At 38.9% G+C, this 116,397-nt stretch overlaps 5 protein-coding genes and 1 pseudogene across 15 annotated transcripts; 4 read left to right on the plus strand and 2 right to left on the minus strand.

Annotated features, from left to right (window-relative positions):
* Positions 1-2,800: 2,800 nt before the first annotated feature.
* LOC127628521 (draxin-like) lies at positions 2,801-6,975 on the plus strand. Its single transcript, XM_052105323.1, has 6 exons — positions 2,801-3,469; positions 3,557-3,702; positions 5,447-5,561; positions 6,223-6,330; positions 6,445-6,534; positions 6,634-6,975. Exons 1-6 carry the CDS (start codon positions 3,022-3,024, stop codon positions 6,744-6,746), a joined length of 1,020 nt encoding a protein of 339 aa, XP_051961283.1. The 5' UTR covers positions 2,801-3,021; the 3' UTR covers positions 6,747-6,975.
* A 4,078-nt stretch (positions 6,976-11,053) lies between these two features.
* On the plus strand, positions 11,054-17,844 carry LOC127628522 (protein-S-isoprenylcysteine O-methyltransferase-like). Its single transcript, XM_052105324.1, has 5 exons — positions 11,054-11,278; positions 11,604-11,692; positions 12,780-12,949; positions 13,078-13,295; positions 15,923-17,844. Exons 1-5 carry the CDS (start codon positions 11,060-11,062, stop codon positions 16,100-16,102), a joined length of 876 nt encoding a protein of 291 aa, XP_051961284.1. The 5' UTR covers positions 11,054-11,059; the 3' UTR covers positions 16,103-17,844.
* Positions 17,845-17,953: 109 nt separating this feature from the next.
* On the minus strand, positions 17,954-23,219 carry LOC127628560 (RING finger protein 207-like; annotated as a pseudogene).
* Positions 23,220-23,777: 558 nt separating this feature from the next.
* Positions 23,778-25,376, plus strand: LOC127628526 (60S ribosomal protein L22-like). Its single transcript, XM_052105326.1, has 4 exons — positions 23,778-23,833; positions 24,132-24,242; positions 24,588-24,712; positions 24,845-25,376. Exons 1-4 carry the CDS (start codon positions 23,822-23,824, stop codon positions 24,987-24,989), a joined length of 393 nt encoding a protein of 130 aa, XP_051961286.1. The 5' UTR covers positions 23,778-23,821; the 3' UTR covers positions 24,990-25,376.
* Positions 25,377-25,522: 146 nt separating this feature from the next.
* LOC127628519 (protein RCC2 homolog) lies at positions 25,523-40,080 on the minus strand. 6 transcript variants are annotated; one of them, XM_052105317.1, is made up of 13 exons: positions 39,923-40,080; positions 38,680-38,894; positions 38,484-38,577; positions 35,887-36,030; positions 33,532-33,663; positions 32,880-32,968; positions 32,643-32,757; positions 32,388-32,554; positions 31,872-32,052; positions 31,680-31,785; positions 28,954-29,026; positions 26,892-26,969; positions 25,523-26,801 (listed from the first exon to the last, which is right to left on the minus strand). In XM_052105317.1, the coding sequence occupies exons 2-13, from the start codon at positions 38,881-38,883 to the stop codon at positions 26,697-26,699; spliced, it is 1,488 nt and encodes a 495-aa protein (XP_051961277.1). In that variant the 5' UTR covers positions 38,884-38,894; positions 39,923-40,080; the 3' UTR covers positions 25,523-26,696. The 6 variants fall into 6 exon arrangements, with proteins under 6 accessions (XP_051961277.1, XP_051961281.1, XP_051961278.1 ...); XM_052105321.1 differs by having other exon boundaries at positions 38,680-38,897; XM_052105318.1 differs by lacking the exon at positions 39,923-40,080 and adding an exon at positions 39,546-39,694.
* A 10,553-nt stretch (positions 40,081-50,633) lies between these two features.
* Positions 50,634-110,656, plus strand: LOC127629086 (rho guanine nucleotide exchange factor 10-like protein). Of its 6 annotated transcripts, none has more exons than XM_052106128.1 (28): positions 50,634-50,955; positions 51,475-52,050; positions 53,517-53,582; positions 57,516-57,842; positions 58,203-58,230; positions 58,595-58,668; positions 63,677-63,793; positions 63,979-64,112; positions 71,046-71,154; positions 71,493-71,596; positions 71,776-71,853; positions 72,794-72,973; positions 74,367-74,483; positions 74,763-74,855; positions 77,211-77,381; positions 79,361-79,506; positions 85,032-85,204; positions 87,692-87,807; positions 92,061-92,188; positions 95,165-95,265; positions 95,396-95,517; positions 102,701-102,787; positions 104,478-104,692; positions 104,805-104,962; positions 106,083-106,231; positions 108,018-108,189; positions 108,412-108,534; positions 109,369-110,656. In XM_052106128.1, the coding sequence occupies exons 3-28, from the start codon at positions 53,546-53,548 to the stop codon at positions 109,905-109,907; spliced, it is 3,798 nt and encodes a 1,265-aa protein (XP_051962088.1). In that variant the 5' UTR covers positions 50,634-50,955; positions 51,475-52,050; positions 53,517-53,545; the 3' UTR covers positions 109,908-110,656. The 6 variants fall into 6 exon arrangements, with proteins under 6 accessions (XP_051962088.1, XP_051962089.1, XP_051962091.1 ...); XM_052106129.1 differs by having other exon boundaries at positions 51,475-51,583; XM_052106131.1 differs by having other exon boundaries at positions 50,634-50,931.
* Positions 110,657-116,397: the final 5,741 nt, after the last annotated feature.

Consider the following 116,397-nt stretch of genomic DNA (forward strand, 5'->3'; position numbering starts at 1 on the left):
TATTCTGTAATCTGTAGTGGAATACATTTCAAAAGTAACCCTCCCAACCCTGCATATAAATGCACTATAACATGAACACCAGCAGTGTTGGGTAAATTACTCTAAAAAGTTATTAATTACGAAATACTAATTACATCTTCTACAATGTAATTAGATTACTGTACTAATTACTCTGTCTGAAAAATAATTGCATTACTTATGACTAATTACTTTCTAAAACTCTTATCAACCTCGACCAGATTGAAAATACAAGGATAGACATGAAACTGTTCTTTAAATTCTTTCAAATAAATAATATAAAATCAAATACATTATTCATGAACTGGCCAAAGAATTTAAGACGCAGCATTAAATTAGAAAAAAAAAAATTAACATTAGATTTTAAAATCACTATCGTTTTATATAGAATTGTTCTATACAGTATGTAACGCAATTGCATCATGAAAAATAAGAGTAATCCCTTACTTTTGTCCGATAAAACAAATAATATAATTACCGTAATTAATTACTTAGTAATGCATTACACTCAACATTGAACGCGTGTGAATTTTATCTTTTTTCCACTGACAAAAAAATTGTAAACAGTAGCCAAACCTGTGGCATTGGTCCCTTGAAAAGTGTCACACCTATGCCGTTCGCTCTGTGGGTTTCCATTGTTCAGGTAAGGTGACGCCTGTGACTCGCAGACTCACAATCATTTCTGAGCGCTCGAGACAGGCGCTGCTGCACAGAAGCGCGTGCTCTCCTCTGCAACTCTCACGCGCTCATTGTGGACTGCGACCAGAAATAACGGATCACGCTGCGAAGAACAGGTGAACAATTTACTACCTTTTACTGCGTATGTCTTAAAGCGTTTGTGAAACATTGCTAGCCAATTTGTGTAAGAATTTCTGTGTTCAAATTATCAGAAGTGTTTGTGTTAATTCATTCTTGTTGTGTATGTGTCAAGAGTTAGCTAGGCTATAATTATTATGCTTAACCTAACGTCGCAGTATACTTAAACTAGTTCAACAATCGTTCACATGTTTATGCCAACAAATTATATGAAATTGTTTTCACGTTACAGCTATTAAAGTGAATAGTTTTTCTTTGTGATACATAAGTAGACTATGGTCTCCTATATATGGAAGGATATAAGACCAGCTCCTGTGTTGAATTAATTATGGCACTGTTTACACGGGATAATGAGAGAAATGGGTGAAGCTTTGATATTTTAGACCACAGAGTAGCAGCACTGGCATGCACAGCATGGGGTCGAGAAATTAAAGACGATAATACTAACACATGATCATTTGCATTTGCAGAATTTGAATAATCAAGTGTATAACAAACGAGGAAAAACGTTGGTGGATTCACTTTTGTCATAAATTAGTAGTGTGCTGTTAATGTGTTATTGCTTTTATTACTTTTAAAATAGAGCTTTTTCTTTGAAGCTATCAAATGTTCAGCTACTGATGACAAAATGCTCATTTTTATGGTATGTTGTTCCTTATGTAAACTAGTAGTCTCTTATTGTGTTATATCATGGATCCATTTAGGAGGGTTTTCTAACTGGGAACTTTAAATGTGTTTCAATGCCTCTACTTGTTTATAAAATTTACATTGAAATCCATCGATTTCAAAAACATAAATATAGGGAAAATCAATAAATTACAAAAGGCTTGCGTTCTTGTTGGTTGCAGAGGGATGGTTCACCCAAAAATGTAAATTCTTTCATCATTTACTCATACCATCCCAGATGTATATGACTTTCTTTCTTCAGCAGAACACAAATAAAGATTTTTAGAAGAATATCTCAGCTCTGTAGGTACATACAATGCAAGTGAATGGTGACCAAAACTTTGAAGGTTCAAAAAGCACATCAATGCAGCATAAAAGTAATCCTCAAGACTCCAGTGGATTAATCCATGCCTTCTGAAGCGAACCAATGGGATTTAGGTGAGAACAGACCAAAATGTAACTGCCTTATATTGTGAGGACATACAGAGCTGAAATATTCTTCTAAAAAATCTTTGTTTGTGTTTTGCAGAAGAGAGAAAGTAATTCACATCTGGGATGGCCTGAGGGTGAGTAAATGATGAGAGAATTTTCATGTTTGGGAGAACTATCCCTCTACAACCAACAAGAATGCAAGCCTTTTGTAAATTATTGCTTTTTCCTGTTTTTTTGGGGTGAACAATTCCTTTAAGCAAAACTGAAAAAGTGCAACTAATCTAAATTTCTGTCAAGACTCATGTGTCCCCTTTGCTTAGCATCCAAATCATAATCTTAAATCTATAAGTTTTGCCATTAATATACTGTAGTATGTTAATGAAGTAGAGATAAGGGAATGCTGGACTCATCACAACTTTAGTCTGTCAGTACATGACAGCCAAGTCCACTTGTTTAATTAGTCACAGTTGCATCTACTCAGTGTGTGTAATCCATTTTCATCCCTTGGCTTGGATCAGTTCGCTTCATCCTCATCTCTAAGATGCTTACAAAAATTACAGTTAGAGCAAATGTGCTTACATTTCTTTGTCTGAATATCATATTGTAATAAGTCTGATAGGGAATATAAAAATTCTAAATTCCCCCAGACACCATTACTCATGACAAAACATTGCCCCACATAGACAGACCAGCTTTATATTCCGTGCTGTCCAGTGGTGTCAACATCAAAGATCCACTGTAGTGCCTGGCACTACTCCCAAACAGCATTTTACAATGTTCACAAAAAGAAGAGAAACACAACTTCAAATGGTCTGTCAATATTCTTTGCCTTTTAATATCAAGATTTCTTTTTTTCATGTGTGTTATGCACTACAAATAGTGATGAGACCAAGTAGTGTCTTAAAAATAAAGAGTTTTTTTTCATCATTTGCTCACCCTCAAACTCATAAAGTCCTAAATATGAAATACTTAAAAATGTAATGTAATAATGAATTTTGGGATTTTTTTTTGACAGATTTTGATTTGTGGTGCTTTATTATGACCTAATGTCTTGTATTGTTTGTTTGTTGAATCGTTTCCACTCCCAGAATGACAGCTATATGTTGGTATTTTGGCCCATTTCTCCTCCTTATCTTGGTGACCATGATATTGAGCGCTGAGACAGGGCAAAATGCAGTCATAGAATTCATCAGTGACAATGCTGTTATCCCGCCCAGGCCAGAGGCATCCATACATCAACACAGTCATCACAGGAAGCACAGAGGTCACAAGGAGAGGATGGTAACAGGTCAGCTCAGAAAGAGGCCTCACATTACTGTGATCCACACCCAAAATGTAGGACCAGAGCTGAAGGGCCTTAGTCCCGTCCACTTAGAGATGAATCCAGGAGATAAAAGACAGGTTATGAGTCTGACAATGAGGATCTTCATGGGGTTTGATTCCTTAATTCCAGATCAAATGAATATCTCTCCCAGTAATGAGATTCCAGAGAAGGCAATGAGTCACCTTAATGGTCGCAAGGGTCTTCATAATAAAGGTAAAGTAAACTCGAAATTTTCATAAGTGGAACTCCCTTATAGCTGTCTGCTATTTCAATTATCTGCTTGGCATTCTCTTTGCATAGAGTCTGGGGCACCAGTGAAGAAACTGAGGGTTTCTTTTGATCAGAGGTTGAATAAAAACTCATTTGGGACTCCCACAGAGAATGTATTCTCTGTAGCAGTCAGTGGGGAACCCTCTACACACCCAACCCCCACCAGTAAACCACAGGTATACCAATCTTCTAGCTTCAGTCTTTCAATGGTGCTAGTTAAAAATATCTCAGCTTGTCATCTATCAGTATCTAGAATCAGGTTTTGTAAAATGCAATTTTGCATTTATGCCTGTCTTCTGAACCAATCTAATCAGTTTTGGGTGAGACATAAATATAACCAAACAAAATATAACTCCTTTTTAAATATGCATATGGTCATTTCAATCACTAGGTGCGATCATGATTTCTAGCTTGATTACACTTCCTAGTGCTTGAAGCATGGACAGAGTGCTAGATGGTGCTTGGAACTGTAATCAAGCTTGAAATCACGATCGCCAAGGAGATTGCTGATGTTGAGATTTACAGTGAAAAAGGAGTTATATTTTGGTCTGTTCTAATCCAAAACCATTTAGATCGCTTCCGAAGACATTGATTAAGCCACTGCATTTATGTCCTTTATGGAGCTTCTGTTCACCATTCACATTCACTACAGAGCCAAGATATTCTTCTAAAAATCTTCTTTTGTGTTCTGCAGAAGAAAATACACATCTGGAATGGCATGAGTAAATTATGAAACAATAAAAAAAATTGGTGAACTATTGCTTTAAATCACAACTGATTAACCTAACAGTTGGCAAAGGTGATTTAAAGGGTTAGTTCACCCTAAAAATGAAATTCGGTCAACATTTAATCACCCTAATGTCATTCCAAACCTGTATGACTTTCTTACGTGAAACACAAGAGGATACATTTGAAGAAGAGGCTTTCAGATCTCCTTTTGTGTCCCACAGAAGACATAAGTCATGGGTTTAGAACAACATTAGGGATGACAAAATTTTGCACTAATTTTCCCAGTTCACATGGGAAAAATGCATCATGCAAAAGCAACTTAAGCTGGCACCCCACTAGCAGACTCCAAACAACTCGATTTTGGCCAAGACTGTCACATGCAGACTGTTGTGCTGAAGTGTCACTCTATTTAGTCAGAGATATGACACACTTAGTGATTAAAAATGGTGGAGGAGTGACAGACATCAAATTCACCAGAACTCTCTCTCTCTCTCTTAGCCCTTGTTATATGAGCTCGCAAAAATAACAATGGTAGTACCTCGTGAGCATAAACAATTGTAAAAGAGTGACTTAGGAAATGATTCATTTAGTAACTTTACCTTGTGAAAGTGTGTGATTGTGTATTTTTCCCCTCGAGGCTTGCTGTTGAACGCGTATGTCCATCTGCCACTTTCAGTGAGTAAAGAAATTACATTCAATAAAAACAGATTGTGTCTCAACTTTATGATTTCATTAGTCATTTAGTATAGGACAAAAATGCTTGGTGACAGAATCCCTATGGATTACATTCAGTGTGATGATATGCAGCTAAGAGTGATCAAAGATGAAAACGTTCAGATCAGCTTAAACGTTTGTCAGTTCATCAGTAAAAGAAGAAGATCATTGGTCACTTCAAGTGAACAAAAGAGTCCACATTGGAGAAAGGACCATTTATTTCAAGCAAGCCTGTTTTGCTTTTTCTGTGTTTGAAGCCATTAACTCAGCAGGGAGTCCTAATGGTCAAGGGATGAATGACATCTCGCTGGCAGATGCTAATACACGCTCCACCTTTCATCTACTGATAAGCTCAGACTAATTAAGCTCAGACTTGAAAATAACTGGAAAAATCTGCAAGTGTGGCACTGGCTTTTAAGTGGACTTTCAATACCACACATAATGATGATTACTAAAATGCACTGTTTTTCATCCCAGTTCAAAAGTAACTCAGATGAGGATGCGATGCCCACTTTAAACATGGCAATCTTTGACTGGACTGATTATGAAGATATGAGGCCTATACACAAACAGCAATCTTCCAAGAAGAGAGGTAAATTAATATTTAATATATAAATGTGCTTTTTTTTAAAGTTTTTAATTTGCTTGATGTTTTGAAATGGTGACCTTGGATTTTTGTATCTTCTGCAGAATGTGCTACATTAGTTACCAGACTGATGTGTATTGCTTTACATTCAGGACCATAGACTCTTTTTTTTTGCTTCGACAGCAGGCAAATTCCCCCTGAGATTTCCCTTAACTCATTAGCCCTTTCATGGAAAATGTCAAATGTCTCTAAATGTGAAAATATATACATTGTATTATATTATATTATATTATATTATATTATATTATATGGTGGTTCGTGTGATATGAGCACGAAGCAATTGTCTGTGTTCTACAACTGCTTTCGGGTCCTTGAATGACGTATAACGTGCGGGTAAGATGGTGCCCTACGCAGACTGTGTAGTCTGCTTATAGGGAGCGGCTGTACTGTATGTATGTATATATACAAAATTGCCTTGGTGCAAGGAGCATCAGTGAAATATATAAGTTATTTGCACATTATGAGGTACTGGAGTGTGAAATCAGGCAAGAAACATTAATATACCAGTGCAACATCAGGCAAAAATACTTATCATAAACAGCTTTACTGTTAGTGAGTTACACTTGATTTATTATTAACCCTGAAGCACCACTCTGTGTCCATCCAGCTAAGTGGAATCCAGGCTCTGACATACAGCCCACAAAGAGCAACAGCAGTGGGAATGTGACACTTCTACCAGCTATAAACTGTAATCATCACCTGGATTGTCTGCCAGGTCACTCAATCTCTTTTAATACTATGAGCATTATATCCTGTATCAGTAATCTAGTTTGCACAGGAATAGTTGTCAAATAAATTATCACACCATTTCTTTCCTTAATTGTTTCAGGTTCCTGCTGCAATCTCAGAAATTACGTATGTGAACTTCACAACCGTGGCCTTAACAACAAGTGCTACGACAACTGCATGTGTGAGGAAGGTGAGTAAACGTTTCTCCCCTGGGGGTATTGAAGTCTAATCGTTACTCATGCTGACAAAGTGGAAACCATCTTTTAAACTGTACCTTACTCCTTCACAGGGCTCCAGTGTTATGCTAAATTACACAGGCATTACCGCATCACTCGCAAAAAGGGACGATGTGTTGATCCTGAAGGTGTAAACTTAAACCATGTCATGTTCAGTGTTGTATAATTAAGGCAGAACAATTTGTTATATTTTACTCTGACAAGGCTTTCCAAATGCATGTGATTGTATTTTCCACTATGTTGGAAATGTTTATATGTACATCCTAATCTGTGTTCATAATTATCTGTCGGTTGTCTCCTTGCATATAATTGTTTCCTAAATTTGTAAAACATCAACAATAATATTTGGGGAATAAATAAGACTGACTGTATTTTCAGATGTTTTATGTAAACTGATGATGTACACTTGCATGGCCAATGAATTCATATGAATGAAGATTGAGCTGCTGTGTTACTGTTGTATGTTTGTTATTTGAGCTGTGGTGATGTGTCATTGTGGTCTTTCAAAATATTTAACCAATGCATTGGAAAGGTATTGCATGCAGTACTGGTAATTGCATTTAGGTCTTCCACTTATGTCTCTTGTGTTCATCACTAATTTATTCATGAGTTTGAGTATTAAACGTGCTGCATTGATATATTGTTATTAACACAATGGAACATTAGCACTATGTAAATAAGGGGAGTTGAGCATGCAAAGACAGTCATTTACAGAGAATGTTTTGGCTTTAAGTATGTCCCCAGCCCAAGCAGACAAGCAGCATTGGAGCGAACACACAAAGAAGGGCTCATGGGGCATCTCCATCTCACAATTTTAAACCATTAAATCTTCCTTTTAGCTCAAATCAGAATGACTCTTCAAAGGGTTTTGTGCTAATCTAAAATAATGCTTTACATCATGCCCATTCAAAGCCATTGGTTTGTTATTGTAGGAGAAATAGTGTGCCTCTGCATCAGTTCTCTGCTCATCTGACACTGGTAGTGTGTTGTGTAGTGTTCTGCTTTGAGACTCACCAGTTAAAATCACACATAATCCAGCTGCAGATCTTATGTATGGTAGATCGTACATAAAATTTCAATGTATAACCCTTAAAAGGAATAGTTCAACCAAAAATGAAAATTCTCTCCTCATTTACTCACCCTCATGCCATCCCAGATGAGTGTGAATTTCTTTCTGCAGCAGAACACAAATGAAAATTTTTAGAAGAATATCTCAGCTATGTAGGTCCATACAATAGACGTTAATGTTGATCATACATTTGTATATCCAAAAATCACATAAAGGAAACATAAAAGTAATCCATAAGACTCCAGTGTTTAAATCCATTTCTTCATAAGCGTTATAATAAAAACAGATAAAAGTCATTTTTTAATCTAAAACTCCACTTTCATTTTCAGATGTGAAAGTAAACATCACAGGCACCATATGTGACTTTCAGATGTAAAAGTAAAAAGAGGAGATTTAAGAGTAAAAAAAGGACTTATATTTTGACCTGTTTCTCACACACCTATTATATCACTTCTGAATATATGGATTTAACCACTGGAGTCTATGTTTCTATGTTTCCTTTATGTATCCTTTGGAACTACAAAGGTCATGATCACCATTGTGAGGACATACAGAGCTGAAATATTTTTTTATTTGCAGAATTCTACATTTCATCAGTTTTCTGGTGAAATTAACACTACATCAACTCTTGCTGTTTTGTTTTTCACTTTCACAGATAAATCACAACTACAAAACCTGATTGTGACTTTATGAACACTTATTTTTCACACTACTTACATACTATGATACATCATTTGAAAAACGATACATTTTAACACTTGTATTGCAGACTTTCATACACTGGTGGCAAAAGTTTGGAATAATGTTCAAATTTTTCTGTTTTGGAAGGAAATTGGTACATTATAACACCAAAGTGGCATTCAGCTGATCACAGAGTATAGTCAGGACATTACTGATGTAAAAAAACAGCACCATCACTATTTGAAAAAAGTCATTTTTTATCAAATCTAGACAGGGCCCATTTCCAGCAGCCATCACTCCAACACTTTGTCCTTGAGTAATCATGACAAATTGCTAATTTGATAATAGCCATTATTCAAACACAGTTGAAAGCTATTTGGTTCATTATATGAAGCTTAACATTGTCTTTGTGTTTGTTTTTGAGTTGCCACATTATGCAATAGACTAGTGTCACTATTAGGTAAAAAAATGGCAAAAAGAAACAGCTTTCTCTTGAAATGCATCAGTCAATCATTGTTTTGAGGAATGAAGGCTATACAATGCTTGAAATTGCCAAAAAACTGAAGATTTCAAATGAAGGTTTTCACTACAATCTTCAAAATGACTACTGGCTCTAACAAGGACAGAAAGAGATGTGGAAGGCCAGATGTACAACTAAACAAGAGGATCATAGTCACTAGTTTGAGAAATAGATGACTCACATGTCCTCAGCTGACAGCTTCATTGAATTCTACCTGCTCAACACCAGTTTCATGTACAACAGTAAAGAGAAGACTCGGGGGTGCAGGCCTTATGGGAAGAATTGCAAAGAAAAAGCCACTTTAGAAACAGAAAAACAAAAAGGAAAGGTTAGAGTGGGCAAAGCACAGACATTGGACAACATGTAATTGGAAAAGAGTGTTTTGGATCTTAACCCCATTGAGCTTGTGGGTTCAGCTAGATTGTAAGATGAGTGAGAAATGCCCAACAAGACAGCCACATCTATGGCAAGTGCTACAGGAAGCGTGAGGTGAAACGTCACCTGAGTATCTAGACAAACTGACAGCTAGAATGTCAAGGCAAATCTGTCATTGCTGCACGTGGAGGATTTTCTGATGAGAACTCTTTGAAGTACCGGTAGTTTAAGAAGTTATGATTCTGAGTCTTCAAATTGTAATAGTAATTTTTCATGTTATTAATGTCCTGACTATACATTGTGATCAGTTGAATGCCGCTTTGGTGAATAAAAGTACAAATTTCTTTCCATAAGAACAAAATATGTAAATTATTTCAAAATTTTGGCCACCATTTACACACTAATTCCAATTGACTTGGAAGACCAGTCAAGCACCTCAAGACGAAAGAGTCAAAGATGTGGTTGCTTTAGAAAATCTGCTTTTCATTTCTCATTTTGCTATTGGTTAAGCGTAAGGATGTCTCTTTTGTTTGCCTCTCATTTGATTTTAGATTACTAATGGTTGGGTTTAGGTTAAAGTTTTAGGTTAGGAGGTATGTTTTACTCATTACAACCAACATCTAATATTCACCTTAAGAAAATGTGTCTGATTACAACACCGTTTCACTCACTTTTGGCACTCGCGTTGAACATATTAATGGGAAATGCAGCAAAACATGTAATAATGTACGTCATTTTGTTTGGCAAAAATGTTGCCAGTCACATAATGTTCATGAGACCAGGTTAAAATCTTGACAACAGCAGTCTCGTTGGCAATCATTATTTCAAGCTCGATTAAACTTCCTAATGTCATCGCGCCAGAACCCTTCTAATAGGGGCGCTGCCCTCTCAGACATTCTATGGTGGTACACTGGTGAGGAGACAAGAGGTCGTTCTTTTTTAATGGATGTCAAAGGAGGAGATGCCTTAGTGTCCTGAATAAACTGGTTTTATAAGGAAACAGCTCATCACTTATTGAACTGACTTTTTGCTAATCTTCAACATGTTTTATAATAAAAAAATCCTTTTGGAATTAACTATGTGTGGAGTTTACTACAATAAATTTATGTTTTATAAGAGAAGTCATGGATGAAACAGTGGTATAGCCATGGGTGGACCATCAGACCCAGGCCCACCCAGAATATTTTAGATTATTCTTTGACTTCAAATATATATTTATAAAATAGTTTTAAAAAATGCAAAAGTGTGAAAGCACTGTTTGAATGCGCTGATTATCTGTTGTTGAGTAAAATTTGGTATGCTAGCTTACCATTACAAGCCGTCATGCTCTCTCCTACGATGGAACCGCAGAGGTTGTTATCTTCCTATATATAAGAGTATCTCTGCTAGTGCCATGTGAATGCATCAAGCACTAAGAAGCATAGTCAAGCTAGAAATCATGATTGCCAAGGAGACTGCAATGGCAAGTTGTACAGTGAAAAAGTTTTTACATTTTGGTCTGTTCTCTGCCAAAAAACAATTCGATTTCTTCAGAAGACATGGATTAAACCACTGAATATCATGAATTTTATATGCTGCCTTTGTCTTTTTGGAGCTTGAAAATTTGCTCACCATTCACTTGCATTGCATGGACGAACAGACATCGTATCTCCGTTAAAATATTTCCATTTGTGTTCTGCGGAAGTAAGAAATCATACGAGTTTAAGACGAAATAACGCCATTTGGCACCCTAGACCAGACCCTCCAAGGTCATTTTTTTACCAAACTGTCATGCAAGTCGGCGCGATCTGTGAACCCACGCGAGATTTACATACGAGATTTTGCTGTTTTCAACATGGCAGGCAGCAAGTTGGTGCTAGAAGGGAGGATAAGTATTATAAGCTTTATATCGGGGCTGGGCGTCGTTATTATACCTTTAATTGTACAGTTTGGCTCTCACATTGACTGGATATTCGATTACCTCACAGATGTGAACGGGAAAATAGCCATTGCGGTGTATATCACAGTTATCAATGGCTTCCTGCTAATCATATACAAGGGACCTTTATACAAGGTAAGAGTCATAGATGCATGAAAGATGAGTGTTATACTGACAAAAAGAGCATATTTGCAAATGCCACTTCTCTGAACCATTTTCTATTTTAAAATGCATGTTTTCAATCATTTAAACGAGTAGATATATGGCTGCAAATGCAACAGATCTCTTTATCACAGGCAATGTCTTGTGTGCAAGTCTAATCCTATTACAATGCCACTATAATGGGATCTTGCAAGGGTTATTTTGTCGTTATAAATAGCTCTTCTAGAGGATAGGACTTACAATTCATCTGGCCTTGCATTATCAGGGATTGTATTTGTTTCCTCTTTTCCCTAATCAGGTGGCTGTTCGAGCCTGCTTTCTTGGATTTGCCTTTGGATGTGGCCTCATTTTAAGTGTGGCAGAAACGACATGGACACACTTTGGCTGGTAATTACCCTTAACGGGATAGTTCACCCAAAAATTACAATTCTCTCATTTATGCCATCCCAGATGGATGACTTACTTTCTTCTGCTGAACACAAATTAAGATTTTTAGAAGAATATTTCAGCTCTGTTGGTCTTCACAATTCAAGTGAATCGTGACCAGATCTTTGAAGCTCCAAAAGGCACATAACAACAGCATAAAAGTAATCCACACAGCTCTAGTGGTTAAATCAATGTCTTCAGAAGCAATATTAGAGTGTGGGTAAGAAACAGACAAATATTTAAGAAATTACTTTAAAAACAGCTTTCCTAAGCGATGTTCTATGTGTTCTTCTTTTGTTTTTGGCGATTCACATTCTTTAGACATATCGCCCCCAACTGGGAGGAGAATATATAGTTTAATAGGACTTAAATATTGATATGTATCACACCCACATCTATTGCTTCTGAAGACATGGATTTAACTGCTCAAGTTGTATGGATTACTTTTATGCTACCTTTATGTGCTTCTTGGAGCTTCAAAATTTTGGACCCTGTTGATTTGCATTGTATGCACCAACAAAGCTGAGATACTCTTCTAAAAATCTTTGTATGTGTTCTACACAAGAAATCCATCACATCTGGGATGGCATGAGGGTAAGAAAATTGTGAGATTTTTCATTTTTGGGTGAACTATTCCTTTAACAACATAACTGTTTTTTTAAATTGGCAATTTGATGTTCATTTGCACCCTTGAAATATAAAATAAGGCCTGAAAACAATTCTAGATGTCTTCTAAATTACAGAGATTGAGTTAAAGGGATAGTTCATGCAAAAAGGAAAGTTATGTCATCATTTTCTCACCCTCATGTTGTTCCAAACCCATATGACTTTCTTTATTACTTTGAAATTGAAAGGATACATTAGGCAGAACGTTAAGGTATATCAGCTTCAGTCACCATTCACTGTCATTACATCTTTTCCATACAATGAAAGTGATATGAGTTTGGAATGTCATTTTGGTGTGAAAATTGACAATGTTCATTTTCGGGGGAACTATCCCTTTAATATCGCAAATTATTTATTCATTCTAGTTTGTTTGCTTCACTAGGTATATGTGTTCACTGTCATTTTTTCACTACTCTGAGTACCTGGTTACTGCCATCATCAACCCACGCAGTCTGTCATTAGACTCCTTCCTGCTCAACCATAGTGTTGAGTACACTGTAGCAGCTGTTTCCTCCTGGGTGGAGTTCACTGTGGAAATACTCATTGTTCCAGGTTTGTTATGATCACCTGACAGCCCATTTTAACAAAACTGAAAAATGCAGTTCTTGGAGTCATTTTTGAATGATCCTTTGGAATGATTAATTCGTTTTCTGTATTCATTTAATTTTATATTATGACAGAGCTGAAGCAGATAAACTGGATCTGTGTCGTGGGACTGGTTATGGTGCTTTGTGGGGACAGCCTGCGCAAAGCTGCCATGTTGACAGCAGGGTCCAACTTTAACCACATAGTGCAGAATGAGAAGGCCCATAGCCATGTGCTGGTCACTACTGGAGTTTATGCTCTCTTCCGGCATCCTTCCTATGTGGGCTGGTTTTACTGGAGCACTGGCACCCAGGTACATTTTACCATTAGAAAAAGTTAGAAATTTACATTTAGTCATTTACCTGGTGCTTTTATTCAAAGTGATTTAGGAATGAGTAAAAACTAGGGATGCACTGATACTATATTTGTGTTTATACAATATCTGATTATTTAGAACAACATTTGCTGATACCGATAGTTTGCTGGTTCTGCTTTTCTAAGCTACCTAATTTCAAATCAGTGATAATTACACAACTTCAGAATAAATTTAAATAACTTTTCTCTCTGTCTCTACATGTCTTCAATGTTTCAGACTGACTTGTCTCAGTTATAAAAAAGCACATTCTTAACTTACATTAACTGAATTGTGAATAGCCCCGGTTAGGTTTACATTAAAGTGGTAAGATTTCCTAATTGTTTGAATATTCTCAACTCGCATTTAAGTCATAGTTCACCCAAAAATTTAAATTCGTATTATTTACTCACCCACATGCCATCCCAGATGTGTATGACTTTCTTCTTCTGCAGGACACAAATTAAGTTTTTTAGTAGAATATTTCAGCTCTGTTGGTCATCACAATGCAAGTGAATGGTGGCCAGACCTTTGAAGCTCCAAAAAGCACATCAATGCAGCATAAAAGGAATCCATATGACTCGCTCCATGTCTTCAGAGGTGATGATGAGAAACAGACCAATATTTAAGCCCTTTTTACTATAAATCTCCACCTTTGACCAGACCCAACAGTAGGTAGTAAAATGCACAAAGAATGCAAATTGGCGAAAACAAAAGAAGAAGAATGTGAAAGTAAAAAAGGACTTAATGATCTGTTTTTTTCCCAAACCTATAATTTCTGATGTGGATTTAACCACTGGAGTCTTATGGATACATTTTATACTGCCTTTACAGGGCTCCAGACTTAACTGAAACATTAAGGAGACAAATAGCTGTTTTTAGTCGCCAAATCATATAGTTGCTTGATTATGATAGTTGTTCAGAAACAAGATAGAAAGCAAAAGAAAAGAAAGTCAGCTGATAACCCATTAATCAGAGGTTTAATAAACAGTATATGTACTTGAGAAAATGCATGAGTTTGCATTCCCCATTTGTCTCATCAATGTTCACACCCCTTTCATAATTTTTTCAAATATAAGAGATAAAATAGTTTTTTATTTAGTACTGCTCATCTGAATCTACATAGGCAGATATTTACATAAAGTTAATATACATATAATGGTGTGTTGCGCTCTGGAGCATCAATGAATCTTTGCACCTTGTGTAATAGTTGTGTATGAGTCCCTCATTTGTCCTAAGTTTCAAAAGTTGAAACTTTTTTTTTATAAAGAAGGCCGAACTACTCATGGGACTTCTATTTTGAAATGTCTGCCCTCCCAGTTGTGAACACAATGACGAATGGTTCGCTGAGAAAGTAACTCTGATTCAAATTGCTAACCTGAGCTCCTGAGTTCACACCCTTGAAAAAGACCCTGTTCAAAAGAGTCATTTGTTGACGAATCTCATGCTGGATTTGTTGTTGCTTGCGGTGCAGCGAGCTCATCACAACAGAACAGGGGAAAAGAGGCTCAAGAAACACTAGTTTAAAAATATATTTAATAACTCACAAGATGATATCTGACGAAACCACATATAAACTCATGCATCTAGATTTTAAATTATTGTCGCAATCAATTATTTTTGTATTTTGTATTTCAATATATATTCGCATTTGCGACTATTTTAGTCACAGTGTGGAGCCCTGCTTTATGTCCCTTTTGGAGCTTTAAAGTTCTGGCCACCATTCATTTGCATTGTGAGGACCAACAGAGCTAAGATATTCTTCTAAAAATCTTAATTTGTGTCCTGCAGAAGAAAGAAAGTCATACACATCTGGGATGGCATGAGGGTGAGTAAATGATGATTATGTTCATTTTTGGGTGAACTAACCCTTTAATTGAATTACGAATGATTAAGCTTGTCCCTGCTGTCATTGTCACCCATTTCAGAGTAATTCCAACATAGCAAATTTTCTTTCATACAGCACAAGTTGCTTGTCCCCATTTTTTAACAGGAAACAGTCAGCCCTGATCATCAGCTGTTTTTAACAATTGGCCGATGTCATATAGTGCAGATAATAACGCTGGTACCGATGTTTGGCCAATACATCTGTAGGAAAAATTCTAACAATTCATCATACATGAGCCAGCAATATTAGCTGTATGGCTGTACAGAATTGCAAGTGGAAAGTAGATGCAGGGCTGCCACAGTCATGATAAACCTGGAAATATCAGGGAGTTTTTAAATTGTGATTTCCTTTTCTGGAAAAGTCATGGAAATGAATAACATCTTGGGTTTTTTTTTCTAATCATGTTCAGCTTTACATTTTATCTGCTTGAATGAAATATCCCTTTGTGAGTCTCTATAAAATCATTAAAAAGTCCTCATCACGATCACAAATTATAAATGATGAGATGGAAATTCATTAGTCAAAGGAGTGGGAACCATTTAGATGTCTTACCCTGTCATATCTTTAAAAATAAATCTTAATAATGGCCAAGAACTTGTGACATTATGTCTCTACATTTATCTTTTGATAAACACTTTGCCTTTTTGATTTTATTTCTTGTCTTGGTCTTAATCAGTACTATTGATTATGTGTTTCCCAGATAATGCTCTGCAACCCAATATGTATATTGGGATATACGGTCGCCAGCTGGCGGTTCTTTCGAGAGCGGATTGAGGAGGAGGAGATCTCGCTCATCCATTTCTTTGGAGAGGACTACGTTGAATACAAAAAGAAAGTCTTTACTGGTTTGCCATTTATCTCAGGGATCAGGGTTAACTAAGGCTGTACTGCGTTCAAAGGAGGAAATAACCTGAAAGTGCACACCTGGACACCTCTGACTGGCACTGTGAGTGAGCTAGTTGCCTGGTGGCATCATGGTGCGCCCCCTGGGGGCAGCACAGAGACATGAAGTGGCAGTAAAACTGTCCCTCTGTTCTGAGACGCATTGTCTGCTTCGAGCAGGGTGAAGCTTCTACCCTTAACACCGTGAGAGAAACACTCACACACAAACACCACATTTCTTAATTTCTGTCTTTTCACCTACATTCCATAATTCTGCTGTCTTCCTACTCCTATGCTTGTAATGTCTACATAAAAGTCATGTGTCATCATGTATCCTCATATTTACAATAATGCTGTTTTGGCATCAGTATCATGAAACCTTTGTCATGTACTCCTCGCATATTACACATGTATCATATGCTGGCCACCTGGTTTTATGGTTAGACACATTTGAGTTCCAGGATACCAGTTTGTTGCTTCTCATTTACATCCAGTTTTTCAAATTATTTTTAAATACTTTGTGGTAAAGAGTTTTAATTTAGATGAAAGGGATAATTTCCAGACAAATTAATATTCTATTCTTATGTACTAAATTTTGTGTAAATTTTTTGTTCCAAACCTGTATGACTGACTTTTTTACATGGAAAACAAAAGGAAATGTTAGGCAGAATGTTCGGGAATGACAGTCTCAGTCCCCATTCACTTACATTGTATGGAAAAAAAAATATGTAATAAAAGTGAATATCGACTGACGCTTTCATATCTCCTTTTATGTTCTACAGAAGAAAGTCATACAGGTTTGAAACAACATGAGACTTGAGTACATTTTGGGGTGAACGATCCCTTTCAAATGGACCTGATAGTTACTGAAATTACATTTAAGAGATTGTACTTTTGTGTAAAGATGAGGGATTTTTTACGATATTCAGGCGATATTTGCGATAACCCTAATGCTGCCAGTTACAATAGGCCTACAAAATGTAAATGCTGATTTATGACTGTCTATATATCTGTGATTTGTTAATGCTGTTGGACAATTTTAATATTATGATTAGAGAAATAAATATTTCTGATAAATTACAGGCTTAATTACTCTTTTTAAACTCCAACGTGTGTGGCAAGAATAGTTTTTTCCTCTTCTGGACTTTACATGGAACAAACAACATCAACACTTGTATTTCCTGGCCCTCACAATTCAAAAGGTCTGCCAGCATCCACTCATGTCCTCATCTAACTCCTGTCTTTGTCAGATGCATTTGTGTCTTTGTCTTCACTCCAACACTCACTTATTACCATATCCTTTTCACTTTCCTTCACACTTGCATGATAATTTAACACCAATCCATTTCTATGAAAGTGAGATTCAGAATGTCAGAGGGAGACTGGAGAGCATATGCTGTACCCAAAGTCTTAATCTTTCAGATTTTTCATTGCTGGGAGAAATGTAACTCCACTTTACTCCTGGCATGGTGTAGCTTATATAGACATTAGGCAAAGAATAGGAATTTCTTGCACACTTTCAACCAATGAAGAGCACTATAAATGCATACAGGTTATGGACATTTTGACACATGCAATATGTTTTTATAACACAAGTAGCACCATGCTTGTGCAATGCTATATGAGAAATTGGACAGGAGAGGGACACCCTACCTCTTGGATGATAACTGTACTGGCTTACATTATTGACATATTCAGCAAAATGTAACAGACATTTAAAATAAACTGAATTTAAAGAAAGCCCGTTTTAATTGCCATTGTCTGCAGGGAAGCAAGGGACTCTCTTATAACTTCTGTTTTCCAAGATATATTATATTTGAATAAGTGCATGCCTATTCTGTGTTTTAGCATTTGTAGGGTTACAGAAGTAAGATTAAATCAAAAGTGGTTCACACTGGCGTCTCTTTACGATTAGATGAATCACTGTCATTCTTCTGCTTGCTTGCTCTGTAGTAATCCTTGTTCTTGGGATTTGTCTCTTCTGAGAGGCTGCTGAGGGTCCAGTTGTCTTCAGTGTTACAGGACAGCTCATTACTGTTTAGATAAATCATGGAGGACTGTTTAAACTTAAAAGCACCAAATGATGTAGATTATGAATAGCATAGTTACTTATTTAAATTACTCACCTGGGCAGTGTGTGAGCAGTGGAGGTGCTGTCTTTATAGAGCTTCAGCATTATTTCTGTGCGATCATCTTTCGGCTCTTTCAGTCTGTTAAATATCAAATTAGACTTAAAAATTATGTATTTAATTTAAGATATACAGTGTGACAGAATAATATATGAGTCCCACTTTATATTAGGTGTCTTTAAATGGATAGTTCACCCAAAAATTAAAATTTTCTCATCATTTACTCACCCTCATGCCATCCCAGATGTGTATGACTGTGTGTATGAGCACAAAGATAATTCATGGCTGGAGAGTGACACTGCACAGAGAGAGATGACTGCATCCTGTATAGAAGAGTAAACAAATTATAAAATATATATATTTATATTATGATTTTCCATCATTTTTTGTGTGCCTAAATAAACAGTTTAATAATAACCACTAGACAGACTCACATTCCAGTGGCATTTCCTAGCCCTAATGAAACGCTCCCTGTAGTTGACAATGACCGCCGCTGGCCCAGCAGCAAGAGTGGTTCCAGACAGCGGGCGAACTCTGACCGAAACACTGTGTTTATCTGTATGAATGGATTAAATCCCATAACTGACATGAATCCCTGGGAACACACAAACTGATCGAATACACACCTTTAATGCACTGTGAGTTGCTTTGGTTAAAATAATTTGTATAATTTTATATATTTAATACATGTAAATGAGGTAAACTTAACTTACTGCTCTGTGCTGGTCTCAGTCTGTGTGGTAGTTTCACAATCTTCTTTAGTCTCTCCATTAATTGTTACATAAGGTAAATAAAAAATTAAATAAGAAGCGAGAGCAATGATTAAGAAGAAAGGGTCTGACAGCACTTATTGTGCTCTGAAATGATTTCATAAAAACGTTGTTTTTTTACTCACGTATCCCATGTCCAAGAACTCAAACTTGTTTGCTGAGCTCAGGAAGGCTGAACAGGTAACTAGATGAACCTGAAGGAGAGATTTAAAAATAAAACTATGATGCATGGAGACAGAAGAGGCTCTTACCTTAAGAGTTGGCAGTAGTGCTGCAAGATGAGATAACTGCTCTTTAAATGCTCTCTCCTTTTCTTCATGCTGTCTGGAAAATAAACACACATCAGGGATTTCTTTGACACAAAATTTAAATTAGATTATTATAGACACCTGGCCTCACTTCCTTATTAAATCTATAACTTATGTAAATGTGTTTTACATAAATATTTACACTCACATTACAACAAATTCATGTCCGTTCAATAGTAATATTTAAAGAATAATCAGAATTCATATCACTTTTTCAAATGCATTATTCAAAATCAAATATAACTAAAATTGACAGCATTGCAAGTATTATAAATCATTGTTACATTTAAACATAGTATTCATTCTTGAACACTACGTTTAAATATCCTAATGAAAAGTGGGGCAAAACATTATGATACCCTGCACTGTAATACATTTGTGATCATTATACTGTATTTCTGACAAATGCCATGACAAGTGCTTTCAAATATATTCTTAAGATATGTAGAAAATATTCAAAAGCATTTGTAATATCTATTTTAATTTACCTCTGTGCTGCCTTTAGCAGAACCTTTTTATCTCTCTGCCAGTTGTTCCTGAAGAAAAGACAATGCTTGAATTTCAGGTCCATTTTTATTCAAATTACCTCCTCTCAAATGATCTGATGGACCACTGACGTTTTAGAAATCAAAATGAAACCAAACAAGAGTTTCCAGAGTTCATGAGCAGTAAAAAGTAATTTAATTAAAATAATGAATTACTTGGTAATGCATTGCACCCAACACTGTTCATGAGTGTACGTAATTGGTACCTGCATGCATATTCGCCCCGCTCCGAACGGGACTCGCACCGGGGTCTCCAGCGTGGGAGGCGGGTGCTCTAACAAGGAGGCTAAAGGCTACAGCCTCTAACGTCAGTCGCTAGAGCACCTCTTGAGGGCAGGAGAGTGAGGTTTACATTATTGCACAGCTATCTACCAGCTGGTTCCCGTTACACATGTTATTCAACAGAGTGCAGATGGCGCTCTCCTCCTCATCCACGTTGGCCCTGACCTCTCCAATCATGGCTCTGAGCAGAACAATGGCCTCTCGTGCTGACATCTGAAGCTCCTTAACAGCCTGAGAAATGTAAAAATAGACTTCAGTAGGTAGAAATCCATCACATCACACTGAAAAGAGTACTCATTAATGCAGAAAAATTACTGAACTCACTAAGACAGCTTGGTCTAGTTTTTCACAGCCTTGTATATATGCTGTCTCAATATCAATGCAGTGTGCTCTGCTCTCCCTATTGAATAGGACAAATCCAAATGACTTGAAGTCAGTCTTTGAGGACAGTTATGTCATAACTGGATGCGCAATGACCGAAGTTTTAAACTCACACTTGCATGTCTCTGAAGCAGTTGATGCAGAGCATGGATTTTTTTCTCTGTAGAAAACATGATATATAGTTCCTCGTGGAGAGCTGCAATCAGACAGAAACAGCATTTGGGATAAACACCAAAACAGGACTAAATTTAACAGTGAAGACTTCCATTCATACTTTTCTGGCAGTATTTAACAAAAATACTTCTACAAAAGGGATAATATACTGTCATACTGTTGCAAAATAAATGACAAGGTGATCAGGACCCCACTGGTGTGTTATTATGGAGGCCCAAACCTGCATAAATAATAAATGAATAAATGTAATAATACAAAAATAAATAAAGGAATACATGTCTTGATAAAACAAATATAATTCGTTTTTAATTCAATTTATTCCTGAATTTATTATTGTATGACTTTATTCCTTTATTATTTTCTATATTTATTTTTAACTTTATTTTTATTCTTTGTAACTTTTAATTATTTATTCATTTATTTTGCATATTTTTTTATTTATGTGTTAATTAATTTTTTATATGTATTTATTCCCACATATATTTATTTCCATATTTATATATTACCATATATATTCATTTATTTATACTTTTCTGTGTGCAACATGGAAATGAGGGAGGCGGTCCTTGCGGAGCTCCAGTGCATCATTGGATGAGAGCTCAATAGTACTTATCGGGAGCAGATGGACGTTCCACACTTTAGCACCCGCTGACTCGAACAGATTTTGAATATGCAGGGAAACGTTTTGCAGAGAGTTAAACAATCCAGGATGTGCTACGACATTCATACCAGCATACAGCTCTCCTAAAACATCAATAAGCACCTCTACTCTAAATGAAACATAGTCATTTGATGCGCGGTTATCGACTTCAATCGCATGTAGCGCAAATCTCTAGATATATGTGAAGACTATAGATTTTTTTTAATTTTTGTATTGCAGATGTATATACATACATAAACGATCAGGGAAATTAAGCATGGTTGTGTCTTTTACAATGAACAATCATAACAACAGAAAACAATATTATGGATTTGCAGACATCAAAATATGAAGTTATATACGCAGAAAAAAAAAAAGAAAAGGACAAGTTTAAATCATATCATTTATGAAACTTGCTCATTTTGTGGTTTTGTTGAAGAAACAACTCCCCATTTATTTTGTGATTGTAGTATCACCAATACATCTTGGATTGACTTAGGCTCTTATGTTTTCAGCCCCACAAATAGCTATAGTTTACGTATGATATGGCTATGACCTAACGTCACATCAAAACAAGTCAAGAGTAATCGAGTACACGCTTCAATCTACTATAAATCATTGGTAAACAGGACCCGCCCACATCATTATCATACAAGAGACAGAAATGTAAGAATAAATACAAAAATAAATAAATGTGGGAATATTTAAATATAGAAATAAATACATGTGGGGATAAATAAATATAAAAATAAATGAATGCATAAATAAATAATAAAAAAATCAAAAACAAATGAAGGAATACATTTTTTAAAGAATAAAAATAAAAAGAGAAAATAATAAATAAAGGAAAATAAGTCACACAAAAATACATTCAGGAATAACTTTCATTAAAAACGAATTATTTTTTTTTATCAAGACATTCATTCCTTTATTTATTTTCTTATTATTACATTTATTTATTTATGTATTTATTTACTATTTTTGCATGTTTTGTCCTCCATATTTTATACTCAACATATAAATTAAAAGTAAAGGAATAGTTCACCCAAAAATGAAAACTCTCATAATTTACTCACCCTTATGCCATCCCAGATGTGTGACTTTCTTTATTCTGCACAACACAGATTAAGATTTTTTGAAAAATATCTCAGCTCTGTTGGTCTACATAATGCAAATGTATGGTATAAACGCGAGGAATAAAGGACATGCTCATTAATATTATGCCCTTTCCCTTATCTAAATCTAACTGATCAATAGTATGTAAACATGAAAGGAAGCTGTTGTCTGTGACAGAAGCAAGTAAATATCGTGTATTAAATTGTTGCGATTAAAGCGATGTCCGGCGATGTCATTGGCTGCAGTGAAGCTCGTACAAATTCATACAAGTGCAGTTGTACGATATCATATGAATTAGCCAAATTTAGAAAAGTCATACGCATCCTTACAATTTCACTGTGAGAGTGTGTTAAGCCACAGCACTACAGAAAATACACAACACAATGAAATTAAGCCAAAACACAACAGAAATAAACCACAGCCTAGTTAGGCAATAACACAATGGAAAAGCCACAACACAAAGAAAATAAGATTGAACAAAATCGTGATCTCGCCTGCATTGTCAGACCTGCCATACAAATTAAAAGTAGTGTTTAAAAATATGTATATATATATTTTTTTGGCTTAATGCTGTTGTTGTGCACCCCAGTACCAATGCATCATTTACTCAACCTTATGCCATCCTAGATGTGTGTGACTTTCTTTGGCAGAACACAAATTATTTTTTTTAGAAGAATTATTCATGCATATCACCCCCTATTGGGCAGGGAGAAAAATTTCAAGCAAAAATCTACTAAAATTTTGATACATTTCTCACCCACACCTATCATTTCAATTCTGAAGATACGGATTAACGCGGAGTCATATAGATTACCTTCATGTGATATTTTGAGAGTTTTTTGGAACCCTTTCACATATATTGTATGGACCTACAGAGCTGAAATATTCTTCTAAAAATCAAAATTTGTGTACAGCAGAAGAAAGTCATACATATCTGGGATGGCAAGAGGGTGTTTACAATTTTTGGGTAAACTATTCCTTTAAGAACTGAATACATAGAGAGGTTGCATGTAATTTTCTTTAAAAACAACAAAAGGAGCATTTTACAAATGAAAGTAAGAAAACTAGGTTTTTCGTGAAGAGCCCTATTCCAAGAATATGACCGAAGGGTAGGCTACATTCTTACAGTAATTTCATGGTCTTGTCAGAGTACCCACATCAAGAGATCTGTCCTTCGAAGTTTGAGTAGGGCATAGGGATGATCACGTTCAATTGGAATTTCACCCAGAACATCTATTTACAGTTGAGGCAAAGACTGACTAATCAACGACAGACAGTTCGAACACATCGACTACATCAGCACTTGTTTAACACGGTCTGTTACGTCACGCTTGCGCAGTCGTGATTCTTCCTCTCGTCCAAATTTCACACTATGGCGCCTGTCGTAAGTTTGATCATATGGAGTTACTGAATAAAATTATTAACGTTTCCTTTCAGTTTTATGTACACAAATGACCGGGGATTACACGAGAATCAATGGCGCTGTCGTTAAAACAACTGACGTACTAATCAATGGTGTTTAAATATTAAATATGCCCCGTTATACATTAACGTATGATAACAGCTAATTGAATTACATTTTCTTGTAGTTTATTCACTCTTTTGCTTATCGTTTCGGTGTTTAAATGAGAATGGCATGACTGGCTTAGCCTCAAGACTGAGTGCGCACATTTGAATTTCAGAGGAAGCAGCAGAGCTCTAAAGGTGGAAAGAAGAAGAAGAAGCTGGTTTTGAAGTTCACGCTGGACTGCACCCATCCTGTTGAAGATGGCATCATGGATGCTGCCAACTTTGTGAGTGGCTCAATTTTTTATGTCATTATTTTAATACTGCCAGCCAAACTGCTCATTAGAAACTAAGTTGGAGAAGTCAGTTACCTCATGCTAATGTATAAACAATACCTCTGTTAATTATAGAGCTAAGAGACAACTTAAAAACAGGATAATAGACCAGTAAATTAAGTGTCAAACATGTCATTGTAATGCTAGTGGATTAAAAACGTATCATGGAATATTGTTCTACATGTAGTAGAAAGACAATGCGTAGATGTATTATTTACATTGATTTACTTATAGTTGGTTCCTTCGTATAAGAATTAGCTCATGTATTTTACTTTGCATGTACATTTGTGTTCACAGGAGCAGTTCCTACAGGAGCGCATTAAAGTGAACGGTAAAGCAGGAAATCTGGGAGGTGGAGTCGTGGCCATTGAAAGGAGCAAAAGCAAAATCACTGTTTCCTCTGAGGTGCCCTTCTCCAAGAGGTATGTTTCTTTAGTAAACAATAGTATATTGTTCCGCCAATTAATATTGTTTTTAGCTGTAGCTTTGTTTCGTTCATGAAGTTGTAGTTTTTATTCAAATATTCCTCTGCATTGTCCTCATCTATTTCATAGATACCTGAAATATCTTACAAAGAAATACCTGAAGAAGAACAATCTCAGAGACTGGTTGCGTGTTGTGGCCAACACTAAAGAAAGCTATGAGCTTCGCTACTTCCAAATCAACCAGGATGAGGAAGAGGAGGAGGATGAAGATTAAACGTTAGCCTTTTTTGTACATTTGAATAAATTCACATACAACTAGTTTAAGCTGTCCAGATGCACTTCTTTACTCATGGTGCATGTTATACGTTTCAGGCAATGCATATGAATTTCAAAACAAATTGATGGTTGTGTCATTGTCAGAAAACATGTCCGATTTTGCCATCAAGGGATTAGATCTCTTACTCGCACTAGCCTTGTCCTTTAAATAGGAATGCCGATCCTCATTCTGTAATATCCCAGTAACAACATACGTGTAGTGTATGTAGATATGAATGTGTCAATCAACAACACTCATTTTTAAACAGCATGTTCTTTTCTGTAGTCCAATTAAGGAAATTCTGTGTAGACCCACAATTTTTGTATCCAGTATTATCTCATTTCTTTTGATATATTCAGTGCTAAATGGATCCACACCTACTAATCTACCACAAACCGGATTTATTTTATTATAAAACACTTGGCTGCAAAACCACTGGCAGCATATGTTTTACTTTATAAGTTAAAAAAAATACAGCGAGACAACAAATACCAACTTACATGAACCTTTATTTAATATTAAGGAAGAAAAACATTTAAGAAATCAAAATAATTGGAATTCCAGTTTGTGGACATTCACTGCATTAACAAATAAACTAATTTTAGTACACAAAATTTAAAACGGTCATAAAACATAACAAGCTTGTTGCTTGCCCACAAACTGTTGATGGACTTAAGTACTGTTCATTAAAGATAATGTAACAATATGATCACAGTTTAATCCCAGGTAAATGCAAAGAAATGGCATAGTCCTCAACATATTGCATGAAATGATGTAAAGAACATTGTGGTCCCAGTTGATGGGACAATCATACACTTCTCAACATCATGTCCATTATTTCCACATCATACTAACATCAATGCATGAGAACAGCATTTCTGTAGCTTACAATACTAGAAAAGGCAAGGGCATGAAGATATACATTTTCATTTCTAGACAAGGTAGCACTTCTTACGTTTAATACTTTTTAAAAAGATCTCACAGCTGATGTCTCATTTGCATTGCAGAATTTGAAAATGCTTCCCAGATTAGGTAAAAAAAGACCACAACAAAAATGACGTTCTTATGTATGATAATAGTGTGGAGCTGGAAGTAATGAAAGTGATGTATGAAATGAAAGGTGAAGTGCCCCATAAAACGTGAGGAGTTGTCAATCACCTCACTTAAAAAGGCACAAGATTGAAGTGAGTTTGTCCATTAGTGAACCATTAGCCCATTGATAGTCAGCATTAGAATGATTTAGCACCAGTTTTTTTGGAAGAGAGCAGAGAAGGATCTTATAGTCATTGTTATGGAAGAAAAAAAAAAAAGTGATAAACTCCCATTAGGAATGTAGATGTAAAAGAGATGGATCCACTGGAATCCGAGTGCTTAAGAGAAAGTAGTTGCTTCTCTCTCATTGCTGGGACAATTGTGAAATTGAAACAGATGTATGAAGCCACAATAACCATTCTGGAAAAGCCAGAGCCTACACAGATGAGTTAACGCAACTTCCTTGCTTCATGCTTCAGTTCGACATGTGGCTTGTCTTTCAAAATTAATTGGATGTCCTAAAAGCAAAATCCCATCCCAACCAAACAGTGACAACCAAGGTGACCTAGTGAGTAGAGGCATTCAATTTAAAATAAGCCCCTGGAGAAAATGTGAACACTTAACAGATTGTCTTCAGAGTGTGCGTGGGTTGTATTCAGGCAGCTTCTTGAGCTTTTCCTTCTCCTGCTCAGTGTCTTGGCGAGCAATAACCAGGGAATGAGAATAACCCATTGCGACCTGAAACAACACAGCTGTCAGTTACACAGCCATACCTATCAGCGAACAAAATTCTTTAATATGAGCCATGTTTTTAACTGCAAGATTCACCTGTTCAGAGTACACCCCATCTAGAGTTTTAACCTCCTGAGCAGTAGTGGATGATTTTGGTTTGTTGTCACCATAGCCCTTCAAAATATGCATTACTGGTTAGTCTTGACTTTGGTATATAAACACACAGTACATTCAGAGAGTATTCATCTTACTGACAATGTCGATAATGTTAACTAATCATTTCAGTACTAGTCTTAACACTTCTGTCAATGTGATATTTCAGCTTTTTTCATTTTAATACATTTGCAGCATTATGAGAAACGTGTTTTTTGCCTAGTCATTATGGGATATGGAGTGTAGATTAATGTGAATTTTTATTAAAAACATTTTAGCATAAGACAAACACAAAATGTGAAAAAAAAATGAAGGGATCTGAATGCACTGTGTATATGTATGCACGCTAATATACATACATACACACACACACACACACAGGTGGCCAAAATTTAGGAATAATGTACAGATTTGCTGTTTCTGAAGGAAATTGGTATTTAATTCACCAAAGTGTCATTCAACTGATCACAAAATATAGTCAGGACATTACTGATGATCACTATTTGAAGAGTCATTTTTAATCAAATCTAGACAGGCCCCATTTCCAGCAGCCATCACACTTAAACATCTTATCCTTGAGTAATCATGACAGATTGCTAATTTGGTACTAGAAAATAATTTACCATTATACCAAACACAGTTGAAAGCTATTTGGTTCATTTAATGAAGCTTAACATTGTCTTTGTGTTTGTTTTAGAGTTGCTACAGTATGCAAAAGACTGTCTTAAGGTCAATATTAGGTCAAAAATGGCAACAACAAAAAGAAGAAACTGCTTTCTATAGAAACTCAGTCAATCATTGTTTTGAGGAATGAAGGCTATACAATGCTTGAAACTGCCAAAAAACTGATGATTTCATACAAAAGGTGTACACTACAGTCTTCAAAGTCAAAGGACAACTGGCTCTAACAAGGACAGACAGAGATGTGGAAAGCCAAATGTACAACTAAACAAGAGGATAAGTACATCAGAGTCTCTAGTTTGAGAAATAGACACCTCACATGTTCTAAGCTGACAGCTTCATTGAATTCTACCTGCTCAACACCAGTTTCATGTACAACAGTAAAGAGAAGACTCGGGGGTGCAGGCCTTATGGGAAGAATTGCAAAAAAAAGCTACTTTTGAAACAGAAAAACAAAAAGAAATTGTTATTGTGGGCAAAGAAACAGACATCGGACAAAAGATAATTGGAAAAGAGTTATGATATTTTGAACCCCATTGAGGTTTTGTGGGGACAGTTAGACTGTAAGGTGAGTGATAAGTGCCCGACAAGACAGCCACATCTATGGCAAGTGCTACAGGACGTGTGGGGTAAAATGTCACCTGAGTATCTAGACAAACTGACAGCTAGAATGACACGGATCTGCAAAGCTGTCATTGCTGCTTGTGGAGGACTTTTTGATGAGAACTCTTTGAAGTAGTTTAAGGGGTCTTTGAAGACTGTAGTGTACACCTTTGTATAAAATGTTCTGTTTTTTGGCAATTTCAAACATTGTATAGCCTTCCATACTTGATTGACTGATGAGTTTCTAGAGAAAGCAGTTTCTTTTTTTTTTGTGTGTGCGTGCCACTTTTTACCTAATATTGACCTTAAGACATGCCAGTCAATTGCATCCTGTGGCAACTCAAAAACAAACACAATGTCAAGCTTCATTAAATAAACCAAATAGCTTTCACCTGTGTTTAATATAATGGCAAGTGATTTTCTAGTACCAAATTAGCAATTTAGCATGATTACTCAAGGATAAGGTGTTGGAGTGATTTCTGCTGGAAATGGGGTCTGTCTAGATTTGATCAAAAATTACTTTTTTAAAATAGTGATGGTGCTGTTTTTTAACATCAGTAATGTCCTGACTATACTCTGTGATCAGCTGAATGCCACTTTGGTGAATTTAAGTACCAATTTGCTTCTGAAACAACAAAATCTGTACATTAGTCCAAACTTTTGGCCACCAGTGCGTACACACATACAATTTCAAAGACTTAAAAAAGAAAACCGAACATACCAGCTCTCCAAATGTGGGAGATGGTCCCCAGCTAATGGTGCTAATATCAGCTGCTATGATAATACTGCTCTTCCTGTGAGGGTCAGAGTAAACAGTTAATGATCACATAAGATGACTTGTAGAACACTTGCAAACAAATTTTTATGGAACGACACATAGAAACAGAAAAGTCCTTATTAGCTGAAATCTCTGTGGAGGGCTCCACACTAGTTCATTTTTCCAATGATTTTCAGGTGCTAGCTTCATTAAATCACTAGCCAGGCAGAGGGAGACAGAGTATCCATTAGCACCTCTCAGCTGGAGGTGTTAATCACTTGACTGTCTGGACTCCCAGCTGAGTTAATGCCTTGAAACACTGAAAATACACATCAGGCTTGCTTGAAATTATCACTGGCTGTGGGTGGGGCGGGAACACACCACCAAGGCAGTGACCAATGAGTGCAGTCCATGTAGTGTTTTTTTTGCCAGAGGATCGAAGCAAATATTTTCTGCAGAAGGCAGATTTAATTATCTCAATCTGCTAAAGGCTTCTCATCTGCACTTTCACACGAGTGTAAAGGAACCAGCTTGCGATCGTGATCTGCTCTTCTCTCTAGCACGCACGTGCACCAACTGGGCTTCCCTTGATATTGCCGAGTGCAGACCTCAAAACTGACCAATTTCAATTCTAGTGAGACTTTTCTAGTTTAAAGCGCTATGGAGGAAGTCAAGTCGAACTTCTCAAACAGTAGGCAGTGCTGACATGCCAAACAGCAGGAAAAGAGCAACACTGTGTTAAGTGCCAAAAAATGTATTGTCATCACACATCACCTTTACAAAATTGTTTCATGATTTTACATGAGTAAAGGTAACTAATATTTTGGCAAAATGTTATAGTTTCATATTAAATAATCTAAAAAAGGTAGAATCTATTAGACCTCATTTTATATCAACAGTGGCATTATCAAGGTGTGTTTCAGCTAGTATTTATTTTTTCATAAATGAAAATAGTAATAATTTTTTATTATTACTATTATTTAAGACTAGCTACACTGACCTAACCTTGGTAATTAGGAGATTTTCCTCCTGTGTAATATGTTCTGTTTGAATTATGTTTGAAATTAGGAAACAAACAAGATAATAATAATAATAATGGGCTCATAGAAGTAACTTCTATGAGGGGGGAGAGAAAACTTCCTGTCAACAGCAAAAATAATGTTACTTAATGCATGTTCTTGTCCTTGAAAACCATGAACAAAAATATGCAAAAGGAAATGTGACCCAGGATACATTAAATACAGGTTATATTTGTACTATGGTGTGTCGCCACAGACAGGAGCAGTCTGGCTGTGCTGTCGAGCACCTACAGTAGATGTTAATTGTTAATAATCATAGGACATTACGTTAAAGCTCACACAGCTGATGTGAGTTTTCATTTAGTAGTTAATTTAACATGCTATGCCAACATGTAAACTAAAATGCTTATAGTTATATGTTAACATATGCTTTAACATGTTATAGTTGCATGCTATTTTATTTTTCCATGTTTATAATTCAGTTTATTATTATACTACTGTTAGCTTTCTTATTTATTCTATTTCCAAAAGGGAGACTTTACACATACTTACATTTAAAAAAAAATGGTTTCAAGTTTAAATTACTATAAAGCATTTGTTCAACCAAAAAAAAAATAATTCACTCCTTTAAGAGTCATTGTAACTGATAATAATAATTGTGTTATACCGTGAAACAGTGATATTTTCTGAGACTGTTATCGTACTGTGAAAATCTCATACCACTGCAACCCTAATCATAACTGACCTTTAAAAAAATAAATAAAAAAAAAAAAGTGGTCGGAGATCACTGCTGAACTTAATGTACATGGTGGAACACTTAAATATACAATAACGATTATGAGTAGCCAGGTTGTAATTCATATTTATACTACTGCTGCAGTGATAAGTGAGAATGCAAGTGTAGAGCTAGCTTAAAGCATGACTGAGTTGCAGTCAGATAATTTGTTTATTCAAGCCAAAGAAACTGAAGCTCTTTCTGCCTGTTAAACGTTTTGCTCATTCACAGAGCAGACCATATATGGCAAGCAGGAAGCTTAGTGTGTATTAGTTGTGGATCATTGAATTAAAATGCCATTTTCAGCTTCATATGCAGTTGGTCATGCGAGAACGCTATATTTAGAGATGTACCGATACAATTTTTTCCCCCTGAACTCCCAGTATCAGCTACCAGATACCAACCAGGTGTTTTTGCTGCTTGGTTTCAATAAATGCTTTTAAAGCATTGGAGATGAAGTTTGAATTCTGAAATGAACAGTATGTTTTTATAGTAGAATTACCTCTTATATGTCAAAAGATCAAAGATCTTTTGAAAATGGTATTCCTCATGACATGACCCCTTTAAACACAGCCTTTTCCAATTCACAATGCTATCTTATGGTTTCAAAAGTCTTTGAACAAAATTCAATTAAATGGACTACTTTAATAGTGCTACTTTTCATTCCTTGAGCTTGTCGGTAACGACCATTACTAACATGTGCTATTGGATTTGGATCGGGCTCGTCGAACCAATACCGATCCAGATAAAATGTTAGTATCGGAGCCGATATTGATCCAGGTAGAGTTTTAGAAAAGGGGGAGTGTCTAATTCAGACGTTGGTGGAAGTTAAGGACTGGCTTAGAACACATTTAAGGTATTATAAAATAAATTCTCAGTCCAGGGCCAGTACTTACCCACAGGCCAGACTGCGTACCTTCCATCCACACAAGTCCTGCACAGCCTTGGGGTACATGGTGGACTCACGAGAAGTATTTGTTACGCCCCAGAAAAACAAACCTCCTGTAAAAAATAGAAGCCGCATTGTAAACCACTGATTATGTGTATTAGGTTATGCACTTCTTTTCAGTGATTAAGCACATGCTTACCTGTTTCACTCACAGCAAAGGAACACTGGTAGCCACTGTATATTTGGGTTGCTCCACGGCCGGGGAAGTCAAACAGCTTGACTAACCGTGGAACCATTTCATCTTTCTGTTCTGTGTGGCCTAGTCGTCCATATCCCCCAAATCCCCAAGAAAATACACGCTTTTGGGAATCCAGCACCAGCTGCACAGAAATAAAAATTATAGACGATATATAAAACATCGATTTTTCAATTTGAATAAACATTAACTACTGATCTGTTGAGCATTACATGTCATTGTTAGCATTTTTTTAAATTATTATTATTATAGTGTGCGAGACGAGGAGGGCGTGGCCAGGCTGTGAGGAGGCACGCCTGGCACAGAACTGTCCAATAATAAGCCGGGAGGGGATAAAGACAAGTATTTGTATTGTAATCAATGTGAAAACTTCTTGATTTCATATGTGCAAAATGTATTTCGTTTTCACCTTCTGATGCATGGAGGACTTGCAATACCATCCACAGAATTTCTACTCACTGTATGATTGCCCCCACAAGCTACATCTCGAGCCACAACGTTTGGCACAGGAAGCACTTGGCCATCTTTAGTCTTCTCAATGAAAATGGCCACGCGTCTAGGGATCAGCTCACAGTCAAACTGAATGCGCTGGGCACGTGCAATGAACTTTCCATCTGAGTTATGCCCTTTTGGATACAAGGCAAAGAAAGTAGAATTGTCCAAACTGATAAACAGTATTTTTTAAATAGAACTAGTTTAATAGTTTTTGCATACCAAGCTGGCCATATTCCGGGCAACCGAAAGAGTAAATGTTCCCCTTGCAGTCCACTATCATGCTGAATTCTGCACCACATGCGACTTTGACTATTGGCTGCCCATTGTAAAGGATCTGTAGGGAAATCATTGAAGCAGTTTTGTGAAATCCTCAAAACACAATGCACATGTTCCAGTACAGACCCACCGAGTTGGTGAGTCAAACTAAATATTAACAGTATTTGGGCAGAGTCTTACTGTAGCTGGGCTGAGAACAGCATCTGTCTGATTGCCCTGACCAAGCTGCCCCAATTTATTTTCTCCAAATGAGTACACAGTACCATTTTCTGCAAGAAAGCATAATACAAATTTGTTTTTTGATTTTCTCCCCTTTTCTCCCCAATTTGGAATGCCCAATTCTCAATGTGCTCCAAGTCCTCGTGGTGGCATAGTGACTCTCCTCAATCCAGGTGGAGGAGGATGAATCTCAGTTACCTCCGTATCTGAGACCATCAATCCACACATCTTATCACATGGCTTGTTGAGCGCATTACCGTGTAGACATAGTGTGTGTGTGTGTGTGTGTGGAGGCCCACGCTATTCTCCACGCACAACTCACCCTACTGAGAGCGAGAACCACACATTATAGCGACCACGAAGAGGATACCCCATGTGGCTCTACCCTCCCTAGCAACCAGGCCAATTTGGTTGCTTAGGAGACCTGGCTGGAGTCACTCAGCACGCCCTGGACTCGAACTCACGACTCCAGGGGTGGTAGTCAGCATCAATACTCGCTGAGCTACCCAGGCCCTGCATAATACTATTTTAATATCATACATCCATTATAATTATGGCAAAAAATTATAGGACAGGCACTCTTCAATGCAAAATATTGCAAACAGCTGCATACCAGTTAAAGCCAAGGTGTGGTTCCGACCACAGGCAGCTGCTACAATCACTTCCTCCCCCAGTCCCTCCAATAATTTTGGCGCCTCCAATCGTTTAGTGTCTCCATGCCCCAACTGCCCCTTTTCATTGCGACCTGGAGTGCACAGAATAAAAAAACTATCAAGATTTATAGCTGGAGTGTGTCATTTCTGCGCCACTAGTGGCACCAAATGGAACTTTAAAAAATTATGACTGGTTTTTCAATCAGGTTTCCTGAACACTTCCCTGTCAGCCATTGGTCCCATCCCAAACTCACGCCATTGGTTGATCCAATGTTGCCATGTCTAAATGGTAGGGATTCTCAAAGAGAGCAATGTTGTGATAGTACCATAACGTTTATACTTTCTTGGGAATCTACTTACCAATAGCTGGGTTTACATTCACATATTTTGATGCACCTTCTGGGGTATAGCATAAAAACTTCTGGATGGAAACACCAAGATACTAATAAAATCTCTATAATGTGCATAAAAAAAAAAAAAAATATATATATATATATATATATATACACACACACAAACACACACACGCGCTCACTTGAGGTAAGAAGAAATGCGCATAAACTATGATGGAAATAAATGTACCGAATAAACTATTCAACTTATTAGGAATACATGATGCAAAAATGTAATTCACAACTTAGATGGAAACATAGCTAATGGCTTACTTACAGCTGTCTCAGCATATTATATGGAATCTGAAAAAGTATTTCAGCTTCATAAAATTAAAGTTATTTGCCCAGATAAAAGCACTATTCTAGAGCCAATTCCTATTGGCTCATCTCTTCAAAACCTTGCTTCATCAGTAAAGGACAGCCTGCTGACTGGGTAAAATTATACAGAGTTCACCCACTCTTTTCAAGGAACAATTTTCCAGGACATTTTGTGCCACATGGTTGTAATATTTAAGCTAAAACACACAAAAGGTCATTAAAATTGTAATTATTAGAGGGTTAATTTTTTTCTAATTAATTTGAATGTTTTTCATGGTAGATTCTCACCTCTGGATAAGCAGTTTGTACAAGTCCCTGTGTGACAAACCACAAACAGCTATAATTTCATTAAAATACAAATATATCTGTATGTGCTGCACGCTTCAGACTGTCATCTTCTACACACCCAGAGTGCATGTGATGCTTATGAGGTGTTTTCAGCATACGAGCGGCCAGCTTCACACATTCATTTTGAAGCATGCAACACATGCAGATTCCATCCATCCATCCATCTTCAACCGCCTATCCCGAGCCAAATTAACCAACTCTGACTGGGGGACCCCGAGGCGTTCCCAGGCCAGTGTGGAGATGTAATCTCTCCACCTAGTCCTGGGTCTTCCCCGAGGCCTCCTCCCAGCTGGACGTGCCTGAAACACCTCCCTAGGGAGGCGGCCAGGGGGCATCCTTACCAGATGCCCAAACCACCTCAACTGACTCCTTTCAACGCAAAGGAGCAGCGGCTCTACTCCGAGATCCTCACGGATGACTGAGCTCCTCACCCTATCTCTAAGGGAGAAGCCCGCCACCCTTCTGAGGAAGCCCATTTCGGCCACTTGTACTCGCGACCTAGTTCTTTCGGTCATGACCCAACCTTCATGACCATAGGTGAGGGTAGGAACCAGTCCAGATTTGGAGGGGAGTATCAGATTTCATCACTCTCAGTGTGTCGCTGCATAAATTATAAAATGCTAAAATATCATAAGAAACAGTCACACTGATATTAGACTCAGTGAAGAGAATCCTTCACTGATTTTCAGTGAAAATTTTGCTGAAATTTTGCTTTCTCAAATTTTCAGATCGGGCGTTTCTTTCCTTTTAAATCCGTATGTAAGAGTCATGAACGGTTTTAACTCTTGATTGACAGGTGAGGGGTGGCGCGTCACTGATTCCTGGGATGCATCAGGATGGCAATTACACCTCAAATGCGATGTGGTCACTGGCTGCATGCATTTTTAACCACATCCGTACGCGCTTTTGTTATCCAATCACAAATGGTTTTGCAGCTCATTTACACCTGTATTTAGCACTGACCACTTGTCATCAGATCATCCAAATCACAACTTAATACCAGCTGTAAATTGGGTCTAAAATGACTACAGCCGGAGCTAGCGAATGCTATAGAAGGACTTCCAGCTGAAGTCGCACCTGCATCCCCTTTACAACCCCCAGGAAAAAGGTGGACATGCTCAAAAGAATCCTGTCAGGTGCATCAAAAAGTGTATGCAAATGATGATGACTCATGAAAGATTTGCAATGTTACAAGTTTATGGGGGCTTAAGAATCTTGTTAAAATATAGGAGAGACTGCTTATGTGTGGCCACTTACCCCAGCTCCAGAGTTTGCCCTCTGTAGTGATGATGAGACTGTGGGCAGCACAGGGTCCAGACACCACACAGCTAACCTGGACATCACTGAGACAACCATAGCGGTGAGGCCCCCACAGATTCTGCCCAAGGTTCCGATAAGCAGCTGCAACAATACACACACAACGCACAACTTTAATATGGATTACTGTGAGTTTACTTAAGCCTACACATAATATGATCTTTATTCTGCTCAATAAAGTGCTTCAATTTACTGCAGTAAAGTCACTATGCATGTACTAGTTAAGGTGAACTACATTTTTACATTTTGTAGTTTTTGCCCAAGTCGACACCATGATGCAGAGTGGTTATCAGGATGTTACTTTGTGATAGCTAAGGTGCTTGGAGTGGCTGCTATACCATTGCTAGGGTGTTCTGAGAGGTTGTTTACAGACTCATTTTGACAGAGTCCACCCCCAAGTCTCTAATATTCTAGTCCCTATATATGAATCATAGAAACACAAAACTGATTGCTTGATTTCAAGGACCATTCACATTCCTAGCACAAATGGAGTTTGTGCTTTCAAAAATAGCTACACAATCAATAGAAAAATAATCGAGATTACGACTAGAGCTGTTGAAATTATGTAATCGTGATTAATCGTGTTAATTACAGCATTCCATTTAGGTGTTTTTCCATTTAAAAATGTTTTGGGCCGTTCTGTGCATGAATGCAAAAACACATTTGTCTAAAAGGCATATCAGTATTGCTCACTATGAAAATTAATCTGTGTATATTTTTTTTCAAAATGTGAACAATGCTTTGTTTTCCATGCAATTATATTAAAAAAATAAAAAAATAAATCCACTTCAGGAACACAATTATCAGCTTGTTTTAATGCATAGCCCACATAAAAATATGGCAAGCAGCTGCACCAAACAAAATAAGTAATTTAATGCAAGTTATATTCATTGAAATTAATAAATCACAATGACAAAGGAAATAACCTGCAAATATTTTCTAGTTTAAAATAACCCAAAGTTTAATATGCAAGGTTAAGAGTTTGCTCAATAATAGTTTGAGCACCAGCAATTCTTAATATCAATATATATTGTTTTGAGAGAAAAGTTGACTTGTTAGACATCTATGGTATGCCCAAATACAAGGGTTTGGTTTAATATCCAGTAAAAATCTCTGTGCTTACAGTCAAAGACTCTGTTTTCAGCCGTTACTGAAATACCTTTCAGGTGATTGGATCAAAATTGGTCAGGCGAAACATCTGCATTTGCACTGTATTTAGGGCTGTCCACTTGTGATCGGATTAACTGAAACAGCTCAATGGACACATTTCACTCTTCCAGCAGAGCCCCTCTAAGGGAAGCCTACAAGCCATCCGTCTGTTCACTAAACTTCAAGTCATACACAAAGCAAACTTTTAGGAATGAACTATGTGTGGAGTTTACTATGATAAAATTGCCATTATATAAGAGAAGACAGAAAATGTTTCTACAGGTAAGTGTTACCTTATGGCTCTCCCCATTCATTTGTATGGTGTCCGCAACAGTGGCATGCCGTCGTAACATGCTAGTTGACTGTTACGTCATTATAAGAATCTGTTTCCAGGATTTGTGACATGGATGCAAACAATTGCAGGGTAACCCTTGATAACGGTGAATGGGAGACAACAAATATATTTTTGCTTACCCGTTTCTTTCGAATAAAAAAACGGCACTATTATGTTTCCACAACTTTCCAAATGAAGCGGTTGATTAAAAAAAAAAAAAAAAAAAAATTTTGGAATGCCCAATTCCCACAACTCACTAGGTCCTCATGGTGGCGCGGTTACTCACCTCAATCTGGGTGACAAGTCTCAGTCGCCTCCGAGAAAGTAAATCCGTTAATCTTATCACGTGGCTCACTGTGCATGACACTGCAGAGACTCACAGCATGTGGAGGCTCATGATACTCTCACCGATCCACGCATAACTTACCACGTGCCCCATTGAGAGCGAGAACCACTTAATCGGGACCACAAGGAGGTAACCCCATGTGACTCTACCCTCCCTAGCAACCGGGCCAATTTGGTTGCTTGGAAGACCTGGAGACAATCAGCACACCCTGGATTCGAACTTGCGACTCCAGGGGCAGTAGTCAGCGTCAATACTTGTTGAGGCCCCCCAAGTAAGTGGTTGATTAAGAGAGAAGGCAGCAAATTTTCTGTCACTATCTCAGCAGCTGTTTAAGAAACCTAATCATATCTGTGGTCAATTTTGTTTAACTAAAATTCTAGGGTAATATAATACAAAGTATAATGTAATAACTTTACACTAAAGAATTACAAAATTGCAAATATAAAGTTTGCTATATTTACTCTGTTAAATAAGGTGGCAACGCATAATCACAGTCTGTGAAAAGGGTCCATATCATGTGAAAGCAGGGTCAAAGAGTTAGTGTGTTCATGTGCATACCAGTCAAGGGAGGTCATTATATCTGCATATTAAAGTTAAGACTTAAGGTGTGTCGTGTCCCATTAACAGATTAAAATGGCTAACTCAGGTGAAACTAGTTTCCTAAAACTGTATTGCAACCCTAATATTTCTTGTCGAGCATGGTCATACCTTGCTGTTTTGGCACTTCTTTTCTGCCAATCAAATCCCAGTTGGTGGCTCCAAAAACGAGCAGTTGACCTTTGACTTTGGGAACCTCAAGTTTCTGCACACCAAAAAGCAAGAATTCCATCAACAATCCATTAATTCAATACTGTATGAAATGCTGACATTTAAAGGGAGCAATGAGAGCCATGCATGTCCTTACAATCTTCTCCTTCACATCATCATCCACAGTAACCGGCTGCAGACCTGCTTTAGCTGTTGGCTTCCCGGGTTTCTTGGTGTTTTCCTGTTCAAAGTCATCAAAGTCATCGTCACTGCTAAACTCGCTGTCCTTCTTCTTGCCACCACCTCTTTTCCTCTTCACACCACCGTTGCCAGACACACCTGTCACCTTCTTGCGAGGCATGGTAAAAAATCCTACTTCAACAAAAAACAAAAAGTAATAAGCAAGCAGCTTACAGTTCTGGCTGTAATTATACTGAAACGAAGCGAAAAGATCATAGAAACGAAGACGCCATAACAAACTAAATAAAATGATATACAAATCCCTTGCTTTCACCACCACGAATATTCCCAAATAACTCGCAGCCAAAATAATCCATAAGAAAACACAAGCACGCGCTACGCACGAGTTATACAAATACCTTAAAATGTTATATGTAAATATAGAAATGTAAGACGTTATAAAAGCAGGTTTCTTGGCAGATGTCCAGTGCTATGCTACCACACTAGCAGTGCTGTAACAAAAGAAGCAGCAGCGCGTCTGTCTCACTCAGTCTCCGTTTGTTTCTTTGTTATGTTTAATAAAGCAGCCGCCGGTTAGCCAAATAGCACCGCTTTCCTATAACCATACTACTAAACCATTCCGTAACCCACGTGTTATACCTGTCCTGTCCCACCAAAGAAAGCAAATAATAAAGCCCCGCTGCTCCAAAAGTAAATTTGAAAGCCGTTATGTTTCGACACGTATATGATGCACGCGCAGCTGCGTTAGCATGCTGCACTGCATTTGCATCCGCAATCATAAACATAAAATATATCATACCTCGCAAGAGAAAAACTTTTTACCTCTTCTTAAATACGGATATCAAAGTTAACGGAATATAAACGCACTGAGTCGCTACGACTTCGCCTGTTGTGTTGGAAGATGCGATTATTATACAAGAGCCTATAGATTTCCTGATTCAGATGCTCTACTTCTGTCCGTCTTCCTCGTTTTTTCTTTTATAATTGATTCGAAACAAAAGACTCGCAGAGCTCACGATCACACCACGTGGGCGCAACACACACTCAGGCAATGCATTTCACACATTTCTAAGCGCCAGTCGCAGAGTTTACAGTATAAAATAGCAAATAATCGCATAGTTGACGTGATTGTCAAGTTATTCATGGAAGAAGTGTACGGGAAAAGGTTTATCGCTTTGATGACAAAAAATTAAATTTACCTGTCTTTCTTGGAATGCAAGTGCTAAATGTTGAACCCGAAAGGACCTTTTATCTGTTTGTTTTTACAATGTTAAATTAGGTTAAGATGTACCATTAAAACACTCGTGTAACTTTCCTAGCAAGGGGCATGTATTCCGCAAACACAAAACACGAGGATGTTGACCGAACTACAAATTTTGAGTCTTGATAAGTAAGCTATATAGCGCCCTCTACTGAGTTGGAAGATGCATTTCTCGTTATTGTTGGACATCCGGTATTGTGGATAATCCATTGCTTGTTTACATCCCCTTCATTATAGTTGCAAGGCCAGATAAAAGTTGCTATCCTAATTTAATGGTGGCCGAGGCTTTGGCTCTCAGGTTTTTTATGGACTCCAACTCTCCGCCGATTTTAGGCAGGTCAAGAATTTCTTTGTCAGCAAAGAGATGTTTCAATAAATCTGTTTTTATTGTATTTTTTGTATAAATGACCAGAAAGAAAATTATTGTCATTGTCTACGAAGATAACATTCAAGTGGATTCTAAGATTTATGCTGGTTCTTCTAACTAATGTATATTTCAGCAGAAATTGCTTTGTGAACTTACCTGTGTTCCAGGCTTTGCAAGAGACTGTTTTGTATCCGACAGCATTATATATTTTACGTGCAAAGAGGTTAGCTGAATACAACAGAGTTAATTTACAGTACAGATGTGTATGACTTCTTTTGCAGATCACAATACAATGCAAGTGAATGGTCTTTTTGCAGATATTATGTTTCTCTTGCTAATAATCAAATTGTTTCTTCAATGTGAGTCTTGACTTCAATTTAGTAAGATTTCAGAAATATACATTAATTTTAACCCTTTCAAAGCACAACTTTTATTCAATGTCCTTTGTAGTGGACACCAGGACTAACTCCTGTTTTTCATTCTTGAGGAAGCAGAGGGCTGAGTGAGGCAGAAAGGATTTTACTCAGAATTGTGGAAGGGGATTCAGATTTAGATCTGTCAGGACAGGAGATGAGGTATAGGAGGGCCAGACATTACACCAGGAAGGTGAAAACTCAGAGGAGGACATATCATCTTTTGAGGAGCCTAAGCAGGGACAAAGTGACAACACTCACCATCCATTGTGGATAAGAAGCCATGTGTAAGCTAGGGCTCTGAAGTTAATTGGTATTACAGTGTCTAGAAAGGGAAATGAGAGCCTTTTTAGTTGAATTTACACTTACACAAACACACACACACACAAACGTACAGTACAGTACAGTACACAATCAGTTAAAAGTTTGATTTGGCAAACTATTGACCTTGTTGATTTATTTAATTAATAATACACTTGCTAAAAGTGCTTTAAACTATACCTCTCCTTTCTTTATCAATTAAGTTGTGTGTTGAGCCCCTTACTTTACATTTTATACACTCATGACTGTAACCCAGTTCATGAAAGTAATACTATTATCAAATTTGCAGATGACACCACTGTAGTTGGACTTATTCACAACAATGAGTCTGCCTACAGGGATGAAATCCAAAAACTCTCCGCCTGGTGCTCCACTAACAACCTGTCTGTGGCAGCGGGGGCGTGGTCAAGTGCCCGTCCGGGAGAGAGAAGCGGTAAGGGCGCTCACACCTGGGCCAAATTATGACTAACACCTGTCTCTAATTGCAGTAGAGCGAGGAGAGCGGTTAAAAAGCCAGCAGCCTCAGAGCAGAGGGAAGACGACCGTGCAAGCCAACCCAGTGCGCTTGTGTCTTTGTGTGAACTACTGTGTAAATTATTGTGAGACATACGGCAATTAAAGCCTTACCTTTTTTGTTGAAACCTTCGTTTCCTGTCCTGCTTCCCGTGAGAGTTCCACACTGGTGCTGAAACCCGGGAGAATTAATAATGGAACAGAGTCGCCCCATAGAGTCCTCCCAGCTGGCTGAAGTCCTCCAGTCCCTCGCGACACTCCACCAGAGCCACCAACAATCCCTGCTTGAGCTCCGGCAAGACCAGGATCGCCGTTTTTTTTGAAATCATGCGGGCTCAAGCAGAGGACCGGCACGCCATCCGGAGCCTCCTCAGCCAGGAGGCCGCTCCAGCCGCAGCCGCGACCCCGGACACCCGCGCCACATTGCCCCCACCCGCGTTACAGAAGATGGGGCCGGCGGACGACCCAGAGGCCTTCATCGACCTCTTCGAGAGGACGGCGGAGATTTGGGGGTGGCCCCAAGACCAGTGGGCAGCCCGGTTAGTCCCTCTCCTGTCCGGGGAAGCACAACTCGCGGCCCAACAACTGCCGGCAACCAGCCTCCTGGCTTACGACGACCTGCGAAAAGCCATCCTGCAACGGGTTGGTCGGTCCCCAGAAGAAAGTCGCCAACTCTTCCGGGCCTTAAAACTTGAGGAATCCGACCGCCCGTTTGCGTTCGCCCAACGGCTCCGTGATGCGTGTCGGAGGTGGCTGCTTGCGCGGGACCGCGGCGTCGAGGAGCTCGTCGACCAGGTGGTACTGGAGCAGTTTGTCCAGCGTTTGCCCCGGAAGACGGCCGAGTGGGTCCAGTGCCACCGCCCGGCGTCGCTGGAGGAAGCCGTCCGGCTCGCGGAGGACCACATGGCGGCGATTCCTAGGGCGGATGCGCCCTCTCTGTCTGTCTCCCCTTCCCCTGTGTCTTCCCCTGTTTTTTTCCCTCCCCTCTTCCCTCTCGCTCTGCTCTCTCCCCAGGGTCCGTTCCTGCCCCCGCAGGCGTGGAGCGTTCGCGCGCCCAGCTCCCCGGTCTTGGGAACACCCACCAAGCCCTTCTCCATCCTTCAGCCGCTCTCCTCCTCAGGTGGGGCGCCCGCCAGCACGGGTGCGGCCGCAGCGTCTGGGCCGGTCTGCTGGAGGTGCGGGGACCCGGACCACTTCCGGGATCAGTGTCCGCTGATGGAAATAGGGGCGGTGGTACGGGTCTCCGATGTTCCACAGACTGCCCCGATCGAGCTGGAGCGTATCGGATTCCGGTAAGAATCCAGGGGTACATACCAAGCTTTGTTGGATACCGGCTGTAACCAGACCACCATCCACCAACGCTTGGTTCAACCCGAGGCTTTGGGCTCAGCTAAACTGGTGAGGGTAAGGTGTGTACACGGGGATATTCACAAATATCCCGTGGTGACTCTGGCGATCAAATTCAGGGGAGAAAAACATAGTGTAGAGGCAGCGGTTAGTCCCCGCCTCACCCATCCGCTAATTTTGGGTACGGATTGGCCGAATTTTAGAAAGTTATTGGAGGGAGTTTGTGCGGATGGGTCCTGCGCGAAAGTGAAGGGGTGTGTGATGTGCGATGCTTTGGCGGGGAGGCGGAGCCAGGGCCGTCCTCGACTGCTCCGAGTGACGTGGGAAGGGGCGAGGTGGACGCCCCTCCTCTCCGGGAAGTCCCGGAGGGGACTTCCCCTTGGAGCAGTCGCGGGATGATACCCTTAAGCACGCCTTTGACCAAGTGAGAGTAATCGATGGTCAACAACTCCGGCCGGGTGTCGCCGTCTCATATCCGTATTTTTCGCTGATCAAGGATCGCTTATACAGGGTGACGCAGGACGCCCAAACAAAAGAGGAAGTAACACAATTATTGATTCCACGGAGCCGTCGGGAAATGGTTTTCCAGGCGGCTCACTATAATCCTATGGCCGGTCACCTAGGGGAACGAAAAACACTTCTCCGTCTAATAGCCCGTTTCTATTGGCCGGGCATTGGCGGTGACGTCCGCAGGTGGTGTGCGGCGTGCCGCGAATGTCAGCTGGTAAACCCACCGGCCACCCCAAAAGCGCCTTTGCGCCCTCTACCATTAATCGAGGTCCCCTTCGAAAGAATTGGGATGGACCTCGTCGGGCCATTAGAACGGTCAGCACGCGGACATCGCTTCGTGTTAGTCCTAGTGGATTACGCGACGCGATATCCGGAAGCAGTGCCTCTGAGCAACATCTCCGCACGTAGTGTTGCAGGGGCACTCTTCAAGATAATCTCCCGGGTGGGGATTCCGAAAGAAATCCTCACCGATCAAGGCACAACTTTTATGTCACGGACACTTCGCGAACTTTACGAGCTCTTGGGCATTAAATCGATTCGCACTAGCGTTTACCATCCTCAGACAGATGGCCTAGTGGAACGGTTTAATAAAACGCTCAAGAACATGATTCAGTAAATTCGTGCACGATGACGCTAGAAATTGGGATAAGTGGCTAGACCCCCTGTTGTTTGCGGTACGAGAGGTCCCGCAAGCCTCCACCGGGTTCTCCCCGTTTGAGCTGCTGTACGGGCGACGCCCCCGCGGTGTCCTCGATGTCATCCGCGAAGCATGGGAGGAGGGACCTTCTGACAGTAAAAATGAAATTCAATTCGTTCTTGATCTTAGAGCAAAACTCCACACACTGGGGCGACTAACACAGGAGAATTTGCTCCAAGCTCAAGAACGCCAACGCCGGCTGTATGACAGGGGTGCTCGGCTACGGGAATTTGCACCGGGAGACCCCTTTGAGGTCACACGACGAGTGGGGGATCTCGATTATGAGGTTATACGTACCGATAGAGGGGGCGCGCGTCAAATTTATCACCTCAACCTCCTGAAATTATGGAGGGAGGAGGCGGCCTCTGTGACGTTGGCCACGGTAGTTCCGGACAGGGCGGAGCTCGGACCGGAGATAAACAAAGACTACAATCTCAACACTCCGGTCACTTGTGGAGACCAACTCTCACCGCGGCAGCTCGCAGAGGTTTCTGAGTTACAAAAAGAGTTTGCGGACGTGTTTTCCCCTCTCCGGGCCGTACAAACCTCATACAGCACCACATCGAGACCGAGCCGGGCGCGGTGGTGCGTTGCCGCCTCTATCGCTTACCCGAACATAGAAAGAAAATCGTTCGGGAAGAATTAGATGCAATGCTTGATATGGGCGTAATAGAGGAATCCCACAGTGATTGGTCCAGCCCGGTTGTTCTTGTTCCCAAGAGTGATGGGTCGGTTCGGTTCTGTGTGGATTACAGAAAAGTCAACGCGGTGTCTAAATTTGACGCGTACCCAATGCCCCGTGTTGATGAACTGCTCGATCGGTTAGGTACTGCTCGATTTTACTCGACCCTGGATTTAACAAAGGGTTATTGGCAGATCCCCTTGACACCAATGTCCCGCGAGAAAACAGCCTTCACCACGCCGTTTGGATTACACCAATTTGTGACGCTTCCTTTCGGTTTGTTTGGGGCACCAGCCACGTTCCAGCGACTCATGGATCGGATCCTCAGACCGCATACCGCGTACGCCGCTGCCTATTTAGATGACATTATCATCTATAGCAATGATTGGCAGCGGCACATGCAACATCTGAGGGCCGTCCTGAGATCGCTGCGGCTGGCGGGGCTCACAGCAAACCCTAAGAAGTGCGCGGTTGGGCGTGTGGAGGTACGGTATCTGGGGTTCCACTTGGGTCATGGCCAGGTGCGTCCCCAAATTGAAAAGACTGCGGCGATTGCGACTTGCCCTAGACCTAAGACCAAAAAGGGGGTGAGGCAGTTCCTGGGGCTGGCTGGCTATTACAGAAGATTTGTGCCTAATTATTCGGACGTCACCAGCCCGCTGACTGACCTCACTAAAAAGGGGGCTCCAGATCCGGTCCAATGGTCGGAGCAGTGCCAACAGGCGTTTACGCAGATTAAAGCTGCACTTTGTGGGGGGCCGCTTTTGCATGCACCTGACTTTTCTCTCCCTTTTCTATTGCAGACGGACGCTTCAGACAGAGGGCTGGGGGCCGTACTCTCGCAGGTGGTGGAGGGGAGGAGCGCCCGGTGCTGTACATTAGCCGGAAGCTCTCCTTAAGGGAGACTAAGTACAGCACCGTGGAAAAGGAGTGTCTGGCCATCAAGTGGGCGGTCCTCACCCTCCGATACTACCTGCTGGGGCGGGCCTTCACCCTCTGTTCGGATCATGCCCCACTCCAGTGGCTCCACCGCATGAAGGATACTAACGCCCGGATCACCCGTTGGTATCTGGCTCTCCAGCCTTTTAAGTTCAAGGTGGTCCACAGACCGGGGGTGCAGATGGCTGCCGCCGACTTCCTCTCCAGAAATGGGGGAGTGGTAGGCAGGCCGGATGACGCCCGGCCTGAGTCGGGCGGTGGGGGTATGTGGCAGCGGGGCGTGGTCAAGCGCCCGTCCGGGAGAGAGAAGCGGTAAGGGCGCTCACACCTGGGCCAAATTATGACTAACACCTGTCTCTAATTGCAGTAGAGCGAGGAGAGCGGTTAAAAAGCCAGCAGCCTCAGAGCAGAGGGAAGACGACCGTGCAAGCCAACCCAGTGCGCTTGTGTCTTTGTGTGAACTACTGTGTAAATTATTGTGAGACATACGGCAATTAAAGCCTTACCTTTTTTGTTGAAACCTTCGTTTCCTGTCCTGCTTCCCGTGAGAGTTCCACACTGTCTCTCAACGCCTCTAAGACCAAAGAAGTGGTGGTAGATTTCCGCAGGAAGAAAATTGACCTTGCCCCCGTCTACATTAATGGAGAAATTGTGGAGAGGGTTGAGGACTTCAAATTCCTTGGGACATACATTTCACAGGACATCACTTGGGCAACCAAAACTACAGCCCTTGTGAAGAAAACTCAGCAGCGACTGTACTTTCTCAGGTCACTCAATAAAATTAACCTCTCCCAGAAATTGCTTTTATCCTTTTACAACTGTTCTGTCCAAAGTATTATCTCACACGATATTCTGGTGTGGTTTAGTAGCTGCACCGCTGCTGATAAAAAAGCGCTGGACAGAGTTAGGAAATCAGCACAAAATATTATTCACACACAGCTCCCCTCACTCGTGGACATATATCACACCAGATGCATGCAACGGGCAAAAAATATAATTCAGGACTGTTCCCATCCAGGTCACGGCCTCTTTATTTTGCTGCCATCTGGAAGGCGCTACAGATCCTTCCGGGGGTCGCACCTCTAGACTTTTGAACAGTTTTTATCCAAATGCTATAAAATACCTGAACTCATGAGCATTTAGACTGCTCTGCATTTTTAATGACTATATTTTAGCTATTTTTATCATTTTATCTGTTCTTTCTTATAATGTATTTATGTATTGATGTCGATTTGTCATATTATGTGTTACCACCATGGGAAGGGCAATTTAAATTTCGTTGTTATAGGCAATGACAATAAAGGCAATAATAATAATAAGTTTCACCCTGCTGTGGAGGAGAATAACTTGCAAGTCAATGCTGGCCACAACCACCAAGACTGGAGGCCATCTGATTACTTCAACAGTACATAGACAGCCAGGTTTTTAAAAAAATGTCAGAGCACACAAACTAACGGGAGGTGCTCATCTCTTTAGGCAGCCTTAAAACCACTCCAGAGGAGCTGAAAAACTTATTTGGCATATCTATGTACATGTCTCGGATACCCTAGGAACCGGATGTACTGGGCGGCAAAGACAAGGGTCCCAGTTATGGCCAATTCAATCGAATCGAGATAGATTCTTCAAGATTAGGCAGTCCATCAAAGACACAAACAATCTTTATGTCTCTGATGAGGAGAAAAAAAAGATCCCCTCTGGAAGGTGAGAACTCTCTTAAACTGAGTGTAGCATGGCTGCCTCAGTCTGCCAAGACCGGGGAAGGCCTGCGTTGATGAACAGATGATTCCCTTCACAGGTCGGTGTCCTGTATGGCAGTTTGTGCCAGGGAAACCAAATCCCGCAGGACAGAAAGTATTTGTGCTTGCCAGTCCCAATGGTTTGGTGCTGGATTTTGAAGTTTACAAGGGCCGGAATACATTCACTGACCAGCAGCTGGGAATTGGATGGAATGTAGTCACTCGGATGGCACAGTTTCTACCAAGAGGAACACACCTGTACTTTGACAGGTATTTCACCTCTGTCAAAGTATTGGATGTGTTGAAAGCAAATGGATTCCTGGGAAAAGGGACCATTATGAAAATAGAATCCCTGCACTGTGCAAGTCAAAGATGTCAGATGACACCAAACTACAAAAACAAGCAAGAAGTGCATCCGAAGTGGTTGTCAGAAAACCATCAGAGGTTGAATTGACGAAGTGGTAGGACAATAAGGCAGTTCTGATGGCCTCCAGTGTCCATGGAATAGAGCCCCAGGACTGCTGCCTGAGATTTTCAGCGAAAGAGAAGCGCCATGTTACTGTGCCTAGACCTGCTGTTGTGGCTGAATACGTCAAAAAACATGGGTGGAGTTGATTTGTGCGACTGCATGATCAGATAGTATCCGACGTCAAGCCGCACAAAAAAAATAGACCATCTGTACGGTCCTGTATTTCTTTGACCTGGCTGCCACAAACATCTGGATTGAGTACAGGTCAGACCACCAGGTCTCTGGGAGACCAGAGAAGGAGAGACTGCAGTATTTTTAATTCAAGCTGCTGCTGGCTGAAGAAATGATTGCTCAAGCACAGGGTGGTCGAGGTCAACAGGTTGACAAGGTGGCCGGTGATGATGATGAGATGTGCACTGATGATGAAGAATACATTCCAACAAAGAAGAGGAGGTCTGTTGAACCACAGCCCAATTACAATGTCAAAAAATACAGGCCGCTCCATTTGCCAAAGATGATGGAGGCAGTACAAGCATCACGGTGCAGGAGAGAAGGATGCAAAGGGAAAACATACCTCAAGTGTATTAAATGTAACATGTTTTGTGTGTATCAAAGACAAAAAACTGCTTCCTGTTGTACCGTGCATGATCTGTTGTTAGTGCCATGTGTGACGTGACCTAATAACCCAGCTTTAGGTGACTATCAAATGTGCAGAATGCAATTTAATCAAAAAGCTCCACTATGAGATGTTATTTCTTAAAATTATGTTTTAGTGATCAGATGTGTTTCCTTCATCTAACAGTTTTTATGTTCATGAAAATAAAATACTTTTCAACAGAAATCCACATGAAAATGAATAAAATAGCATTACATTCTGTCGTGAAACAAGACCTGATGTCCACTACAAGGGACAGATGATAAAAATGAATAAATAAAATTTTTGAAATGTTGTTTTGCTGTAAAAGGTTTCGTTCAACCACAATACTTATATTATCTAAAAAAAATAAATCTAAATATCAAAAGCTTTTTTTTCTGGGTCTCGGGAAGGTATCTGGGATGCCATGAGGGTGAGTAAATGAAGAGAACATTTTTCTGAAGGAGGGTGAAAATGGTCACATAAATCTAATAGACTCCAAGTTCTATGCATGTTCTAAGTTACACATTCCTAGTAGGGTGTATAAAAGTTTAATGTAGGTTCTATGATCCCAGTGAGTTTCTTATGTGATTCCAAGTTCTATGCATGTAGATTCTGAATAGCCAACATGTAGTAGTTTCTAAAGCCACTGTTCCAGCATTCGGCTAAACGGTTCTCGTTGCGTAATCGTGCCGCTCCATACTGATGCGGGCTCGTTGACACTATTGCAGTTTCTTTTTTCCTCTGAGAGTCCTGTGGGCTGCTTAGGCTTTAATATGCAATTGTATTCAAAGTATGTTCCAATTTCTAAAAAACTTTCATAGACTGTAGGTTTTTTGAGTAGGTTTCAAGTGGATTCTAAGATCCAAGTTCTAAGGTGGTTCTAAGATCAAAGTAGATTTGCATTTGACTATAAGTAATAAGTAGGTCCTAAATTTCTTCTACAGTTGGGAGATTTTATATGGGGTTCAAGGTATATGCACAGTAGTTTCTAAGATCAAAATAGGTTCAAAGTTGGCAGCACTGTTTCTCATTTCTCATCCAAACAGGTTAGCCAGTCATATTGAATGTTACATTTACTACACTCAAAGCATTTCACACAGCGAACAGGGGACTCTCCTCAACCACCACCGTGCAGCATCCACTTGGACAGTGGGCCAGTACACCCACCACACACCAGCTGTTGGTGGAGAGGAGAGAGTAGATTGATAGAGCCAATTCATGGATTGGGATTATTAGGAGGCCATGATTGATAAGGGCCAATGGGGGAATTTGGCCAGGACACCGGGTTAAACCCCTACTCTTTACAAGAAGTGCCCTGGTATTTTTAATGACCCCAGAGAGCCAGGACCTCGGTTTAACGTATCATCCGAAAGATAAAAGTTGCAAAAAAGTTAATTTAATGGGTCAGGGTGAATGAGGGAAAGGAAAATGCTCATGTAATTGGTGCAAGAAGCCTTGACTAACATATTAAATCACTTAAGGAAAAAAAAATAAAATGATTAAACAACATTACATTGAATAACTTCTACAGTAAAGGAAAAATCCCTTTAAAATAAAAAAATAAGACAAATTTTTAAAAACAAGAGGGTTGTCTCTTCAGCCATTTGAGAAACAGATATACACTTTATTCTCAACAACTATACCAAAAATACATCAGGGAGAGATCTGCACAAGCATCAGTGCGGCTAAGTTTTAAGTACTACTTGTACATTCGTAGGGACATCATTGCAATACAGCATAGAAAAAGTATGGTTTGGGAAATTTCTTAGTGCTGGCAGCATGATAAGCATATTAATGTCATTGTCCCCCATATCTTATTTTCCTGGAAAGCTGTCTACCTACCCCCAACAGCATGGGAACTATTGAAAAATTTGCTGTTTTGTGATTGGTGCTGTTGCTGGCCTAAACATCTGCTATTGGCTGGTTGGCTCTGTGAGCTTTTGCATACTGCAGGGAGGCTGTCTCCTGATGTACAGCAGGGGGAACAAGGGAGTGCAAAGAAAGGAAAAAGGGAGGGACTGAGGAAAAGAATAGAGGGAGAAGAGTTTGATAATCGTTGGAGAAGCAGTGTCAGTTCATGCATTGGGAGACTCAGAAGTTGTTCCTCCATTAATAGAAACAATTGCAATGGGCTCTTTACAATTGCTGTGCTTTCCGAAGAAGAAACAGTGGTGTCATCATTTGTCGATTCACTGATGGCTGCACTGCGCAAAGATTGGAGCACACATGATGACAATGGACTTATATTGATAGCCTGTGATCAATAAGGACAATATCAGAGGGTGACATTTAAGGGACGTATAGCCAGACTTGCGAGTATGTCTATCTTTCGAAAAAGAGGTAAAGATGTGGTACAGCTTAAGTTGTTTTACATAAAAATATGACAATGCGATATAAGCTCACTGAGGGGCAAGTGAGGGTGATGAAACTACAAATGTTAATTTCATAATAATGTCATAATTAGCCAGACACTTAGATGGGAAACAATTTAGTATACATAGTCAGTCTGGTAATAACAATCTGTATGATGAATGTATTGGCCTCATAAAAGAAACATTTCTACATTTAGTTAAGGAGAAAGTGTATGCAGATTCTGATATAGTGCTGTTCTTATATCAATAATAGTCTGGTGAATGATGAGACAATAATAGTGCAGTGTTAATAGTGTAAATCCTAATCGACTACCTTGCACATTAAATAAAAAAATATATAGGGATAGATAAATAAAATTTCATAAATAGGTTTTATTTAACCTAGAGGGAAACTTAAAGGGATAGTTCACCCAAAAATGAAAATTCTTTCATCAATTAGTCACCTTCATGTCACTACAAACCTGTATGACTGTATGTTGTTTTTTAGGACCCCGTTGACTTTCATTGAATGGACAAAAACAGTTGAAACAATCTTCAAAATATCTTCTTTTGTGTTCAACAAAGATAGAAAGACATAGGTTTTGAGCAACATATGGGTGAGTAAAATGTGAGAAGTTTTAATTTTGGGGTAACAGGTTGCTGTACAAGGTTATCTGACATGTGTCAGGCCAAATTGGTCTGTCCATGATATTTCAGACTGGATCAGAAGTACACAGTGATCTGATATCAGCTGACTTACATGAGATGACCAGTTTGAATCAAATCGCTCCAATCTGTTACTTTTCAAACAGGATGATGTGGTAGCCGCTATGGCCAATGCTTTATCAAGGGGGCTGGTCTTCCTTCATGTAATCTGGGGTTTAGGGTTATGAATAGGTTTAAATAGTGACTCAAACAGCTATTGCATGGAGATAGCATTGTAAATATTAATTGCTGGCTTAAGCTTTAAGGTTATCTAACAGACACGATGAAAAGGAACTCCACACAAGTACTTTATCAACATCTCATTGGATTTCTCATTGGACATCTTGCTTGGAATTCCGTGATGGGTATTTCATGTTTGGTGAGTCTGGTCAATATGAATTGTCTTTCAGGTGAAGCATGCTGGTTAACTAATTAAGTTGATTATAAAGATAGTTAAGAAGTCCGGTGGGGACACAAGCATGCCGGTATTCCATAGTGAAAATCAGCTATCCAAAAACATTTAAAAGTTTTAAACCTGTATGATTTTCTATCTTCTGTAAAACACAGAAGATGTTTGGCTTTGGCATTATATTCGTCTCAATCACAACTCACTTTAAGTGCATCTTTTTCCATACAGTACAAAGAAAGTGAATGGTGACTGAGGATAACATTCTGCTTTACTTCTCCTTTTGTGTTTCTCAGAAGAAAGTCATAAAGGTTTGGAACGACATAAGGATGAGTAAATGGTGACTTATGATTTTTATTTTTGAATGAACAATCACTTTAAATGAACTGGTTCTAAAATTTCCTCATAACATTTCTTAGTATCACCATCCAGTCATTCCTCGTAGTTGAGTTGTGTTGTTCCAAGTCGTGCCGGTAGCCTTTCCCTGTAAATGTGGGAGGAATGGTTGTGGGAAGATTCAGCTGGTAAGGCAAGCCTGGATCTGTCACACATTGTGGAGGAATGTAACATATTCAGTCTGCTTTTGTAATCTAAAATTTCCCTGGACAGTTTAAAGTAAATATGAAATAAAAACTGAGCCTATTTATAGTACCTTCTTAATACATGTTCCTGGTCTTATTGTGAGTGATTTGTTGGTGAACAATATTCCAAATAAAAATGTTTGTCTTCATAATCTTTCATTAAAATGTAAAACTTAGTCCACCTTTGAAACCACTTTTTGCGTGATATCACCAAGCCCTCTTAGTTTTCAACCTCCAACCACCCATCAAATAGACAACACTTTTCTTAATCAAGTCCCAGCCTACATTTTTATGGAGTTTTTCTGGAAAGCTTAAAACAAAAGTGAGTGATATCTGCGGCACCAAACGGAATTGCTGAAATAAACATGGTTTTCAAACAGCTTTGAGTCGTTAATCGAACAAACAGATAATCTCACCCACAATCCATGCCATTGGTTGAACCAGTATTATTGTGTCTGGCTGGACAGATCACGCAATTGTTATAACGCAACAGCGACACATTATTTACAGTTTTCGAGAAAATTAACCTGCTAATGCACAAAAAAAAATATTTTAGCCTATTTTTAAGATGTATCCATTTCAATTGAATAACAAATTTCCATCTAATTGAATTGAATAGTCTTGAAGAAAATTTTATTAATAAAACTTTAGGAAATTAAGGAAAACTTTGATTACGGAAGTAGTCATAATTCTTTGATATCCAGAGGTGAGGTGTTAAATATGTTAATTTTGTGAATAGTGCACACAATGGACTGCCCATTCATACAAAATATGTTTAAGGACATTGTAATAATACTTTTTAAAATAATATTGCCTGTGGTAAAAAATTTGGTAACACTAGGCTTTTCTCTTTTGCAGGAGTGCAGACATGACTACAGACTGACTTCATGGCATCTTCACAGTCTCTGAACCCCCCTCAACAAGGTTAGTACATATTATGAAGCTACATATTATTACCTTTTTTTTCCTACTGAGGCCATTGGTGCTTAGTCATGCCATGAATTGTCAATGTTGCCAAGTTGTTTAAGGAGGTACATGTGACATCATGTTGTCCACAGTACTTTGGTATAAACAAGGCCCAAAACAAAGGGTGTCAGTGCATGACACTTTAGGGCATCTCCATTGTCAAAGAAAGCAAAACCACTATGACAAGAGCTGATAATGTCCCCATACCACCTGTTCTGCTATACTGCAGAACACAATGTGTAAACTGTAAATCACAGCTTTGTACTGTATGAGACTATTGTGTACCTGATTGAGGGAATATGGCATTACCCTCTTAATCTCTAAAGAGCTTGGGGAACTGCTTGTGGGCTAGGCAGAGCTCAAGGAAACAGACCATATGCTGTGTCAGAGCAACTCTTCCACAGCACCATATGCCACCTGCACTCGACACACATCCACCCTGCAGCCATGGAGACTGCCTCCATGAGACAGTCCCTCAAATTTCTAATGTCACCTAAAATCCACCTGGCAGGGTCTAAGAGGTTTTCATACTTTTGGTGGAGAGAGGGGGATAAGGACAATGAGCATGGTAAATAATGTTTTTCACTCTCTAACCGATTGTTGTTTTACTGTGGAAAAATAATTGGATTATAGCAGTTGAGTACTGTGTGATTACTGACCTTTAGAGTCGTTTGTCATGTGAGGTTATATGGACTTGAGTAAATCACTGATGTCATTTTATAAGTTAAATATGCAAATAGTATAGGAACAATTTGAAAAGAGCACTGTAAGAAATTTCAGCCCGCTAAAACTGAAAACGTACATTTTATTATCGCTTAAATCTTGCTGTAAAATCAATGTATTGCCAAAGTTGTAATCTGATAAATTAATTTCAACTATATGAAACATATTTGCACTTAGTTGAAACTCAAAATGCATTAAATAAAGAAGAATTGACAGAAAGTAGAAATAAGAAGTTCAAAGATGTTATAACAACGATGACATTTGTTTTACAGTGTTGTGCACATTAAGTACATGTATTTGATTATCTCAAATATTGAGCTACACACCTGATGTGTGCAACTCAATTTCATAGTTAAAAAAGTGCAAATATTTTCTAGAGCAAAGTACTTTCGGTTGAGTATTCTGTCTTGAGTCCATATGGTCACATGTGCAATCCTGCTCATTACATGGTCTGTTTTCTGTCCAGTGCAGAGGAGTCAGTAATCCGTATCCCTGTGCTATTGGTTTCGTAGTGTTCCAACAACAGCATATAAATTGCCGAAAATCCTTAAAAGTAATGTGATGTTTTATTTGACTGTAGTTAATAACGAATGGCAAATATATGCTGTTATTACACAATTACAGTGGAGTCAGCTCACAACACACTGTGGAATTTTTGGTTGAAACTGTGGATTTATACCTTTGAGGAATACAACAGATTGTTTCCATTATTATGACAAATAATGTTGTCCATGTGTTCAGTGTTTGTGGTATGTTGTGCTATCAGAGTGAGGGAGTCATGGTGTTTAGCTGTATAGATTGTAAGAGTATTCTGATGAAAGGTGCAGATGGCCACATCTGCCCATTCTACTGAGTTTTGGGTTGTTTTTCTGAACAAATCTGATGACTCATTGGGGAGTGAGTTTAGTCTCCAGTGTTATATTTAAAACATATTTGAGCCTCTCTGAATTACAATATGGCTTCATAATGGAACACAAAATGTAGCTGATTAGATAAAGAGTGTGCAGTGAATACTAATCACTTTTACTATTGCTCATGCTTATATTTTGAACAAACCCCTAATCCTACATTTTAGACTTAAGTTAACTTGATTTTGGCATGGCGGATAAATAAATAAAATGTGTGAAAAAACTGCCTTAGAATTACATTGAATGAGGGACACAAGCCATGTCTATTTTACTTTTTTAATTTTCCTTGGAGACAGAAGCTTCCAGTGCACAAACAATACAACAACAAGACAGTGATAATACAAAAAATCTAAATAAAAGCAATTAGAAATATAAGTATATATGGAAATACACAATTAGACAAATATATATATATATATATATATATATATATATATATATATATATATATATATATATATATACGTATATATATATATATATATATATATATATATATATATATATATATATATATATATATATATATATATATATATATAGGACATCTATAAAAACTGTTCCTGTGCCTGATGGTGCTGGTGCTCAGTGCTCTGTTGCACCGGCCAGAAGGCAACAGTTCAAAAAGGTAAAGGGCTGGGTGAAGAGTGTAGCTCTTGATGGGAGGGCAAGGGGCAACCAATAATCCACTCAGCAGTCCGAACTATCCTTTGTAGTCTTCTGATATTTGATTTCGTAGCTGATCCAAACCAGACAGTTACTGAAGTGCAGAGGACAGACTCCGTGACAGCTGAGTAGGACTGTATCAGCAGCGCCTGTGGCAGGTTGAACTTCCTCAGCTGGCAATGGAAGTACAACCTCTGCTGGGCCTTTTTCACAATGTGTAACATCTAGATCTAGGCCACGTTGCAGCCAAGCCAGAGTCAGCTCCAGGTCACGTCGCAGCCAAGCCAGAGTCAGCTCCAGGCCACGTCGCAGCCAAGGCAGAGTCAGCTCCAGGCCACGTCGCAGCCAAGGCAGAGTCATCTCCAGGCCACGTCGCAGCCAAGCCAGAGTCAGCTCCAGACCACGTCGCAGCCAAGCCTCAGCCTGCTCCATGCCACGCCATGTCTTAGCCGAACCCCGGACTGCTCCACGCCATTTTTCAGCCGAACCCCGGACGGCTCCATATAATGTCACAAACAAGCCTCTACTCCATTGTCCAGGCCCGCCTCTGCTCCCCGAGTAGACCAGAGTCAGACTCACGACCCCCGGCGGAAAGAACGCCCCTCCGCGTTCTCGGCGACTTGTGGAGACACTCCTCCGCCCCTGGCAGCAGCCCTACCGCTCCAGGCGGTCGGAGAGACACTTCCCTCCTCCCCTCGCGGACGGCGGTCTTCCATTGACCCCTCTGCGTTTCTGGGGGATGGCAGGGCTCTCCTCCGCCCCTGACAGCGGCTCCATCGTTCCAGGCGATTGGGGAGTCCAGTCCCCACTCGCCTCGCGGACGGAGGCCATTCACCGCGTCCGGGCGGTCGGTCTACTCCCTCCTGTTCACACAACAATCAAATATCTCACATTATTTATTTACCCTGATGCCATCCTAGATTTGTTTCTTTCTTTTGCAGATCACTAATTACATTTTTTTGAATATATCAGTTCTGTTGGTCCATTCAATACAAGTGAGTGGTGACTAGAACTTTGAAGCTGAAAAAGCACATAAAGACAGCATAAAAGTAATATTTAAGTCATTTTAAAAATAAATCTCCACATTTCCCTCCATGTTCATGTGTCTTGTTTTCATTGGTTCATTGTTTGATTACTTTGTTATCGGTTCTAGTTTGTAATTGTTTTTTGTTTATTGTCTTGTTATCTTGTTTAGAGTTTGTTCATTGGCATATGTTTTCCCATGTCCATGTATTTAAGCCCTCATGTTTGCCATTGTCTCTTGTCTAGTATTGATGTTAGTTTGTGTAGCACTGTTCAAGTTCATGTCAAGTTTAAGCCTTGCCTACCATGTTCATGTTTAAGTTTCAAGTTTATGTTATGTTTTATTGATGTTTATAGTTAGTGTTTTTGGTTTTCACTTTGATTATTAAACTGCACTTGGGTTCTTCATTTCATCGTCATCGTCTTTGTCATTGCCATTGGCAGCTACAAGCATTACACAATGGAGTCAATGTGGCCGAACTATTCCTTTAACGGTCAAGCACCACTTTTTCTAAAAGTTAGCTTTTATTATTATTGATGCCTGGAAAGTGACCTTTAATTGTTATTTCAGAGTCAATGGTCACTGGTGTGACTCAGATTCACCAGCTGGAGGAAGAGGAGGGAGATGAAGATGAAGAAACTGGTGAGAAGTTCGAGTTCGATGACAGTGAAGATCAGCATAACACAGAGGAGAACTTTGTACATGAGAAAGAGTCGGGATCTTCACATGTGGAAGCTGAGCATTCAGAGAGTACAAAAGGAAGCATGGTTTCAAATGCACTTTATTGCCAAGCTATGAAAAGTGTCACACACAGTTACCAGCAGGCAGTAAACGGAGAGGCCCCTGCTGGTCTAGAGGACCAAGACGTCACCACAAATTCACACACAACATACCCAGGTTAGCCTGAAGCATGTGTTAGTCTGTAATATTTATGTACAACTTTTCCCCAAGTGGAGGATTTACTGCCATAAGTTTATAGTAAGTAATCTTTTCACACATGTGGAATATTCCCTGCATCAAGACACCAAAGTGAAAATATGATCATCATGTATTTGTAAGAAATGCAATCTGGCTCATATATGATTCTATGACTCAATGACCTGCAATGTTTGTCACTAATATTCAAGAATAAACTAAATGTAATCCAATTGTCAAACAAACATATTTTAACAGAGGTGAAGTTCACTTTCAAAAACTTTTAAACCCCCTATAGTTTATTGTTAATAAACCATTTCACCTCTTTTCTTTTTTCTGCAGACATGGTGGTCAGACAATCTCCTGATGGGTAAGAAGGATTGTTTTTGTTAATAGACACATTGATATTATTACAGATTTTATGTGTTCAGTTTTTATGAAATTATTGATTGGAATTTCACAGAGATTTAGATACTATAAATCTTCATATGCAAATTGTTTAAAGTGTTTTTTTTTTCTTGTGTGAAACCTTCTGTCTTAGTTCTGTAAGCTCTCTAGTCTCAGCCAAGGGTTGATTATTGACCTGTTTTGTGAAGAGAAGTTATTCAACAACTTGCTCTGGCACTAGTGACATCTAGTGGTCTTGTGATGTGCCCAAAAGAAAAACAGTGTCTTATAAGAGCAAACATGGAGGGACAGTATTCAAACAATTGGACATTCTTGTGATGTTTCAGGAGTTCTGTCTCTGCTGAGCCTCAAATGACTGATGAACCTGCAAGCACTTGGAAAAAAATTAACATTTATGAAGGTACTGCACTGTAGGATTCTGTCTCATTCATGGAATTTACACTAGACAATTTTGTGTTGTGTTCACTGGACATTAGGGTACCAGTTCTTGCGGTTATGAATGTCAAAAGTTTTTTAATTAATTTACACTACCAGTCAAAGGTTTGGACACACCTATTAATTTCTGAATATTTTAAAAGAATACACAAATGGAGATATGAGAATTATGTAGTGAAAAAAAAAAAAGAACTCTATATATAAATATATAGTGTGTGTGTGTGTGTGTGTATATATATATATATATATATATATATATATATATATATACAGGTCCTTCTCAAATAATTAGCATATTGTGATAAAGTTCATTATTTTCCATAATGTAATGATAAAAATTAAACTTTCATATATTTTAGATTCATTGCACACCAACTGAAATATTTCAGGTCTTTTATTGTTTTAATACTGATGATTTTGGCATACAGCTCATGAAAACCCAAAATTCCTATCTCAAAAAATTAGCATATTTCATCCGACCAATAAAAGAAGTGTTTTTAATACAAAAAAAGTTAACCTTCAAATAATTATGTTCAGTTATGCACTCAATACTTGGTCGGAAATCCTTTTGCAGAAATGACTGCTTCAATGCGGCGTGGCATGGAGGCAATCAGCCTGTGGCACTGCTGAGGTGTTATGGAGGCCCAGGATGCTTCGATAGCGGCCTTAAGCTCATCCAGAGTGTTGGGTCTTGCGTCTCAACTTTCTCTTCACAATATCCCACAGATTCTCTATGGGGTTCAGGTCAGGAGAGTTGGCAGGCCAATTGAGCACAGTAATACCATGGTCAGTAAACCATTTACCAGTGGTTTTGGCACTGTGAGCAGGTGCCAGGTCGTGCTGAAAAATGAAATCTTCATCTCCATAAAGCTTTTCAGCAGATGGAAGCATGAAGTGCTCCAAAATCTCCTGATAGCTAGCTGCATTGACCCTGCCCTTGATAAAACACAGTGGACCAACACCAGCAGCTGACATGGCACCCCAGACCATCATTCCTTCTCCCCAGTCTTCCTCCAGACTCTGGCACCTTGATTTCCGAATGACATGCAAAATTTGCTTTCATCCGAAAAAAGTACTTTGGACCACTGAGCAACAGTCCAGTGCTGCTTCTCTGTAGCCCAGGTCAGGCGCTTCTGCCGCTGTTTCTGGTGCCTGTGCACAGTGGCTCTGGATGTTTCTACTCCAGACTCAGTCCACTGCTTCCATGAGGTCCCCCAAGGTCTGGAATCGGTCCTTCTCCACAATCTTCCTCAGGGTCCGGTCACCTCTTCTCGTTGTGCAGCGTTTTTGCCACACTTTTTCCTTCCCACAGACTTCCCACTGAGGTGCCTTGATACAGCACTCTGGGAACAGCCTATTTGTTCAGAAATTTCTTTCTGTGTCTTACCCTCTTGCTTGAGGGTGTCAATGATGGCCTTCTGGACAGCAGTCAGGTCGGCAGTCTTACCCATGATTGCGGTTTTGAGTAATGAAACAGGCTGGGAGTTTTTAAAAGCCTCAGGAATCTTTTGCAGGTGTTTAGAGTTAATTAGTTGATTCAGATGATTAGGTTAATAGCTCGTTTAGAGACCCTTTTCATGATATGCTAATTTTTTGAGATAGGAATTTTGGGTTTTCATGAGCTGTATGCCAAAATCATCAGTATTAAAACATTAAAAGACCTGAAATATTTCAGTTGGTGTGCAATGAATCTAAAATATATGAAAGTTTAATTTTTATCATTACATTATGGAAAATAATGACCTTTATCACAATATGCTAATTTTTTGAGAAGGACCTGTATATAATGTTTGTGTGTATATGTATGTGTGTATATATATATTATTATTATTTAAAAAATATATTTTTTAAGTAGCCAGACTTTGCCTAGATAATGGGCCATATTTTAAGATTTAAGAGTGCTAGCGTTAAGTGCAGTGCTGTGCCATAAGCACAAAGTCAGTGGGCATGGCCATGAATTTTTGTTATTTCTTGCAAGCATGCGTGAAGTCTAGGCGCAAGTAGGATTGGCGAAATCGCCTGTACAACATGCAAATGGTCCGGATTAAGTGTAATTGAATTCTTGAGTTACTTTTCAGAATCAGAATCAGCTTTATTGCTATGTATGCTTACACATACAAGGAATTTGTCATGGTGACAGGAGCTTCCAGTGTACAACAATACAAAAACAGCAGCAAGACATAGATAATAAAAAAAAATTATAATAATAATAAAATTATAATAATAATTATACATATACGTACATACACTCACGTACATACACTCACCTTCATACATACCCACATATACACGTTGTGCAAATCTATTAAATATTTTCAGTGATTTCCACCATTTGAGTACTGTTATAGTCTCTATTATAGCCCTGTCAAGCTCCAGCTATATAAACAATGAGAGCACATTCATAAGAAGTTTGTAGTGTAAATGGACTGTATGCACTAAATTGGAAGAATAGAAAATGAGTAATGACATGCTCCTTTAAAACGCTTAGAAAATGTGATTCTCTTCTGAATTTGGATGTACGCGCAGTTAAATTATAGTGAATACAATTATTATTAATCTTTTTCATCTACTGACACACAAATCATGGCTAGTATTAACAGTGGTTGGATCAGCACACACTTCACTTCTACCAGTCGATTTTGATTAGAAAAAAATACAATTAACGTATTCAAACACATTAAACCAAAAATATTTCTAAATTTAAATTATGCCTTAAACACTTCCATACAATGAAAGTGAAAGGTGACAGAGGCTAACATTATGCTTACCTACTCTTTTTGTGTTCCACAGAAGAAACAAAAGTCATACAGGTTTCATATTTGGGTGACCTATCCCTTTAAATTGTGCAATCTGCAAAGGAAAAAATAATGGTATGCTCTAAATACATTATATAACAATCACTTGGCATAATTTGGAGAAGTCTTAATAACTGAAGCCAAGAAATGATGAGCAATTCAGTATCAGTCTTAACGGAAGTGACTTCAAGATGTGTCCCTTGGCTGTTAAGAAGCAGATGTCTCTGCTATGTGTGTGCAGCACCGGTTCAATCTCGGGAATGGTTCAGTGTGGTTTCAGAGCTCACTCTGCGACTGCATAAAGGTACACTTCCCCAGGACAGTAGGAATAGCTGTGCAACCCTGTGCTGTATTTGTATTTGGCTTTGAGCATACCTGGATTTTCATGGTATAGAACATAGTTAGAGCTGGCAATCCTAATCTACTTTTCCTGTAAGAACAATTGACAACCCTATCAGTTTTTTTTTCAGACTGTTGGAATCATTTGACATCCAGGGCCTAGTGCCTTAGGCGATAGATAGCCTTATTGTGGTGCAGTGTATTGATGCTGTAAATACAGTCTCTTATGTCATACAGTGACTGGTAATGAGGATTCTACCTGGCATCCATTTCCCTTTCTTCTCTCCCTGTCAGTGATGCACCATTTTAGATCTTTGTGTCTTTTCTTCAGGGTAACAAAACATGCATATAAACATTTACATATGTGTAAAATCACACTGCCTAACAATCACTGTTATCTATAAAGCAGCATTAAAGAAGTATTCTAAAAAGTTTAGTTGAACCCATTTAACCTGAAATATTATTTAAAGTCACAGGAATGATATTATGCTGTCACATCTAATTAATGTGTTCTCCAAATTTAAATGATCTCCCTCTGACGTCTCAGACAGCAATGAAGGAATAACTTTCAAATTTGCAGGCCAAGGGCCTGAACAGTTTAGAAAACATTTCACTTTGAGGTATTTTAAGTTCCTATGAGGAAGACTCAGCAGGCAGCATCATTAGGTAAAAAGATCCTGTCAACAAATCTGTACACACTGTCACAACAGAGAAAAGTGTATGTACTGTCAATCCACCTTTCCTGTGTAGGAGTGAACTATTTTGTGTTTCTGTTGTCAGAATCGGCATGTTCAAATCTGTTTCAAATGGATTATTAGGATGCTTTTCTGTGCTGATCAGTAATAATTCAATTACATTTTATGCTTTTGGCAGACACTTTTATCTAAAGCAACTTGAGGTATACATTTTGTTAGTTTGTGTGTTCCCTGCCCTGGGAATCGATCCCACAATGATGTTGGCATTGCTAGTGCCATGCTCCACGGTTTGAGCAAGGTAGATGAAGTTGTAGTGGTTAACAAATTGCTTTTGCCATTATTAAAAATAATATTTTTAATATTAAAAATATTAAAATCCAATGTCCTGCCTAATGTCTAGTATCCCACCCCTTTTTTGTTGTTTGTGCTTTGAAAATGCTTAAAGGATAAGTTTACACAACAATCAAATATCTCTCATTATTTATTCACCCTGATGCCATCCTAGATTTGTTTCTTTCTTCTGCAGATCACTAATTACATTTGTTTTTATATATCAGTTCTGTTGGTCCATTCAATACAAGTGAGTGGTGACTAGAACTTTGAAGCTGAAAAAGCACATAAAGACAGCATAAAAGTAATATTTAAGTCATTTTAAAAATAAATCTCCACATTTTATCAGCCCCGAACAGTAGGTGATGATATGCATGAAGAATACAAATTTAGAATACACATAGGATTTATTTTAAAAAAGAAATTAAATATTGTTTCTCACCCACATCTATTGCTTCTGAAGATATGGTGTTAACCAATGGAGTCTTATTTTAAGCTGCCTTTATTTGCTTTTTGGAGCTTAAAAATTCTGGCCACCATTCACTTGCATTGTATGGACCAACAGAGTTGAGATATTCTTATAAAAGCTTAATTTCTTTTCCGTGGAAGATAGAAAGTCATACACATCTGGAATGGCATGAGGGTGAGTAAATGATGAGAGAATTTTCACTTTTGGGTGAACTATTCCTTTAATATATCTTCTGAACAGTTCCATTAAGCCTCTCTAATAATCACATTATAATTTATGTGATAGAGCTTTTTTGTAGATGAACACATAACATATGAATAACCCTTTATGTCTCTTTTCTCTTAGGGAAAGCTGTTTCTGAGACCGAAGGAGAACAACCTAGGGTGAACCCAGCTCATCCTGCTCGCTCGGAGGTCATTTATGATGATGTGCCCAGTGAGAATGTCACTCCTCAAGATGTTGGTCAGTGTCTGAACTTGGGTGTCATGTTCAAGCAATCATTTGTAATCCATGTCAATAATGTCACCAGTTTATCTAGAATCTGTCACTGAATGCATATAGCAGGTAATGATTTGTTATGACCCTTAAACTAGAGTTGCTCCTCTTTTCACCTGGTACCTCACATACTACTTTGTATTATTGTTCAGAGGATGATGTGATCTATGAAGAGGTGCAGAGATCTGGCAAATCTGCACTGATAGACAATGGCTGGAGCTCCAGTGAGTTTGAGAGTTATGACGAGCAGTCAGACAGCGAGACTCAGCAGCCCACCCGTAATAAGGTATACATTCTTAAGCAATTTCATGCGACCAAGCAAGCTTGCGGTTGTACTGAATCTCAGCACAACAATGATTCAGCTGTAAGACAAGACTGATATTCAGTCACGGGCGTAATTTCCTATGGGGACAGGGGGGACATGTCCCCCCCACTTTTCAAAATCCCGTTCGTGTCCCCCCCACTTTCAAATTCGTTTGTTATTATTTTTTTTAACCGCGCGCCGTCATCGCCACGGAGGAGCAGGACCGAGCAGAATACAGACATCCTGCCTGTCTCTGTCAATGCGCGCGTCTGCGTGCCTGTACGCGGACGCCGCGCATTGACAGAGACAGGCAGGAACGCCTCGTGCACACTCTTAATAGTGTAACTGTAAGCGCACTGAAAGTTCTACTGAGCAGCCGGTATCGCAGTAGTCAGTCATGAAACGCCAGCAACAGGTTTTAATATCTTCATGGATGAAAAAAAGAAAGGAGATGTGAGTTGGTTGATTCAGTAAATTAGATCAGGTCAGGGTAATTTTTATTTTGTCTACACCTGTTGATACTAACATTGACTGAGCTAACGTTAACATACATTGTTGCTAGGTAACTTCAAACTGTTAGCTAAACATTTAATGTTGCCTAGCCCTAGAACATTCTGTGTACCATGAAAACGAGTCCACTTTAAACCGCAGCGTTTTCTGTCAGCAATGTATGACAAGCGGACTCTGGCTGCTAGTTTATTGTTATTCTCAACTCAACTCATTATACTCAGATGCAGAAATATTTTTTAAAGTCTTAATAATAAATGTTTTTCTAAACTTGAGCTATTGTTGTTCACTTACAATATTTGTTCATTTAAAATGTAAGTTAATTTTAAAAAAATATCTGCCGACATTCGCAATCCACAAACTACGGAAGCGTATTGCATTCACTTGAGAAAAAAAATGTACTCTGTTTTTCTGAATTAATCGACTTAATTATCTCAGAATTTCGAGATAATTTTTCATTAAAAAATATTTTGTTCTGTTTTTCTGAATTAATGAGATCCCTCAAAATCCTGCCAGGAGCTCTATTTTAGCTGGATTGCATGGAAGTAAACATGTCCCGCCTTTCAAGTTTAATCCGGTTTTATTTTACTTTGTATAGTCGTCTGAGACTTGGATGCGCATGAATTTATAGAGATATATTTTAAACTTGGCCTTCAATACAAAGACATTACTGTCTATGACATTTGTAATACTGTCATGGCTGAGACACGCTTTGATCTTCCAAAGGACACTAATTACACGAGAACTACCGGAATTCTGTAACTACTAGAATGGCCATAGCGGTCATTCTGACCGTTCATACTAGATTGTACCAAATGTCATGTCATATTTACATTCGAAACTTCTATTGAGGTTTTAGAATGAAGCTTCTAATGTCTGTCGTCATATTTTATGGCGTCATCACCCTAAAAATGTATTGAATAAAATAGAATGGATTAAATGGAGCGCCAAGCGAACGCAGATAGTCCTACATAATACTGATCTTTTTTGTAATATATAATAGTGCTAGACTATACACATACATAGGCCTATATATATTATATATTAGCTAGACTGCCCCGGAAGGTGCGCCTACGCTTTGTGTACAGCAAGTTTTTTCCACCACAGTGAAAAGGGTTTTGAAAGTCTAAACGCCAACAAACATGGATTGAGGCGAATATTTCGTTAGATAAAAACATGTTGTGAATTTTGGAAATTATTACATCTATCCTTTTTCAAAACATGTTGACTTTTGGACTTTACAACGCTCTGGATTTATTGGAAATTGGAAACAATCCATATGTAGCCGCCACTGGAATCAAAATCCATGAATAAATGAATCTGTTATATTAATAATAAACACCAGGACACCGAAATTTTAATTCTAATGAATGTGAAAATGTAATAGTTCATCGACAACCACAGAACTTGCTATTGTAGCTAATTACAGATACAAATTTGATTATTTATATTAAATTATTCTCCTAAAAGGGGCCCTTTTTTGTTCAAGTGAGCCCACTTTTAGGAGAATTCGCTCATAATGATTTTATAGCATATTATTTTCATTATAGTTTTACAGCATGATATTTTTGCTCACAGTAAAACAAATATTGCTTTCTAAATCAGTTCGTCTTCCCACAGTTTAGCGAATGTTCATATTCTTTATTAACTGTTTTGGCCATTTTGGGTTTGGCCTATATGTGTTTCATACATGTCTAATGTTTTTACTATGCATTGAAATACACATTGGTGATGTTTTATAAGCTATTGTATTGATTTGTTTTTATTTTACAAAGAGAATAATTTAATATAAATAATCAAATTTGTATCTGTAATTAATATAATAGCAAGTTCTGTGGTTGTCGATGAACTAATACATTTTCACATTAGCTCCCATAGAGCTCCTGGCAGGATTTTGAGGGATCTCATTAATTCAGAAAAACAGAACAAAATATTTTTTTAATGAAAAATGATCTCATAATTCTGAGATAATTAAGTCGTTAATTCAGAAAAACAGAGCAAAAACATTTTTTTCCATGAAAAATTATCTCGTAATTCTGAGATAATTAAGTCGTTAATTCAGAAAAACAGAGCAAAAACTTTTTTTTCCATGAAAAATTATCTCGTAATTCTGAGATAATTAAGTCGTTCATTCAGAAAAACAGAGTAGATTTTTTTTTTCTCAAGTGAATGCAATACGCTTCAGTAGCAAACAGCCGCTGACTGTCCGACGGTAACAAGGTTGTGCTGTTTAGGATCCCGCCTCATGAGGAGAAATGAAAACAAATGAGCGCAGCACACAGAAATTCAGTGAACAGCAGTAAAAATTCATGTAGAGTTTTTATATTTATACAGTTAAGCAACATCACACGACCAAGAGTGTGGAATACCACCATGTGACACCAATTTCATATGACAGTTAAATAAACAAGGAAATAATATTAAGTCACTTACATTTTATACGCTATATTGACTCTCACAGGAACACGTAAAGTGTTTTCATTACTGAATGATTCAGCGTTTTGAACGAATCGGTTGAGTCAAAGATTCAATGACCCATATAAATGCCTAATTCCTGAACAAATCAGCAGTTTGAATGAATCGTTTGAATAAATGACTCACTCATTAAGACGCTCGCCTCGTCGCCTCCTACTGATGATTTAGTTTCTTGTTTAAAAGTATTTTTGACTTTATAAAATGATTCTCTCAAGTCTTGGCTATTAAACAATAAATAAGGTAAGACATATTTTTCTTATATATAGTTTAGTATCCTATTATTCTTTTTGGCAAAATGTATCATTATAAACAACTTTATATCCATTTCCTGGATTTTGTATCGCCATAGTCCCTAAATGTAGCCTATATGTAAATGGAGGAAATGGGATTCAAATAGAAAACATTTTTCGATCGAGAACATCATTGTGTCCCCCCCACTTCTCAAACCAAAATTACACCCTTGTATTCAGTACAACAGCATGGTTGTTTTCTTGTTATTTCTTTAACACAACAAGAAGTTAATATCCAGTTACTTCAATTTTAGACATAACATGGCCAGCTTTTTTGTCTGTTGTTGCTCCGCAAATGATGGCTCAAATTTGGCATGTTGCTGTGCAACACAGTCTGACAGAGTGTCTGGAATGCTGCAAACAAAAACAAGCAGACAGATACAAACAGTGATATCTAAATATCAGAACTCTTGGAACGCAACTTGTCCATTCCGATTTGGGGTTTAGAACTATTGTATATTGCATAAAACGATTTATTGTTAAGCTCATTAATGGAATGTTCCATGTTCAATAGAAGTACTCAATTGAAAAATATTTGTGGCATAATGTTTATTACCCCCAAAAATATTTTGATTCAACCCTTGTTGATTTAAAAAAAAAAAAAGCAAACATTTAGGTTACAGTGTAGCAATTACAATGGAAATTAATGGGGCTAGTCTATAAACATTACAATAAACACTGTTTCAAAAGCATAGTTAATGTCATAAAATCGCACACTAATCATATTTGTGTAAAGTTTTATCCAATATTACAACTTTGTTGTCATGATAATGTATTACCGGTAAACCCTGTTATCTGGTAAATGCTGTAACGCCGTTAAATGCCTGATTTAATCCAACTAAAAATATGTTAATATGTATAATGTTTATTTATTGTGGATTTTCTTTTGAAACAATGTGTATTTTAGCATTTATGCATATTCCATTGTAAATGCCTTACTGTAAATGTGATTTTTGACTTTTTTTTAAATAAACGATGACCAAATCAAAATTATTTTTAGTGGTAATCAACGAAATGCCACAAATGCCGTCAACGGACCTTAACTTGAATCGAACCTGGACATTCCTTTAATTGGAACATCTAAAATGAATAGCTATTTCCTTTGTCAAAAGGAGCGAATGGATGCCCATTGGTAAACCCTCATGTTTTCTGTAATAGTAAAAGCCCCTACAATATTTCTGAATCATTACATATGACACGTCACTGTCAAACAATCAAGAAAAGGATCTGTAAAAGACAGCTTTTTATAAAGCTGAGTTTAAATAAGGAAAGATTTTTTTGCCACTCAGTCTCTTTCAGTTCTCTTTTTTTTTGCCGGGTTTACCCTGTTCCTTTTATAGTTTATGTTTATTGATGCATGCAGAGGATCAGGTCTTAATCCACAGATGTGTCACATCATGCATGAAAACAGGTACAGAAAGCCTTCACTAGACTTACTAGAGCGTACAGACTGGGCCTTTTACAATCAGAACATGTGTACATTTGTTTAAGGGCTAATGTGTCAGTAGAATGGCTGTTAAAGTATAATGTTGGTGTAACGTAAAAACAGACGGACACTATCTGAGGCTAAATCTCTCGTCTTGCTGTCTTGTTCTCTCTTATGTATGTCTCAGTTCTCTCTCTTGTTGGCCTTGATGTCATCACTGTCTGCTTGTGTTTTTCACACCCCTCAATCATTCTCTCTGTCTTGACTCATTGATTTCCTACTTCTTGTACATTTTCCCATCTTTTTTTATGCACTGTTTTAAAACAAACTCCAACACTGTCTGTGGCCATGGCTTTGCGGTAATGGATAGATTTCTCCAGATGTGCGCCGTCTGAAGCAACATTGTTTCCAGACCAGGCGTAAGCTAGCCATGCGATTAGGGGTGCAAGATGTCGGCCAACTCAAACAAAGCTATGATAGTAAGGTACATTTTTATAGTGGTAGATGTGTAGTCTTCACTGATTCTGGAGACATGCGATAAAACCACAACTTAGAAGTGATTGTGCTTATATTTTCAGTGTCACAACCATGAAATGTCCACTCCATCACACAAACTGTAAAGAAATTGTTTGGTATTTTTTGATCATTTAATTACTTTTTAAGAAGGTTCGTTTAGCAGCTAGTAACAAAATTGCTACTGCATTTAATATAATAATGTAATGCGAAATATGGTTATTCGGTCAACACCATAAACTCTTTACTCTGTCAGATATGTGGTCATAACTCAATAGATGGAGCTGAAAATCAGTTTTAAACTATTTTTTCACTATTATTTAATTTAGTTTCTGATGGTGTTGACCCATACTGAGTGAAAAACACACATTTTGTTAAAGAAAAAAAGAAACAGGAGGTTGCACCCAAATGCAGGTGACTACATTTGAATGTGTTGAATATATGGATCCAAAATAATTCCATGATACCTAAACCTTTTTTTTCAGTTCTGTAGCTTGTTTTGTCCTGGTATTTATAGGGATAGTTTACCCCAAATTTGACATTCTCTCATCATTTACTCACTGTAAAGGGGTTAAGATGGGCAAGGAGGAGGTGAGAACTGGCTTGACAATATAAATAAAGTTTAAAGATGAACTTAAACAAACACACACAAACATAAACACATACAGAGCAGCTGCCTGTAATTCTCTCTCTCTCTAACTGTCGTCACCGGCCACCTTTATCCCTCGCGCGCTCCATCAGGCTGATTGGGGACCGACCGTGCGTAGTTCCAGCCCGGCCCAGCCCTCCTCCGCTCTACACTCACCCCCATACACTCAGATGTGTATGACTTACTTTCTTCTGCCGAACACAAATTATGATTTTTAGAAGAATATTTCAGCTCTGTAGGTCCATTCAATGCAAGTGATGGATGGTACAATTTTGACACTGCAAAAAGCACGTAAAGACATCATGAAAGTAATCAATACGACTCCAGTGTTTTAATCCATATCTTCAGAAGTGATATGATAGGTGTGGGTGAGAAACAGTCTTTTTTTGGTAATTATTAGAAATAATTTTTCTTAACCAGTAGGGGGCAGAATTCATGAAGAATGTGAATAACAAAAAACACACAAAGAAAATTTACAGTGAAGAGTGACTGAAGATTGCTTCTGAATATATTGATTTAACCACTGGAGTCTTATGGATAACTTTTATGCTGCCTTCATGCCCTTTTTAGGAGCTTCGATATTTTGACACCCAATCACTTGCTTTGAATAGACCAAAAAAGATGAGATATTCTTCTAAATATTTTCATTTGTGTTCTGCAGAAGAAAGAAAGTCATACACATCTGGGATGACATGAGGGTGAGTAAATGATGATACATTTTTCATTTTTGGGTGAACTATCCCTTTAAGAATCAGTGTTATTCTGCACATTAGACTAAATCTAAGTTATGTATATTTAGAAGCATCCATAATACAAGCTTCAAATCATGTTGGTATGTAACCCCTCATGTTCATGTGTTTTTTTGTACAAAGAAAATTAAACTGTGAAATCCTGCAAGTGTGTTGCAATTGAGCAGATAGGGACCTTGAGGATTTGCACTGACCCAAAAACAGGATTTTATTTGTTATTGTTGCCCTATCACATCTCTTTTAGTTCTGCTGATTAATTTTCTTCCATACTGTCCTCTTTTTAACATTTTTGTTCTCTTTTCCTAGGTTCAACAGCTCATGAAGGCTGCTAGGAGTGGCGCAAAGGATGGACTGGAAAAGACGAAAATAGCCATGATGCGCAAAGTGTCCTTCCTGAGTAAAAAAGACTGTGCAGGTTTCACTTTTGACTCTCATTTCCTCTTGTTCATGTCTGGTGTTTTCTATCACCTGGTAGGGAACAGTACAGAAACAAATACTAGAAACTTAAAGTCTCTCTAAGTGTCCTGAATTTTGAATCATTCTGAGCCAAGATATGTTAAATAGCAACTGGACTGTGTAGGTCTCGGCAGGCACTGGATGCCCTATGTGAGGACCACCAGATATTTCATTTCAGAGCTGCAGGATTGAGCTGACCTACAGGGAGGAGCTAAGCCAAGATGGAAGATGCTGGAATGGTCTGTGAAGCCGGTGGGGATGAGGAGTTTAACTGTGCTTTTTGCTGTCAATATACAGATGACACAGAGGACAATTCTGGATATCTGGATGTGACTGTATCTGAACTGAAGCATCCACCACCTCAACTTACTCCCATGCCAGAGGGGCTCAGTAACCAACAGGTGCATGTGTGTATGTGTGTTTATGTGTGTACATGTGTGAGAATCTCACCTTCTGTTAAAATCAGACCAATGATGTGTGCTAGTTTTGTATATTTTAATTATAAATATAAGGTTTGGATAAAGTTAGCATATTTTAATTCAGATTCCTTATTCGTTATTGATGTTATTCAATGTCACAGATTGTCAGGCGTCATATTCTTGGCTCTATCATCCAGAGTGAAAGAAGCTACTTAGACTCACTCAAGAGGATCCTGCTGGTGAGTGACACAGTAATTACATAACAGCTGACAGGTAATGACTAGACATAGCAATCACAAATGTTGTATGATTACACTACTCTCTGAAATGATTGAATCTGATTGGCCAAATGTGGTGTTTTGCATTCAAAAGTTTGATCAAATATTTAATAGAATATTAAATGAGTAGCTCAGCTAGTATTGACACTGACTACCACCCTTGGAGTCAGGAGTTCGAGTCCAGGGCGTGCTGAGTGACTCCAGCCAGGTCTCCTAAGCAACAAATTGGCCTGGTTGCTAGGGAGGGTAGAGTCACATGGGGTAACCTCCTCGTGGTTGCTATAATGTGGTTCTCGCTCTCGGTGGGGCGTGTGGTGTGTTATGCGTGGATGCCGCAGAATAAAGTGAAGCCTCCACACGCGCTTTGTCTCCGTGGTAACGCGCTCAACAAACCATGTGATAAAATGCATGGATTGATGTCTCAGATGTGTAGGCACTGAGATTCGTCCTCTGCCACCCAGATTGAGGTGAGTCACAATGCCACCACGAGGACCTAGAGCGCATTGGGAATTGGGATGAAAATAAAAAAATTATACAAAATATATTTATCATAAAATCTTTATGTCGATAGACCCTAGCTGGGTTTATTTTGCAATAATGACTGGCTGAATATACAGTACATTGTTCCTTATGTAATGTAAATAGCTTTTCTCTAACTGAAAATGTTGAAAAGCAAAAACAAAATTGAGGAATGTTGCAAGTGGGCAAAAATAGCAATATTTCACAAAAGAGAAAGACAAATAAAAAATAAATTCTTATACCCCCTTGAATATTATGAATGAATATTCTGTTAACAACAGGAATAGATAAATAAAATGTCAAATAGTAATTAGTTATTTGTCACCACTACAAAATCTGAACATAAAAGTGATTCATACTGACTACCTCAATTGTATTTCAGGAGTATAAGAAGCCTTTAATGGAGGCGGAGCCACGGTTATTAAGTGTAAAGAAGATCCAGCCTATTTTCTACAGGCTGAAGGAGATCCTGCAGTGTCACTCCATGTTTCAGATTGCACTGGCATCTCGTGTAGCAGAATGGGACAATATTGAGAAAATCGGAGACCTCTTTGTAGCTTCTGTACGTCTCCTGTTGTTCTACAGAAACATTCCATTTCTGATGTGTTGTAAAGCTTTAGGCCCTTGTCACTTTGGACATGTGTTTATAGCTATTTTCACCTAAAAATTTAAATTATCTCATGATTTACTCAGATAATATACCAAGATGTGTATGACTTTTTTCTTTTGCAGAACACAAATGATGATTTTTAGGAGAATATTTCAGCTCTGTAGGTCAATATAATGCAAGTGAATGGGTGCCAAAATTTTGAAGCTCCAAAAATCACATAAAGGGAGCATAAAAGTACTCCATACGACTCCAGTGGTCAAATCTATATCTTCAGAAGTGGTATGATAGGTGTGAAACAGATCAAAATGTAAGTATTTTTTTTTGTCATAAATTCTTCTCCCTGCCCAGTATGGGGCGATATGCATGAAGAATGTGAATCACCAAAAACAGAATAAGGAGAAAGTGAAAGACTTAAATATTGATATGTTTCTCACTCACACATATCATATAACTTCAGAAGATATGGATTTAACCACCAGAGTCATCTGGAGTACCTTTATGTTGCCCTTATGTGAATTTTGGAGCTTCAAAATTTTGTCACCATTCACTTTCATTGTATGGACCTTCAGAGCTCAAATATTCTTCTAAAAATCTTTGATTGTGTTCAGCAGAAAGTTATACACATCTCGGATGGCATGAGGGTGAGTAAATGAGCAAATCATTTTAATTTTTAGGTGAACTATCACTTTAACAAACAGCCAATTTGATCACATTTAAATTTTTAAAGAAGCAGGTTGTTTGCATTTATTGTACAGATTAGGCCTTGACTATCATTTGTTTTTGTTTTTTATTACTATTATTTAAAATAATACATTGCTTAATTGTATGGCATTGATCCAGTTGATTTGTTAGACTACAAATCCTACAAATGTTCATGTTCCAACACGTGATAAAGTGTACTGTAGATTTTGCACGAGGAGTAAGTCATCCCTTGTAATTTTGGCTCAGAAATTACACTTCAGCTCAAAGTTAATGTAAGTTACAGGTCAGTTGAGCTGTGTAATGGTCTAAATTTAGCCCAGCATGACTTGATTTCTTTTACGTTTGTGCTGAAGGATCATCCTTTGCAGATGGAAAAACAGGAGATTGTATAGTCAGCAGTTCTATTTAAACTTCACTTATTTCCTCTGCATCTCCCAGGCTGTGGCCAGAAGCTAAGCACATTCTGTTTGAGATAGTTTTATATGTAAAATCCAGAGCAATAGTGTCAGTAGACCTTCCATAACTATTGAAGGTAGGAATGAAAGCATAAGAAAAGATTGTACCATAACAGGGATTTAGGGACTTGGATCTTATAATTTGTCGCTGTATGCCACTGAATGGAGCCTTATTTCATCTCTTCCAGTTTTCCAAGTCAATGGTGCTTGATGTGTACAGTGACTATGTCAACAACTTCACCAATGCTATGGCTCTTATCAAGAAAGCTTGTATGTCCAAGCCAGCATTCCTGGAGTTTCTCAAGGTGAATTCATAATTCTGCTACTAACTGTTCATTGTCCCTCCTCAATATAAAGCTTCATTTGTTGTTGTGCTCTTACACGTACTTTGAGTTTGGGGTTTGGAAAAACACTTAACCCTTATTATCTCAAATTCTTTGACTTGTTGAGGACTGGCATGTTATTCCTTTTTTAAGTCGTTGGACTTATGATTTTCCTCTACAGATGATAAAGCTGGTGAAAACACATAAGGAGACTGGCGTCTTGTTAGTACTGACATGTTCTTGTGTTGTACTGTATTGTAGAAGATGCAGGCTTCCAGTGCAGACAGAATCACTCTTTATGGGCTGATGGTCAAACCAATCCAGCGCTTTCCTCAGTTCATTCTCCTGCTTCAGGTTAGTACTATGAAAGCTTTAAAGGAATATTCCGAGCTCAATATAAGTTAAGCTCAATCGACAGCATTTGTGGCATAATGTTGATTAACACAAAATTTAATTTGGACTTCCGCCTCCTTTTGTTTTTGTTTTTCTCCCCAATTTGGAATGCCCAGTTCCAAATGTGCTTTAAGTCCTCGTGGTGGCGTAGTGACTCGCCTCAATCCGGTTGGTGGAGGACGAATCTCAGTTAACCCAGTCTTATCACTTGGCTTGTTGAGTGCGTTACCGCGGAAACATAGGGCGTGTGGAGGTTTCATGCCATCCACTGCGGCATCCACGCACAACTCACCACGCGCCCCACTGAGAGTGAACCACATTATAGCGACCACGAGGAGGTTACCCAATGTGACTGTACCCTCCCTAGAAACCGGGCCAATTTTGTTGCTTAGGAGACCTGGCCAGAGTCACTCTATCAGCCTGGATTCGAACTTGCGAACTGCAGGGGTGGTAGTCAGCGTCTTTAGTCGCTGAGCTCCCCAGGCTTCCTTGCCCCTCCTTTTCTTTAAAAAAGCAAAAAGCTAGGTTACAGTGAGGCACTCACAATGGAAGTGAATAGGGGCCAATTTTTTAACATTAAAATACTAGTTTCAAAAATATAGCCACAAGACATACAACCTTGATGCTATGATGTCAACAAACCCTATAACCCTAAAATGACTATAAAAATGACAATTTAAATAACTTTACAGCTCAAAAAATACATGAGTTTTAACAGAAGAATTAATGTATGCGCTTTTATAAAATTATACACTTCAAATTTCTGCCTTTTTAAGCCCTCCAAAAATTGGCCCCCATTCACTTCCATTGTAAATGCTTCACTGTAACTCAGATTGTTATTTATTTTTTATTTTTTTAAAGAAAAGTTATTTTTATAGTAATCAACATTATGCCACATATGCTGTCAACTGATCTTAACTTGTAAAGGAATATTCCTTTAAAGGTTCACCCAAAAATGAAAATTATGCCATAATTTAGTCACCTGATTTCACTCCAAAATAGTATGACTTACTTCCATTGAACACAAAGTAGAAAATGTGAAGAATATTGCTTTTTCCATGCAACTACAAAGGGGGGGCTGGAGCTTCCAATCTTCAAAAAGGCCAAAAAGTACCATAAAAATATTGTAAAAGTAGTCTATACAACTCATGTGTTATACTGTAAAGTCTCCTGACACTAGTGAGTTCTGTTCCTTACACAAAAGCTATTGTATGGCTTTAGAATATTTATTACACCTAAGTCATATGGACTACTTCAATGATACTTTTATGGTGCGTTTGCATCCTTTTTAAGAACTGCATGAAAACAACAACAACCTGTCCATTCTTCCAAATTTCTGGAACAGGAATACTTGAGGGTGCGTAAATGGTGACAGAATTGTCATTTTTGGATTTTCACTACTCCTTTAAATACACACACATGCACACAAACACATGACCCAAAGAAATTTATATTTGAGGGGAACTCATTTTATTTTATTTCTGTGTGGAGAAGTGAAAGTAAAGTATTTCTAGTAAAGAGTGCTAGTAAAGAATATCAAACCCACACATAACATGCTTACAATCAAAACCATGACATGATATGACATGACTGCATGTGTACATACATGTTTAAATGTGTAAACCTGAGCACTGGTGATAGCCCTCTCCCTCAATGCCTCTGACTTGGATGCTGATTACTTATATAAAACAGCTATTTTCCCACAGCAGCAGAAGCCCAGTTCTGTCAAGATTGTTTTTCATTAGATCATTCTTACATTCAGTTACTTCATTTGCATAATGTCTCTTGAGTGCTGTCACTACAGGCTGTTTATCAGGGACATATGAGTCTTATATGGTTGTAAATTGCCCTAATTGTTTAAGATTTGCTTAAACTACTGTTGAAAATTAGCTGAAATGGCTAAACTAGCACATTTACAGAAATGTTTAATCCATTCAAAATTAAATGACGTTCTCAGATATTTTACTTCTGGAGCCAGGTGGTTGGAGGGGAGGGGTTGAAATATAATCTGCTGTGTACTGTTTTATATTGCTCACTGTTTTGAATATTGCACATTGTATGGTAATGTACAGCATTGTTTGTATAGTACATGCTGTAATTTGTATTGTTTTGTTTAAATTGTATTGTGCATTGCACACATTATGCAGACTTGCACATTCACACACTGTCCTATGTATGTCTTAAAACTGTACCTGTAACAAGTTTCACTGGCCTAGTCATGGACCATTCTGTTTTATTCTATTCTATTCTAAGTGACTAAATTAAATAGTAATTGGTAAATAAGCGCAGATATGTGTGTGTGTGTGTATTCCTTAGGACATGCTGAAGAATACTCCTGTTGGGCATCTGGACAGACTGCCACTGCAGCTGGCCCTCACTGAACTGGAGACTCTCGCCGAGAAGCTGAACGAGCAGAAGCGGCTGGCAGAGCAGCTCGCTGAGATCCAACAGCTCGCTCGCAGCATCGGTGACCGAAACCTCAGCAAGGTCAGAGTCCACCACACCACAAGCACACACCAGAGCACTTCAAAGCAAGCCAATAACATAATACTTTGGCTTACAAACTAATTTGGCAGGATATGATGAGCTGTCAGAATGATTACTGCGATTTCCACATTTTCTCTTTTAGGAAAATAGCTTTTTTCTTGCCAGGATGGTCAGGTTGTTACTTGAATGTAATTTAAGTGGCACCTATTAAATCAAAATGGGAGTTTAGTGACTTTAAGAAAACTAGCTAAAAATGTAAGGTGTAAATATAAATTATAAATGTATGAAGATGTACTGGGGATAGCATTTATATATAGATGTAGAGAGCAGATGAATGCTTTTAAAATCTCTCTCTACCAGGAAAACAGACCAAAAATATAGATGACTTATCCTACACTCATGGGCGTGTACATTTCTTTTTTTTTATCCTATAAAATGCTCTCTAGAATGAGAATGTCCCCTCCTCATCGTACCACCTGCCTCTGACTAGCAAGTAGCAAATCATGATTCATGACACAAATGTAAACTAAAGCCATTTGGCTGTTAAAAATCTTTTGAAATGTCCTGCGCAAATTTCTTGTTTCAATTAGAAATACGTCAACAAAGGACAGAGAACTGCACCCGTCAAGTGATTTCATTGGGTTTTTACCTTTCATGAGGAAAATGCATACACTAAGAAATGTTAATCGTAGAATTTGAATGATTTCCTGTCATTGTGGTGATGTAAAACCTTTGAAGTTTTCACCTACATTGTATTACTGTTTTCACCTATAGTATATATTACTGTTTTCACCTATATTACTGTTGCTCCATTAATTCCTGTTGAAATAGCGACAGCAGTAGTGTCTTCCCTTAAATTGCTCTACCAATATTTGTACCGCTAAAGTTCTACTGGCAGTCAGGCTCTTTGTCTGAACTCTTGAACATGGTAAACTTTTATAGACCATTTCAAGGATGTAAACAATAGCAAAGGAATTAAAACTTCCAGTATCATTATTCTTTAAATCAGGCTTTCTGTTTACATAATTTCTCAATGAACATCAAATATTTACCTGAAGTCACTTATCCTGACATGTTAATGATACTGCACGTCTACACGACAGAGGTGATGAAATTGTATCATAGTTTAGATGCTCACAATTATTTCCTTAGCAGAGAGATCGGGAGTATTGCATCGCTCCTATTATAATCAGTGAAGGCAAGGACAAGGTAAGGATTTCTTTTTTTGTGCTCAAGTCATTTATGTAATGGTAAATTACTTGTGCAGCTTCATCCATTATAATGGGAGCGATCTATAGTCACTTTTATAGCTCTACTTATCCAACTTGGAATTAGTTGGCATAAATTTCGTTCACCTACTAGAGATAAGAGGTGTGCTCCAAATGTTAGTATTGCACTTATTCAGCTGCAGCAGTTCATGCATCCATTTCTGGTTGCTTTTTCGAAGATCTTAACACTTAAATTTCTTTAAGTGCCAGGCATCCAGGGAGCATCCGGCCACCAAACAACATGGTCCACATTTTAATAATGATAATTTATATCAATCGTGTTAACGTTAGTAACATTAATCACATTAGTCACTAAAACTAAACTTATTAATTTTGAATGAGTACGTTAACTAGAAGTAAATGTTCAAGGGACAAAGACATCACTTTCTTAAACTGACAAATAGTCCTTGATATGGTCTATACCTTCTATTCTCACTAGAATGCCCCCACCTCCCACAACATTCAAATTCAAATAAGCTACTGCTAACCAGTTTTTGAAATTCCCAAAGTTAAATCACTCAAACCTCTGTAGATTTGTTCAGATATGCAGGGTATACTTTAAAGGATGTTAGAGCTGGAATGATTTAAAGGAAGATGATGAAACATTCTCAAGTCTCCTAAGCTCAAGAGTAGATACAGACAGGTGATGCAAATGTTGAGTCATGATGTAGTTATATTCATTTTCTTTTTATTTATGTATTTTTTTAACAGCAGCTGAACTCAGATCAGAAGCAGTTGATTCTGTGTGAGACGTTGATTGAGACTGTGTATGGTGAGAAGGGTCAAGTCCTCAAGTCTAAAGAGCGCAAAGTCTTTCTCCTGAATGACATGCTTTTCTGTGCAAACATCAATTTAAAGTAAGTCCTCTGCATACGCCTATGAATGTGGACATTGCAATACAGCACAACATTCTTGTTCCGGAAGTAAAAATAGCATTCATTATTTTCATAGGGCAATTGATTATTAATGATAACTTATAAACCTTTAAAGACAAACCTACTCTGAGCTCTGATGTTGTTAATCAATGGTATATGCATCTGCTGAAGCCATCAGTCTGCATTAAATCAACTTTTTTAACTTAAACTTAAAAATCATGTTTAATAGCAGAATTCCTTTAAAAAATATTGGACTTTAAATGAATAGTTTTATATATTTTTTCTTTGTTTTTATTTCACTTAAGGCATTTACAATGCTTCATGGGATTGTAGTTAATTCCCTAATGAAGATTGTTAAGGACACTGTATTGTACCTTTTGTCTGTTTGGCTGAAATTTTTGGCCTCAAATCAAAGTTTGTGTGATTCACCGTGGAGCCGGTTGATTTGGTTCATGACTTAGAACTCCTATATGTAGTACTTTATGAAATCACAATCTAAAAAATTAATGGGAAAAACACTTCTGGAACCAAAATGGCTTAAAAAGTGGGCAGGCACTGTTGCATAGCATTCTGTTTAGTTTTTTATGAAAGAGAATGGGTACTTTCTTAGTTTACTGTTACTTTTAATTGATTTTATACAATTACCTTTTGTACTATATACATTTTAATTCATTTTTCCTTTATTTTAACTTGCACTACTCAAAAAAGTCATTATCCTTACTTAATTGAATTTAAGAAAGTTTTTACAAGCAGTTTAATGTCTTTCTTTCATAATAAGTTGTTTTGTTGAGCAAAAATAATATAGTTGGATTAGGTCAAATCAAGGCACTATAGTAGTTTTAACTTAACTTCATTAGGTTCTTTAAACTCAATTTACTAAGGTTTTAATTAATTTTGTTATATTGGTCCAACTTAATTTATTTTAATAAACATTAGTATATGCCAGGTGTGCAAGTGTAAGGGCAGTTAAAATGTTTATAGAGCTAAGCAGCAATCAAATTGAGTATCCCATTGAAAGTGGAAGTCCATCCTCAATCTAAGCACAAGCGCCATTCTTTGCCACAACGGTAACCCCTTAAACTCCATCAGAACAGACCCGCTTTATAAATACCATTATAAAAGAACATTAAACATTAAGAAATCTCCTCATATTCTCATTTTGCTAAAATGCATAAAATAACAATTAATTTCAGCACTTGTTCACAATATTCAGTCCCATGCCCAGTCCCATGCCCTGCCCAGTTTTATCAGTGCTACTTTAACACCAAAAGTATTAATGTAGTCCCAACTCAAACACTTCAATTTTACATATATAACTGGATAGAACTCAATAAAAATCAAGTTGTGAAAATCTTTTCTACATTTTGTTGCTTTCATTTATTTTAATTAAGTAAACTGAGCAAGATCTTTTATTTTATTTGTTAAAGGTGGTGTTCATGGTTAATGTGTCAATAGAAATGAACAAATGCCAAATGCGAACAAATACATAAATAAACAGTGTTCGAAAAAACATGGTATCACCCTCAAATTAGTGGGCACCTATCAGGAAATTTGAGGCCAATATCATTCTCTGATTTTTTTAACACTAAGATCATCCGATACTGATTTTTTCTTAAAGTGTCCTTTGGCGCACTTTTGCAAGTTATATGCTGCAGTTATATTTTTTTGTCCCATACAGTAAAATTACAGTAACACTACAAAAAGTTCAATTTGTTAACATTATTTAACAACATTTACTGTAGTTAATATGAACTAATGAACGTAATGTTAGTTACAACATATACTAACACATTTTTAAAATAAAAATTTGTATTCATGAATGCACATTAATGCACTATGAAATAACATGAACATGAAATACAATGAACAATTGTATTTTTATTTACTAACATTTATGATTAATAAATGCTGTAAAACTATATTGTTCATTGTTTGTTCATGATACCTAATGCATTAACTAATGTTAACGAATGGAACCTTTTTATTAAGTGTTACCAAAATTACATGAATTGTGCATTGCTAACATTTATTTGTTTTGAAAACAGTTATTGATAGTTCTGTTGTCAATAGCAAAAGGTCATTGTGACATACTGCCAACCACACATCAGAGATACGTTCAAAAATAAGAAAAAATATATCCATTACAAGCTCTAAAACTGTTCCAGTGAGAAATCAATAATATCTATGATTTGTTTACTGTCTTTGGCGTTTTGCTGTAACACAAATCACTAAATATTAAGCTATTAAGTTATTGAAGTGTAGGGTTTCTTGGTTCAGGTTTGGGGAATGTACAATTAATATTAATGATTGTAATCAATGATTAATCATACGGTTTGAACTAGATAACAATACATTCTAAATTGCCCCAAAAAGGGGTTATATAGCCCAAAAGTCTGCTTCAGATATATATAGATAATTAAACACAACAAATTATAATTAATTAGGAATATACATCATATACAGACAGGCTGTAGTAATTTTCAGAACACCTTAATGGAATTAACCCGTACCGCAACCAATCAGTTCGTCCACCGAACCACTTTGCTCGATACTCTTGATCAATTCTCCAGAAGGTTTATTCTTAGTATAAGCTTATTAATCAAAAGCACGTTAACTTACTTTGATAATATCAGCTCGTAGCTTAAAATCGCACATTAAAGAGGCTTTGTTTTATGACCAACAAACACAGACAATCAAGCGTATAATTGGGTTTAATACAAGGAACTAGGATACTGTATATCACTACACTTAACAAACATAGAACACATTTAACAACAAACATTTAACATAGAACAAACAAAGTAAAACAGGAAGGAAAATAAAGAGATTACAGGGATAGCAAACTTGTTACAACAGTTAAACCTTAAGAGCCAGCAAGGGAATTACACACTCTAACGCATTTGAATTTAGATGGAATAACACTTGCAAAATGGACCTTTGTGTCGCTGAACAAGACTGCGTGTGTGCGTGAATGTCCTGGTTGCGTCCGTGAGATGGAGGATGTCTCTTGGTGCTTCTCGAGCGGGGATCGCTCGCGGGAAGTTCAAAGCATCTTAGGAGTAATGGTTGAAACTGAGAGAGAGTCCTTTCACCCGGAGGATATTGGACTGCTCCAAAAACGTAGAGTGTTGAGCTTTGTCCGAAGACAAGAAAAAGACTGAGATAAACGCCAAATAAAACAAAAGACATGTCTGACGAGAGTTTGAAGAGAAGTTGAAGAAAACTTGAAGAGGTTCAGAAGAGAAAGCAAGAGAGAGATGTAAGGACAAAGGACAAGAGAAAGAGAACAAGAGAGCGATTCCACACCATATCCTGACTTTTATGGTAGGGAGGTCACGCCTCCTTTGGGAGGAATGACCCAATGAGGCTCCTCAGTTTTGGCACGAGATGGTTCCCTTTGTCTTGTCAAGGCTCGACATTTGCCTAATTTACAACAGGGTCCGGATGTGGTTTGAATCACTCAAAAGATGGTAAAACATAGCAGAATACATTTTAATGTAACCTTATATATATATATTCAGCTAGGGCGAGTCGTAAGGTTTAATTTGATACCAAGAAACTTGTATTTGGTACACTTAAAAGTGAATATATACTCTTTATATAAGCCCTCAGAGTTTAACTACACAACTAAACAATCTTAACTAGTTTGATATAACAGCAGAATTACCCAAGCATACGGGAATAAAACATATTTCCTTAAAAATAAGCCATTTCTGGGTTTTAAATGGTAGGAACGTGTGTGTCTAAGATTTTCAGTGTGTAGATGGCGATATCACGAGTGTCTCTGGAGAGGCTCTTTGGGTTGTAAAAACGTCAAGAAAGCATTCTAACTCCCAGACTCGCTGGCGCTACCCGGTGATTTAGATGGGGAGGATCAGAGTGTGGGTTTAGTAAAAATGTGTGCATTGCATTCAGAATTAATGAGTTCATGATTTTCCGTTCATACTCTACAAAGGTTAAACAGTTCTGTTCAGTATCTGTTAATAGCGGTAATGTGACCAACATTAATCTAATTTAAATTGGGATCCTCACAGAATAGCACTGAAATGAGTGACTGATGAGATCTTGAGAGCAGCTGGACAGCGTGTATGTTTGATTGACATGGCGAGTGAGCATATTGAAGGGAGTGAAGCTGAAATTGCTCATGATAACTTATACAGTCTCCATCGTTCAACACATAAGCTTTACATAATGTATACTCAGATTTGTATTTGCATGTTTATTTGTTATTTAATGAATTTTTATACCCGTTCACAGCCTCTTTATCCTCTTCTTGTTCACTGTGCAACGAGTCAGAATAACTACCGTAATGACTCTAGAAAATGGGCAACTTAATATTCATACACGTGTAATTCTTACTCATTTTTAAAAACCAAAATGCATAGTCATGTGAATTACATCATGTCTGAAAGTTTAAATTTGTGAAAGCTTAGAATTATCAACAACAAGTCACCCTCCAAAGGCCACTCCGTCATGTTTCAAGGGCTGAGCAAGCGCTCATTTATTAGAGTAGCAGTGTATGCGTGATTCCCTGCGTGCTGCAAATCTAGGCTCGATCACCAATCACGGATTTAAGACGAATATCGGCCGATTTCGATCGGTGGCCAATCGATCAGTGCACACCTACCTACAATAATGATTTTACATTTAAGACATTTTGGGATATATTTTTATATGGTAATCACAGGCAAGCATGGGTATTATTCAAACCTTCAGATTAATCCACGCAGAAGAGCAGTGCCGAAGCACAACTGACATAAAACAAAACAATGTTCCTCTGTGAATAATTAGCAATTTTATGTTTCAATCACATAACGAGCCCAAAATTATGTTGTGCATTCCTTTATCTTATTAGTTTATTTGCACTATTGTTTATTAGTTTATTTTGCATTGCACAACATTTCGTTTTAAATGCAGCTGTGCTACAAACACACTGAAAATGTAATGTACAATATAGTCATGCCAGTAAAGGACACTAAAACTGAAATAGGAAATTATATGGGGCTTATGCAATTACATTGTAAGTTAATTGCTCCAGAAAACTCAAATTCAATTACATGTACATGTTTTATGGATTAAGTCTATCATTTCCTTTTTATCTCCCTCTCAATGGTTGATATGTAGATACATTGAAACATCTATGAGGAGCTAAGGTAACATTCTTCTAAAGACAACTTTTTTGTTTTCATTAATGACCACTGGGTCTTGCACTTTTCAAAGACACTGGATCAATATGTTTTCATATTGGCTTCAAAGTTCTCCTGCACCCCTCAAATCTCATCGAAGCGTTCTCAGTGCAGATCACGCATAACTAAGGAATGTATGAATAATAATTTCCAAAAATCACAGTGGGTGGTGTTAGGCTTCTGATCACAAAGTCTCTAATTGGCTGTTTGATTCCTCGATCTCTGTCAATATCATTCAGAGGTCCTCTGATCACATATCATTTCTAATTGCAAGTTGGATTTTTTATGTGATCTTGAAGTAATTATTTCATGTTGAATCAGGGGCCCTCCAGATATCAGCAGTCTGGTCCCTGTGGGGCCTAAATACACAGTTAAGTGGAGCGCACCCCTGCTGCAGGTTCAAGTTGTGGAGGTGGGACAGGAGACCCCCCAACGTAAAGACAGCGTCTTCCAGCAGAGTGGCAGCAGACGCCTGAGCTCCACCAACTCACAGGGTAGGTATTTGTAATGTCAACATGAATTAGAAATGTACCCTATTCACTTTCTTGCAGGCTGCTGGTCTTATTGTGAATTATTTCATTAGCTGTGTCCCAAACGATACACTGTACACTGTGATAATGTTAACCAATAGCCAAAAAGTTTTATTCAGGCATTGTTGTAGCAAACTCATTTAGGCCTGGCCCGATGGTATGGAATGCCCACATATATTCTGATATATAAAGTCTCGCCCTACATTAAATTATATCTAATTATAAAATAATATTTAAATAAACAACTTTTTTGATGTCTGGAAAGCTGGTTCATGTAGTATTACTATTCAATCTCCTTATAATTAATTTGAATATATTTGCGACCGATCTGTGACATTGGTTAACAAAATTCCAGTTTCCCCCCGTTATGCCAGCTTTACCTTAACAAATCACTGGTCCCAGAAGAAATATTTTTGCACAGTCCTCCTGCTACATTCATCTTGTTTATAAGACCTCTGGCTTCTATGGGGCTCAATGCAAATACCACCTCATGCTCTCCAACAGGGGAAATATACTCTCACTGTTAGAGGGTACAACAGATGGTCTAATACCAGGATAATATGCACCAAATGCCCTTGGATGACTTTTTCTCTTTTCGTGTTTGCCTCTTCGTGTTTGTAACTTCAACGCTCATCTTTTCTTATTTTTTCCTGCTGTGGTTGAGCTTTCAGTGTGAGGCGAATACTGCACAGAAATGTCAGTTTAACATTCTCACTGCTAGAGTTTGCTCAGGTTACAGGGTTCAAGTCAAGTCATTTTTATTTGAATAGAGCTTTCCCCAACACACATCGTTTCAAAGCTGCTTTACAGCAATTATGCTGTAACAGAAAATTATGCTGTACTGTCTATAATTTCTTAAAGTCTTCATTGTGCGGTTTAAATTAATAAAGTGATTATAGATGTCTTAAAAAGATGATTTGTCTTTAGACAAATAATGTCTAAGAGGTGATTCTTCGACGTTGTGTCAAAGAAGCGACACTAGGCTCTCAAGAGAGACCGGTAGTTTCGAAGATGCGACTCTAGGGTTCTCTCTTGAGAGCCTCACGCATCTCTGAACTTGAGAAATGGCCAATGAGAAATTGGCAGACCGAATTTGCATGTCCCTTCCCCGGACATATTGGCCTTTTCTCAAGTTCAGAGATGCGCAAAGCTCTCAAGAGAGATCCCTAGTGTCGCTTCTTCGACACAACGTCTCGTTCCCTCCATCAGGGAATGGAGGTTACAATAGTAACCTAGACGATTTGAGTCTTACTACTTGTTTTTAAGTGAGAGAGGTTGTAAAGTTGAATCTTAATCTTTTTTTTTTTTTTATGAAGTAAAATAAATGCACAAACATTTTTGCTTTTCTATTAAATTACCCAATATTTAGAACAGGCAGGTAGTCAACGGGGCTTTAGAAGAATGGCAGAACAAAGCGCACACTGTGTCATTAATGGATGTGAAACTCTGACAAAAAAATTGTCAATTTAGTGTTAAGAAACCAACTTCAGGAAAGTCAAATTGCCGTCATTTGCACACACCACATCTGATAATATCAATAACAAAAAATGAAAAAAGTTATTTGTGTACACTTGTTGAATATTTGTATGGCTTTTATTCAATTTCAAAGACAAATGCGGGGTTATGGGAACAGGAATGGTCAAGAAGAAAATCACTGTGGTCAGAGTGTGTGAACATGGAGTAAAATTCAGCGGGAGCGTTTTGGTGCAGGATAGAAACTTGTGGGAGCGGGATGGAAAAACATTTCCCTTGCAGACATTTACTGTGCAATTATTGGTAGCTGATGTGAAAATCTGATCAGATCAAATATTTAATAAATAAACTCAGCAATGGAAGAGGGATGTGTAGAAATTTAGGAATGAAGGGCATTCCAATTTTGCAGTAATCTGCAGAACTTTCTGTGGCTGCAGATTCGGTGTGGGCCTGCCTTTTGAACTCTGTCCTTCCTTTGACTAGAAGGAAGGATGAAATTAATTGTACTGAACTCAGAGTGGGAATATATAATAGTGATACAACGAAGACACATTGAGGAAGGTCTGTGCGCCAAAACGTCTGTGTCCATTTCCCCTTTTAAGTCATATAATAAAAAAATTACCAGTTTACTATCAGAGAGCGGATCATCTCTTCATTGTATTACGTTACCTAAAGGGATCGACGCACCCCAAAAAATACAAAGACAATATAAAACGACAGAGCGTGGTGTAAAAATAAGTTTGTTGGACTAATATATATAGTAGAAATAATCTGACTGCAGCCGCTGTTGTCAGCAAATGTGAAGAGTGAAGAGATCATATAATCTCAGATTTGTAAATTGGGAGACAGTCAAGTTAATCGCATATTTTAGGGGGGCTGAAGCTAATATGATTTAGCAACGCCTATGTATAGATGCATTATTTAAATCTTTTACAGTGAATGTAATTACTGCTTATGATGAAAATGCTGTTTGTTCAGGAAAGCTGTTTCTGGGACCACCCAGACTGTTTCAGGAACTGCAGGAGCTACAGCATGATCTGACAGTGGTGGAGGAAGTCACGTTGTTGGTGGGCACCCTGCAGGGGTCTTATCAGGTAAAATCTAATAATCCAAAGCACTATTGAAAACAAAAAATTCTCTCATGATTTACTCGTTTTATGATTGTCTTCTATAGAACACAACACAGGGTGAATTTTGTAGTATTCTTGTCAACATATAATGAAATAAAATGAGGGACACAACAAGAGGGACACAACTTCTCCTTCCCTCCATCAGGGAACAGAGGTTACGACAGTAACCATGACTATCCGCTTGAGTCACTCACTCGACATCGTGTCGATGTAGTGACACTAGGGGTCCCTATAGAAAAAGGCCACAACAGTTGAACCATGTTACATGTACTGCTGATGCAAGTGCAAGCAGGCTGCTGCGTGCGTAATAGCAGGTGCATCAGACTGCATGTAACCTCCCCCAATGCCCCAAATGACGTCATGTAGTTCCCCACATCCCTGAGGGGGGGAAGCAACGTGACTAGCATGGGAGCAGGCCATGCCAGCAGCGGCCTTTTCTCTCTATGTTTTCTCTCCACAGAGTATTAGATTTGGCTGGGGCCATCTAACACTATCATACGCATCGGGGAAGGTGTTCTTTTCCTTTCCTAATCTTTCAGGGGGAAAAGACACCATGGAGACCACATCCTGCCCAAAAGGGGAGGTCAACATCCGCTCAGCAGCCGCACATGGAAGAGGTGCGGTGGTAGGTCCTGCCATGAAAGGGGGGGACTCTACAAACACAGCAACCAGGGGTAGAGAGAGCTCTGCCCAAGGGAGACGTGGGTCCACCGACAGGGAGACCGTACCGCAAAATATAAATCACAGGGGTTACCGGAGTAATCGCCACCTGTGGAGCATGTATACCAGTACAGGGCATATTAGACCCTTAGTGGGGCTGGCTGAGAACTTTGCGAACCATAGGGCTAGGGAGAAAGGACATCCAGGGTCCACGACTTCGTGAACTCGACTGGGGGTAAAAGCTACCTTTTCGTTTTCGAAGGGGAAAGGCGCTATACGCAAGTGATACACCTGGCTCGCTGTTCCGTATTACCGGACTCTACCTGTTCATACCTGAAAGAACACGGGACGAAACCGGCTCAACCCGGAGATTGTAAAATCTCATGAAAGTATTGGGTGTTGCCCAGCCCGCTGATCTACAGATGTCTGCTAGAGAGGTGCCATTGGCCAGTGCCCACAAGGACGCCACACTCCTTGTGGAGGGGTCTGGCATGGCCTGGGTCTGGTAGGCCAATACAATGTCATCCACGATCAAGTGGGCAAGCCTCTGTTTAGAGACAGCGTTCCCTTTCCGCTGTCCACCAAATCAGACAAAGAGCTGCCCAGAGCATCTAAAGCTCTGCGTGTGATCCAAGTAGATGCGCATAGCACGTTCCGGACACAGCAACGACAGGGCTGGGTCTGCCTCCTCCCCGGGGCAGTGTCTTGCACATTGGGCAAATAGCCTGGTCGGGGTCTCAGGATCATGTCTCTAGACCGAACTCCAGGCAAGAGTCAATGACAGAGAACGCTTGCAGCTCCCCACCCTCTTGATGGAGGTGAGCACAATCAGGAGGGCCGTCTTTAAGGAAAGGACTTTCAGCTTGACTGACTTAAGAAGCTCAAATGGGGCTCTCCGAAGGCCGAAGAAGACCACAGAGAGATTCCATGAGGGGAAGAGGCATGGCCTGGGAGGATTCAGCCTCCGGCGCCTCTGAGGAACCTGATGATCAGTTTGTGTTTCATGCATAGCAGATTGATAGCTGCGCGATGTGTGCTGTGGCACCATGCCCATCTCGGGACTCTAGTCTGAAGCCAGCGCTGAAGTGGTATCATGTGCATCAACCCCAGCGTCGTGACTGCTGCTGAGGAAGCCATATGCCCCAGGAGCCTCTGAAAGTGTTTCAGTGGAACCACTGTCCTCCGACTGAATGACTTCAGGCAGTTCAGCACTGACTGTGTGTGCTCGCTTGTGAGGCACGCTATCATTGAGACAGAGTCTAACTCCATGCCGAGAAAAGAGATGCTCTGAACCTGGGAGAGCTTGCTCTTTTCCCAGTTGACCTGAAGCTCTATACGGCTGAGGTGCCTTTTCACCAAATCCCTGTGCGTGCACAGCAACTCTCGAGAGTGTGCTAGAATCAGTCAGTCATCGAGGTAGGTGAGTATTTCGTAGCCAACTTCCCTTAACAGGCAAGAGCTGCCTCTGTGACTTTCGTGAAGACGTGAGGGGACAGTATGTGTCCTTGAGGTCTAACGCCATGAACCAATCTTGATGGCGGATGCACATCAAAATGTGTTTCTGCTTCAGCATCTTGAATGGGAGTCTGTTCAAGGCCCGGTTCAGAACTCGCAGGTGCAAGATTTGCCGCAACCCACCGGTTTACTTTGGCACGATGCAGTAAGGGCTGTAGAACCCTTTCCCTATCTCGGCTGGAGGGACAGGCTCTATCGCACGAAGAAGGGTCGCGATCTCTGCACGCAGGGTAGCAGCGTTCTCGCCCTTCACCAAAATGAAGCGGACGGTGCGAGCGCCTGGTGAACTGAATCACGTAGCCGAGACGGATGGTCCTGGCCAGCCACCGCGACAGGTTGGAAAGCGTTAGCCACCGGTCCAAGCTCCGGGCACTAAGGGGACGATCGCGTCTGACATACCTGGGTGTGGGGCTTCGCGGCAGGGGGGAGCAGGCGAGCGTTGCTTCAACCCGAGGCGGCTGTGCTGAGGGGGAGCTCAAAGCACTTACCTTGCTCTGCGAAACTGGCATAGGGCAGGTTAGCGACTGAGGAGGAGGGCCTCTTGGGCTGTCCTCGAGACTCGTCACAACTGGCAGGCCATAGGTGTGGCGCGAAGGCAGGGAGGCCATGTTTGTGGGGCCCTGGCTGTGGGTGCTCGGTGTCTGGCGGTTGTGACAGTGGCGACTGTGGACACCGATTGCGTGACCCAAGGGGTGAGGAAACCGCTCTCTTTTTGACAATGTGTGTACTGCAGCCCATTCAGGGTACGGCGAACAAAAGAGAAAAGGAAACAAAGGATTTACCTCCTGGCCCCCCAGCAGGGTATGGACTTGTCTAGATACCAGCTCCGTAGCGGACGTCTCGCTCCATGGGTCATCCATCTCAGGGGCTCTTAGGAGCCTTCCGGTGCCCTCCACAACCTCATCAGCTCGTCGTGCACCTCCAACTTGATGCTCGTGGCGGCCTGGGCAAGCATGGTGGTTAGCTCTGCGTCACCCTCAAATTGGGCGGGCATACCTGAAGGTGGCAGCCGAGATGAGTCATCAGCATCCGACATGGCCACTGCACTCTCCGATGCAGCGATCTAAGACTCATCCTGCTCGCAGGCCCCGAAAGAGACATCAGGCCCCTGAAAGAGCCCCTGAAAGAGGCGGGCTGGTCTCATTTCGGACCAGACAGGAGCAAACGAGCGTGCTCGGGAACAGGAGGTCTGCGGGGAATTACCCAGTGTTTTTTTTTTTACTTTTCCCTACACTGTTGGTAGGTCCGGTGGTAGCCGTGTGCGGTCAACAGCTGAGACACTTCCTGAGAGACTTTATCATTTTGCTCATCGCTAACGAGTGGACCGTCTGCACCTAATTTATTGACCATGGTGTGGTTTTGCGCACATCCATTTTTTTTTCACAATTCGAAAGTCATGTGAACAAATGATACTGCTATCACTGTTACTAACTTTAAAACTAGCGGGTTGATGTCACGTGTCAGAAATCCAGTGACACTGGTCACGATTCTACCTGACCAATCAGTGATCTGCAGGATTTTGACGTCACATTTAGTATCGGCTCGGCTCGCTTGGAACCTAGACCAAGGTGGTACTAAAAAAGTATCAGGTACCAGGTACTAACCACAGTAGAAAACCCAAAAAAAGCGAGCAGAGTCGAGTTGTACCGTGCAGTGGAAAAGCCCCATTAATTTCAAACTAACTAGTAGTTACTAAGCCCTACCCTGGAAAATAGCACACCAGTTGTTTGCACTACTTTTAATATGCTTTTATGGTGGGGTTTTTCATTTGTTCTTTGGAGCTCTTCCAGTTCACTGTAATTATATGAAAAAGAGTGTCCGGGATATTCTCCAAAATAGAAAGAAATCAAACTTGTTGGGAACTACATGGGGGTGAGTTTTTTGATGAACTGTCCTTTTAAAGCAGCTCATCTGTTACTTGTCAGCAAATAATTCTCTATTGTGTAACTCTCTAACCTCTTTCTGCATTAATTTTGTGCTGAATGCCCATCTTAGTCAATTTGACAGCTGTCTCCCTTGAATGTGCCTCTGTGTGTGTGCAGAATCTTAACACTACGTTGGGGCAGGACTGGTGCATGGCTCTTCAGAGGCTCATCCGCATCAAAGAAGACGAGATACAGTGTGCCAACAAGTGCCGTCTACGACTAATGGTTCCTGGCAAGCCTGACAAGTGAGTGCCAACTACCCACTGATGCCAGTGGGCACCGACTTGACAAAACATAGCAGTGCACTAAATACCCCTCAGATGTGGGCAGATATGACAGTTATACTGACTGAAACATATTCATCCATTTCATGAGACTTGTAACAGAAGGGTTTACATTTCTGGATTTGTCTTGACCTGGATCTTTGCAACTGTTCTATCATCCCCACACAGCCAAATGACTTCAGACGAAGCTTTTATGCAGCTTTTATGGTAGCCTGTTTTATGCTCTTATGTGTCATTACACATAATTATGCTTTTAGCTGAATTTCCACATACTTTTCCACATACTAGCTCTTTAATGGAAAAGTTCACCCAGAAATGACTTATAGGGTTCTCACAGTTATAAAAAAACCTGGGAATATCTGGACATTTTGTTTTCTAGGCCTTAAAAGTCTCGGAAGAAATGGAAATATTGAAATATATAGTGAATACTATTCTCTAAAATGTTTCACTTCGGGTATTCTTGATTAGAGCTTGTGTAGAGCAGAACTTGCTCGCAGGCCATAGTGATGTCTGATTTGTGATTTACGAATCCTTCTTTTGAGTAGTATTTTTTTTTTATTTAATCAAAATGGCTCATAAATCAGTCTGAATGATACATAATACATAAAAACAGTTCCCAGAAATTACAAACAACTTGAAAAGTCTTTGAAATTCATTGGTCAAAAAAGGTGGGAACCCTGTACTTCGTAATCTTTACGCTGTTTTTCCCACCCCCCCTTGGAGTACAAAAGTAGGATTCTTTTAAGAATAAGAATGCTGCTCTTGCCAGAAAACAATAGTCCATTATCCTCCCAAGACCCAGCAAAGTGTTTTGACAATGTTGTTTTGTTTAATGCCAATGTATTGTTTGATGCATAAGAAACATTTGACAATAATTGTTTATTACTGTTAAAATGAAAGAATGTTTTTTCATTCAAAAACCATGTTTTAAATTTTGAGAAGTTTCTTCTTTAACACAGACTCTGCAACACTGCTTTTATAAAAATGCAAAAAATATGTTTGTAAAAAAACTTTTGTAGCTTGTATTATTTGAATGCACTCTATTACACATGAATTAGCAGTACTTGCATTTAAATCGTGTTCAGTTAAAACGAGCACTCAAACAGAAATCTAATTTCATAGTAATATCTCATATTTCATAGAAATGTGTTTATATTTTATTTTATTTTGTACCCTATATGCAAAAACACATTTACTGAGTCCCTACAGAGGACACTGAAGAAATCAATGTTTTTCTTGTCAAATAAAATTTATATCCTGCTTTGAAAATTCACAATATTTTAATTGAAATTTTTATATACAAAAATTTATTGAAAATTATATATTAATAATAGGAACAAAATAATATGCCTAATGTTCATCTTTCCATAAAATGTGCTGAACTGTGATATCAGAACCAAATTTAAGACCAATGACAGGACATTGTCATACCCAAACCCCTAAACATTTAATATTTCTGAAAAGCCCAGGGTGTCTACTTCAAAATATACCAAGATTTACAACTGTGGCATGTATAGTCTCAGAGAAATATAAAAACCAACAATTAATTGCAGGGTCTCAGGAGGATATGACTAGCAGCTTTTAAGCACCAAACAAGACAAAAAACACCATCAAATTAGTCCATACGACTCTATTTCAAGTCTTCTGAAGCCATATGAAAGGGTTGTGTGAAGAACAAACAAAGTCATTTTTCACTGATAACCTACCTTTCACTTGTGTCTGTGTCACGTTGACGTGATTGATGTCAAAACGGCATTGTTCCTTCATGGCTACGTTCAAACCACAGCTGAATGTGGCCCAGATTTTTAGCACAAATAGGACACATGCCTATCTAATAATATGTCCGCAAGTGATGGAGAAAGACCGTTGATGGATAAAGTATTTTTATGCAGTCATTTGCCTTTGTATGGTGAAATTTATATAACCATCGAAGTTCAAGTGTAATATTATCTACGAGCAAAACCATAAAATCGAAAGACAGTTAAGTTACCTTAATTTATTTCATATTTACATTGACTGGCTTGCATTTGTATTTTGAGACAGTTTGAGAAATATAGAAACTGTGTTTTCTGAGTGAGTGACACAAGCAAAGAGCGCTGTTATATAAATTTACATCTGTATTTTTTCATATGCATATTTAAAGTGCAATCCAAACGAATCACTGAACCTAATTGTTGAAGCCTATACTTTTATTTTCTTTCCTTAAAAAGAAACTGAATGCATTAACTAGATAGATATGACTTGCACTTAAAAGTTTGAAAATAAAACAGGCGTATATACGCTGGAAATCAACCGTGCAAATGACGAATGTTGAGGTAAAAGTCACGTTAAACCTGACCTGGCTGTTCGCACCAAAGACACATTGGAAAAAATCTGATACATGGGCCACATTCAGCTGCCGCTGTTTGGCTTTTGGCTTTTTGCTGTTCACACTATCATCCCGCTTACAGATCCGTGTCACATTTTAGTGAAAAAAATCAGATTTGGGCCACATTAGCTGCTGTGTGAACGTAGACTATGTGTACTAAACAAACATTTTTATGTTATTTATTGTTTTACTTATGAATGCAGACTACATGCAATATTGTCAGTAAATTATGACTTTTGTGTTTATATCTATTGTGGAGATTGACAGTTTTGGTCTCATTTTATGGTAAAGATGCTTAAAGATTCTTAAAGAAAATTCTCCTTTGTGTTCCATGATTTTTTTTTTTACTGCATATGGGTTTGGAGTGATTGAAATCCATTTTTGAGTGAACTGCTACACACACACACACACACAAACACACTCTTTCAACTCTTGGCACACAGTGAGCTATACATGCTAATTTTAGTCATGTGTGGTACTGAAAGGAGTTGTTTCACTTGGATTTCAATTGTGTTAAATCCCTCTCAGATTGTTGCTGTTTGTGTAAGTATGTGCATATTCCTTGACAGGTCTGGACATCCAGTTAGCTTCACAGTGGTCTTTAGCACACCCAGCCCTATAAGCAAAATCTCCTGGGTCAATCGCCTGCATCTGGCCAAAATTGCCCTCAGTAAGTTCAGCCTGTTGGAAATGAGTTGTCGACATGAATCTTCATTCTCAAGTGTATAAATGTGCTAGTTTTGCTTTGAGTTACAGTGACAGCACTGTGCCTCTGGCTAAGCTTATTACTGCTCATGTAGGAGAGGAGAACTTGCCTGGCTGGGTGTGTGTAGGGGATGATGAAAAGACTAAGCCTCCATTCTGGTGCCCATTACTGGCTTGCCGTGTGCCTGTATTTACCCCAAAAGCGCATGATCTGAAGGTAAGCAAGAGCATGGAGTGCTTTGTTTTTTTATTATTATTGACTGAATTTGCATTTGTATACACTTAAGAGAAGACTGCATTAGAACATAATATTCAGCTAATCACAGAAGTCATTTTATGTATTTTGTTTTATACTCCCACCCGATTACATTGATATGCATGGAGGCCTTGTCCATATGGTAGTGCTTTAGTGATTCAGTGCTTCTTCCTTGGTCTACTTTTAACCTGTCATCTCCTTACTGCACAACACGGTGTCGTCTCTAATATTTTATTTGCAATAAGATGGATGTCTGAAATAAATCAAACACACATGGCTGGTCAACCTCCACTCATGTAAATACAGTATCTTCTCTTTTATAATGCATTGCAATCACACACCTCCTGGTTTGTGTGACTCAACATCAGGCACTTTGTCTCTTATCTTTCGTTGATGCACAGTTCCGCCATGATGCAGTTATTTCTAGCTTGCATTTTCAGTCCAAGCTTTTTGCCAGTACAATCTTGATTCTCGATGAGTTCTGATGTTTTCTTTTTCTTCAAAGTCCAATGCAATCACAGTATTTTCTGATCTATTCCGATTCAAACTATATGCTGAATATCAATTGTAGACTATATACGATCTTGTCCACCACTTGAGGTTGGAATGTGATATTCATACTCATCGAGGTCACTGATATCTTATTCATAATTAGACTATAAATACAAGACAAAATACAACTATACAACATTATAAATGCACAATGAAACAAATTGGATCTTATACTCATTATTTATGGAAATAATGAATTTTTATCAACGTCAAGCTTTAATGTTAAAATTGCTGTAAAGTTTGTCTCAACTTTTAATCAGCTTTTTGATTTCACTAGTTCATTTCAAAAGTTATTCAGTATGACAAATACAATTTAAAAAGTACAAATATTTAGAGCAGTCTGTTCAAATTATTTTAGCATGTCATACCCCAAAACATCATGTCTCACAGCAGGACAGTTTAAACGGGGATCAAGTTAAGACTGAGATTTTTTTAATAGTTTGAAAGGCAAAAAACATAGCCTTTAACAGACAGATATTCTTAAGGTTGTCCTTGACATCTTAGCTTAAGACCTAAAGTCAAATTCAGCAATTGCCTATCTAAAGAAAATCAGGCTTTGTTGACATTTTTGTCTTGGAAATTTTGGAAACAATTTGATAAAAACCTTTTATTTTATTTTCTATAAATCATAATTAGAACAGTGGCATTTTAGAAGACAATATACTCCCATGATATTGTATTATGCCAGATGCATTTTAATTAGATTTTAAGAAAATTAATTCATTTAATGAGATTATTATCTGCTATTCAACACCAGGGACATACCAGGTAAGGCTATATTTCCATATTCCACTCAAAATTGCATGATGAAATTGAGACATAAAATGAAAGTTAAAAATGTATATATATATATATATATATAAATATATTATTCTTGATGAAATTCCAGATTTAATTATATTTCTACATTATTTAATATCTTTTTAAATGAAGGGATGGTGAAAGCATTATGACACGTCAACTGTACATAAAGTATAATCAACAACATGTGTTTTCAAATAGGAATTAAAAAAGGAAAAGTAAATAACAAATACTTGACAGCTTGTTTGCTTTTGATGCATAGGCTTTACAGTTCCAAAAATGCCCTTTTAATGATTGAATTCCATAACTCTATCGACTGTGGATCTGTAGTTGAGGCGTCTTCTTCCTTTCTGGTAGTTATTGCTTTTTGTGTCGCACTTAAAGCTACAAATCGCACATTCTCATCTGATCCTGATGTCAGTGTCTCATGTGTTTTGATGTCTCTCCTATCAGCGTTGATGGTCTGTGTTCTGTTTGCTTGGATGTGTAGTACTTTAAGGCATACACCTGCAGCCCTAGCACCCCTTGTTCTATGCAAGAGTAAGAACTTTATATAGTCTCTAGAATTGTTTTGCTCTGTGATCACTTCAGACATTTGCCACATGCTAAGGCATACACTGAATACATACATTTGCATTCAGTCAGGTTCCAATTCACATAGTATGTATGCATCTTCCCTCTTTGGTCTTCAACGAACATTTCTCTAAACCTACAGAACATGTGTGTTTTTTCATGTTTCATGTTTTTTCATATTCGTTCTGTCATAGTCCTTTTTGAAGTAGAGTACAGCGCCAGCCTTGCCTAAAATGTTTAGAAGTGTTGCTGTAGCGCACAGTTCCCAAGAGGAAGTCACCTCACAGCTCACATGCTCTCAGAAGTTGGTTCGAATTCTTCCTGTGATAACAGAATTCTCATGAGGATCTGCATACTTCAGGGTTTCTCAACATTTTTGTTCAGGGACCCATTTTCTAGGTTCCAAAATTCAACCCAATATTTTAGGATATCACATGTGTAATTGCAATTTTCCTATTTTGTCAATTTTATTGTCATTTACTTCGTAAGAAGAAATAAGAAATTATTTCGGGCACCTATTCATTGGCACTCACCCTAATGAGAGGGCTGGGTTTGTGTGTCATTCTGCAGCTTGTCAAAGTCTAACATTAAAGCTGAAAGCGTGCATATCGCTGAATCCTGATGTGCACAAATAAGTGCTTGCAAATGGTAGCAGCCGTTATAGGGTGCTTGGTTACACTTCTGAATATTTACCTTTTGCTGGAAACTAAAATTCCACCTTTGTGTCTGGTTCACGTTGTAGCCTACATTTCAGATGATTTTTATCCAGGTGCATATTTCATATGTAGGTGTAGCTTCTGGCTATGATCAAATATGATAAAAAAAATACTATAATATACTGAAATATTATTATATTGTTTTGCTTGCAAAAAACCCCCCAAAAAAAAAACAATTCAGAATACACAGGTAATTTTGATAGCCATAAATTGAAAAAGTATCCTTTTGCCAGCATAATAGTGTAATGGCAGCATATACCAACTGGGACTAACTCGGGAAACTTATCGGCCAAAACCTGACCCTTTGCCCTGCACAATATTTCTCCAAATGCATGGCAGGCAAAGCAATTAAATATGTCTTAAATAATTTAGTACACCCCTGTTTGCCAATGAAAGACCAAGCGGAACAAAGTGAATGGCACACTTCATAAGGGAGGCTTTTAGATGCAGTATGCATATGAACACTGTGTATATACAGTCCAAAAATATGTTTTTGACAAGCGTATATTAGAGAAAATGTTTTAAATATTCAATTTTTTAAACTTGATCAATCCCTTAGTGGAAAAACCTCGCCTTTTGTTGGGAATGTTGATGGTATGCCTTCGTTACTGCATATTAAAGGAGTGCAGAATAGGTGCCTGGTAGAGAAGATGCAAGAACAGACAAGCGGGTGCTTATCTGATATGAAGTGTAGTCTTTGTTCAGGAGGAACACCCATGAGACAAATGTGTCTGCATCTTAACTCTGTCTTTTCATGTAACCCCTTTCCACCCCCATATTTTAGAGAGCAGAAAAAGTAATGATGAGCTGAGAGGTAGAAAGCTGGAATGAGTAATATAAAAATCCACATATCTTTTGTCAGGTCATTAAGAAACCTCTGTTTTATGAGATGTCATTAAAGTTATAGTTCACCCCAAAAATGAAAATTCTGTCATCATTTACTCACCCTTATGTGATTCCAAACCAGTATGATTTTCTTTCTTTAGAACACAAAAAACATTTTCAAGATTTTCAGTATCTAATTACTTTAATTTCAGTCTGTTGTTCACACAAAGCTATCGTATGACTTCAGAAGTTTTGGAACATAGCACAGAAATCATATGGCCCACTTTTGTGATACTTTTATGATGCTTTTGTGACATTTTGCAAGCTTGAAAGCTCCTCTTGTGACCGACAAGTACATTCTTCAAAATATCTCCTTTCTGATTTTCTAATTTCTCTATGTCCATGAAAGAAGAAAGTAATGTGGGTTCGGAACATGAGGGTGACAGAATTTTCATTTTTGGATGAACTATTCCTTTATTTCAGTTTCATGGATTCAGTCTTTCAAGCTGCTGCAGCAACATACAGCAGCACAACATTATAGCACATTTGGATGGAATGCAGTGACAAGCTTGACACAGAACCTTGTATAAGTGGGCTAATTCATTCAGTGGGCTAATTCATGTACATATTAAATATTCTGCCTATTTTCTGTATTTTTTTTTCATTGAGAGGAAAGTTAAAAAAGCCCTGGCACCAGTAGATTGCTTAAAATGAAAAGAGAATCCATTCCCACTGTGCATATCCAGGAAGAGAGAGTTTGCAGCAAGTTTTGCACATCAGAGTGCTGAGCATCATGCGCACAGCAGGAGAGGGACAGCAGCAGCCTGCTATTCCCACGCAACAGCCTCCTCAAACAATGTGGACTGTTTCATCTAAACAGGTCATTCTCTAACCATGAAACTGTGATAAAGGCTAATCTGTCGTGTATAAGTAATGGATTCTCATTACATTAGAGATAAAAGCTGCCCATTCACCCCTTTTGTATGTGTTCTTAGCCTTGTAGTAAAGCTATATTTCATTTCCCTGTACACTTATATACATTCTAAATGGCAACAATGGTCAGAATGCAGCGGTTTAGAGACTAGATTTGAGCTACATTTAACTTAAGACTACATCTTAAAACATGTTGCTTATGGTGAAGATGAAAAACAGCAAGACACGCACAACCAAAAAAAGATGTCTGACGCATGTGTACATATTAGATCAAACATTAAAGAGTTGCATTATAACAATGCAAGGTAAGCTTTTTGTGTGATTGGCCCCTAGTCTAGATAAATAACAGACTTATGTTCAATGATATAAAAATAATTCACAATATATAATATATTGTAAATGTATAGTTGTAAAGGGATCAATGGAAAGGAGGAGGCGAGAACCGGCTTTCAGCATAAATAATGGTTTAATAATAAACAAAAACAGAAGACAAACACACACACACACACACACACACACACACACACACACACACACACACACACACACACGACGGACATGTCCGTAAACGATCTCTCTCTCCCGCACGATCCTCTGCAGTCGACCTTTATCCCTCTCGGAGGCTTGATTAGCCTAATACGGGACCGGGTGTGTAGGATCACGACCCAGCCCCACCCTCCGCCCTGCCACAACAGTATTTTGACTTCTGAAACCACTTTTTTAATGCCAATTCAATGCATTACTGGTCTACCACAATAATGTCTTCACATTTTCTCAGTAGATATTATATAATGTGATTATTTGCAATTAATTCAGTTACACTTTCGAAACGATTAAAAGCCCTAGTTTAGAAATATACGTAATAAAAAGGGACACATTTTTAAAGCTTATTTGAGCTAAATCTGGAAACTTTGGCCAGTCATTTGTAACTGTGTTTTAATGCCATCGTTGAGGATAAATCTCTGTTCAACATTTAGCCTGTCATCTACTGGAAAGTTATAGATGCAAATGAAAAGATGGTGTCCAAAAGGCTGGTCTATTTAGGCTGCTTAAAAGGAAAACACTGTCAATAATAAACTCACACAGGTGCTCATTAGGACTACTTCCTTAAAAGAAATGAGCTAGGATAGCAACCCAGAACACATTTCAGTTGCCATCTCACATCTATACGGCTTCAGAATCTACCATTAAGAAAATAACTAGTTTATTGAATGTTTTCATTATGGAATTGATTCAACTCGAAATCCTTACACAAAGATATATCATGATACGCCATTAGGTTGGAGAGAACCCCTTCAAATCACTACTTTGTGTTGGATGAAACCCTTAAACCCTTATGAGCTGTAATTATAAGAAGCTGTTATAATCAGACATAATACAAATTACCACAATATGTTTTGATTTGTGTGTTTTCTTTTTGTGGCAAACAGTGTACCCTTAATTAAAATTTCAGTTTTGTTGCCAGACACATGGGCGGCTGATGATTAAACCTAGAATAATAGCTTGGCTGGTGTGTGCATAAATTATATGTGGTTGGCAATGGGTGTTTAATAACCTTATGTTTGTCTGATTTGAGCCAAAGCACCCTGCAGTCAATTAACTTTCTTTACTTATCTTTCCAAGCCAGCTGCTTACTGTGGTCACCAGCCCTTTTAGATAAGCAGCAACTCAGCATGTATCAAAGACCCCACATTTGCCAGAACACAGAAAACAAAGTTGAAAACACTCGCAATACTGAGGGGAGAATTCACTAACAGTTGCACCACTTTTGTGTGTGGTATCTCAGCATAACACCCTGCGTCTTATTTACTAACCACCCATAATCTACTTTAATCAGGTGCTAAATGTGCAAAAATTTTGCTGCACCATAAGTAATTGTCATACATTTTAAGGCAAACATGCCTCCTTTTTGTGTAAATTGGGCTTAATTGCCTGGATCACAGTGGTGGAGATGTGTTGTACAGTCCCTATAAAGTGTGCCAGACTGCACAAGTCTGCGGAATCTTCCACAACCTAGCACTCAGAACCAACCCACTAGATTCAAAATTGTGCTGTGCTAATTGTTTAGCACTAATTTTGTTGCTGCATTTGCACTGTTACCTGAATTGCATAATTCCTTTTCTGAATCAGGTTCTATAAACAATGCAGACAGCACATGCAAATAAATGTCACTTTTACCGGGCACATTTCATTCTTGGTGAATTCCCCATCAAGATAATTGATGTCACATTCTTTATACTCTCCATTAAATAAAATGAAATGCAGGAATCTGTAATGCAATCCTTTTTGGATTGCTCGTATTTATGATGCCCCATATAAAGCATATAAACAAATAAAAGTGTTATTCTGGCATTTAGTTGAAATAATCATTTGGCGCTCAGTTACCTTTTTTCGAATGACTGAGTACTTTGTTTTGTTTTTTCTTAAACAGTCTTTCTTTTTTGATCCCACTGTTTCAGTAGTTTCATGATAATGTTTTAGAGCAAAATAACGTTTACTGTGCATTCAACACAGTAAACATGCTATACAATTGTCTTAACATGTTGAACTCCCAACCTTCTAGTCAGTAACCCAGAGCCTTAACTGCTGAGCCACCACTGCCCTGGCAGCAGAGACATGAAAGGTTTACTTGTTATTGAAATGTTCTATTCAATATGGAATTTGCATAATACCACTAAGAGACACGTCTTGTAAAATAATTGATAGGTAAGAGCTCACAACGGATCTCCATCTTGTTTTTGCAGTTGCAAGCTGCTCTGTATAACCCCGTCCAGTGTGCTCTTCTTGGTTTCTCTGCTGCCAGCACATCCTTGCCTCAGGGATACCTCTGGGTAGGTACATTTCCACACAATGAGAACATATATTCTTCAATCTTCCCTCAGGAAAGGAACATAAAAATATCTCTGATGCTACAGTTGTGGGTAACTGCCTTCACCTAACCTCTGATATGCCTGAGGGGAAAATCAAGAAACTGTTGAATTTACCTTGAAACATTTAAACAGTCTGCTCAATACTAATATTTATTGACAATATGCAAACTTCATAGGCCTCTGTAAAGGGATTAATGGAAATGAGGAGGCAAGAACTGTCATGACAATATAAATAATATTTTATTTATAAACTTAACCAAAAAGACAAACACACACAGGTGTCGGATAGCTGTCCTTAAATCTCTCTCTCTACAGAGTGTATCGAATCTCACCAGTTTATGTCATAAAAAGCATTAAAACTAGCAAAGTGTGCAGAGCTCACATTTCACACGTCCAATCATCCCATGGTGTTCCGTGACTCTTCCAGATGCGTTGTTGACCACATTTGAATGTGGATTTTGTGACCCGATCACAAAACGTCTCTTTCATCTGCTGAAGACAAACAAAGATTTTTAGAAGAATTTCTCAGCTCTGTAGGTTCATAAGGGCAACATAAAAGTACTCCAGACAACTCTGGTGGTTAAATCCATATCTTATGAAGTGATATGATACTGTATGTGTGGGTGAGAAAAAGATAAATATTGACGTCCTTTTGCTACTATAAATTCTCATCCCTGTCAGTCAATCTCCACTTAACTTTCACATTCAAATTCTCCTTCTGTTTTTGGTGATTCTCTTTCTTTTTGCATATCACCCCTTACTGGCCAGGGAGGAGAATTTATTATAAAAAATGACTTAAATATTGATCTGTTTCTCACCCACACCTATCAAATCGTGTCTGAACACATGGATTTAACCACTGTAATCATATGGCACCCATTCACTTGCATGGTGAGGAACTACAGAGCATAAATATTCTTCTAAACATCTTAATTCGTGTTCTGCAGAAGAAAGAAAGTCATACACATCTGGGATGTCAGGAGGGTGAGTGAATCATGAGAGAATTTTCATTTTTGGGTGAAATATCCCTTTAAAGCCTCAAAACTACAATTTTGATTCCATGGGTTATTTAAGTAAGTACTAATTGACAGCACAATTTTGATAGCTTATGGATCAGGCTTGGATGTGAAACCTGTTGGTTACTAGGTTACCAGCCCGGCTCTTTAACAACTACAACAGAGCATAATACATTTGCCATCACTGTATACTGTACCTGGCAACACAATTCAGACAATGCAGTTCTTTCAAATTGCTGAATTACAGTACTCCTACATTAAAATTCCAGTCTTTGTGATATTTTTATTTCTACTTAAAGACCTCAAAGACTTTTCCAAACACCTGTGTGATTGTAGTAGAAGCATAAAAAAACATGGGAATAAAAACACTGTAGGTATTGTTTGATTGACATTTAAAAGAAAGGGGAAAGTTTCTGAAAAGGCATTTGAACAGCTCTAGAAACAAACATCAATTATTCCACATAAAAAAAAAAATTCTATAAATCATTTATCCTGTGGCTGTGCCTCTACTGTGTGTTTTTAAATTTTTTTGCATATCTCTCCCACAGCCCCTCAGAGGGACATACCAGTAAGTTCAGGCACTGTATGTCTTCCTTATGTTTGTTTTCCATTTTTTTGTCTTTTCGATTGCACAGGTGGCTAGTGGGGGTGATGGTTCCCACGGGCAGGTGGAGATTTTCTCCCTTAACAGACCCACTCCACGTTCTGTTAAGAGTTTTTCTCTAGGTTCCCTAGTGCTTTGTCTAGAGTATATCACAGAGCCCAGCACTGATGAGGAACAGAAGGTACAGGCTACTGATGTTCCTCCCAAAATCAGCAACACCATCTGTGTGGGATTACAGGATGGCAAGTGAGTTCATTTGAATATGTACCTGTATTGATCGAGAATCATTTTAAACATTACATTGTTGATTTTATGCAGAATGACAGAATACATTTGCTCCTTTCCCTTTTTTCTTAAGCATACTAGTTTACGGCAGTGTGGACACTGCTGCTCAGTGTCTCCTAACATTCTGTAACCCTGAGGGCTGTCCAGTTTTGTGCCTGAAACACACTGATAACTTTCTCTTTGCTGGACTGAGTAATGGAAAGGTTGCCGTTTACAACAGAAAGAGTGGAGGTAAATATAATTTATTTATAAGGGTCCTTATAATTTACACATAAAGTGTGTAATTTGTGCTCCATTTGCTTCACTAAACGGAATTGTAAAAATTCAATCAGGTTTCCCAAACCGGTCCAAACGCATGGCAATGGTTGAGCCAATGGCAGTCGTTGCTGTCACGCTTTTTTAAGAAACAAAGTTGAGGGGGCCTGGGTAGCTCAGCAAGTAAAGACGCTGACTATCTCCCATGGGGTCGCGAGTTTGAATCCAGGGCGAGCTGAATGTCTCCTAAGCAACCAAATTGGGGTAACCTCCTCGTGGTCGCTATAATGTGGTTCTCGCTCTCAGTGGGGCACGTTGTGAGTTGTGCATGGATGCCGTGGAGAATACATGAAGCCTCTACACGCACTCTGTTTCCATGGTAAAGCGCTCAACAAGCCACGTGATAAAATGCATGGATTGATGGTCTCAGACACGGAGGCAACTGAGATTCATCCTCCGCCACCAGCATTGAGGAGAGTCACTACGCCACCACGAGGACGTATAGTGCATTGGGAATTGGGCATTCCAAATTGGGTAGAAAAGAGTGAAAAAAGAAACGAAGTTTATGCAGACTGATGGCTCAAGCAGAAGCATATAGCATTGATTAACAACCTTGGAGATCAGTAGGCCTTTATTTAAAGGTCTCTAAGTTAAGATAGGTTTGTAAATTAAAATTAATTTGAATTTGAGAAAATTTATGGGATTTCTACTTCGGAACTAGACTGGAGTGCTCTATTGCATATATATATATATATACATATATATATATATATATATATATATATATATATATATGTATATATATATATATATATTATATATATTAACTATCTTTAATATACACAATGAATTTTGGAATGGAAATTGATAAGAAAAACTATTCACTTATGCCTCTATGCCTGTATGTTTGATATTGTTTAACATTGTGTGCTTGTGACATTATAATTCTGACCTATTTTCTCCTTTATCTTTTAAATAGAAACAATTATCTTCTTAAATTCTATAGTCAATGAATATATTTGAGTGTTGTCAAATATGTGTATATATTAGCCGTTTCCATTCCAATAGCATCTGTACAACATGCTGCAATATTCAGTTACAGAGGGGCTGTGGGATCCAGACTCCTGCAGACATGTGGTTATTGGATATGCACCCATCCTCAAACTCCTCCGAATAGATGAGTGTGTGTGGGCCAGCTGTGCCAACCAAGTCTCTGTGATTGAGGGCTCCACTCTTGGGACTCAGGTAGACACTAACATATGACCAGACCCTTTTTCCTTTGAGAAATGTATTGGTGAAATTGAAATATGTTGAATGTGAATCCCTATGCACACAATGCACACCTGCTTTTCATAAGACTTGCAAAAAGATTAACTGTCATATCAACAATAAAATCCTGAGCTTCTTTATGTAACAGTGGATGGTATCAGAAAGCTTGAAATATATTTTGTAGCTTGAATTGCTCAGATGTTAAAAAAAATCCCTTATTATGGAATTTACATGCAAGCCAGGGAACATGATTAAAAACATGTATTATTTATATACTGGAATCAATTTTACTGAATGAACATATAAAGAAACGGTGCACACAGGATATGACATGCAAAAAAACTCTCATGTCAACAATCAAAGCCTGAGCTTTTTGCCGTAACAATGGTTACTATAGGAAAGCTTGAAATGGCTCTTTTATTTCAGAGTTTTACGTTTGATTCAGCTGTAAAGATGGCTTCTCTTGCTGGATGCATTATGAACGTGCATCTTAAGCCGCACATAAAAGGTATCCTCCCTGTAGAAGCCCAACAGCATGCTAGGGTGCTAGGCTTTGATCACTTCTGACAGCTGAGCAAACCTCTCTATTTTGCCGCAAGGAGCACACCCTCCTTTCTGCTTTCCTGATGCTTAATATCAGGATTAAATTCAGTTCTAGAAGTTGGATGTTCAGTTCAACTGGAAGAAAAAAAGGGTACACATATGGACATAACCTATTTACATTTGCAAGTCAATAGATGTTTGCTCCTGATATACACGTCTAATATAGAAAGAATGTATTTTTCTACTGCAAAGGCATGTATTTTAAGCTCAGAAGGGGGATGCAAAATGTGCATGCATACAAATTAATTATAGACCTATATAAAGTCAAATGTATTAAATGATTTGCAGATAAAGGTATTGCAATGAATATGCATATATCAGAATTAGCTTAGAAAAGGCCCTAAATGAAGATTATTTATTACATTATGTGGCAGACAAATAAATTGTTACATTTTTAATTTTAAAAAATTGCTTTCGAAGTCAATATATTGTTTGTTTTATTTCCATGTCATTAAACAAAAGCCTTAAACAAATGGGCTACAGTCCACATGCAATTCATTATTTCATCAATGGACACATCGTCAGACGGATGTCATTGGACGTTGCATCATGTCTCGCTGTATTCAGCATCATGCACCATGAGCATTTTTCAAGTTTAAAACAATAGAAAAACTGCATTGTGTGAATTGTGTATATACTTTGATATATATTTAACCATTTTATATTTTTTTTTACTAATTTTGTTAAAACCACAAAATTGGCTTTGAATCTGGAACTTAATTCTGAACTTTTTAATCTTTAATTTTTCCTCTTATTTTTATTACTAGGACCACAGTGCACTTTTGAATGATTATTTTCAGAAACATTCCGAACTGGTTTATTGTTTTTATCACTAATGTATAAAATGGTTTATTTACTCATTTAAGCTGTCATGGTTTTACTTAGAAGGTGACATTCTGGCCTTTCATATTGACCAGCCTTGCATGCCCAAACAGAATTTCACTTGGCAGTTATTTGCAAATTATATCCACTCTTGAGGACTACAGTGAACAACGTTGGCTGAAACTTTTATGTTTTTTCCCTCTTTCCCCCAAGTCTATGATTTCATCTTGCTCTTCCTTGTTTTAATGTGTTTTCATTTTTAGGCACACACACACATTTAAACAGGTACACCGCACATGAAATTTAGGTTTTTGTATTTTTTATTTTTTATTCCCAGAGATTTGAAGCTCATCCAGACCCAATGATTAGTGTGACCCACATGGTACGTGCCGGAGGAGGGGTGTGGATGGCGTTTTCAGAGGGATCATCCCTCCGTCTGTTTCACACAGAAACACTGGATCACCTCCAAGAGATCAACATTTCAACACCCTCTGCATATTTGAGCCCTGGCAAGTGCAAGATATGATTATGGGGCAGGATATAATTTCCTTAGTCCTTTGATCAAAGCAGGATGATGTTTTGCCACACATGCCTTGAAAAGTGGCACAAGTGTTAAAGTTTTGTTTTGTGGATGCACAGAGACGTTTACAGCTGTAAAGAGCTAACATTTGTTGGTTTGGAAAAAAATGTGTAGCAAAGCAGTGACACTGTGTTATTCTCTTTCCCCACAGGACAAAAAACTGTGTGTGTAACCAGCCTGCTCATCTGCCAGGGACTGTTATGGGTGGGAACAGCTCAGGGCGTTATTGTCACCCTGCCAGTGCCCAGACTAGAGGGTATCCCCAAAATAACAGGTGAGCCTTAATTCAAACAAATAAAGAATTTTATATGAGCCCTCTTTGTGTTAAAAAGATTATTGAGGAACCATTTGGGGTTCCTCAAATGCCAAACTTTCTCAAGTCCCTGTAAGACCTCTAAAGACTGCCAATGGTTTCTGCAGTAAACCCATCATACGGCAGAAGTTTATAGGATATTTGAGACTCCATTAAACTTTAGACACCTAAGCACTGAATTTTGTATTATTTAAAATGTTTAATTGTTTCCTCCTTGAAAGGGTTTTTAGGTAGATGATTCAATTCCAGTTTTTAAGCATATTTTGTTTACGCTTATTTTGCCTCTTATAACTGTATTTTGTTGCGACTTTAACAGACTGTGATTTAGAACGCACAAATCTAGCTTTTTAGGTATAATTTGCTTTGGGGCGAATTTTGTGTGACTTGAGCAAGCAATTTATTTTCCCCACCTAAACTGTTTTTGTGAGGCTGTTCAGCTTGTCAGCTACTATTATTTCCAAAACAAAATAGGTATAATTTAGACCAAGTTCATAATAATACATTTTTGTTCGAAAACGCATTACTTTCACATCCACACTAGAATGGCACTATCCTCCTCTGATAGCTGCGTATTAAACGCTCTAAATTTCTGCATACTTTCTGAAATTCATGCCAGTAGGAAACTGAAAACAGTTTTCAAACGCAAATTGATTATTGTGGATGTGGCATTCATTCCTATAAACAAGCATTGCAATTCTGCTACTGTGAGTCTCTAAGGGTTAACAGGTGTTTGGAGGTATCTTTTCATTATTACAGTCAATTGTCTCACCAAAGACAAACACTCTTTCCCAATAGGTAAAGGGATGACCTCACTCAACGCTCACAATGGCCCCGTTGAATTCTTGGTTTCTACCTATAGCATTTTATCCCAAGATATCCTAAAGCGAGATTCTGCTGTGGAGGGTGCGGATCCAAATAGTGGAGTGGAGGATAAGGAGATGACAAACTCATCCCGGGAATCCCTCAAGCAGGCAGATGGCTCTCCTCAGGGAGAAGCCAAATCTAAAGGACTGCTGCTGCAGTACCACCTGCGGTCTACCTCTCAACTTCCAGGTAAGCTCCTGACAGCTCGGCCCGAAGAAGCCTCGGACTCGACACAGGAATTTCTGGAGCACACCCTGGAGGACGGTTCCATCTATGAGCTGAGCGATGACCCAGATATTTGGGTCAGGGGCCCAGGGCCATCTTCTAAGGAAGCAGCACGGAGGGAGAAGGTGACATCAGCCGCTGTTATATCCGGTGGAATAGGCTTCCGTCGGCTCACTAACTCTTCTAACTCCCCCGAATCTAATGAGAATACTCTCATGGTCTGGCAGTTGCCCATTACAGTGTGATGCAGTAATACATATTCCTCCGATTGGATTTCATCAGGTGGTTTTGCATTGATGGAGCATTGTTGGATCGTCGAAGGACAAATAGGCTGTAAGCCTAAATATGTATGGGTTATGCCAAATTATTCATTCCATGTTTCTTCCAGAAGGTTTTAAGTTGATGACCAACTGCCCCATTCAATATTAATTCTTCATAATAATAGCATGTGCTTGGTATATAATGTACCACAACTAAATATAACAATAATCTCACCTCTTGAAAAAATGACTGAAAACACAAAATAAACGAATTTGTTTATAACCCATCTGCATGCGAGGAATCAGGGTGTGTTGTTGTTTTGTTTTTTTCAGATGCAATACAGAAAATAATCCTTAGTATGTATCTGAAAGGGCTGTGACCCAATTCTCTCCTGTGTAAATGATAAAAAAAAATAATATGCAACACCAACATAGGTTTGCACAGTGACTTACTGAAAAGTGCGTTAGTAGAATATGTGGCATATTTCTATTTAAATGTGTTTTAATGTTATTTTAGTATGATATTTAAATATCCAGTTAATGAGACAAAGGTGACACAGGTACTTGTTTTTGATGGTTCTCATTTCACACAGTGTCACTTTGTCAACAAAAATAAATAATATTTGCTGCGATAGACATTTGCTGCAATTACTATTTAACTTTTTATTTAAATGCATTTAATATTGCATTGAGTCAACATTAAATGGTTTTGAAATGAAATTGTGTGCAAAGACCTTCAGTAAATGCATACTGCACAGTAATATATGTTGAATCGGAGAATATTTTCAAACCTTTTATCTCTGGGCAACCACTGCCATCTCTCACAGTAAACATATCAGCAAACGCTTTATGGTGCAGCTCAGGCAGCAGTAAATATATGCAAGTTGTGACACCAGTAGTACGTGAAGTGGATACTAAATCACATTTCTGGTAGATATGGAGTAAAACTGACCTGTCAGGATTTTAAAGAGCTGCCTTGCAGTCACTCATCATTCTGTGGGGGAATTTATGGTGGAGGTTTTTGTAAGCAGGACGTACGCTCATTTAATCTAATAATTTGTGCTGTTCCCATTGCACTAGAAAAATAACTATCAAATAAATTACAGGAATTATTAGTTTATGCTAAAATAAAATGAATCAAGCCAGGACATTATTGAATCTTAAAGCTTAAGGTTTGCAGAAGAGAATCTAATTTACTTTTCTGCAACCCAGTTTGCTTTACTTTGAGGATTATTCAAATTATATATATATATATATATATATATATTTTTTCTCTATGTAAGTACATTTCTTTTGTGGTGTGGTAAGATAGTATAAAGAGCCCAAATTAGGGTGAGGGGCTGTAAAGCATGCTTACATCAAAGGTTCTAATTAGAGATGCTTGATTGCTATGTGTCTAGTGGGAAATCAAGACACTCATTATGGTTAATTGAAGGACTTGCTCAAGACATTTCCCCTCCTTTTGTAATGCTTAAATACAAGCACAAAGTTGATATACCTCTCTGATTGTGGAGATTGTGGCTATAAAAGTGCTTATTTAGAGTGCAATGATGTGTGATATTTTAGATGGGTTGTGCTGCCTAGTTTTATTATTTAAATTTTTTTGCATTCACAAAAAAACATTCATATGCATGGTTCCCTATCTGTCACTCACTCGACGTTGTGTCGATGAGTTGACACTAGGGGTCGCTCCTGTGGAGCCCAGACATCTCCGATCTTGTGAAAAGGCCAATGGAAATTGGTGTGTGGAATTTGCATGCCACTCCCCACGGACATACGCGTATAAAAGGAGTGACGCTGCAAACACACATCAGATATCTTCTTCGGAGCCGAGCGAGCAAGTCAAAGAGCAGAATTCCTGAATCTCTACATGCTGTTTGAACCACGGCACTTTCCAGCGGTTCTCCCCCTCCCACGCTATGTTGTGCTGAGCACACACCCCTGGGCGCTTCAGCAGCAGAAAAAGTTGTGAATAACTTTGTTTATATATATATATATTTATATATACCTACCTATATATACATATATATATATGTATATATAGGTAGGTGTTTGTGCCACTCTTTTAGAGAAATATTACTCTTTTGTGTGTTTTATATATATATATATATATATAAAACACACAAAAGAGTAATATTTCTCTAAAAGAGTGGCACAAACGGAAAGCGTCTTTATCAAGATGCCTTTTCGTTTGTGTTTATTTCCTGGTTGCGGTTGATTTTTTTTTTTTTCTCCCCGTCTGATGGCCACGATTGCTGCCTTTCGTGTCTGGGTGCCACCCACGCAGAGTCAGCGTTCGTGGATGGTTCATGTCCTCACTGCGAGGACATGACCATGGCTAAGTTGCGGTCGCAGCTCATCCACGTAAGAGCGCAAGCCACCCCAGCGGCTCCCCGACTCAGTCCTTCTACCTACGGGTATGAGGTCGGTTAGCACTGGGGGCGATATGGGGACCTCAGTGGGAGCCTCTCCGCTGGGTTTTCACTACGGACCACCCAATCCCCGTCACGCTCGTATGCTCTAACCGAGCACTGGAGCGAGGTTGCCGGTTCGTATCACGGCGGCATTGGAGAGCGGGTTTGTCATGTCTGATGCTCCCACCCTCGGGTGCGGCGGCGCAGTCGCAGGCTGAAGCGGAGCTGGTGGCCATGCTTGCCCGGGCAGCCGAGAGTGTCAGGCTGGAGTGGAATCCTCGCGTCTCGACGATTGGTTACTGGGGCTCACGGCCACGCTCCGCCCCCCGTTCCTTTCTTCCCGGAGGTGCACGATGAGCTCACACACTCATGGTAGGCACCTTTCACTGCCGTGAGCTCCTCCGTTCTCACTACCCTCGATGGCGGGGTGGCAAGGGGCTACTCAGCGATTTCCCCAGGTGGATCAAGCAGTCGCGGTGCTCTTATGCCCGCAAAGCGCCTCCACCTGGTGGAACCGTCCGAGGCTCCCGTCCAGGGCCTGTAGGCTGACGTCGTCCCTGACGGCTAAGGCCTACAGCGTCGCTGGACACGCCACGTCCTCCTTGCATGCCATGGCACTCCTGCAGGTGCACCAAGCCAAAGCACCCAGAGAACTACACAAGGGTAGTCCTGACCTGGGTCTAATGCAGGAGCTGCACTCGGCAACCGACTTCGCCCTCCGGGCAACAAAGGTCACGATGCGGGCTCTCGGGCAGGCGATGTCCACCCTGGTGGTCCAGGAACGCCACCTCTGACAAGTGCGTTAGTAGAATATGTGGGATATTTCTATTTAAATGTGTTTTAATGTTATTTTAGTATGATATTTAAATATCCAATTAATGAGACAAAGGCTGACAAGGTGCGTTTCCTTGGTGCCCCCATCTCCCAGGTTGGGCTGTTTGGCGACACCATTGGAGACTTTGCCCGGCAGTTCTCAACGGTGAGGAAGCAGATGGAGGCCATAGAGCACATCCTGCCCAGGCACTCAGGAGGAGGCAGATCCAGCGTTGGCGTTGCTGTGTCCGGTGCGCGCTATTCGCTTCTACTTGGATTGCATGCAGAGCTTTAGAAGTTCCGAGCAGCTCTTTGTCTGCTTCGGTGGACAGCAGAAGGGAAGCGCTGTCTCCAAACAGAGGATCGTCCACTTGGTCGTCGATGCCATCACTATTGCATACCACGCCCTGCACGTGCCGCCCCCTGCTGGCCTACAAGCCCATTCTACCAGGGGCGTTGTCTCACTGTGCCTCTGTTGGTGCAACACCGTGTGATGTATATTCTGCAAAATGGTTTCCCTGCCGGTAAACCGCGTCTTCCTTGGGCAGAGGGCCCTCTGTCCTTGGTCACTGTGTTTGTAGTAACTCCTCCTCCCTTGGGTAGGACCTACCACTCCTAACCGGTAAGTCCGTGTGTTGTATTCTACCTAGGTTACATCAGTAACCGAGACGTTTTCACATACCAAATTGAGAAAGATAAAATAATTGCCTGATTTGAATGAAAGCGTGTATGTTAGGGATTTTTATTAAAAATGTCTGACCTGATCCACTGTGATCATAATATGCTGAGGTGTATCTAAATGTCATGTGCGGTGTACCTATTGGTGTGTGCGCGTGCTTGAGTGTTTGTTTGTATGGATGGATACCTAAAAATTTGAATTCATCCATTTGGCTAGCTGCACCTACTGTGCATTAGTAATGTATGCAATAATAAATAAAAACACTGCATTTGCAATAAACACAAATTACAATTTTCACACCAACCCTAGTAAATACTGTAAGTAAATAACTTGTACCAACAAGTGTCTTGTCCTTCACTGTCAGTTCATCAGTGCTTGTTGGAGGTTATGGTAACGTTGTTCAATGGAAAGGAGGAGGCGAGAACTGGCTTGGCAATATCAATTATATTTTCATTATAAACTTAAACAAAAGACAACAACACACACATGACGGACATGTCCGTAAACGATCTCTCTCTCCTGCACCACCGTCCGCAATCGGACTTTATCCCTCTCGGAGGCTTAATTAGCCTGATAAGGGACCGGGTGTGTATAATCACGACCCGGCCCCGCCTTCCACCCTGCCACATTCCTCCCTCGTTCTCTCAGGCAGGGGAGCCCCCGGCATGACATATACCCCCCCTTTCCCTGGGGAGGGGCGTGGCTTTTGCCCCGTCTGCCGGCAGGTCATGCCCATCCACCTGGACGAGGGAGGGGGCAAGGGGAGGGAATCAGAAATAATAAAAATGGGGGGGTACTTCCTGTAGCAGTGTAAAAAACATTGTCAAATTTAAACGAGAGGGAAAAGGCCAACGCAGAGTGGCAGTGAGAGAGAGGAGAGAGAGATTAAAAAAACCACTTACTCGTCAGTTCTCCAATACGCCGTAGCTTGTTCCTCGGCCACTCATCCACCCTCTAATGGACGACACCCGCGCCTCTCTGGGCGGATCGGAGGCAGTCCTCCAGCCCCTGGCGGACGGAACGCCCCGCCGTGATCTCGGGAAAGAGAAGGGGTCTCCCCCGCCCCTGGCAGCGGTTCTCCCACTCCAGACGGTCGGCAGCTAGCACCTCCCCGCTTGCAGTCGGTAGTCTCAGACCCCGCCACGTTTTAGCGGCTGGTAGGGGATCCTCCACCCCTGGCAGCAGCCCTGACTGTTCCAGGCGGTCTGTTAGGAGCCCCTTCTCCCCTCGCAGTCGTCGGCCGTTCCTCCACTTCCAGGCGGCCGGGCTCCTCGTCCCCCGGCAGATGGCCCCACTCGGCTGCTCCGTTGGGGTGGACGGTAGTAACGAGAACTCTGTAGTAGAGTATCCCTCCTCCTTCCCGGGTTTCAGCACCAGTGTAACATAGTTCAATGGAAAGGAGGTGGTGAAAACCGGCTTGGCAATATAAATTATATTTGAATTATAAACTTAAACAAAAGACAACAACACACAGATGACGGACATGTCCGTAAACGATCTCTCTCTTCTGCACCGCCGTCCGCAATCAGCCTTTATCCCTCTCGGAGGCTTAATTATCCTGATAAGGGAGCGGGTGTGTATAATCACGACCTGGCCACGCCCTCCGCCCTGCCACAGTTATATAGGTCCATTTTTGAAAGGCATAAAACTTAAAAGTCTTAACTACAAGAAAAGCTATTTCTATCAGGAAGACTCACAGACTTGAGAGAAATTTAAGATGATATTTATTTGATGAATATAAAACAGAAATGTAATGTCTCTCTTTGGCGTAAGCCACTTCTGGCGGTCTGAAGAATTTGTACTCGGAACCATCATATCCTGCCGGAAATAGGAGGCAGGGGGTGAGGAGCATACCTCCATGCAGGATGGGACTCAACTTGTGGTGGTGGTGGGGTGGTGGAGGTTGCCATGTTAGCACAATGAAACAGAAATGTGATAGATTGTGAGCAGACCTATAAATCATTGGCTTACACGTGATTGGCTAGGAGTTACCTTGCTAATAGTGCGACGATGTACAGCTGCTAGTCTTCCCGCTAGAACTATGCTGCGCCTACATTTCCAGTGTTATTGCAGAAACGTTGACCTTTTGTGACAACATGCACCAATACTGTATTAACCCTTATTTTAAACAACAAATATTGTAATGAATTGTACACATTTCTTTAACATTTAAAACAACTTAGCCCAATAAAAATCTGACAACTTGCCCAAAACTGACATTTATGGGAAAACTCATAAATTGGTCCTAAAAACATCAACATCAAAACATCTTCAAACCGATGTCTAATGTTTGGTTGTACTGTGTTCTCTTGTTTTCCCAACAGCTTTGGCAAAAATAGGACAACATTTGAATTTTAGTTTGGAGTTTTGGATTCACACTAACTATTAAATTATAATTTATTTATTTTTGTATATGTTGTCTTTTACACTGACACTTAAGAGCCATAGATGCTGCATCATGCAAGCACAATAGTTTTAAGTTACTGATGCCATTGTAGAAATTGACTATTCACTGTCAGCCATGATTAATTAAATCCATAAATTAAAGTGTCCATTAACAGGGCAGTTA

Source organism: Xyrauchen texanus, chromosome 35, assembly GCF_025860055.1.
Source record: "Xyrauchen texanus isolate HMW12.3.18 chromosome 35, RBS_HiC_50CHRs, whole genome shotgun sequence".
In the NCBI taxonomy this organism is placed as follows: Eukaryota; Metazoa; Chordata; class Actinopteri; order Cypriniformes; family Catostomidae; genus Xyrauchen; species Xyrauchen texanus.

What these genes read in the sequence shown, in the direction of transcription:
- LOC127628521 (XM_052105323.1), top strand. Translation starts at nt 3,022, where the DNA reads ATGACAGCTATATGTTGGTATTTTGGCCCATTTCTCCTCCTTATCTTG. An exon ending in TCACCTGGATTGTCTGCCAG is followed by an intron (nt 6,331 to 6,444) that starts GTCACTCAATCT and finishes TAATTGTTTCAG; the next exon opens with GTTCCTGCTGCAATCTCAGA. An exon ending in CAACTGCATGTGTGAGGAAG is followed by an intron (nt 6,535 to 6,633) that starts GTGAGTAAACGT and finishes ACTCCTTCACAG; the next exon opens with GGCTCCAGTGTTATGCTAAA.
- LOC127628522 (XM_052105324.1), top strand. Translation starts at nt 11,060, where the DNA reads ATGGCAGGCAGCAAGTTGGTGCTAGAAGGGAGGATAAGTATTATAAGC. An exon ending in ACATGGACACACTTTGGCTG is followed by an intron (nt 11,693 to 12,779) that starts GTAATTACCCTT and finishes TTGCTTCACTAG; the next exon opens with GTATATGTGTTCACTGTCAT. An exon ending in GGAAATACTCATTGTTCCAG is followed by an intron (nt 12,950 to 13,077) that starts GTTTGTTATGAT and finishes ATATTATGACAG; the next exon opens with AGCTGAAGCAGATAAACTGG.
- LOC127628526 (XM_052105326.1), top strand. An exon ending in TCATGGATGCTGCCAACTTT is followed by an intron (nt 24,243 to 24,587) that starts GTGAGTGGCTCA and finishes TTGTGTTCACAG; the next exon opens with GAGCAGTTCCTACAGGAGCG. An exon ending in GAGGTGCCCTTCTCCAAGAG is followed by an intron (nt 24,713 to 24,844) that starts GTATGTTTCTTT and finishes TCTATTTCATAG; the next exon opens with ATACCTGAAATATCTTACAA.
- LOC127628519 (XM_052105317.1), bottom strand. Translation starts at nt 38,883, where the DNA reads ATGCCTCGCAAGAAGGTGACAGGTGTGTCTGGCAACGGTGGTGTGAAG. An exon ending in CTGTTCTCAGCCCAGCTACA is followed by an intron (nt 32,758 to 32,879) that starts GTAAGACTCTGC and finishes ATTTCCCTACAG; the next exon opens with ATCCTTTACAATGGGCAGCC. An exon ending in ATGGGGTGTACTCTGAACAG is followed by an intron (nt 26,802 to 26,891) that starts GTGAATCTTGCA and finishes GTGTTGTTTCAG; the next exon opens with GTCGCAATGGGTTATTCTCA.
- LOC127629086 (XM_052106128.1), top strand. Translation starts at nt 53,546, where the DNA reads ATGGCATCTTCACAGTCTCTGAACCCCCCTCAACAAG. An exon ending in GTTCCTGGCAAGCCTGACAA is followed by an intron (nt 92,189 to 95,164) that starts GTGAGTGCCAAC and finishes ATTCCTTGACAG; the next exon opens with GTCTGGACATCCAGTTAGCT. An exon ending in GCTCCACTCTTGGGACTCAG is followed by an intron (nt 106,232 to 108,017) that starts GTAGACACTAAC and finishes TTTTATTCCCAG; the next exon opens with AGATTTGAAGCTCATCCAGA.